General features: G+C 40.1%; 1 protein-coding gene across 1 annotated transcript; it reads left to right on the forward strand.

Annotated features, from left to right (window-relative positions):
• The first annotated feature begins 20,578 nt into the window (after positions 1–20,578).
• On the forward strand, positions 20,579–71,621 carry LOC138206574 (chemokine-like protein TAFA-5). Its single transcript, XM_069163373.1, has 4 exons — positions 20,579–21,326; positions 40,537–40,686; positions 52,459–52,586; positions 68,979–71,621. Exons 1-4 carry the CDS (start codon positions 21,236–21,238, stop codon positions 68,985–68,987), a joined length of 378 nt encoding a protein of 125 aa, XP_069019474.1. The 5' UTR covers positions 20,579–21,235; the 3' UTR covers positions 68,988–71,621.
• The last annotated feature ends 63,207 nt before the right edge of the window (positions 71,622–134,828 follow it).

Genomic DNA, 134,828 nt, shown 5'->3' on the forward strand with positions numbered 1-134,828 from the left:
TCAACATATTGAATATTGTATGTTCGTTCCTTCTGTTAAACTGTTACTGCACAGAAACAGATCAGATGTGTTTGCCGTGTGCAGTAGACAAACATGCTTCTTGATAATTCCTAAGAATCCTTCATATGCAGCAGTTTTATATTCTGCAGCTTTGTAGTGGTTATCTAACACTGGGGCTATTTAAGTCTGGAGCAGCAGATGTGCGTTGATCCTAATATCTGCTCATTACAGTCCTTTCACTCTATATTTGAAATGCAACATTTTTCACTCGCTTCATATTTCGTCCGTAATCTGATTCAGTCAGAACATAATGGATGATAAATTCACACATCATCGTCCTACAATTCCTCCTCTCTCTGTATATTTATATAACAAATGTTCTCCCCCCTTCCCATTTGTTAAAACATTTTTGGTCACGACATAAATTTTCTTTCTTTTATTCTGCAAAAATATTGTTTTATAATTTCACCTCGTCAAATCATCGATATTTTATTTTTACAGAAAATGTAACATTTTTGAATGAGAGTCAGTTGGAGCCGGCATGTAACATCCATCTGTGGTGTGTGGTCAAACCGAGCCATGAGCACACTATGCATGAAGACACGAAACAGCTTCCTTTCCCAAATAACAATCCGAAGCCAGCGCCAGTGTCTCCTTCAACCAACAGACTGCCACACAGGGCTAAACATCCAAAACAAATTCAGAGCTCCTTTGAAGAAGGCAGCAGTTTGACCATAAGGCACCACGATCCAAACCGCATCAGAACATGTTTTGGAATAGTCTAACAAACAAACAGTTCCTGAGCTTCCGGTTCCTCAACCAGGACTACAATCCCTGCTCAGTGAGTTCAACTTTCAATTCAATTTTATTTATACAGCACCAAATCACAACATAGGTTATTTCATGGCACTTAACACATTAAAGTCCTTACAGCAAGACTTTACAATATTATACAGAGAAAACCAACAATTCAACAATTCCCACATAAGATAGGAGAGAAAAAAAACAACTCCTCTTTAAGGGAGAAAAACCTCCAACAGAGGGAAGAAAAACTCCCTCTTAACAGGAAGAAACCTCCGACAGAACCAGGCTCAGAGGTGGGCGGCCATCTGCCTCGACTGGTTGGGGTGAGGGGAGAGCAGAGAGAGAAAAGGACAGCATAGAGATAGAAGAGAAGAACTGTTGGTGGAGAGGACAAGCGCAGATCAGAGACATGCAGCTCCATGGTGGGACATCTGGAAAAGAAAGAAGAGAAACTATGTGAGCGAGGGAACTGAATGGAGACAACAGACAATAAGAAAAAGCTGTGGGAGAGAAAAAGTTGGATTCATAATCCTCAGAGCCACAATCAAAAGAAACTCTAGACAACGTCCAAACAAACCTGGAGCTGAGTGTGTCTCAGACTACAGCACACACACTCAAATCTACAATTTACACCACCAGGAACCATCCCACATTCATACAAATATATTATTTACCTGGATTCAACCTTTTTTTTACTGATATCGTGTATGTCCAAGACATTGAGTCAGAATAACTTCTTTTGTACTCATTGATGCTTCTTTTAATACAGCAGTTTATACGTTTATGTCGCCAGTTGGAAATCAATTAATAGTTAAAGCCAGTCTATTGGTATTAACCACCATCGTCACCGTCTGGCTCCCAGGAGTTCAGATATAATGTAATATTGCATTGTTACTACAAATTGGTATGAAGTAAGTGAAACGTGACTCTGGAATATCTGACTGGGACTTGTCCTGTAAAATTAATCAATGCCCCTCTCTGGGTGAAAAACAGCCCACTTGTCAGATTCCTTCCTTATTAAAAAACATGTACAAATCCCTTTGAAAAAATGTCACATGAAAACATCACTGACTTCTCTTGTTGACCAGTGCCAATCTCCACTTTGTCTGCATGCTTCTCTGAGCCTCTCTATTCCAACATTATGATCTAAATTCGCGTTTGCTTTCAAGTATCTGTTTAATCTTAAATATTGTGCTTTTTTACTCCATTGGCAACTGGTTTCAATCACTTTCATTCCCCGTTATTGTGTTGCTTGTTTCATTTCCATATGTAAGTGTGTGTATTTGTTTACGTCATAGTTAGCAGTTGGTCTTTTGTTGTTTAGTTTTTAGTAATAAGCATATATAAAGTTCAGACTCCTTGCTTGTTGTTGTTCCCTAAATTGCACAGAAACTGTTGTGGGCGTGCAGTCAAATCCTTCACTGCACATTAAGAGGAGCTACGCTGCAGTCTTGTAATAATAACCTTTTGGAACTTTCTTTGTGAACGAATCAAGTTGGGTTGAGTTTAGTTTCTGTATCATCGCCTCTGAATCTACTGTACGAGCTACTTGCTCTTTGGCTTTAGCCTCCAGCTGTGGTAGTTGCTATTCTGTACAGCTATACAATTACAGAATAACTCAGTGTGGCACAGCCTGGAAACCCTCCAGAATCACCATAGGAACCAGCTTGCTGCTTTTTGCTTCACATTTCCATGCTGGGATTTGATCAGAGCAGCTCCACCTGCTGCTGGAGGCCGTTTAACCCACACTGGGGGAGGTTACACACCTCGATAGGGCAGAGAACATGGAGAAGCTTTGCCTTTTTTCAGTACTGAACTGAGACCAGTTAATCCATGCTGACAGTTATCCTGATATCTTATTACAGCAGATATCTGAACAGTTTGAATTCAGAGTTAAAAGTTTGAAAGGAAACTTTTTCATACTCAGTTAATCCACTTCCTTCTCAGCAGTGCACATTTCAGCACAAGCAGCTCTGTGAATCAGAGACACACAGACCCGACACCAGCCTCTTCCTGTCATGGAATAACATCAGCACTATCAGGGTTTCTTTACAGTCAGGGTTCACATAGAGATACAAGTGATACTCAGAGCCTCTTTCATACTGCAAAGACAAACCCCTTTTAACGCTGGAGTGTGTTATGTATATAGGACGGTCAATACAGTTTCATAATTAGCAGTTCGGTTTAGCTCTTAAAGCTAACTTCTCAGTAGTGAAGTGAGTATGCTGAAGCAGTAATTTGTTAACGGTCAAGAGATTTGTTTTCATCACAGAGATTGTCCAACCTACAGTCATGTGCAAGGGTAGCCGACATCCCTTGTAAACTGTTGTGTAAAATTGTATTGTAGTAATGTCCATAATTTAATTAAATAATAACAAATCAGTCATAATGAAAAAGTAAATCCACCCCTGACACCCTCAGATCCATAATATAAGAAACAGATATGCAAAGGAGGGGGGATGACTTTTAAAAAGGACAGCACATGCAAATAAACGTCTTGCAACTGAGAGAATTTTGTCGGTAAGCTGATGACAAAGTCTGGTGGGCAATTATGTAAAATGCCTATCAGAAGTTTCTGTTAAAGGGGGTAGCTCCCAAGGGTGTCATCACTTTTCAAAAATATGACATGTACACATTTTTTTGTTGGATGATATTAATATTTGAAAAAAAAAAGACTATCATGATTAGGGGACCCAAGAAAAACTTCCATGTGTAATCAGAGCATTAAATAGGACTTACTTTTTTCATCACCCGGCTTACATTTTGTCTTTCAGATGTATCTTACAATTACACTGATATCCAACTACACATCCTTATTCTTTCAGTTGAAAATTTTCAAAATGTCTCTATGGGAACCAAAAGTAAAAATAGCTATCTTATATTCCAATATCAGTTCTTTAAAAACATTTATTTATTTTATTTATTTTTTTTTTTTTAAATCAATTTAACTCTCCTTTCAAAGCAGAATTTATTTTAATTCAGTTTCTCTATGAAGGCTTTTCATTTTCATGAGCACACTGCTGGATGTTTTAAACATAAAATGAAAAATAGAGCTCATTTGTAACCTTCCTGTGAATTAATTTATGTAATGAGCTGCTGCTACCATTTCTCTGCTGGAGAAATATGAAGCTGTAGCTGATTAAATTAAAGTCACCAGACTCTTTTGAACACTCAGGAAGTTTATACAGTTACACTCAAAAAGACGCAGTCATCACTCAGGTTTCAGTTATGTCAAGTACATTCATTCAAATATGGAAAGTTTCAACACACCCTTATTTTCAGCTGTAGCAACTTTAGTCAGTAAAGTTAACTTCGTTGAGATAATTTTTTCATGAGAGACCAGATGGAGTTTACAGTCAGACAACCAACAAATACGAGAGTAATAGACCTGAAAGCAAGCTTACTGGGTTCCACTTACTCAATACCAGATTACAAATTTGTATACAATTGTAAACGAAATCATCTTTCAATATATTTTTAACATTGTTGTCGCCTATAAAAATGCTTAATTTGACTTTCATCTTGTGTTATTGAGAGCACTACATCAGCTAAAGCACACCACATGTTTTATTGATGAGGACCTATGTATAATACTTTTCATGAAGTCTGACATTTTACACCTTGTTGCACTGCAGCCAAGAGTACTCTTTCTTGTATTTGATGCACTACTCATATTTTCTCAGTACTTTCTGTAGCCTCAAACTGTGCCTAGTATAACCATGGTCTTTGTGTCTGCTGGGGGAAATGAATTGACTGCCCGGTGATGTATCACCTGCATGTTTCCTTTAATTAATCCTCCTCCTGTGCAGTAAAGTGAGCATAATAATTCCACACAGACCACTCTGATCTGCCTAATGTGCTGTTCTACCTCTGACTTTAAAGCTCGCCCATAAATCCAGCCCGAGCACAACCTTTAGAGACGCCAGCTGAATAATATGGCGATTAGATGATGAGGCGGGACCGGCAGGGGGCGGGATCAGAGTGGGGGAAGGGCTTACTCTTAACTCTGAGGTTAACCTGTGAAAGAGAAATCAACTGAAACACAGTTAAGTGGACCACCGAAAAACACATTGCTGCATAATGCTAAAGCAGGTAGACAACTGTGTAGGTCTTTAGGGACACCGTTAGCATTGTAGTAATTTTCTTTTAACAGATATTTATGGTTCCCAGAGGATGAAGCTGACCACATTTTCCTTAAACCTCTGGCCCCTTTCCCACCCGCTGAACCCACTCTCCATCCAAACACCCTGCACTTCTCCTCGGCATCAGCGATTCCTCCTCCCGGCTCAAAAACGTTCTCCATTCTCTGTGAACCTTCGCCAACAGATAATTTCTGGTAAATACATCTACTTGGCAGAACTTATTCTCCCTCCCCTCAACCAACACACCATACCAACAGTGATCGACAGCCAGGAGGGCCTTATCGTTATACGTGCCTCAGCGCCAGCTAGCTCCAAAGAGCTCACCCCACTCCTGTTTGCCTACGCTTTTTCTCTGTATACAGACGTTCTCTGTGCCCCCTTCCCTGTTAGGAGGACAGAGCTAGACAACTACCTGAGCATAATTCTCGACTTGGCTCTCCACTTCGGCAGAACAGGTTTCTACCAATACCACGTCCTTCCTATCCCGCCACCACTTGCACCATCCCCCATCCAAACCAATCGACAACCCCAAAGCCAACCTTAGGCCACCACTCACCCACCAACCAACGACCCTCCTAAATACCTAACTCCCAAATTTGTAGCGCCTAGTGTCAGCATGCCCCTGCCTCAGGGATTAGATAGGAAAGGCTGATCAATAATGCTCCAAGGAGGCAAAACCATTTGCAACAATTTCAACGAGTCCATATGCAACATGTCCCAGTGCAGGAACCCCCACACCTGCTCCTTCTGCAGCGGTGGCCATTCCCGCCCAGTTTGCCCCCATAATCCTTCAAAACCATGACTAGCCATGTCCACATCAACCCCCATAAACATTCATGCATTAAAACAAGCTCTCAAAAATACCTCCACATTCACTTTTCGTCACTTTCCTCATTACAGGTCTCTTAGAAGGCTTCCACCCGGCGACCAGCTCACTTCCATCAGTCCCCTTCCAGTGTAAAAATCTCCAGTCTTCCCTGAGGGACCCTGATACAATCGACTCCTTGCAAGCCTCTTAGGTCAAGGAGGTATTCATGATCGGCCCATTTTCCCAACCACCATTCCCAAATTTCCGAATCATCCCGGTAGGTCTAGCAACTAGGAAATATTCAGGAAAAAAACCGCATAATAACTTTCTAAAGCCGACATAACAAGGGCCTTTAAAATCCTCCCCATTCATCTGGATTTCTGGTGCCTCTTTGGTGTCCACTGGAAGGACGCCTACTACTTCGCAGTGACACTCACTTTCGGCTCCAAGAGCAGCCCTAAATTATTTGACTCACTATCAGAAGCCTTGTGTTGGATCCTCATCAACAACCACGAAATTCCTCATCTGGTCTACCTTCTCGATGACTTCCTGGTCATAACTCCTCCTTCATCACCTCCGGCCTATGGTCTTTTGACTACGAAATCAGTCTTCGCTCAGCTTGGCGTCCCTCTCTCTGAAGAGAAAACAGAAGGTCCATCAAACTCCTTGGAATTTCTCGGGATTACACTCGACACTATCCACTCCCAAGCGCAAGGAAGCTTGGAACTGGAAACTCCATTGCATCATTCTCCTCCTGCAAAACCTTCTTCTTACTCCCTCTTGCACCCAACAGCAACTGCTCTCCCTCTTGGGTCACCTGAACTTCACCCTGCGGATTATTCCCCAGGGCCGCTCCTTTCTTTTGCACTTGCTCTACCATGCATCATCCACACATTCACTTCTGGATCCAGTTTTCCTTGATACCCCTTCCAGAGCAGAGATGTAGCTGTGGCTGCACCTACTTTCCAACTGGAACAGTATCACCTTCTTCTACGACGACCAACTTTCCAACCCACAACACATTCAGCTCTATATCGTTGCTGCTCCTTCCGCGTAACGCTATCGCTGTCTGTCTGTCCCGTTTCTTTCTCCAGACCTTCAGAACCTTGGCCCCAGATGCAGAGAAAGATCCAACCCCGGTACCACCATTTTCAGACACGACATTCCTCACCTAAAACCAATCATCGCAGAACTCATCACTTTATCTCAACAAGCCATGATCACCAGCTTAGCCCCTCGCACCCTTTCTACTTACTAGATGGCCTGGAATTCTTTCCGCTTCTATGTTTAAGCTTCCGTTCCCTTCCTTCGACGTAGCCTCCATATGCAGCTTCATCTCTTATGCCCACACGACCCTACACATCAAGATACCAACCATTAAGGTTTACCTCAGCGGTGTCAATTTCTTTGCAAAATTACTCACAGGTTCCCCCTGCTCCCCTTCAACACTTCCCCAGTTGTCTTTGCTTATCAAAGGCCTGCAGCGTCAAGCACCTCCACCAACTTGCCGTCTTCCGTTAACCACCGATCTTATTTCCCGCTGCATTGCCACCCTGCCTCTAATCACTTTTTCCACCCACCTAGCATGAACCCTGTAGTCCATGTTTCTACTTACATTATTCGGCTTCCTGCGATGCTCAAATTTACATCTTCTTTGGCCAAGTTCGACCCCAGCCACCACCCTTGCGTCTCTGACCTTTATCCTATCTCTGAGGATTGCTTGGCTTATTCACTCAAACGAAGTAAAACAAATCAAGTGAGCAACCCAGTCCCCATATTCTCCTTTAAACTATATTCACATCTGAGCCCCTACGAACTTCTAGCATACTACCTGCAGCTCAGAAAAACCCAGCAAACCTCTGCCCTCGAACCGCTGTTCATCACCGAAACAGGCCACGTCGCCAACCAATCTTGGTTCCTTTCACACTTACGGAAAGTCCCAATCATCTCCGGCATTAATCCTGAATCCTTCTCCGGCCAGTCCTTCCGCATTGGGGCAGCCACTACTGCGTCAAGCACAGGAGTCCCAGACCACATAATCAAGGTCATCGGCTGGTGGTCCTCCCAAGCCTACCAGCTATACACTCGCCACAGCCTCAAAAACCTGCGCAACGGGCAGGCATCCCCTTAGGAGGGATTTTTTTGGGGATCTGTGAGGCCCGGGAGCTGCAGTGCATCCTCAACTAAGCCTTCCCCAAACCGCTAACTCTCACCTTGGCTCCGTCTCCCTCAACCATTCATCACCGCTCCAAATAAGCAATAAAAAATTGTACTCAGCGTTTGAGGTCGTGGTCCTTGCTCGTGAAATAGATGATGACATTTGTCACTTTTATGTGTGCTAGCACCAGAAATGTAGCACATGTTTTGGGTGTTGCAGTCAAATACCCCGTGGAATGTTCCAAAATGGCAACTTTCCCATTCCCATTTATATAACCCTCAATCATACAGTATCATTAAGTACTTGCCAGAGGTTTTTTGGCTTTCCAGCTTTCTTTAGCATTCCCTGTTTTTTTACCCTTGTTTAGCCTCTTTGCTCTCATTTGCATTACTTTGTAAGCTTACTATTGTCCAGTAGAAATAAATCTTATCTGCCTATTTTTGTTGCTGTGGTTTTGAATCCTCGTCTTAACAGAGACATAAAAATAGTCTATGTCTTCACAGACACTAATTGTTTTACATAATTTTTTTTAATCTGTATAAAATAATGCATAAGACCTATTTATAGTGTTCAGATTGAATGTGATTCAAAGTGTACAATATGTGATGATGGAAGACTAGTTCTGTTTTACTCTTTTTTAAGAAAATCAAGGGACATACCACAGCTAAGCTAATGAGCTGACTCACAACACAGCTTTACTATGTCAGCAAAGCGAAGAGAACCTAAAGTTGAATTCATGAACGTCTATGCACACCAAGTCATCTGTCCAAAATGTCTCATTTTGATATCTTTAAAACAGTTTTTATTTTATGCATATTTTCTGATGGACTTCTGCGGAGAAACGCAATGTGAAAGATGAATAAAGAAAAAGGCGGACAGTTTCAGTTCACCTCTTTCAGATATTTTATGTCTTGCCTTGAGAAGCTTTGTCCTCTGCATAGTAATGACATGAAACAGAATGTAAATTCCAGATTGAATTTGGATGAAATGTGCTCAGCGCTGACCTGAGGCCAGTTTCATTCACTGCATCTTCCTCTTTTTATGGGAACATTAAAACTTATTTTGTCTCTCTCTCAGCCAGCCGCAGAACTGAACAACTCAACAATGTTGCTTTCTTGCAGTCACAGTAAGTCCCAGCTTTGTTTTACAGCTGTGATATCTGCTTTCCGAATCCTCTCAGCTTGTTTTTAAGACAGTTTGTTCCAACATCCATTGCTCATTTTTACATCAGGCTGCAGTGGAAATAAATCGTTTCACACAAAGTTATATCTCTGCAAATAGGAAGCAGTGCAGAACACAGAAAGGTCAGAAGAATAAAAAGTTTCATTTTTAAGCCATTTTTTTTTAGCCTAACTGGTTGTTACAGCCGCATGCTTATAGGCATTTCTTTTCAATTTACTTAAAAATGTTACCAGTTTATAATCCTGTTACCTTTGAATATGTTGCTGTTAATTTTTGTTGATTAAATAGTTCAAATGTAATCCACTAAGAAGAGATCAGTAGGAGTGGAAAACGATTTATTGAAGTATTGACAATTTGATTTATAAGTTTTGACGTTGGACTAAGAGGATGATAAGTCACTGCATAAAAGGATGTCCCAGACGGATGTAGGAGATAGGACAGGATGCCCCGGAGCATAGACACTGGAGGTCATGGTATGGAGTATGTGGATTTAAAAATGTGTGTTTATCTAGCACCAAATCATAACATGAGACATCTCAGGGCACTTAAGGAACCCGATAAATCCCACGAGTGACAGTTGGGAGTTAAAAAACTCTTTTTTACAGAAAGAAAAACCTGCTACAGCATGAAGAAAAAAACTCCCTTTCAACAGGAAGAAAAACCTCCAACTGAACCAGGCTCAGAGGTGAGCGGTCATCTTACTCGACCGGTTAGGGAGAGGGAGATCGAAGATGACTGATGGGAACTTCAGTGGAGATTCCCAGGAAAACCAGACGTATCAGGTGGTGATGGTGAGGAGGAGCGGTGAGTAACATGATGGTGTCTGCTGTGATAACGCAGTACCGCCAGGCAGCTGTTCCACCCGCGGTGCTGTTGTATGTCGACTGTGGCTGCTGTGTGAGTGACGGGACGGGCAGACCTCCATATACGGCTGGATGTCTGGCATTTTATGAGGAGGCTGGCTGTCAGCTGCAACACCAATGCTCTTCCCCTCTAACTCACCTATACGGGCTCCATGTCTGCCTGCGTCTTCGAGCTGGATGCAGGAGAACTCACTCTTCTGTGGTGGGAAAAGATGGAGCAGCTCAGCGAGGAGGGTGCATAAACTCTTACTGATGTCCTTGTGAACATAAGAATTAGTAGGAAGTAACTGAGCCAGTACTGCCGCAGGAGAACGCGCGATGAAGAGGCAACCTTCAGGCTCATTGAGCGGCGGCTGAAAGATGTGGAGGGTCAAAAAGGAGAGTCCTCATGGGGCTGCCACTGCTGGGCCAGGTGTGCAATGAAAACATATGCCGTGTGCGGAAACACCAGGATGTGACAGGTGTACATCGGTAAATAAAGATTGGTGGAAAGAAAAGAAGAAAATCCAGATCCCTGTAGTCTTTTCAAATTCACCTGAACAAGTTCATTCCAGGTTGATGCTTTTCTTATGCATGATATTTTAAATAATTTTTTTAATGAAATCATTACTTGAAAAGTGATACCATTTTTTATTGGCATAAATATGTAGTCGTTTTATTTCCAGGAACCAGTGTAAGTGCACTGAATTTCCAGCTGTACCTCCTAGAAGGCCTGAACAGGTAGAACCAGGATCAGCTGACTGTGGCCGTGACTCATCTTTCCTCACCTGCTCCGGGGATGCGGCCCAATGTGTCAACACCAACAGTCTTAAGGGTGTTGACCTTAAGGTGTTTGGCAGGGAATTTGTGCCAACCTCCGAGCCATCTACCTAATACACTGGTATGTCTCATTAATTTCTGGTTGTATAATACTTTTGGTTTAACTAGGCTTTATTTGTACTATTTCTACTGTCAAAGCACACCAGTGTTTGGAGAAACATGCCCTTTGTAGCTTCTGATCTGGGCATGGCCGAGCCAAAGTTCATCAGTTTCACTCCAAAGGGTTGTCTGTGGTGATCCACCACAATTATGTTTTTCTATCAGTGTAGTATAAATGCTCTTTAGTGCCTTTTAATGCTGTGGCCATCTGCAAGTACAAGGTAAGAAATGACAATCAGAGACTGTAGCATATTATGTTATGTTCAGGGGTTGGCTTTCTATCTCAGGGTTGCAATGTCAACCCATTTTTAGAAAGAAATGTTGTTAATTTAAAGAAATTCATACTCATTTTGAATTTGATGCCAGTAACCCGTTTCAGAAAAGTTGGGACAGGGACAAACAAAGTACTGGAAAAGTTGGGTAATGCTAAAGAAAAACACCTGGTGGAGTATCTCATAACTAATAAGGTTTATTGGAAACAGGTCAGTGACATGATTCGGTATAAAAAAAAGAGCATCCCAGAGAGGCAGAGTCTCTCAGCATTGACGGAGAGAGGTTCACCTCCCTGTAAACAATCTATGAATAATGTTCCACAATGTAAAACTGCAAGGCATTTGGGGATTTCATCATCTACAGTACAAAATATCACTACAAGGAGGAATGACAGAAGCTATTGATGTGTTTTTACTCAAATCAAGTTTTTTTCCTATTTACATTGCAGTGCTACAACCCAGCAAACATCTCGATGTTGAATGTGTTGCTTGAACGTCCAATCAAGACGTCCCGTCGAGATTTAAAAAGTTGTCTGTCTGTCAGCTGGACGTCCTGGCAATGTTAAAATATGTCAGTACCACCAACGGGTCAATGCAGATATAGTGCTAAATTTAAACTGTATGTATATGTTACATGTTCTCCGATGGTCTAACCAATGTCCAGTCTGACCCGGACGTCTGTTATATACGTTTTAATAACATGTAACTTACAAGAGCCGCACTCTTGGCCAAAGCAGCAGGAGTTTAAATGATTCATGTGCAGAGTGTTTCCTCTGTGTGCTCAGCTCATCAGTATGCATGTTTCAGTCTGCTGTTTCAGTCTGACATGGTGGTAAAATGTGTTGCTCTGCCATCAGGTTTAATCACCAATGCTTAAGTTTTTATTGCTGCTGTGCGTAATCAGCCTGCTGCTGTCAGAGACTCTTATTTTAGTTGCAAATAAATAGAGTTGCAGATAAAATGCCTCTTGATTATGACCTGAAAATAAAGTGGGCTCCTCTGTGTTTTTTTTTTTACTAATGTAAAAACAAATCTTTTTCCAGCCTCTCTTGCCTTTAGGTATTTTACATTAAGGACACTTATAAAACCATAATGGAACTTGTGCTGTTATCTGAGGTTGTGCTTTTAGTACTGTCGCCACTTTGGAGACCATTTTCAGGAGCAAAATTTCTGCATATTTCAAGGGATGGAATATCTGTAGCGTGTCACCTTCATCAGTGATGTACGTCTGATTCTTCCCAGTTGAGAAAATATACTGGGAAAGCACAGCAGAACCCACTAACATAGACCTACACATTCGCATGATAATCAAATTAAGGGGAGCTAAACTATTGGATGGATTGCCATAAAATATTGTAGAGACGATAATGGTGCCCACATTGATGAATCTGATACCAATGTCTAACTCGGATTCATCCACTGTAAAATGCTGGTATGTCTCAGCCTGAGATCTCCTTCCTGAAATGGCATCCATCCATCCATTAACTATACCCGCTTTATCCTGACCAGGGTCACGTAAGGGGGGGGGGGGGGGGGGGGGGGGCTCGAGCCTATCCCAGCTCACATTGGGCGAAGGCAGGGTTCACCCTGGACAGGTCGCCAGTCCATCACAGGGCCAACGTGTAGAGACAGACGGAAACAAAGACCATTCACGCTCTCATTCACACCTAAGGGCAATTTGTAGAACCACCAATTAATCTGAGATGCATGTTTTTGGATGGTGGGAGGAAGCCGGACCACCTGGAGAGAACCCACGAAGGCACAGGGAGAACATGTAAACGCCACACAGAAAGGGCCAGGCCCAGATTCAAACCCGGAACCTTTTTGCTGTGAGGCAACAATGCTAACCACTGCACCACTGTGCTGAAATGGCATAAAAACATGAATCATCCTCTGAGACTACGGCTAGACAGCATTCTTTAGAAAAGACTGTTGCTGATTGTCGTCTTTCGTTCTATTTACTAAATTCTGTATCTGTGATTAATTTGTTTTCTATCTCACATTAAACAAAGCTTGATGTAGTGATCTTCAGATGTTTGGTCCCTTTTGGTCTGCCTGATCGTGCTTTGATACAAGCGATCCAGTTTCCACAAAGTGTTGAGAGTGCCAAGCACTGCCCCTTCATAAATCCGTAAGTCTTTGACTAACAAGCTGACTTCTGACTCTTGCATCTAATTTTGATTCCATGTTCCCCACTATCACAATGCTACTCAGTCAGCTAATTAGCTCACTGTGAAATGAAGAATAAAATATAAAATGCTTCTCCTATAAAGCTCTTAATGACCAAGCTCCATCATATCTTAAAGACCCCACAGTACCCTATTAACCCAATAAAACACTTAACTCTCAGAGTGCAGGCCTATTTGTGGTCCCCAGTGGAACCAGCTCCCAGTTTTGGAGGCAGACCCTCTCCATTTCTTATTAGATAAATCTTAAAATAAGTACTGGCTCTTATCTCTATTTTGCTCTGTATGCATTTGTGTGCCAGTATTACATTTTGTTTCTTTAACACTGATGTTTTAATGAGGTTGTCTTACTTTTACTTTTAGAATTGAATCCGCTGCTTTATATTCTGTGTAACTTTTATAATTTTATTTACTCAATGTAAAACAGCAGTGGTTAATGTATTGTTTGTATTTATAAAGCATATCAGGACCATGTTGGATTGTGATTCTGCACTTTAAATAAAATTGATTGATTGCTTTGATTGATTCATTTATTGTTTATGGTCTCTGGCTTCAGAGTCAGACACTGTATGGAGGGCTTTTTTGGCTCGATAAATTGCAGGTATGAGCTCTCTGCTGGCTTCACACACTTTCTACTCATCACCACAAAAACAGCGTTTGTCAGAGTGAATCTGTCCCTGCAGAGTTAATTTGGCTCATGAAGGAACAAAACAAAACCCCAAAACAGAGGCAGAGTTAGAAAAGACAATTTTCCATCAAAGGAATCTGGACAATCTCTCCTCAATTTAAAGCCAGCTGTGTCATCGTTATTGATCGTATGCAGCTTGTGTGTGCGTGTGTGTTTGAATTTGCATTTGTTTCATGCTGGGTAAATTACTTCCTCTGCTTCCTTCACACCTGCTGAAAGTCATTGTAACAGTCTGGTGGAGTTTTAATGGAGAAGCACACATGCAGCTGATTTCCATGAAATAAATACAAAAACACCCAGAGGATTTTTAATGGTGTTTGAAATATTCTTCAAGACGGAAAGTTGACACAATTTCCCCCTCTGTTCGTAAAGAAACCCGGCAGAGATTGTTCTGCAAAGAACAGAATGAGGAGAAAAACTTAATCGTCAGCTTTTTCCTAAATCAACAGTATCCACACAAAGTTTGAATCCGATTTTCATCTTGCTTTATTCACATAAATTTGATAGCCGGTATGGTTTTGCCGTCATTTTTCAATTATTTGGCTGCGCTTTCCAGGATGCACCGATATCTGAGCACTGAGACGAGGATGCTGTAACTACAGAGTGTGTAAGAAATAACAAAAATGACAAGATGCCATCACTTAATTTGCCACTAATTAATTCTAAACTCACGTTGTTCATTTTACACTATGACGTCTCCAAGGTTGTGCAGTGTATTGCATCGGTCTTATCAGCTGTTCAGTCCAACCTCAGAAACCTTGGTGTTATATGTAATCAGATCAGACTATGTGTTTTCAGCAGCATATTACATCATCAACTCGTACACGTATCTTGTATCTAAAAAACATTGCCAAGCCCAAGATTGTTGTATTAGAACCGGAACTGAAAATGATCATTTGTGTTTTCACATCAAATAACTGACATTGTGGAAGATTAACATTTTCTTTTGCCACCCAAAATATCCCCCGTGTAGAAGCTGATACTGCTGCTTGACTTGTTGCACTGTGATTAATAAAAACATTTGAAATGAAACAACATAATGTGTATGTAAATAATTTAGCTGTTTGTAGAAGAATGCCGATTGACATTCATAAGGTAAACCAAGTCGACCTTAAATCAGTTATTTATCTTTTGTCCTGCTATCAGAGAAAATGAGTAAATTACATTAATGACGCGAGTCCACCTTCTAAATTGCCCTCGAGATATTTGTTAAACATATATTTATTAGATATTTATCAAATAGTCATTAGATTTGAATAGGGATTTTTGATTAGCGTAGGAAGGCACTCATCATTATCATGCAACCTTTTTTGTCTTCTTTCTCTCTTTTCTGTCTGCTCTTTTGACAGACTTGTATTGTGGGTGGAGTGTGACTTCTGCGTGGGCTAGCTGGATCATCCAGCTCTGCCACCGGCTACATCTGTTACCTTCTCCGAACACGACACCCTTTTCTGGAAGAAAACAAACGGCACCAACCTTGACCACCTGTGCTTACTTCAACATCCACAATTAAGTACAGGCATTACTGACTTTGTTGTCTTGTGTGGCAAAGCTGTTAAATTCTGCATTTTTTTTAATGATCCTACTGCCTACAGTTACAGGAGGCAAGCTATTATTGGGCTGATTTTCCCATGTCCAGCAGCTTTAACAGCCCTATATAGGGTGCTGGTGTTACATGTTTTTTGGTGACCAATCAGATTCTCTGACTTGCCCTGATAATTTGTACCTATTAAATGTTAAAACTGTGTTTTTAAAATGAACATTTATTTGTGTGGACATGGCAAAAGACATGTCAGTGTGACAGCGAGCCTGCAGGACCCTGAAACTAGTCCTTAAATCTGGACTGAAGGGTTTAAGTTTGCTTCACACAAATCAAAGTGATACTTATTTCAATTTTCTCCATGTTGCCTTGTAGTTTGATCGAGTCTGTGCTCACAGGTATGCGAGTGTTTTGAGTCTGAACCATCATCATCTCAGTCTGACTCTCCTTCCCTGTCAAATGGACAGTTTTCATTTCCTGTGCTGTTACAGACACCAGATGAGTCCTGACAGCGCTCGCGTTGATCTCTCTCTCCAGACTTGTCTCCTGCGACACCATCGGCCGCTGAATGACGGCTCCGTGGAAAGCTAATCAATGGCAGGAAAACATCAGCAATAATCACCGCCGGCAGTGGCTCAGAGAGCACGACCTGACGGAGACAGATCCCCGTCAGAGCGGGAGGGCAGCGCTGATGGAGTCTGTTTGACAGGCTGGCGAGAGCTTTGATAGAAGCCCTGTGAACATAACCTGGAGCCTCTGAAGCTGAACCATCAATCAGCTGCAAGGATTCATTCGGAGAGACTGCGGAGCTGACACACTGCTGCTGCTGTCATCCTCAGACGTCTCCATCACCAACCAACACTTTCATCAGCCATCATTCATCTCCAAATACTGAATGTGTAGGACAAATGTTGCTGCCTGAAATGTTTCAGGTGATTTTTCACAAATATATATATATATATTTTTTTATGAATTACTGTCTCCAGGTACTACACACCACATATGGTCATATGGTACCACATATGTCTACTATTCCAACTGATATGAAAAAGGATATATTAATGCTGGTGTAAAGAAGGTTCTTAAATTTGTATGGCTCTGTAACAGCTTCGGTTTTCCACTTACTATGCAGGAGCAGACTCTGAACTTTTTTATTCACAACATGGAAAACAGAGAGTTAGTCAATCAGCACTGTAAGATTCATTTTCATGCCCAGTTCAATCTGTATGAATTTCTGTGAAGGTTCCTGTAATGTGTTACGCTGCCTTTGAGGACTTAAATTCATAATGACTAAAAACAGGTAAAACATTTTTTTTTATCAAACTTTATTCAGATAAAAGAAAAAAGTTGTATATTCTATTTTTTTTTTATTTATTTTAGAAACGTTCTCCTCCTATGTTTAACAACAGCGTCACTTGTTTCAGCAAATGCCCAAAATTTGTGATTAAGCTTAATGGTGGCTGTTGAAGTTATGGCTCTTGTTGATCAGGAGAAAGGGAGGAAGGAGTGTTTACGTGCTCGGGTGAAGTCAGTGAGGGTTGATTTTATATGATTGGCCGAAGTGGCCATTTCTCATGAGCGCAGAGAAGGTTTTTCATGTGCGCCCCAAATGACGGGCATAGAGAGAAGAACGGTTAAAGCCAACAGCCCAGCGATGTGAAAACCCACCTCAGTATTTTAGGCAATCTCAAAGGCCAGTACACCACTGAGTTGAAATACTTTACAGATTATTTATGCACGGATATAATGCCACAGTTATTTCAATAATGCACAAATAACAGGTCCTCCAACCATATAGTAGGTTACTTTAACCCAAAAATCAGCCCACAAAGAAAAGAAGACAAATGTCCTCACTTTCCAAACTCCCTTTGGTCCCCACACAGATACAAGTACAAGCACACATACACACAGAGGCAGTATCTCTGCTCCCAGTTTCTCAGCAGGTTGATTGACAGGTGGGGAGGCAGACAGGTGTTGCCTTCAACCCTGACCTTGGTTGCGGGAGAGACAGCGAGAGTGGTCAGAAATCATAGGACAAGTAAACACACCGTGATTGAGAGAGGGGAGAGAAATCGCTGTAGAACACACGGAGTCTTCAACGCCTCATCTCCCAGGAAACACTCAGACGATTGAAAAGCAGCAGCTTGTGACTATAAATAAATAAACAAGGACATACGTTTATCAATAACTTACAGGAATGTAGACTTGTAAAGTCTTCACTTAATTATAAATATATCTTTCAAAAGACAATGCACTGCATATTATAAAATTACACATTCCAACAATAAATTAATTAAAAGCAAAAACAAAAATATAAATTGATCATTAAACTGTGAATAGTAGTCTAACTACACATTTGGGACCTATCATATAGTGTTACAGTGTCAGATGTTCCTATCAAATGTGGCCAAAGTTTCAATCATTTAGGAAAAAATAATTCCCTTGTCATTTGGCAACGGCAGAATAAAATTCAACCCAGACATAAAGCTATTATCTGTGACAATACTGAATATATTATATATGGCTTTTGACTGAAAGACTAAATCCAAGGTTTTGCCACATACAAGTAATGAGCATAATATTTTCCATAGAATCTCTACTGTTATCTTTGTTGCTGTGGATGCTCGTGTCTGTCAATTCTTATATTCTGAATGGCATTTGGGCTCGATTATGTATGAATGATTTAAGAAGTTGCCATTTTCAATAAAGAGACAGGAACTAGTAAGTTTACAGATGAGTTTTGGTAACTTCACATCAGCAAGAGGATAAGCAAGGACTCATAAGCACTGGCTGCTCTCTGGAAGTTTCTCTATCAAAAGAAAGTTGGCTTTTGCAGAGGGGGGATCTTACAGAGACAGGAGGTAAGACAGCTTGTTTTAGGCAGAGAAACCAAGGGGCTACGTGAAGGGCAGGTATAAGATATATAAGGATTTTCTGGCACTGTGAATTATGAAAAACTACATTGGCCAATGTAATGATGTAATACTATTATTACTATTACTCCATACATATAAAACTCCAATTTATTAAATAGACAAAGAACATCTGCGCTAAAAGTGTCAACATGTTCAGAAAGTACATTTGTGCATCATGTTTTAATGCAGCTTCAGTCTCTATAGAAACTTTTAATAATGTATACCTTTATTGTGAACAACACATTAATTATGAGCTAGATGTAAAGAGCAGCAGATTGCAGAGTTGGATCACATTAATATCTGAGTTCAGGGAAAACATAAAAATAGTCATTGGCTGGTAGATTGCAGCAATAATTCATGTTGTCAAGGCTGCTCGCCAACAACTGCTGGTTTACAGAAACATTGTTATAGAAAGAAGACTTATATCTGAGAAAACATTTCTGCAGCAGGACGACAGAGGCAAGCTGAATTAATAGAAGTTATGAACGTGATATAATGCTGGTTTGTGCGTTTCTACAGAAGTCCTGAAATCGCAAAGTCGATATTTAAGTTCTCCCTATAAGAACTTGTACACGACGGTCACTTAATTATAAAGATTTCAGCCACCAGCACAAGTTATACATTTATACTTGCTGTTTAGTAAGAGTAGTAGAATTGGCTTATTTTTCTTGTGTTGCATCATAATTGAATATTTGGGGGATTTTGGACTTTTGCTCAGGCAAAACAATATATTTGACTATGTGAAATTGAATTACAAATTTGAAAAAATATAAATATGTATAATCAATGCTGGGGGCGGCACAGTGTTTCAGTAGTTAACACTGCTGCCTCACAACAAGAAGGTTCTGGGTTCGAACTTCGGCCAAGAGCCCTTTCTGTGTTCAGTTTGCATGTTCTGTCCGTGCCTTCGTGGCTTCCTCCCACCATCCAAAGATATGCATCTCAGGTTAATTGGTGATTCTGAAATAAATTGCCCGTAGGTGTGAATGAGAGCGTGAATGGTCTTTGTTTCGGTCTGTCTATATATGTTGGCCCTGTGATAGACTGGCGACCTGTCCCGGGTGTACCCTGCCTTCGCCCACAGTGAGCTGGGATAGGCTCCAGCTCACGGCAGACAAATAGTTTGGCCCAACCCTAACTGTAACAAGGTGTGGACTGCCAGGTTGTGAAAACCCTTTTGTTTGTAAACTTTATGTTTTATCCTGGCTTGGGTATAGATGTTAACAACTCAAACATAAAGGGTTTTACAACAATGCTACAAATCAGGTCAGTGGTTTCCCTTTTCAGTCAGTCAATTTCACAACCTGGCAGCAGAAAACGTAGCCTCTTTACTGATTCATGAACATGTATAGTGCTGCCGCTGTGCACCGCAACGACCTCCGTCACTTTCTTACTACAAGTGTGGAAATCAAAAGTTCTTAGTTCTCTTGATTTAGTGGATATTGATTGACATTTTATGTGCTCGATATCCAAACATCTCTAAAGCATATGAGCCAAACAAACAAAAAAAACCTGAGAATTTTTGAAATTTAAAATGTCTTGACTGATTCCACAGTCAAAGCTGTAAAAGATTGATTCCTGTATATGTTTCAAAATAAAAGCCCTCGAGCTTTTCAGCAGAAATAAACCCTTCTATTTTACACCAGCTTTAATTGTGAAACATCTGGAATCTGTTGTGACTAAAATCGGACAATCCCACTTTAGATGTGCACTCCAGAACAGCCACTGAAAATAGCATCCAGCAAATAATATATCTGGCTATGTGATGACCATTGTATGTAAACTTGCCACCAGAGTGGTTACACATTACATCCACAAGTTAACCATGGGCTGTAGTCTACTTCAACATACATCACTACACCCCTGTGGAAGCATTAGTTCATCATTTATTATATATTAATATATTTTATACACAAACCAGGGTGCCTCTCAGTGCCCCCAAGATTCCGTTTCCCGCCCGTACTGAAGTTACACCGCATCAGATTCAGTCCCGGTGGCAGACGTCTTCAAACCTGTGGATGGTTTTGCACTGAGACGCTTTATTGTAACTGGTGTGACGTCAGTCCTTGATTTAAGAGCGAGAGAGAGGGAGAGAGAGAGAGAGAGAAAGAAAGAGGTAGAGAGAGATTGGAGGCTGCAGATCGCAGAGCATCTTCAGACGCGCTCTCAGCAGCTGCAACTCATCCTTCACTTTTCACCACCGGGCAACCGTAAACTGACCAGGACGCTAGACCCGGCGGGGAAACGTGCAATATGCCCGCTGCAGTAGGTCAAGCTGGACCCTGTGCCGGTTCTTCCATGTCTGGGGGGATTTACGCCGACAAGCGGACCAAGACTACTAATGGATCTGCAGCGCAGTGAGCTTTAAGTTGGAGCCGGAAAGCTGGAAAACTTAAAGAGTTTGGAGCACATTTAGTATTTTGATGAACGTGCTGCGGTGGACGGGACCACCTGCATCTGCAGCTGCTGTCTGCCGCCGCTGCGCCCCGTGACGCGCCCGGGAGCGCTGCGAGGACCCCGAAAGGTTCAGAGTCTGAGGAGGGAGAAGAAAAACCACTTTGCTGCCTCAGATCTCCCCCAAAGTGGAATTGTCACTTAAGGCTCGTGCGTGGTTAAACATCCCGGAGATGACATCTGTCCCCCGCGTCCGTCCTCCTCTGGGTCGGATAGGGATGGATGTAGTGTGGTGAGAGGCACCGGCCTGCGGATAATCACAGTTTGGACTTTTTGGCTCACTGCGCGGCTCGCTTCTCTCCCTCATGCAGCTCCTTCGGCTGGCCTGGGCTTTGACTGCCGCTGCGGTCTGCTTCCTGCTCCTCCTGCTCGTCCACAACCAGATCCTGAGGGAAGGTAAGTCTCAGGAATAGTCTCACAGTCCACGGGACAGTGCGTGCGTGCGTGCGTGCGTGTGTGTGTGTGTGTGTGTGTGTGTGTGTTTAAGATCAAACAAAGTGTCCAGAATGTCTCAACAGGTCACAATATATGTCAAACACATATCCACCCTCAACCCTCACAAACACATACAACATTTCTGTGCGTAAAATCGTGCGTGTTTTGCGCAGAAGTGGATGATATGGTGATAAAAGGCGGGAGATGGAGAACACTAACCAGCAGCAGCAGTAACACGAGCCCAGCACCGGCTGGACTGTGCCGGGATGATCTCCAGCAGACCTCTGCTGTTCAAGGATTCAGATTAAAGACAGATGATAGAGGGAGGAAACACCCTTCCTCTCTCTCTCTTTCACGTGCCGCACAAACACACACACACACACACACACACACACACACACACACACACACACACACACACACACACACACACACACACACACACTTTATTGCCGACAAAAGGTTAGGCTACATACTGATTTGAAATATGAGTATCTAATGATATTTTTCTGTTTTCAAATTTTCCAACAGAGAAACTAACTAATGATCACTTCCAGTATGGATTTATCAGTAGATTTTTTTTTTTTTTTATGTAAATGTTAAATTAAATTTAAAAAAAAAATTCACTGATTGCAAATGAAAAAGAAAAAAGCAACCAAAATGACAGACCCCACAAACCCACTGACTTTTTTCTAATACTTTTAAAAATCAATGAACCAGGGTGCTCCACCGGTGCACATGAAATACAACCATAAACGGAAGCTTCAGGGACTGGAGAAAGGCAAATTATATTTAATTATATCATGACATTTCAAGTAAGTTAAAAAATAAAAATACAGAGAACAATATTGAATCATTGGAGTCGTCAAAAAAATTCCAGTCTAGAAGATTGACAACCGTTACAAAATCTCAGGTTCCTTAATGAAAAGCCAAAGGTACTGGACTTAGAAGTAGATGTCACCTATGACACCCAATGTGCATTATGTTTATACACAACCAATTGTTGGGCGTAAAGACCCTTAGAGGGTCATCCAGTTGTAGGTCGTTCATTTCTGAACGAATGGGTGAACAAGAGGAAAAAGTAGTATAAGTGCCACTTAGGTCCGTGTCATGCATACACACCAACCTCAGTTTAGATCTATCCTGCTTGTAATTGTGTATTCTGGATACGAACAGAGAAAAACCTTGTTACATCCTTGTATAATTTGTTTGTAATGCTTCCAGGCAGTCTGTCATTTCTGTTCCAAGGTACAGATATTATCCTTGACAGACATCATTTATGGATGTCCTGACTATGTTTTATCAAATATTTATTTCACTTTTCTTATGGTTAATTTTTGTCTCCTGTTACACAACTTAAAGAGCACATGTTACGTCTTGCTTAAAATAAGTAACACAAGTACAAATATATCCTAATATGGTTTCGCTGGTAGACAACAGGGAACTTTTATTATCATAGGTAGAGAGGCAATACTGTAAATTGCCAGATAGATTTAGTAGATACTGATAACTTAACTGCATACTTTTTCTTTATCGTAAACATTTTACGTAGAAATTTATACCACGTCTTTCGTGGTATTTGTATTTTTCTCACTTTGTATAAATACTTTTTTCACTCACATTTTCTATTTGCTGATAGTTATGCACCACTAAAACAGGATTTTTTTTTTTTTAATGAGAGAACAAAAATCTGCTTCTGCTTCTGAAGAATACACACCCCTTGGAGTATCAGCAGGCATTAGACTGTAGGAGAAATCAGAAAAGGCTATTTGCAATACTACATTTGCAATACTACATGACAACGCCCAAGACAAGGACTTCTTCGGTTTTACCCTATATTATTTACTGGCAAAGAAAATATTAAATCAACTTATTCACTTTTACATTAAAACATTTTATTATTATTGTTATTTATTAAAAGAGTTTTATTATTATCCAAATTGTATTTTTATACTGCTCAGAAGCAGGTCAACCCATGGAAGATAACTAGATCAAGATGCATCACATTCCTTCAAATGAAAGCTTGCCATTGACGTGAGGTGCAATAATGTTCCACACGCTCCATCAATTTTGGGCCCATAGAGCATGAGCATTAACGTCTATCTCAGTCGAGTAGGTAGAAATCATGAACAGAGACAAGGGTTGGAGTTTAAAACATCTTTGATAACGATAACTTGACTACCTGTTCCTGAAAGATACTTTTTTTCTGTACCAATTTTATAAAATCTTATCAGAAAGAAATTGACATTACACATGGAAGTACAAGTCATGAGAGGGGGAGAGTGTAACTATGTTATTTTCTGTGCATATAATAAATGCCTCACATGCAGGCTATTGGTACACACTAGAATTTACCAATGTTATCTAAACGCCTCAGATTATTTGTAGACGGTAAAGACGTCTGTGCACAGGTAAGCCTCCAGTTACTGCAGCGCACGCAAACTAGTAATGATACGTGGGCAGAAATGAGTTTGAAAAGAAGGGCATTACAAGTTGGTTCAGCGGTGTCTTTTTCTTGGCTTCAGCTTAAGGTCTGACCATCCTGACCATCCAGGGTCCTGTTTGGCTGGCAGGTTTAACCTCAGGATCTACGTGGGGTGTGTTTTTGTTCTTGTAAACTCATTTTGTATCCTAATAAGTGTCAAGGAAAAAAAAATGTGTGTGTTTATTCCCAAGCAAATGCTGAGTCATTGCATAGCGGTTGTGCGAACGTCAACACGAGACACCCCGTAAAGCTTCCTACCATACAAACCCGTCTTTTCAGCAATTCTGCTAAGTTTTATGTATTCTGTGTGCATTCTGTGTTTAACAAAAAAAATCATGTCCAGTAGGGTCCAAGATTTTGAGATAATTCAATATTTGTCTGCCCCTTTTGTTTTAGTGACAACATACAATGCACTCATGGACTCTGCCAATTTGCTAAAACCTGATAACCTATGACATCCCAGTATGATGTGACAGTGTTTCAAAGAGCTTCTTGTAATGTCAGAAGCGTTTGACTTCCGCAGTCTTCGAGTGCCCCATAAATCTTCAATGGGGTTGAGGTCAGATGACTGTGGAGGAAAGTCCATGACAAGTCAGCACTGCTTGGTCCTCTTTAATATTTAAGTAGTTCCTCAGAGAGTTAAGGTTTGTTTGGGCTCATTATTCTGCTGAAGTATGCATCCAACCAGGGGGTTGGAGGGTGTCTCTGAACAATGTGGTGCTACTTTTCTTTGGTCCGGGTGTCCCAACTCCTGAGTGGCAAAACATCCCCATACTTGTATATTCCCACCACCACGTTTCACCGTGGGTTTGATACACTGTGGTATCATCCTCTCTTCTGTTTTCTCCCGACATCCACCCTTCTGTTACTGCCACAAATATCCAACTTGGATTCATCAGCATTTGACCTTGTTTCTCCTCCTAAGAAGTGGTTTAGAGACACAAATCGTCCTCTGAGACCACGACGACACAGCCGTCTTTTGACAGGAATTTTGCTGATAGGAGTCTTGTGCTCTTTATCGACCAAATGCTATCTTTGATGTTTTTTATCCCTCATTGAACAAAGCTTGATGTATTGATCTTCTGATGGTGTGCTCACTTTTAGTCTGCCTCATTGTGCTTTAGATACAACTGATCCAGTTTCCACAAAGCGTGTTAGAGTGCCATGAACTGTTAGAAACCTCCCGTCTTGCTGTGGTTTGATGCTGAGAACACGGTGGATCCTTGTGTGTATTGGCGCTGCGCCTTTCACCTGAGAGGAGCAGCTGGAACAGAAAACATCTGTCCAGACAGCTGCTGGCATAAGCAATACGGGCTACTGCTAAGGCGCATGAGGACCAGGGGAAATATGCTGACGGAGGAGCTTGGCTCGTTCACGTTGACATTTATTCTGTCTCATTTTACAGATTTAAACTTACATCTTGATGGCTTTAAGGCCGACTCTTTACTCAAACACTGGCTGATTGTTACCAACTCTGTCTTTCCCAGCTGCTCTTTAATGTGAAAAGTCTCCTGTTATAACGTAATTAATACCCATATTCATGGCCGTATTACTTTCTGAGTGGCCTCAGGTCAAATATCTGTTGCTGGGCTCCTAACGACCCCCCTACTGTACAAGGCAGTTTCATCTCCCCAGACACTCAACAACAGACCAGACCTCCAAATCAGCAGCTGATTGATGATCTGTGGACTTTTATTGTGAGCAAATCACCAAACATGCTAGTCTAGATAATGAGAAGGAAAATATGATTTCAATTTGAGATTCTTCAAAGCAGCCACGTTTTGCTTCAATGACACCTTTGTACTTTTCATTTTCTTAACCACTCAGTGTATCTTGCGTTGCATTGGGGTGCATTTTCGGTAATAGTCACGGCGCAATGGTGACAGCAGAATGTTGTGGTAACCATGCTGGTTAAGTGCTGCCTTGAATTCCTGCTTTACATCTACAGACCTCTGATCAAGGTGCTGAACCCACTTTATTTTATTTCCATCCCATATAAAGAATGCGGACAGAGGAGGTGCTGTAGAAACTACACGGTGCCAGATGACCCGCCCCTCCCGGCCTGTTTGATGACAAAATCTGGCCACTGTACTTGAAACACAAGATGTAATCAAGTCAAACAGTCGCTACTTTGAATAATCTTAAATATTAAATATTTGGACTTTTTTCATTTCGTTGTTATTGTCTATTACATTTCATAGTTTGATGTTGCCAGTTTTGTCCTACGCTGTAGAAAATAGTGAAAACAAAGAAAAACCTCCTGAAGGTGTGTCCAAAGTATTCTCTAGTGCTGTAAAAGGCAAGTGGAGAGTTCTTATTGCTGTGCTATTGAAGGCATATTTGGGAGGTGGAACAATATATTTTTTTTAAATACTCTTGCAACATATACCTGTATTATATTATATCAGAAATTTCTGTAATGTTGAATTTATCCCTTAGTGAGAAGCCCGGCAGGAGGGCAGCAGTATTAATTAGCTCAAAACTTCAAAGGTAAAGTGAAGTGGACAGTTTGGAGAGCAAACCCTGATTTAAACACACATGCCGAATTAAAGAGTCACATGTCGACCGGTCATTATTTTGTTCTGGAAATGTTTCTCAGGCAGCAGTTATTAAGTTATCAGGATTAAAGGTGAACTCCTTTTTTTTTGTGCTAAACTCAATTTGACACGTAAATTATTCTTGTAAACGAGGTGTAAGACACAAGTGATTTTATTCTAACCCTGTCGTAATTTGAAAGCTGATTTTAGACATGAAAACAGTCGTTGAAGGTCTTCTGTTCACTGCAAGTTAACCGCTCAACTAACGCTCATGGTCCCCAGAGCCACCAACAGATTTCCCCTTGTCCAACCTCTCAGAGTTCATGAGTCTAAGTACTTCTTTTGAATATGAGTTATCTGTTTATACCCAGACTGTGTTGCTCCTTCGCATGAACAAATTATGAGACAACAAACCCCTGAGTAAAACATATAAAATATAAAGCATACATAATAGCCCCGTGATGTATCTTTGTGGCCTTTTTCATCGTTTGTGGTCACTTAAGGTGTCTTTTTAGTTGTTTTACATCACTTGGAATTTGTCTCTGTAATAGTTTTAACCCTCATGTTGTCCTCGGGTCAAAATGACTCGCAGCTGTGTTCAACCAAGTTCTATTTTATTTCTATATTTTTATATTTTTTTGGGATCATTGGTGATCATTCTTTAAAGAAACCCTCACAGCCTCCTTGTCACCAATGATCCCAAAAAATATGAAAATAAAATAGAACTTGGTTGAACACAGCTGCGGGTCATTTTGACCCGAGGACAACACGAGGGTTAAGTATCTTGGTGGTTTGTTTATAGCCTGGCTGTGCCGACTGTCACTCACAGCTTCAGTTTTCTTCGCCGTGATAACAGTCTGGAATCTCTGCTCGTATTAATGTTTGCACAGTCACTTTGAAGGGCGGACCAATCAGCGACCGGTGTTGATGATTAACCCCATTTGTCACGCCCCTCCTTCTGTGATTGGATGGCTGGTGACAGTGAAGGGCGCATCATTAATATTTTTCGACTCTCCTTGATCGGAAAAAAATTGCAGAACATTCAGCGCAGAATTAACGTCAGCACCTCGTCACGCAGCGGGCGTTCATTAAAACCATTTAAAAAGTATGCTTTGGTGAACACGGTAGGTAGTCGCATCGGTGGCAGAGTGTCGGACGGTTTCGACGCATGCCGATTGGTAAACTTTTACCCGAGGTCAATGCCTAGTAGGATGGAATGACTGCAAACGATTCCCTATGGAGGGTCGCAAGACTCATATTCACTCAATAAAATTGGACGGGGTTCGCACCCAGCTATGTAGTTTAGTTGTCTTTCTAGTCATTTTGCATTTCCTTTGTTTTGTTTTTTCGGTCGCTGACATTTCTATGTGATCATTTTGGGTATCTTTGTGGTTGTTTTGGATTTCTTTGTGGTCTTAGATCTTTTCACTGTCACCTTCCCTTTCTTTTTGGTTAGTGTACATCTCTATGTGTTTGTTTTTGGATGCTTTGTGGTCATTTTTACATCTCTTTGTAGACATATCTTTGTGATTACTTTGCTGGTCCTTTCATTTTGTGTCTCTTTGTGACTCAGGGTTCCCTAAGAGAACAGCATCCTGTAAAATGTAGTCTTCACAGACAGTTACAACATGAAGCACATGTTTTAATCAATGATATAAATCCAGACTTTACACACAGTGAGTGATAACTTGAACCACTTTTTATTTTCATACATCTTTCATGAATCTAGCTTCATTTTAACTTTATTTGTGAAAGACGGACAGAAAAATGTCATTCTTGTCAAATGGACAGATGACCACAACAATGACACATTTAAAGCTCCTCCTTTGTTTGTTTACAACAAACAAATAAAATGCCCGCCACTCTCTTATAGTCCAAAGCAGCAGTTCAGCGTTTCCTTTGCTCGGCAGCTGCTTCTTACTCTCCTCCTTATCTTATGCAGATGTTTTAGATCATCAGTGCTGCTGCAGAAAGAGGAAAATCATAAACTCCAGCAGCTGCTCATTGAAATTCTTGAGTCAGAGCTCGAACGGTCTGAGCTGAGCAGGTGCAGGTTTCCAATGATGCCGCAGAGACTCTTATTTTTGAAAGAGATGAGGCCTGTCAGTTCATATTACATCCAAACGTCACATCAAATAGGTCAGCATTTTCTCTTTTAAAGAACATAAAGAATCAGTTCTGGGAGGTTGTGTCTGGGGTCGTATCTTTTGATTTCTTTTCATTGATCATCACAGTGTGAAAAGCTTTAATGAAGACAAACTGCAAGCCGACTATAATTCCCTCACGCTCTCTGTTTACTGAGTTGCTCTTTTTTTTTCTGTGCTTCCTCATAAAGCTCATTTAGATCCTGGAAACAAGCCTGTTATGCAGCACAGACACTGTTTTGCCTGCGGTGTAGAAAGCTTACCTAAGGAGCCTTCAGAGTCCAAATTAATTCTCAATGCTCCATTAAGTCGAGCATATATTCATGGGAATTATGAACACACTGCGTCTGAATGAAAGAAAAAAATCATCAACTGAGAAAAAACACACACAAACAGAAATTAAGGGAGCAAAAAGCTGCAGAGGGTGTAATTGGATTTGAATAAATTCATCTGGAGGAGGAACATCAGCGAGTGATTCAGTGGTGAGCATGAAACTGCAACAAACATTGTCCAAACCCCCTCGGCTCGCTGAGACAAGATGATATCTGTTGTCGTGAGCAAAAACACTGACAGTCTTTACTCTTCACGATAAGAGTCTCTGCAGCAGGAACCTCTTTTATCTCGTTGCTAAAACCTGAAAATGTTTCAGCCCCTGAAGATGTCCAGTTTGAATCAATGCTGACACTGACAGGCGTTCAACATAAGATATTTATCACTCGAGTTTCACAAGCATGTACCGCTGTCCTCCGGCATCCAGTGTGCCACTTCTGTTTCAGGGGCATTCGGCGACTCTAAGAGGTATGTCACTATGGCGGTGTGTCGCTGTTGTTTGACCTCCATATTGCCCGAGAAACGCTCTGTCACTCCTCGTCATCAGTCACATATCACAGCAGCTGTTGATCCTGTGTGAGAATACGTCTGTCGGTTATTGATACGATGCTGCTGTGTCCCCGTTGTGCCACCAGCAGAAAAGTCACAGTCCAGCGGCCTATTTTCCTCCTGATACACGCAGTGCACTTAATACACTTATATTAAATACATTTGAAATGTTTTTATTTTGACATCATGTCCTGTGGTGAAACAATGAGTGTTGGCCAGACTTTGTTCAAAGCACTGTCTTAGTTTAGCCAGTAGGAAACTATTGCCGTGTTCCAGATGACATACTTGTCTTAGTACACTAACAAATAGTGCTCCCAAACGTCAGGACGCTTACTTGTTCACCCTCAACCCTCACATGCAGGAGTTTCGACAGAGAAGTGTTGTTTCAAATCGCACACTGCGGTTCTGCACTGACCGGAAATCAACTGAGCATGTTAACACATCACCCTCCAAAAAATCTGCAGCTTTAATTATTTTACCAAGAAATTAACATGCTTTTGTGCCTTCGATTTAACACACCCAACAAACACATGAATGGCTTCTTCCAGCAGCAGTACTGAAAAAGAAACACTTTTATGCTTCCTCAGACGCCTTAATTTGAAAATTCTTTATGTCGGTGGCCCCGCCCCCTTCCTCTACGTAGACAAGATGGTGACCGTTTAGGGTGAAAAGTGTCCAGAGTTTCACACTTCTTTTTTGGACCGTTTTGAGTGCATCATCCTGGTACTTGTGGTGCACTGCATGTTTCTGTACTTGACACCGTAAACGCATTAATGCACTCAAAATAGTGAGTGTTAGTACACAAGTACAACATCTGGAACACAGAATATAAATCAGTGACTTTTCAATCATGTCTCCCGAAAATAATGTTTCTATAGCCAATAACTAAATTACAACAACAAATCAGTTTTAATACAAATGTTACCAGATTACCGTATCAGTTAACAGATTGAGGAAATATTATTTGATTTAATATTACTTAGGCAAGTTGCAAATACGTTGATACTGGACATCAGTAATATGTTTGTTGACAACATGTAGTTATAGCCAAAATATTTGATCTGCAGTCCCACATACTATATATACTGTAAATATGTATGTGAACACACAGGGACCTCCACCTGTATCTGCTATCAAAATGCAAAGGCAGTGCCCTTTTTATAAAGTTGCAGAGCGTGGCACATTCAATGGAGAGGCTGCCTGGCACCATCACTCAAACGGATGCGGCATTGTAGTGTGTCATTTCCATAACACCACTGTCACTGAATCATTGTTGTAAGGCTGTTATTTACAAATAACAGTCTCCAGTTTATAGTAATGATTGGGTGAGAGGAGTATTTCTTATCTCACTGTGGCCTGGTTATGATCACAAGGAGACTTAATATATTTTTTTTATTGTCTCAAGTGTCTCATTCATAGAGCCCAGGTTGTTCATCTTGGCCTTTCAGCTGTGGAGCCGCTACTGACTGGACTTGAGTTTTTGACTGGTAAATATAGAAAAAATGTGGAAAAAAAGTGTGCAGTGACTTGAGATACAATGTGTATTATAATTTTTTTTCCTGAATATTAACCACAGTGCCTTTGATGCCTAATCCTAACCCAACCCGGTATCATGGCAAAGTGTGAAATAGACATGCCGGTCCACTACAGCAGAAGGTGAATTAGACACGCTTTGTCTCGGCGTGAAAGTTCCAAGTTGTCCTGAGGTGGACGAAAAATGAAACCTACGGCATGCCTCTGTTGCGGGACGTCACATGACGTTTACGTGTGTGTAAGTTTCACTCTTTCAAAACGTGTAATTTATTACGCTTAGATAGCCCAAAGTTGGGCTATTTCACACTTTGCTGTCAGACTGGGTGTCCTAACCACAGTTGTCAGTCTAGATGTGAATGTGAAAGTGGTGTGCCTTGTAGGCCCACCATCCACCCCTCCCACCTCCTGCTGACTCCGATGAAGTTTATAAATTTGGCACTTCACTCATACAAACTAAACATTGCCTCAGAATTGAACTCAGACAGCTATTACGTTGCAACCACAATGCAAATAGGAAAACAATTTAGTTATATAGAAAGAAACATGCAGTAATGTCAAAGTGAGACTGTTGCCAACAATATTTGGCTTCAGTATACAGTAATGTGATGGCAGCTACAAGTTTCCAAACAACAAACTTATGATCTTTATCTTTCTGTAAATATCATATCACTTCCTGTCCAAAAGTTTCTCTCAATCTTAGTTGTTGGACATCTGTTTCCTGTCTGAGAAAAAGCAGTTTCAGAGACTTTGGGCCTGACCCAATGTTGGATTCTAAGTTTGTCTGTTGGTGCACAATAACAGACTCATTAACTGTCATCAGGGGATCGGCAAACAGACCCTGCATCACGCCAAAACCAATTTCAGCCTCATCATTATTCCTCCGTCCTCACTCTCAGTGCAAACACTGTGACTTTTCAATTTGCAGGGAAATAAAAAAAAGATTGTAGATAATAAAAGCTTATATCAACCATATGTCAGTTTATCTTTCCTCCTCTCATTCATAAATAGATTATATGTCAGCTCTCATTGGACAGGAAACAGCAAAACAAGCAGAGAAAACAATGTGATGTAATTGTTGTTGTTTTTTCTGCTTTCTGAGTGAGCTGTTTGGACGCTCCGTATTGCTGCAGTAACGACTCTCAGTTTCAATCCAAGTAGAAAACATACACGAGTTTCACTGCAGTGATAAACTGTAGAGATCAGAGGGGAGACATCAATCCCCACAGACAGGAAGCACTGAGGGCTTACTGCTGGAAGACAAAGACTATATGATAATAGTAACACAAAGTTACTCGAGATACAAAAGATTAAATTAAAGCCATTATCTGTGCATGTGCTTTCTTTATGAACAGTATAAAGATTTCCCTGAAGTTTACAAAGTGAGACTTTAAAACAGTGAGCTGTGATAAGATATGTAAGAGGATCACTGTGATGCAGGTTGTTTCTTCTGTTTAATGACCAATACTATCTTCTTAAAGTTAATTTTAGAGACTACTAAATCATTTTTTGATTCACAATTAAGACAATAAATTAAGCCTCATTATGCCTGGAAACCATTTCTTACCAATCCAGTTCTTGTACTGAACACATGTTCTCTCGGATTTTCATTTTGTCAAATTAGCTCTTAGAAGAAAAAAGGTTGGAGAACTCTGTTCAACATACTACTATGGCGGTCTTATGCCAGGATCAGACGACACGATATTAGCCTGATAACAGCTCGACCAAAAAGGTGGTGTAACACTATTTATTTCTTATATATATATATATATATATATATATATATATATATATATATATATATATATATATATATATATATATATATATATATATATATATATATATATATATATATATATATATATATACATGAACATTTTTAAATAGAATATTTTGTAAAATTGTATTATTGGTTCATCAGAATAATGTACAATTAGGAACTGTAAATGGTCTGTGCTTATAGAGCACAATGGTTTACAAAGCACACATTTTTGCCCCCATTCACATAAACAATCACACACTTGATGGCGTTCATGCTGCCATGCAAGGTATTCAATAATTACCTCATGGCTGCTCACAGATTCTGCTGTTGTAGGTCAGACTTGTCATTTTTACCTTCTAGATGCACATTTGGCAGATGCGCCACCTCATCAGGAAGAATGTGTGATTATGTAAAATACAGAATATAGTGTGAGAGTCACATCAGCCACTGCAGCTTACAGTTAGCTTGTTATGCAGTGTGTCCATTTGCAGATGCAGCTGTGGCACAGATTGAAATAAAAAAGCATAGTCAGGTAAGAGAAGTAGAGAATCATAGTAAAGTTGTTGAAGGAATGTCTTAAATTGAGATAAGAGGATCTGCAGGGAGTGGCTGCACAGCCAGGGAGCAGGATTACCACAGCATCACTATATATGTGAAGAAAAACAACATTCTCAAATTAAAGGAAGGGAAAGATATGACTACCTTGGTTTATTTGTACATATTCTCAAGTCAGTGCTATGCAAAATAGGAATTTCAATAACATGTACAGAGGAATATAAGCATTTATTTTTCTCAGATGAGCGACGTGTTACTTTGAAAAACTACAAGTCTAAAACCGTGGAATAAATAAGCCACATGTTAGTATTTCTTCTTTTACTTGGGTGAATTCAACACTCAGCTCCACCTTCGCTGAAGGCCCACTCCCGCAGCCAGTGGCAGACGTCCTCTCAGAGGGTGACTATCTTGGTACACTGGTTCTTATCTCATTGCACAAAAATTAATCAAAATGTTCAGACAAATTAATTAAAATGTGAGCATGAGTTGCATCTCGTGCACACGCAATAGCTATTTGAGTGCTCAGTGGAGTAAAATGTTGCCATGGTGATTGCCGTTGAGCTTGACAATTGATTCATTTACCCTGTGTGGTTTATTATAGTGGACAGTTGTGGCATCTGGGATGGCTCACCAAGTCCTGACAAAAAGACCAGAATGAGAGTTGTTGTTTTTTTAACTTTGTTCCATCTAACAATGTGTTCTGTGACTGTGAACCACTGGAACATGGAGCGCTCCTCTGCACACAATTTGAAGCAAAGCACAGGCTCCAAGAACAAGACCTCCAGTATCACACACACTGCTTCAGACACCACAGTTTCTTTACATTATTGTTTCCAGAGGTTGGGTTGTGAAAGTCAGTAAGCTAAGATTGGTTGGGAACCAATCTGTACAGTATCAGTGAAAAGCATGGACACCAACTTATTGAAGGCCTTTTCTGTATTTGCACTATTTTCAACAGTGTAGAGCAAAACTGAAAATACATACACATACAAATAAATACAAATGTTAATTAAATGAAGTTTCATAGTGTAGATTCTTAAAAGTAGCCATGGTTTACTTTAATTATAGATTTGCACAATGTCATCCAGCTGCATAAGGTAGTCCCATTGAATTGCTTTCAGTTCGAGAGCCTTTTCAATCAGTGGCGTTGTGCTGAGTACTGTTGGTATACAAAAAAATAGTCCTATCTGACTGCTGTAGTAATCTATATTATGGAAAGAATATCTTAACTAAGGAGAAACAACAGTCGATCATTACTTTGAAACATGAAGGTCAGTCAGGCTGGAAAATTCAAGGTCTTTGAAAGTTTCTTGAAAGTGTAGTGAAAAAAAAAACATCAAACACTGTGATGAAAGTGGCTCTCAGTGGGCCGCCCCAGGAAAGGAAGACCGAGAGTTCCCTCTGCTGCAGAAGAAAACCTGGGTAGAGCTACCAGCCTCAGAAATCAACAATTTACAGCACCTGATATGAGAGCCCACATCAGTGTTTTCAAGAGTTCAAGTAGCAAACCAATCTCAGCATCAACTGAGAAGAGACTGAGGGAAACAGACCTTTAGGAAACAAAATTGTTGCAAAGAAACAACTCCTGGACACCAATAAGAGCATTTGTCATTTGTTGTTAAATACTGCATGTACAATCAGTATTTACCGTAGTATAAATACTGTGCAACCAGCATTCCTCCTTGGTATAAATAGTGCGTGTGCAACCAGTATTTACCGTAGTATACATACTGTGTGCAACTAGTATTTGTCATTGTATAAATACTGTGTGCAACCAGAATTTACCCTTGTATAAATACTGTGCAACCAATATTTGACATAGTCTAAATATTGTGTGCAATGGGTATTTACCATATTATAAATACTGTGTGCAACCAGTATTTGACGTAGTATAAATACTGTGTGTAACGGGTATTTACCATTGTATATATACTGCGTGTGCAACCAGTATTTTCCATATAGTGTAAATACTGCGTGTGCTGCAGTGCAGATAATTGTTAAATATTGTGCTCAGCAGCAACACAGCAGTCTCACGAGCTGTGTGGGATTCCCAATTAATAAAACAAACGTCGTGTCTTTTTATAACCTGAAGCTGTTCATGTTGTAGTTTTGACCTCGCAGTGAACGCAACTCATTTAAAAGACGTCCAGCAGTTCAGAGTTTTTAATATGCAGCACGGAGCCAAACGTCGGTGGAGCTCCTTTGATTTTTGATTTTGGTTTCAGTCATCTGCTCTGACTGATGGGAGATGAAGAGTTAGTGACGTTCTCGTCCCGGTGTGCTGCAGCAGATGGAGAAATAAAGAAGGCTGCTGACGAGCCGCGGCTAACGAGCAAACAGAAACATGCCGCTGACGAGCCACTCTATCCCGTTACCACGGGATACTTGTTAGTGACTGCATCATACATCATCTACATGCAGAGTGAATCCCAATTACTGAGCCTCTCCTGCAGCAGCCGCAAGTCTGATCTCGGCATCTCAGTGGGCTCAGGGTCATTGAAATACAATAGTTGATACATGGTGTTCAATAAACACCTGTAAATTGTAGCTTTTTGTTGTTGTTATTTTAACTAGTTTTACTGTGTGATCAGGGAGGGGAGGGAGAAATATTTTTCTCGAAAATATTCATTTTCCCAACTTCCTATCACAGCTCCACCTATCTGAAAAGTCACTAGGAGGGTTTAGTCGTTACATTGTCAGTTCTGAAAAACAAATTGTTGTTAGAAATTTCTGTCCAACTTTCCAACAAGCACTTGAGCTGAAACAAACTACTTCAGCACCTTTAAATCATACTTTTTTTTAAGCCTAAATATGAAGTTCCCACAGGGAAACAAACAAGCTACAAAAATTAACAATTTGAATGAATGAATTAATGGACTAATTTGACTTTTTTTAGGCATCTTCAAAATGATTCGGGGGTGGGGGATGGGGTGAACGGGTTCTTAGGCTCATGTAATCAGTATAAAGCAACCCTATCTCAGAAAAATTGCATTTATACACTCCCCTAACAGAAAAGAGGACCCAGATGCAGATACAACCAGAAAAGAGCAGTTAGGTGCTTTATTTAACTGAATAGACTGGCTTGCAGGTACACAGGCAGAAAACAGGGAGTGACAGGCATTAGATGTCAAGAGCTGAGCAACACAAAGAAACAAAGTGACAATCTGTCAAACTACTTTGGCAAGATGGCAGATATACTGTGTACACTTAAGCCCGGTTCAGACCAAAGATTCATGACGAGACTAAACGGATTGAAGACGCTGCAGGGAAAAGTTGCCGCCGTGTGAACTGGCCTGTCTCATCTCCACTCAAGCCAACTGATGGTGTCGCCGGAACGCAGCTTGTCAAGTCAGCTTTATTAGAGCAGATGCCAACTCCTCTAAATAACAGGAATGCTCTGGGAGAAATTGACAAAACAGTCTCAAGTCCACAGCGTACATTTGCAGAAGCCTCCTGGGTATTCTTTTAAAGCACCAATGGGCGGCTTCAAACTCTCAACCCTTTTTTAAAAATGTTTCTGCCACTACATTCCTACTAAAAATGAAACTGTTGCAAGTAACTTAAGTCAATTTTTTCATTCATGTTTTCAGACACCACACCAAAGCCTGAAAAGCCAGCAGTTAAAATGGAAGTACAGTCGTTGCTGTGCAGATGTTAAATCACAGGGTTCTGTTGCTTTACTGGCAAGTTTCAGAATGTTGCAGACTGGAAAATTGCAAGTAGTTGCAAGTTTCAAATCATCTCGTTGTAACTCGTTGCTCCAAACTGCCCATTGGAGCTGAATGGGGTACTGGAAAGAGTTCAAATAGGTTCAATAGTCAAGTGACTGGAACCAGGATGAAAGTCAGAGGATAACCAGCAGGTGGAAAAGTGGTAACAGGGTTGAGACAGGAATAGTGACACATCCTTATTTTTGCTAAATACGTACTGCTAAAAACATAATTGGTTCCAGGACTGAGTTCAGTGGACAACTTTAGTGTTTCTTTTCTTGTGTCTGACAGAAGTTGTAAGAGTGCAACATTGTTTAAGAAAACTTAGGGGCTTTGAAACCAGGGTTCACATCCTGAGTCGTGCATTTGGTGAGCACTAAACAAAAAGAGCAAAATGGGAAAAAGTGACATGCTCAGTTCAATGTTGAAAAATTACATTTTGGTAAAATGGTCCGTACTTGTATAGCGCTTTATCACCTTTCGGTCTCAAAGCGCTTTAACATGGTTTTCCCATTCATACACACTAATGAGACAGATCACCATGCAAGGTGCTGCCATCAAGAGCACATTCACCATCGATGGTACACCATCAGGAGCAACTTAGGGTTCAGTGTCTTGCTCAAGGACACTTAGACATATGGACAGGAGGAGCTGGGGATTGAACCACCAACAAAACAGGTTGTCGGATATGTCGATTAAAAACATTTCCCCATGTTGTAAAAACATAGTCCAGGCACAGTTATGTTCCTCTCTGGCTGACTGTATTTGGTGTGGCAGAATATTAATGGCGTCTCTCGAAGGCAGAGTGGAATTGAGACTGTGTTTCCATGACGTTCAGAGATTCTGGCTTTAATTTAGTTTTTTCATTAAATCCTTTCCTTCACAGTGGAGGTCAGTCTCTGATGCTCCTCTGTTTGTTCGCCTTCATGCTCTGACCCCTAACCTTTGTGTCAAACATGACTACACTCAGAGGGATGAAAGTTAGCGTGTCCTTTCCCCTGTACGACCTTTGACCCTTTAAACATGAAAGTGATTCTACCTATAGCTCTCAGAGGTCTGACTCTCAGCATTCACACGGAGAGGAGGGATAGGAGGAGGTGATAACCCTCATCATAGCGGCTCTCCGACAGAGACGAGATAGTTTATTAGCGTCCATGTAGCCCCGAGGCTAACAGGAGGGGGAGGACACATCAGACAGAGAACAGCAGTGGTGTTAATGCAGGCTGTCAGACGTAATTATGAGTTTCATTAAAACTGCAGATAGTTTTGACACAAAGCTCAGGGCAGTGTTAGTGTTTGAAGATGAAACTTCAACCTGTTAAATCTCCATTTCATGAAACAGAACTGCTTGCTTTGAAAGCCTTAGTAGCTTTTTAATAGTGACCTACACTTGTGAATGTTATCATATGTACACATATACATTTATTTTTGTATACAAACTTTTGTTGCAACTGTACATTTTTTAAATAAATAATACTTTTTTTTGTTTCATTAGTTTGTTTGTCATCAAGAATAACGTGATCGCAGAAATACCTTGAAATATCGTAATATCATTTTAGGACCTTCCCTTTTTTTCCTCCCTGTTTCACCTATTGTTTCGATTATGTTGTTTTTTTGGTAGGAATGGAGGAGCGAAAAATGTGTCTCGTCACACATTAATCCTCCTGAGCGATAACTCACCTGACGGACAGCAGCACTGACTCAGAGCCGATAGAAACAACAGCACGGTGTCTTCACTCATGTCTCACAAAGGCTCTGCTGACAGCCAACACTACTCACGGCATCCAAACCTCTCAGCTCCTAAGTGCTGCTGCAGCTGCATCATGTTTCAGTCTGACAACTGAGGCTTTTCACCCCAACAGTCAGGATTTCAAAGAGCCACAGCTACATAAATGACAGACTACACCAAAAACAATTTTTTTTTTTTTTAAAACAGCTGAAGGGAAGAGTGACGTTAAAGAGAAGCTGTAAGACAAGGAACTAATTATACAGAAATACTGTAATACTGTTGTCCTTTTGACATGTTTTCTCTTCTTACATTTCCTCCTTTGACATTGGATAAACCTGTTTTGGGACCACAGGGCCAAAACAGTTTCATGCAAATTAAAAATGTTTTTTGTTTATATTTTGTTAAATTCACACTATTGGCCGATTTAGCTGTCAGCAGTTCCTCACTGCAATGTACTAATGGATGTACAGCCAACTAACAACACTGGATCCCTTTGATATTGGAGAAAACATAAATACTTTGATCTATATCATGTAGTTACAGTAAAAGGGGATTTTTTTTTTTTTTGTGATTTTTTTTGATTTTTTTGGTATAAAATTGTATCATCAAGTTATTATAATATATTATTTTGGTTTGGAAGGTGTTGAACTTCTCACACCTGGTACAGAAAATAAAAAAAATTGAAACCGTATTGGGTGGGTTGAGCTACAAATGACACTTCTTTCACAAATGTTTGAGTTTTGGTATCTTTTTGTAATCAAAACATAATGTATATTATATTGACTGGATCAAACAATAACCATAAAAACAAATGCATGGAAGGCACAAAGTCAGCAAGAATCAGTCATCTTGCAGGCGGGTTCCTCAACAGTCTCGATCCACTTCAGTGCCGCATGGAAATCTGTCCCCTCAATTGTTACGAGATTTGTCTGTCGACAGAAACGAGCAGCTGCCTTGTCAGATACGATGCTGAACCTGTAGGATAGTATGTGCTCTTTAGACCAAATTGTCTTTAATGAGCTGCTGCTGCTGCTGCCGCTGTTGTTAGTGGTGATGATGATGTCGTCATTATTGTTGTTTTCCTCCGTCTGACCCCGCTGACCCCCGTCTCTCTGAACAGATCCTTCTGTGCTCCCTCCTCTCTGAGGTCCTGGCTGTTGTGGGTCAGGTCCTCTCTGGAGGGCGACGGTCCATGGCCCTATTGATGACAGTTCATCAGCATGCAGGGGGGGCTTCTGCCATCACCACGGCAACCACATACAGCCACCCCCCCCCCACCAACTCCTGAGGCTTTAATCTGGCCCCTGTGATTCTCCCAACAGTCATCCAGCCATCGCTTTCCCTAAAAACTTTATTATTCTGTTAATCAATTAAAGTCTGGTTTAAAAGATGTCATGAATTATACAGCAGGATCACCGATCAGTGAAGCTGCAGCCCGCTTGTTTTCAATCGTTATCACAATGAAGAAATAGGAATTTTATTAGAATTGAATGCCTTTATTGTAACATTTATTGCGGTGATTATTTAATTATTTGCATGAGTGAAGGTGTGGAAGGGGATCCAGGATTTGTCAGTGAGTTTGTAGAGTTCCATAAATAATTTTGACATTTTTCAGACCTGTAGGTAGACATGAGTGTCAACATTACAGTGCTTGGAAGCATCCTATTTCTCAAGAGAAAATCATACTGTGAAGTGACCATCTCAGGAGAATAAGTAATCTGGTCCAGTGAAATTAACTAGAAATTAGGACATGGTGTTAATGGAGCTGAAGAGTTAAATGTTTATGAATGTGAATACAATAAAATGAAACCCGCATTTCCTTCCCTGCCTCCTTTAGGTCAGCTGGTGGCAGGGACCTGTGAGATTGTCACTCTGGACCGGGACAGCAGCCAGCCCAGGAGAACCATCGCCCGACAGACGGCCCGCTGTGCCTGCAGGAAGGGACAAATTGCCGGGACGACAGCAGCCAGACCGGCTTGTGTCGACGGTAAGAAAGTCGCTGTGTTCAGACGGCTGCAGCTGAAATAGTTAGAAAACTTACAGTCATCAATTTGAGAAATGTAGCTATAGTCTAATCATTATTTGCAGTAGCTTAAAAGAATCAAGTTCAGCTGCGGTCAGAAAATAAAGGTGACAACTCAAATTTGACTAACTGCATTAATTACTGAATTTAGTCAGAACAGGTCTCAGAATTTTAGCAGTATAAGATCTCAGATTTATCTTCAATTCTAGATAATTATGGGTATCATCCATTTCATATCATTAAAGCAAGTGAGAACATTAGCGAGTTTTACAACATTAATCTCTGCAGTTCTTCGAATGAATCAGTTGTATTATAAGGGATTTTAGTTTTATAGTTTACGAACATTTTGCCAACCAAGCAGAATCTTCTCTGAGGCTGCAGTTTACTGCCTAATATTTCATATTTATGAAGGAAACAAACAGATCTGCGGCTTTTCTCTAAATCCTCAGTGTCTCTTCAGCTGGTCTGTGAAGTCCAGAAAGTCGTCGTCTAGTTGGGAAGTACCCAGAGTTACAGTGCATTTCATCACCGGCTTCCTCCTTATTCTCTTTCTGTTTCTACCATCTGGAAATGATGACAACAGCTGGAGGGGCTCGGTCTGCTCTGCAGGGATTTACAGGCTCTCCTGGTGATTTTCTGAACAGTTGTTTTGCAGAGTTAAAGAACCTCCACGGTTTCCCTGCTGCGTTCTCTTCGGAGAAGGCGCTTCAGTTGAAAGGATCTTTAAATATTTTCTCATTCAGATTTGTCTTCAAGATAATATGTATTCCTCACGTCAGCACTGATTTCCTACTGTCTGAACAATTAAGCTCCAGTTTGGACAAAACTATTCAAAATCATCACATCCTACAGGATGTTACCAAAACCGTACTTTTGCCTAATCAGCATAAAAAGTTTCTGACCAGGTGTGAGCGCTTTGAGTTGTTGCTAAGGTGATTTTTTTTTTTTTACCCTTGGAGCTAGGCTTGCATTTTTCATGTGCTTCCACTCTTTTTGGTAAGCTAAGCTAAACACATCTGTGACAAATATATATTTATGAATTCCCTTCAGTTGCTTGTAGCCAGATTTTTTTTTTTTTTAATTCTGTGTTTAGTGACTTAAAACAGCATTCATTAGCAATTTTTACATGATAGATGCAAAGAAATGTTCATTTGCTTGCAAGTCAATGTCAACATACAGGACCGTGCTCGGTCCTGTATGTTGATTACGTCATGCCCTATTATTCTTACTTTTTTGCTTTTGACAGAGTTTAGCACTATTTTCTTGCTCATTAGCAATACAAGTCTGTGATTTGGGCGTTGACACATCATTCAAGACTCAAAAAGTAATCATAACTACCCCCGTTGTTTATTAGGCCCTATGCTATGAATTGTTGGCAAATCTTTTGAAGCTCTGGTAATGATGGAAATGCACAGTAGATTTTCTAACCTTTTCTACTTAGCCTTTCCATAAAAATAGAAAGTCTGTGGGCTGTTGGCAAACGTGTGATAAGTGCACACGTGGGCGTGCACACAATTAAGTTGTTGCTGTTTTTGATTCAAGGGTCGAGCCCTTGCTGGAGCAAGTGCCTTCCTCTGTGGGGTTTGCATGTTCTCCCCCGACCCTGTGTGGGTTCTCACTGGTGATCCGGCTTCCTCCCGCCATCCAAACACATGCAAGTTAAGTTAATTGGTGATTCTAAATTGCCCTTAGGTGTGAATGCGAGTGTGCATGTCTGTTCCTGTTTGTCTTTCTGTGTTGGTTTCCATGCAATAGTCAATAATGTATATTTCCATCACTTTAATTTGAGAAAGTCAAAAATAGATTTCTAGCTATTTTCAATGGTTGTTTTGGATTTCCTATTTTAGTCACAACACGTTCCCGCAAATGTTTCACTATAAAACCTTTGATAAGAAATGAAAGGTTTCTCTACTTAAACAGTGGGGTGCTTTTAAGCCAAATTGACTACAGGAAGTGTTGAGTTTGTATCAATGCATATTGCAGTAACTTTAACAGGGCAAACCGTGGAAGATCAAAATGAGGCTTTGAGTTGATCTTGTGAATTAATTGCTACACTTTAAATGTCAATAGAAGAAATTTCATCAGTCCATTTGGTTTTTTTTTTGCTCTTTTGCATGATATACACTTCAGAGATGATTTAAAAAATGTAAAAGAAGCGTGAATATTGTATGTCCTAACATGGAGAAAAAAAAGTGTCAGCGTTGTTCCAGCACGCCCTGTGGTTTTGACAGAGAATATAAAAACTGTTTTCTTTCAGTCTTAACACTTTAACTTTGTGCTGGATGAACAACTAAGAAACTGACTGTCTCTATTTTCTAAATAAAACAACTGAATTTCTGACCTGAGCCCAATTCATATTCATGTTGATCCCTAATGGAGCTGCTGAAGAAACAATTTGTGTTTGTAGAATTTTTCACTGTGCGTTGGAGGGTAAAATTGGTGTTGTTGAGCCGAACTTGTGCTGCCGGTGATCAGAGGTGGTTTGAATGCGCTCTGCTGCTATAAGAGGATATTTTTAGCAGCAGACTGGATCTGAGAATGATGGTGATCACTTCGACCTGTTTTCTGAGCTCAGAAACTCATCAACAACTTCCTGCTTTTTGCTCTCGGAACGTCTCCGAATAACTTAAACCTGCTCAAATTCTCTGAGATAAACAGGAGTTGTTTCTGGTTGTGAGATTATGTAGAAGATGTCACACACAAAACAAGTACAGCTCGTTGACTGATGGAGTAAAATAAAGCCTCTTTCTTTCTGTCAAAAGTATGTAAACTAATGCATTTTAGCCATACGGGATAGTTGACAGATACTCTTGGAAATAAAGTGTAACTTGCAGAGCACTATTACAAATGTTGTGGAAAAGATTTCTCAGTGCAAACTTTGTGGCCCTCATCTCAGTCTCTGTGACCTTTACAGAGCTCCATGATGATATTTATGTCAATTTGTATTTTGTGTTGCAATATCAGGTTAAAAAACAACAACTGTATATTCATTGCTCCAGCGGTAGTTTACCGATGCAGTTCACATAACATTGAACTTTATTCATTTTGAAGACTAAGTATAGTTTCTTTTCTTTTTTTTTAAATCAGTGAAAAAAAATTATAGTTTTGTACAGTTTATTCATTGACTTTAATTCAGAACATTGCACACAGTATCACACAGACTGCATTGAGTCATTGCCTATTTTTTTTATTTTGCACTTGCATTTATTCATTTTGTTAAGTTTATTTTATTGCATTGATTTTAAGTTGTATGTATGCTACTGTAAGTGTGTATTTATGTTTTGTTTTGTTTTTTAACTGCGTACGGTCACCTCCAAAAATATTCCAACCCTTCACTTTCTGTGCACATTATGGAGTAGCAGATTACATTCATTTAATACAGATACAATTCGTCCTTTTTCCCATCAATTACACTCAATAAGCCAGAGTGACAGCGTGACAACAGACCCTTCACCGTGGCTCCAAACAGTGGTTCGGAGCATCCTGTTTGCTTTAATTATCCTTGTGACGTGTCTAGAACTTGTTAAAGAAAGGAAGAAACCTTTGTACATAATGTCCCAAAACCAAGCCATGAACAAGATGGAAAGAAAATTGTGATGGGGCACAGATCAGGGCATAAAACCATTTTCTAAAACATTGGACTAAAACAATGTTTGTTTCTTAGGAAAACAGCTTTTAAAGGACAAAAACTCAATCCTTTGTGCAGAACCTTTAAGCACTAACAGCAGACACTGCTAATTAATTGGCTAACACCATCTCTAGAGTGAAGCACGGTAGTGGAAGCATAATGCTATGGGGATACCTCTCAGCAGCAGGCACAGGGAGAATGCAGAACTTAAGGCCTGGGACAAACTGCCTGCCTGGCGTGTGTGTTACCTTTCATGCGCTGCTCAGCTGCGGCTTGGTTGCGTGTGCGTATCCACACCGGCTGCGTGTCGGCTGCAGGTCCTGCCATTGAATCAATGAGTTTTTCTGTTTTGATCGCCATCGGGATTGAATTTATGAGGTCCGACAAGGGATGAGTTGTCACCAAAATGCAGGCACGTGGTTTTCGTTTACCCTCGTACATAGCGAGGCACACAGACACACACAGGCACTCACACTGACACAGAAGAGCGATACGGACAGGGAGTAGCGGGGAAAACCTCGTCCTTTGTCTGCTGAAGTATCGGCATGATACAATTAGAACCTACGCTGGTTTTTTTTGCAATGATTACATAGCACAAATATGATCACAGATAAATTCCCTGCATATTGTAGCTGTCCTTACGTGGCCCAGCCAAAACCCAGATTGAAATCCAAGACAAGATTTGCTGAGAGAGTGGACACAGGACATTTTCTTGCGATCAATAGAATTCTATATTTTATGATTTGTTATTTACCTAATGTTAAAACTATAAAGATGAAACAAACCATCATCTCAGATCTTTTTTTAAAGCTTGTTCAGAAACTTTTGAGTGTAAATAAAACTCATACCTCAGTAGCAGCTCCGTCTGGATCTCAGTGACCTTTTCTCCAGCAGTGTACTTTGAATCTGACGTCAATTTGTATCTGAGGTGGCGACTCGCTTTTTCATTTGTTGTTTCCACCAGCAAAGTTCAGACAACCAAGTTCAGAGGAAGAATCCGACTGCAGCCGGTTCTTAGCTGTCCTGTCACATCCCACCAGCCCCGGCTTGACACCAGACTGTGTCCTGGTTACTACATGGTAGAGCTACCATGTTTACAGATACAGAAAAGAAAGCCCCATTAACTCTGGTTTAATTGTGAGCGCGTTTGGGTTTTACAAAGATGTTTTCCAACTTAGAAGCACCTCCTGTTCAAAGAAATCATAAAAAGTAGGCAGAGAACTCCTGAAAAATTAGAGCAGATGTTTTTTATCTGCCTAATCAGCCTTTCACACATGATCTGAGCAGTAAAATGAAAAGACGTAACAGTTTGAGAACACCACCTGCTGCTGCTGTTTTGTTACATTGAAATCAGACTGACAGCTATGAATAAAAAAGGCCACAGGGCTCTGAGCCTGTGCGGCAAAAAAAACAAACAGATGAGAGACGAGACCTTTTTCTTTCTCATCAGGTGAAGACGATCTGAAAAGGGCAGACAGGCGGGTGTGTTCAGGGACTGCGAGGTGTTCGGAGCGATTCCTACACTCGGAAGAGATGTTAAATCCTGAACTGACCTCAGATCTGAAGTCAGAAGAGAGAAAAAGAAAATACAGAAGTAAGAAAAAGGAGAGAAGTTAATATGGAGAAATAAAATTAGAAAACGTAAAAAAAAAAAGCAATTTGGGGACATTTTCTCATAATGTACGCAATATTAATGATTATTAGAAAAAAAAGAAAACAGAGAACATGTCAAATTAAAGTAGAAAGTGATAAATTTGAAGATAGGAATGAAAAAGTAAAGGAAAATATGCACAAAATAAAGAACAAAATCAAGAGAAAGTTAACAAAAAGCAGGGGGATTTCTTTTCCCTGGGTGGCATATCAAACTCTGCTTTTAAAAGAGGAATAATGGTGTCGGTGTCCACGTCCTGTTACAACTGTAGCACATTTGTTTTCTGTTTGTTCTTTGCCTCATTTCCAGTCCGTTCCTTCCTCGCTGTTTCCCGTCCGATTGTCTAATCCTCCGGGGACGAAGCGGCAACCCTCCTTCTGGACGCTGTCTTTGATGAATGAAGCCATTACAAAATGGCCTCCTCTCTTTCTGAATAAATGAACTGTGCTGAGCGGTGGCGGATGGATCTACATTGCGGTCGTTAATTTATCAGTGCGGTGATGCAGCGCTCGCAGGTGTTCAGGTGTTTACTGATACCTGCAATTAATCCACTGCATCTCCATTTCATACTACTGGCTCAAAACTCGGTTTTGCTGTTTCTGTTTTCTATTTTAACGCGTGAAAACACACAATGACTCACCTGGAAACACTTTTCATCCCTCCTGTGCTGTTATTGGTCAGAGGGTAAGAGACTTTCAGGTGAAGAGGTTTCTGCCGGTTCACAAAATACCTTTCGCTGATGACAGAGTTTATGATACTATAAGTCGGCCTCAATTCGGTTGATGATATTAAATTGATTTGGGGAGAGGTAACTAATATTATAAATGTCTCTTTTCCCCTGGCATTATAAGGCCCACAGGTTTGGTGTTTTGGTGAACATAAGTGCAGGGCGCAACCCTTGCGCAGCTCAGTGGTGAAGTAGGAGGAATAGATAATTAGAAGGTGTGTCTACTTCAATCATGGCCAATCAAACCAGCTCCTTTCATTCGCTTTAAAACGGTCGTAATGCGGCCGACCGTGAATTTTTTTTATCAATGAGGCACGCCGACAACAACATCCAAACCCACAGGATGAAACTGACATACTTTTCTGGAGGTTCAGACTCTAATCACTGGATTTGTGTTTCAACGAGTCGCCCTCCGCAGGCTGATTTACGGGCTTGGGAAGAACTAACAGTATGAATAACTCTTCCCCTGGTATTATTAGAACTGCTGCCCACTGTAAAAGGCGGTTCAATGATATAAGACAAAAACAATAAAACAATGTTGAGGAGTGAGAAGTAAATTACGCACGCAATTAATGTATTAATGACACAAAGAAAGATCAATGTGCTCCAAACGTCACTGATGTGGTGTTAATAGATAAACTGCAACGGGGGCTTTGAGTGTGATTTACTTTGCAATCATGAATTAAATGACCTAAGCTGCTGTGTGTAAACTGCTTTAACCTTTTGTGTGTAAATGACACACTCTCCATGGTCTGACAGGCTGGTAGATTACTAAACCAGATGAGTAGGTGCAAGGACTTTTGAATTGTTTCCCCTTTATGTGTAATTTAATTACAATCATTTTTCAGCTGTCCTAAATTGCCTTTTATATTTCATGGTGTCCTGACGTGAGCCAACTGCAACTGATTCAATAGACAAGAGTCATCTTCATTTTTTATATGATTAACTAAATTGGAAGGTTGCATTAAACAAAAATTGTGTTTTAATTGTCTATGTAAGTGGTATTAAATACGTAGGACATCCACCAAACCTGCATGTGGTATTTTGGATGGGTCTGTTCATGTGTGCTCTTGCGGACTGAACACTTCTTCTCCAGCTGTACCGGACTTAGACCAGGTCTGAGCTGGCGAAGGTGCAACAAAAAATGCCTTGTGCTGAACCAAAATGCAATTACTGTAGATGTGCGCTGCCTCTGCATTGCCCTGGGAACATAAATAGTGCCCTTAAAGGTCTCAACGCTTTGAGTGTGCCTAATGTGAATTATGAGCTAAAAGCTCTTTCTATACTGAAGCAAAATTAAAATGTTGAAAAATATTTTAAACTTCATAAATTTACTGTCCTCAAGGCCAAACAGACATAATTTCAGACATGGCACGTAATACAGTAGTTAGAGAAGCGCAACCAACAAGTACTCAGTATGTGTGAGAACTCCTTCAAGACTATTGGAAAAACTCCAGGTGAGGACCTCATGAGGGTGGTGGAGAGAACGAGGAAATTGAAAAAGCTTTTATCAAAGCAAAAGGTAGCTGCTTTGAAGAATCTAAAATATGATTCAATGTGTTGTTTCATAGTTTTCATAGTGGTCTTCAGTTTTGTTCAGATCTGTAGAGAACAGTAAAAAAAAAGTCCTTTTGTGAGTGAGATGTGATAACCAGATTTCTCACATGTGCTTAGTGTAACATAACATCATGTGAACACTTATTTCCAACAAGATTCAGAAATGTTTAAAACAAGACAGAAGCTAAAGTGGCAACATAAATGTCAGAATATTCCTTCAACTACAACCTTCATCCTGTCAGTAATTTTATTTCATTTTATTAACTTAAATACAAAAAAAAAAGACTTAAACAAAATAAGGTGGCGCCGAAGCATTTCCTCCTTCTGGAGGATCTCTCTGCCTCTTGATGGAAGTGTGATGCGATGTGAGAATTTAATTAAGTATTATGGCTGAACAGAGCTTCTGTTGTTCAGTAGGAAATTGGTTTGATAATTGGGGGCTAACGGGCTATCACAATCACACCACTACGCTGCCGCTCTAAAGGGAGAGCTGATTACCAGGTTATGTATTACAGGCCTGCACAGACTTTCATTTTCTTCATCATTCCCCGGGCCGGGCTCAGAGAGTGTAATTTATTGCTGGGATTGAGAGCGAGGCTGAAAAGATTGGGATTGATTGGGTCCGTAAAGTATCGGCCCAAACAGCAGGAAATCCCTCTGAGTAAAGAATTCATTTTCAAATGAGATGACGGTAAGAGAGCAGAAAGAGGATCAGCTGACAGACACAGATACCGACAGGACAGACAGCGTGTGTGTGTGTGTGTGTGTGTGTGTGTGTGTGTGTGTGTGTGTGTGTGTGTGTGTGTGTGTGTGCGTGCGTGTGTGTGTGTGCTGATTTCCACAGAGGACACATAGGAGTAGGACACCATTATATTATTTACCATTTCCACAGATCATTTAATCACTGTTAGATTATGTTATTCTTTGGTATAATTCCTGTAATCAGATCTGCAAACATGACCAAAACTAGTGGTACGTTTTTGGTTGTGAAAATTAACATCAGTCTGTTGTTTGTTGTATTAGTTTGTTGTTTGGATTTATATTTGAAGGCTACATATTCAATTAAATTCAAGTGGCTTTATTGGTATGACAGTTTCAGAAACGACACTGGGGCTCACTGTGGGCCGAACCAGGCTGTTTTAGACCAAGGCTTTGAATTTGCTCATGTTGAGCTGCTGCTAGTTTGCAACTTCTGCTCCATAAACAGGCAGGCTCACCTACCAGCGGGTCTGTGGCTGTGTTTTGCTCACTTTCCTTTCACCTATTGTCAACAAATTTGACCTAAAGCTAATTTACATCATCCCACAAACCTATTTACATCAAGCCTGGGATGGCATTTTAATTGTGAGCCCTGTCAAATGAAGAAAATCATCATTTTTGTTTTAATGTTTTTTTTTATTTAATAAAATATTCATCTTGTTTTTCCAATGCCTTTAGTAAGTAAAGTTTTGATAACGCTCCAAAAAAAAGCATCGGTTTGCTTCTGAGTGCTTTATTAGGCATTCACTGGTTTGATAAAATAGTAAAGTCTGCAAGGAAAAACTAAATCAATTTAATTAAATGTATAAATAAATGTTTAATATTCATTATTCTGTTGCAGTTACTGTTGTATTGCAAAGCTAATTATTTTGAAATATTATGGAAGCCTGAATACTTGTATTCTAGAGCCAAGGATGCACTGTGGTTGCAGTCAGTTTTCCTACACGGTTAGAATTATAAATATTTTATCATTTTAATCATCTGAGAGGACAAAATAGAAGATTCCTGCTAACGTCAGCTTCACTACCTGAGCTAATGAGTGCGTTGAGTGCTTCTTCCATTTATTTATTTATTTTTTTGTATGATGCTTCCTCTTTATATCTATTCTCTCTGTGATGAGGAAAAATGACTTTCTGTTCTCCCCTGAGTGATTCTCCCTGTGGGACTGGCAGCTATCTTTAATGAGATGCACATACAGTTCTGTTAATTGAAGACAGCTGTTTGCTCTACTGATAACATTAACAGAGAATACAATATTCTTTAGTTACATTGCGATCCCGAGTAAAAGAAACATCCGACTGTTGTAATGCTGGTAATCTGGACGGTTGATAACAATCTTTTTGCTTTATACAGCAATATCATGCCTCTGAAGGTAAAAATAACGATGAACATGTCTAATGTCATGACAGTTATCTGATTTGGCTAAAACAAGCTGAAACAAGCTGAAGGTGTGGTATATAAAAGATGAGGTATCAAAGGGAGAAACATACTATCCAGCTGCATTATGGGAAATGTAAGAGCCCCCATGTTTTTGGAGATTAACCCATAAACTAAAAGTGAGGGTATTCTTGTTGGTGGGTTCCTTCTAAATTAAAGCCCAACATGTTCCTCTCCATCATCACCCCATCCTCTCTCTCTGTCGGCCAATCAGGGAGCCACAATATGCAAATGGTGTATTTGTTTAAAAATAGCTGTGTGATGAAGATCTGGTCCGTAGTAAATGGAATCAGTTCTCTGATGTTTAGTTTCCTTTCACTTGGATTTACTGTTTCCCTATTTTTTGAGATTTTTGGAATAAAGATGTCATATTTTGAGAATAAAGTCATTGTTTGGAATACAAAAATTGACAATGAATTTGTCAACTAAACTAATTAGAAAAAAATGATATTATTGTCAGAAACAACTCGTAATTTTACACGTAAAAAGGTTTTAATAATTTAAAAAAAAAGTGATACTGGTAAGCAATAAGTGAAGAAAAAAATATAGACATGCTTGGAAATGTTCGGTGTAATTTAAAAAGAAAAGGGTTGCAATGTTTTAATATTAAATTCTAATTTTCACAAGACAAGTTATTGTAAGAGAAAGTCAGTTGTAATTTATCGTCGTAATAACAGCAGCTATTGATATTACACGTATCTTTACCAAGAAAAAGGTTCCATTACGTTCTGCGATGTAGCATTTTCGAGTATATCTTCGTGCATCAAGGCGTGTAGTTGTTCTTTGCGTAGTGGAGCTGAGTAGTTAGGAGGAATAAAATGTCAAAGTGCAAAAGTTGATCATAAGATAAGAGTAAGAGATCAGTGCATAGAGAAAACAAATAAGAGAATCGGATGGATAAGGCTGGTTTCAGACTTTTTGGAAAAGAAAGGTGTCCCTGTTGGTTCACAGAAGGTCCTGGCTTCAAATCTCTCAGTCTCCCCCAGGTTCTTTCTGAGGCATTTTTTTCCTGTGTTCGCGGGTAGCTGCCGGATGCTCGCTCTCTTCCCACCATTAAAGACATATATGTGAGGGTGAATACTCCTGTCGGTACTCCTGACCAACGCACAGGCTAAAGAACTGGAGTTGGTCCCCTGGTGCCGCAATGTGAGGCTGCCCACTTTTCCAGTGTGTGTGTACGTATATGGGTCAAAATGCATAGGATCAGTTTTCCAGCTGAGATTCATTAACTATTGCAAAATATTTCAGAACATATTTGCATATATGGTTTAGTAGGAAAAACAATATGTAAGAAAAATGTGCATCTTCAGAAAATCAAGTATCGACAAATGCAGTGTAACACTGTGTTGTGTAATGTTGAATAGTGTTGCTTTGCCTGTTGTAGCATAAAATAATGCATAATATTATCTTGTGTTACATTTGAATTTGAAGTGAAGTTACAGGGTGCATGCATGCTTAGTCTTCTTGAGGGAGGGCTGATAAGACATGAACAGGTGGTTCAAGATGAAAATCTGCTCTTAAAATAAATATTAGGAAGATGTTTAATTAAATTACTAGTAACACCATAAATAATATATGATCTACCACATCCAATATCAATGTGGACTGGTTTATGATGGTAAAAGGTGAGAAGCTTATTATTTCATTCATTACTTATTGGAAGAGGTTGTTAATTGTGTTGCTTTTTTTGTCGACACCTGTATTCAATGACTACCTGACTGTTTGTCTGAAGATGCTTGTAATATTAGAAGTCATTTATCTGTTATGGGATTGCTTAAGTTTTTCTATATTTCTTTCAATCTAAAAACAGTTGAAGACAAACAAATTATCATTCATTTATGACAAGGAAGTCGTAAGACATTGAGGAGTAGCATTCAACAGTGAGACATTAGAAAAAGAAAACACATAATACATACAAATAAAGCTGAAACAAATGTACTCACCTGTCTTGTCTCCTCTCCTCCTCCTCCTCCTCAGTGCGTATCGTCAGGAGTCGACAGTGGTGTGAGATGACTCCGTGTTTGGATGATGAAGGTTGTAATCTCCTGGTTAATCAGTCGGGCTGGACCTGCACGCAACCTGGAGGCCGAGTTAAGACCACCACGGTGAGAACAGAACCTGAACTTGATTTATTCATTTCAGTTACAGGTATTTTTTAAAAAATATTTTGTGTGTTTATTTATGCATTGCTTTAAATATTTTTACATTTTAATTGTTCATAGTTCAAATTCCAATATATATATATATTTTTTTTTATTATTATTTCTTTGTTTTTAATTTATTCTATTATAATGAATTAATTCCATCTAGATTTCCTATAAGTATTTATTAGTTTGCTTGCGTGTCCCTACATGTTGTGTGCCCAGAGGTGTGCCGTGGGTAGAATGTTCTTTGGCGCAGTGATTGTGAGGCTGGCACAGCTTTTTAACTTTATCACCCAGCTGAGAACAGACTTCCAACAGATGTGAATCTGAATAATATGATAATAAGACTCTTGCTCTTGTCAACGACAGCAATGGGAGTAAGAAACACACTCCTACAGTTCAAACACAGTTCAGCTCAAAAACTGCAATTTCATGTTTATAGAGGCTCTTTCAGTTTATGTAAGTGAAAAAAAAAAATCATCATCACATACACAAAAAGAAGATTAAGGAAAACAAAAGTTTAGTCCAGATGGGTTTTTTCTGCTGTTGGAAAAAGGTTACTTTAGAATGGCATTAACGGCTCTGCAGGTAGAAGTGGCTGGAGATAATAATTAGGAATAGAAAACTCTGCTGAAAATGTTCTTTACAGTTCAGTTGCTTCACTCTTTCCTTCCCTGCCTTTATGTGTTTAGTGTCAATCAAAGATCGAGTTTTGACTTCAGCTTCTTAATATAAAAACATCTTCAAATGCAGGGGCTGCTGGTCCTTATCAAAATCACAGCCTCTGTGTGTGTGTGTGTGTGTGTGATAGAGAGTGTATGTGTTTTTGTGTATTTATTGAAGTTGATTGAGCAATTGCTGCCCATGAGTACTCTCTCCTCCATCTGTCTCACTCTTCACAGTGGCTGATTAACAGTATTTGTTTCAAAATCCTTCTCAAGCAGCTGATTATCCCATCAGCCAAACCTCATTCAACATTTGTTATGATACTGCGCTGCTGACAGTGATGCTGCGCTGGAGACGGTCATGGTGTTTTTGGCTTGTCTATACGTCTGTCCGAACGCCGAGAGGGAATTTATTCAAATTTTGATACGAGTATGAGCCGATTCGATTTTGGTGGTCCGTGGTCAAAGGTGACTGTTTTCTTCACGTCCTTGTAATAAATCAACAGCTCAGGAACACCTTGAGGAATTTTCTTGAAATTTGGCTTAAAGCTTTATCTGTACTCAAGGATGAACTTATTTGATTTTGGTGGTCAAAGGTTACTGTTACACATGTTACAGGACTCAAGAACTCAATGCTTATTTTGAAAAAACTTCACTCAATTGCCTAATAAGATAAAATAATGATGATGAAATAATGGCATTTTGCATCGAAAAGGTCAAAAGTCAACTCCACTGTGGCATCATAATGTCCTGGATAAACAGCCATAATTCAAAACCATATCTCAGGAACAGAAGGGGAGATCCTGACCATTTGAATCGGCGACACTAATCTTGGATGTTCACCTTGAAACTGTGCAGATTGTATAGCTCTTCTGTGCTTTTGGGTTGAAGATGCGTGTGAAGAATTTCATGTTTTACAATTTGTAGTTTATTTGCAGCAACATTCTTATTTGAAGCATAGTCTACTGTTAATTAGTCAAGCACACAAACATATTTATGGATTTCTTCAGCCTCAACTACATAAATGAGACTGGACAGATATGGAGGAACTGCAAATTGACCGGTTGGCAGAGGAATACAATCACAAGGCGTTGATTCTAGTTTAGTTTTTCAAAATGCTAACCATTATTTTCTTTCAATTCTCTATCACGTGCTCAGCCAATTATTTGCTGCCCAATTTGTTACTTGTTTTGGGGAAACCTTCAGACAGTCCCAGTTGTGACAGATTTTCCAGTTTATGCCTCCGTACTGTACCAATGTTTGAGTCACCAAACTTTTTTAGACAATTCAAAATCACAAAATCTCTTCGAGGTCTTCTTACTGGATATTTTTGGGGGGGCTTTTGTTGTTTCCCAGTCTTTATCAGCACAAACAGTTTTCAAAGTGTCTATGTTCAAACATTTGTTGAACACTTTTAGATCTTTTCTTCCACGTTAATTAAAAAGTTCAACAGTTTAAAAAAACGTGTTTGCATGATTGCTTTTAATGCATCAGGTAAACTGTTAAATTTGGTAGCTTCATTCCCAATAGTTATAAAGGAAGAATGTATGCTGGGAAATGCTAGTGTGGTTGTCCAATGACATCACTCCCTGTCATTTGTGATATGTCATGTGTGTGGCATTTGGGGCAAGGGGAGTGGCCAAAGAAAAATATCTGCATCAAGGCCAGTTGCTATTATATTATGCTGCTTTGTTTTCTTCATCATAAAATGTTGATGAGTGAGCCATGTTGTGGAGGGTCATATCAAATGAGCATGAGTATGTGACATCTATTTAATATCTATTTTATATAATTTACAGAAGTCCAAACAGCTCGTCCCAAACGTTACAGTTGCTAAATAGTCTACGGTTTTGCAGTATTTATAAAGACACCTGATTTATAATAAAACAAAACAAAAAAATTTTAAAATGGAAAGCTGTATTTATACAACATGGGGACTTTAGAATCTGTGTCTCGCACATGGAAACTCAGTTTTGTGTGTATTCATGGCCAAAAAAATCTGATTCTGGAGGAGAAATGTAGCTGGGAAATCATGTCATTTATAATTTATATGACTATAACCAGTTGTCTGCAGTCAGACCCAAAGAGTTTCCTCTGGGTGTTTTCAAGCTGACGGGCGGCGTCCTGCATCAACCCAACAAACCCCCGCTTTTTTCTTTCCTTTGTTCTTCTGGTTTGAGACAAGTCAGTCTGCTCTCTGAATAATAAAGTGTGTCAAACCGCCGCTGAATTTCACATGTCAGGATGGTTAAAATCCTCCCCCCTCGCCGTGTAGTGTGCGAGCTTTCCCTCCACTGGGAACTTGTCTTTTTCAAAATGGACAGCAATGCGAGCAGCGGTTCTACGTCGGGAAAGTCAGTCAGATTGTTGGAGCTTAACCTCTCAGCCTCCGGAGGAAACAAGACAGAGAAACCGTGCCGGAACACTTCAAGACACGAGTAGACGACTGATAATTAAACCCGTACCAAAATGCAACCGACCTGAGCAGACCTTCACGGAGAACACAAACACCGGTGGCAGCATGATGCGCTGTCAGTCAAGTTTACATTCAAAAAGTTCTACTTCCTCCAGCAGCAATAATAAAATCCATCAGCAATGTTTTTCTCAACTCTGTTGACTAAAAGAGGACCAAACAGCTTATGTGCCTGCAGGTTTTCCACTTCCCTGTACTCGTTTTCCTTTCATTTGTTCCTCATGTTGACAACAAACACATCCATTTTTCTCTTCACTTCAAAATTCATTGTCTCTCAAAACAGCATTTTCTCGCACAGTGATTGTGATGTATCGTGTAGTCAGAGATAAAAAATGGGTCAATTTTGGTATTGGACATATCAACCTGTGCAGGATAACGAGACCCGACCCGATTGAACTGAGTGGAATTTGGACTCTGATACAGGTCAGGTGTCTGTTTCTCAGAACTGAGTGAACCTGTGAAAACATCTTTCGTTGGTATTGATTTGCGCTTCACTTAGAGGGATAATTGTTTCCATTTCTGATTTCAATTATCATGTGCCAGAACGCGTTGCGTTATTTTGATGGTTGGTAACTTTGAGCGACTGTTGCCAACAGTCAAAACTGCACCACCCACTTTGGGGGCCATTGCTTTATTTAGTGCAAGATCTAGGAGATGAGGAAAAAAAAGGGGAGTTTTATTAAAAATCTAATATTTTTTGCTTTCTATGAAGAGAATTGAGACTCATGACCGAGGACCCTTTCATGTTTTATGTTACACTTCATTAGTTTGCTTTGAAATATACATTTTCAACAGATTGTAATGAGTCCTAGCCTTAACCGGGACTGTTGTATCGTCTGCGTTAGTCATGAACCTTCTCGTGAGACTCCACTCGTTATTGTCTTTCGTATTTTTAGGAGCGTCTATGTTTTTTTGTTGCGTTCCAGACAATTTTTGGTTGTTGACCTTGTTGGTCCACAGCGTAAGATGTATTAGTTTCACAAATTATGATGTACTTACATTTTGCCTGGCCTAATCTTTTCTATTGGTGTGCTTCCACATGACCTGACTATCCAACGAAAGCGTCTCAGTCAGACAGATATGCTACCTTAGGTTTAGTTATGAAAACCACATGGTAAAGTTTAGGAACAAATATTTCAGTTAGAATCAGAATCAGCTTTTTTTGGCCAGGTACGTTTACACGTACAAGGAATTTGACTCTGGATGTGACTTGCTCCCTCAATGTACAAAAACAGACATAAATAGACATATTAAACATAAAAATACATTAAAAAAAAACATATATGCATCGATATACCTAAACAAAGGTGCAATTGCGCCGACTGCAATTGAGTATCGTGTGACACGATCACAGTTAAGTTAGGTTTAGGTACCAAAAGTACTTGGTAAGATTTAAGTTTACTAACTTGTGTTACTTAAAATTCATCCAAGCTGATTTTTGCTTTCTCACAGTCTCGACCAGCGCTCTCCCAGGGGACAGTGCTCTATCTGATGCATCCAACCCCCCCTACCTCCTCGCCACTGTCACTCTTTCTACTTCTTCACATGACGTCCTTCTTCTCCAACCCAATTTCAAATGTAGGCATCTCCCAATTTTATCTCATGTCATTGTGAAACTAATATGTTTTGTTCTGTGGAGCAACGTAGTTGACGCTACGTTGCGCTGTGTTGCGCTGACCTCCTTCTTGAATAAGTATGAGGGATCTGCTCCCCAAGCCGGAGCTCTTAGCGGAAAATTTAATCAGTCAGCCGTTAAAAGAATAATGTGATGAAAATAACAGTCAACCCTGTAAACTATACACAAATATACTGTATAACCATTATTTTCAATGAATTATTAATCATATTTTGATGAAGACATTAAGAACATTTAAGATAAAGACCTCAAAACATGCCTGACAACATGATATCATGAATAGATGGTTATTTACGGTTTCTTTACAACGTGGATCAGGATCCCGACTCTAACTGGAAGCTGAGGATGCTGGGAGAAGAAGTTTCCTCCTGATGAACGTCTCCCCGGGCTCTGGCGCACAACAACAATCTCTCTCCTCATGTCTTCATTTTCTTCACGGCAGCACGTCGTTGCGTCCGTTGCCTTCGGCTCTGCACTGAATACATGGACATGGAACATGTAATTTTTTTAAAGAGCTTCACACAAACAAACTCATCTGCTAATGAAGGACAACAGATCTGATTGCCTCACTGGAAGGCAAATTAAATTACAGAGACGCTGGGCTGAGTGGGCGGACCGACATGAAAACTCTTCTGTGTTTACACGAGGAGTGGAGTCAACGTTCATTAAAACTCAGAGAGCTGGATCAGAGGAACAAATCACGTTCAATTGTCCTGGAGGAGGTTTACAGGCTTACAGGGATGTACAGAAAGTGTAGAGGATTTAGTTAGTGATATATAATGAGTCTAGATGCGGACTTGTCTCCCTCTACAGACGGATGGAGAGGTTGTTAAAGGGCACAACTGTTATGAATTATTTATGGTCTGGTGAAAAAAGGCAACTCCTACTTCCTCTTAATGGAAACACAGCACTTTTTACTGTGCATGTCAAGATTTCCAACCCTAAAACTCTCTGTAGGACCCTTTGACCTGTATAATTCGTACTTGTTTCAGGAAAAAGTATCTTTGGTAAATAGTTGTAGATGTCACAGGCGGCAAATTTATTTATTTGGAGACCTAAAACAGATTACGACAATTCAAACAATGTAGTTTCAATGTTGCGTTCCCAGTACAGTTACAATACAGGTTCCATTACTTCTGCAAGGTGTTTGAAGCAGCCCTGTCCCCCCAAAAAAAATTACATTTACATTTCGGAAAATATGCAGATTGGATCAAGTTTTCTATTTCCATGATGAATAATTGTTGTTGATAAAAAAGTGATCTTTCATTGTGACCAGTCCAAGGCACACCTGTGCAATAGTGAAGCTGTTTAATCAGCATTTTCATGTGCCACACCTGTCAGGTTGATTGATGATCTTGGCATCGGTGAAATGCTCACTAACACATTTGTGAACAAAATTGAAGAGAAATAAACTTTTTGTCTGCATAAAAGCAGTTTCGTTGAACAGCAGGAAAACACATTCATTTCTGAATGAAGCTGTAGATATTTTGTCAGCTGATAAATGCTGAGGTCATTTCCGGTCCGTGCAGAACAGCAATGTGCGATTTGAAACAACACTACTCTTACAAAATTCCTGCACTACAGAAGTAAGAGTCCTAACATGGAGGAGTATTTGTTAGTGGAAGCAGGGAAGTATGCCATTTGAAACACAGCTCTTTTACTTCAACCCTTGGAAAAAGTGTGGGACAGAAGGCAGTGAAAGTTGATGTAAATGTCCACGGTCCAGTCACGATAACCATCAGCCTCGCCTGTGCTTTATGTTTAGTTTAGTGTGTTGCATGCTAACACAATTAACTAAGATGGTGAACACTGGCAACAATATACCTGCTAAACAGCAGCATATTAGCATTTACTGTGAGTAAGCCTTCTATTTCTGGCATCTACTGTAGCTCATTGCACCACTGTGTCTAAGTACAGCCTAATAGAGCTTCTAGCATAGGCACTACATATTTACTGAAATATGATAATAACGTTTATTTACGGAGAAGTTTTCAAAAACCCACAAGGCAACAATTTCTAATCAACAACATTTAAAATAAAATGGAGGACTAAAATGTAATAAAAAGACAAATAAACAAGTACCGGTTGTATGCATGAAGAGGTCCCAAGTTTATGAATAAATAATTTTGTAAGGTGTTATGACCCCCGGTATACATGCTCTACAAGTCTAGTTCCCTAATTGCAAACTGCAACCAACACCAGGAGGAGCAGGAAGTTTTCTTCACCTGAAAGCTCACCTCTGCGTTTCACAGTACTTTCTCAGGAGGATTTTAAATATCTATAGGCTCTCAGATTATTAAAAAACAGGTTTATAGTCCTCTTTAATATTTCAAGGAGCTGCAGCTTTGCAATATTAATGAGACAATTTCTGGCTTGTTTTTGCTTTGGAAGTGAAATAAATAGAAACGGAGCTCATTGTTTCTCATCACTAGCTGCAATTCATCATACGGCAATTATGTATGAAACAAGGCCGCCTGCTTTCCAGTTTACTCCCAGCTGTGGTGTTTATCAGGGAAATAGCAGATAACACTCACACACACACACACACACACACACACACACACACACACACACACACACACACACACACACACACACACACACACACAAGCACAGGCTGATTACTAAAGGCTGTTTGCACCATTGTAGAGCAGTAATATGATTCAAACTGATGTGTAACTAACAACACGGTGGGTCTCGTTTCTGGAGTCTCTGTCCCTGATTTAATTTCTTTGTAATGGTTTTTCTCCTTTAAGGGCTTCTCCAACTTCTCCTCTCATCAGAGTCTCTGATGATATCTAGCTTTTTTATCTTTCTTTTGCTGCTTCTTTGTGGATTTTGAAATTAGTCAAGCTTGTGTTAATTAGCTGTAGACAGTAATGCTGTGCTATTAACATTGGCTGCTGATGGCTCCTTTTAACTTTAGAAAGAGATAAATTATTATTCCAGCTTGTGTTTACATCTTTATTAAAATCATCATTACCGAACGGCTTCTGTATATTGTCTCAACGTACCCGGGATATCTTTTACTCATCATCTGGCTTAACTAAGACTAACAAACGTTATCCTGATAAACAATCAAACGTAGGTTGTTATCAACTTGTAAATCAATGCAGGTTTTCCCAATCTGGCTACAGTGTATACACATTCACAAAAGTGAGCGGGGTTTGCTCCATATCACATATGACAAACATGGACAAGTGTACTGGTAGCAGAGCGGCATACTGTACAAATGAAAAGCAAACTATAATGTTAGACAAATATGGAGAAGTTGAACACATAATCCAGGATCAAAGCAACACAGTTGCAGCTGCCAAATGCAGGAAGTACAGCTGGCAAAAAAAACAAAAAAACAAAACACTGTGTGAATGCATAAGTTAATAGGCTTATAATATCACTGTCCTATCACAGTGCACAAGTACATCTGGCTCTAATTATATTTGTGTTCTCCATTTAATTAATGTGCTGCTTATATTATTATGGTGTCTTTGATTTAAAAAAAAATAAATTCCCAGCAAAAAGCGAAAGTTTGCAAGTGAGTAATTAAACATTAATGCAATTTAAACTTTTCCAAAAATTCCGAACTGAAACTGAAATAAATCTGTTGCTAAAAAATTGCAGCTCAGCAATGTTTAATCTATTTCAGTGATGGCAGTGTCAGGCAGCTTCATCATTTTAGCCATCTGGATAGCTTTGTGCTCTTAACTGTTAAATCTGCATCATGCTAATAGCTCTCTGAACACAATACATTAAAAAGACAACAATTATTTTATTTCTAAATAGTGTAATATACTTTTTTTATATATACTTTTTATATTTCTTATTGCGATATGGACAAAGAAACAGTTAGCTTCCTAACATAATCATTTACATTGAATCTATTGCACCACACAATGGCCATTTATTGAGATAGCTTTAAAACAATTTTCAAGCTTATTCCCAAACGATTCACTCTGGATAAGGACATGCTGTTATATTAAAAATCCACCTAAGGCCATACAATAAATCGCCTTCAAAAACATGAAGTAGCACCAGTCTGGAATATGACAGGAAGGTATAGGCCACTGATTTCCAGGAATTTTGATTGAATTAACATTTGTTTTTGGTGGAAAAATAAATATTGTTCGTGTGGCTGTAAAACATTTTATGTCAGATTGTCGGCTAAGCTTTAGCAGACATTTTGCTCATATTGCTTGTGGATTGCTTGATATAATTAGAAAGACGAGACTGTCCAGTTTAAGATGATAACAAACATGCTGCTAGATCACAAGGGAAAACTTGTACAATAATAACACATTAGTTTTATCAAAAATAGAAATTAAAACCATTTGTTTGCTACTCTGGAATATTTTACACCACCCCTTTTTTTTCTGAAACATCAATTTTGTAACTTTCCCAAAATTACATTTTAATGATAGATGTGGCCCATCCTTGACACCAGGACAGGAGTGGTCTCCACTTTTTAATCCAGTGGTTTTGTCAACCACTGCGTCCACCTAGTCTTAATGCTTACTGCTTACTCTGTTTCAGTTTGTAATCACATTTTGTCGCCTTCTCAGTTTACTGTGTTTTCAATGCATCTCTGATTGTTTCCTGTATTTATCCTGAGCTGTGTTATCAGCCTAAACACCTGGCTGTGAATTAAAACCACTCTTCCACTGGGGAAAGGAGAAAGCGATGCGTGACAGGTGCTGAGTTCTGGTCCTCTTCCTGTAATTGATCCCATTGGGCCGGCAGGCTTTAGCAAGAACCAATCAGAGCGCAGGTTTAAACTCTGCGGCCGCAGCTGCTGGTGTGAAGTCGACAGCGGGAGACAGGAAGTCTTTGAAGATGACCAGGCTCATCACAGCGGCACTAATTAACGCTGCAATCACTGAGTTTAGTCGTGCCGAAGCTAAGATCGCCCTATGACGTCCTGTCATTTTGAATTTCATACTGTTTGTACTGTTTTGCCAAAATATATTCAGGATTTAAAGAGAAATGTTATTTGTTAGTTAGTAAATTTAGTTTCTCCCCAATTCTGATCTTTTTGATATATTTTGTCTTTTTTATTGAGCCTTTATTTAACAAGGTAAAACACCAATAGAGATAGAAATCTCTTTTTCAGTAGGAGAAGGCAAGAAGGAGCTAAACTAAGCTATCTGGCGTAACAAACAGACATGAGAGGGGTATCAATCTTCTGTCTGCCAAAAACTGAAAATATCAAAACTGATCATTTAAATTTGATTTCCTTATTTCTCCTCTTGATGCCGAAAGCCCTGGGCTATTTTTTTTTTTTTATTATTATTTCCACCAGAAAAACCATCTCCAAATTTAGTCAGTACTCATTCAATAACTTTAAAATGGAAAAATGAGGTAATTCGAGTTAAATATGTAACAAACACTGGAGAATTTATAATACAGTGAGTCTCCTTTAAAAGTGAAGTTCAGAGAGTCAGTAAACATTGAGCCACAGGTGATTCCTGGGGGAGTCAAGGAGGTTAAATCTGCTGTTCAGCTCTTTTAAAAAATAGAAATGGAGGAACTGATAGTGGTCAACATTTAATTTCTAACATTTAAACACAATGCTTACAGCTTGTGGAGTAAGGCTGTAATTTGCCATTGCAAAGGTGTGATAGAGTCGCAGCGGAGACCGGAACTCATTTGCAGCCCGCTGCATCGGCAGAGTCTGACTTTACCTGTTTCCCTGAGTGTTGGTATGCTGAAGCTTCCCGTGTGGTTGAAGACCTGCAGAGGTACTTTGCATCTACTTTCAGTCACACTGGGAGAAAATGACAGAGGAGCGAATCACAGTCTGCTCAATCAGACAGAAATCCAATTCTCCTTGGAGAGAAGGGCAGCTGTTTACTTCGAATGTAAACAAGGCACAATGCAAATTCATAGATCCTCTGTATGTTGTTTTACTTTTTAGAACATGAAAGAGTACAGCCGCTTGTTTTTCACCCTGTTGTCTGAGCAGGTAGAAACTCTCAGGATCAGTTTTACTAAAAGCTCCCTGTGAACTTCAGGAGGTAGTCTGAAGGCATGAAGTGAAGGAAAAGGACTTAAAGGAATACACTTTTTACTTGACTATAATTTAAACAGTGTTTGTTGTTTTATATTTGAGGACTGCGTACATGTGTTCACACCATAAGATATTCTCCTTGAATGGAGAGTAATGGTTTTTACAGAGTGTTGTGTGATGGGTTGTTTGCAGCTTTATATTAGAGCGAGGATAGACAGATCCATGGTTGATTTTTAACTATTAAAAAGACATGTAAAACACCACATCTCTTTACACGTCATTGAATCTGCACCATGCAGGATAAGTCATGCTGCTTTAGCTGCTAGGAGTCTCTATCTGTTCTATAACTATTGAAACAGACAACCATCACTGAATTACTTTTGACACTGAAGAAAATGTCTCACTGCGATAACATGTAACATGTAAAGTTATAAAATGGCGTGCCTTTGTATGGCCATTTGGACATCTGAAACTGTGCCTTTACTGGTCGTATTATGTGTCTGATGTACAAAAAACAAACAAGTTCTTCCTGTGTGTTCAGACACAATTTTTCACCTTGCCTTATTCGCGCGACTACGGCCGGTCAAGTTAAATATTGTCAACTCGAGCGGATGCAAATTTGCGTCCAATCACGTCGCCCGGTGGGAATTCGCAGACATTCGCATCTTTAAATTAACTTTGTATGTAATTGTTCTGCGGAAGAAGCTCGCTTGGCATTTGGTTTGAACACACTATTAATATGCTCACACAAGCAGAACACACCACTGTGATGTGCGTGGAGCAGTTTGGGTTGTTTGGTACTGAATGTTTTCCCTCAGACGGGCCAGAATATTGCAGCAGGACTCAGCATTGACAGTCTGACCCAGATGAAGAATTCAAGGTACCCAACCCCACAAACATCAACCAAAACCCGTCCTGTTGAACTGCTCTCTACTCATGTCCATCATGAAAATGCAAACAGACCAAACTGGCATGGGAGGAAGGGAAACTGTCTGCTGACATCACTGAAGAGCAACGTAAACTCACCGAGGCAGACCTCATTATCTTTCAGTTCCCCATGTACTGGTTCACTGTTCCTGCAATCATGAAGGGTTGGATTTTTGATACGCAGCGAGAGTGTTCAGTGTTGGCTCTTCTTCCTGTAAAGATGTTTCACGTTCACTCTGACACAGACCTGAAAAGTTTCAAACACTCTCACCTCCATGTTTAATCAGCTATGAGTGGAGAGTTTAGGGACGGTCTGTGTGTTGATGCTGTTTCAGTGTGATGTATGGTCCTCAGTGTAATCCAGCTCGTCCTTGTCTGACTCCTCCGGCTCTTTTAGGATTCCAGCTGCAGTCAGACAGGACGGACATGAATAATTCAGAGGTGAGCGGCTCAGAGGTGCCACCACTGTTGCTGCTTCGTCTTCTTCTAGTGAGTCTTCACCTGGAGCAATTACAGGAAGGCTTCTTCCCCACAGCGGAGACAAAAATGAAGTGTCCCCAAGTTTTGTGTTTTTAATCCCAGAGCCTTCAGGAGGACATGTCCATAATGTGAGATATTTACTCTATACGTAGAGTGGAGTTAATATCAAACTGAGGCGCAGTTAAGCATCAAAAGCAGTTCAGCAGAAGAGTAAATTAAACATCCTTTGCTGTTAATGTATGACACTGTCCTGGTGTGGACCAGTCCTAATTTCACAATTTTGTGAATATGGGTCAGGCCCCCCTCCATAGGGAATCGTTTGCAGTTATTCCATCCTACTGGGCGTTGACCTCAGGTTCATTTTAACCAATCAGCATGCACCCACACCTGACGACCGCTGCAACTACCTACCTTGTCCACCAAAGTGTTTTTTCCTGTGTACAGCATATTTATAAAGATTTTGTAATGAACTCCATCAGCATGTCAAGGTGCTGAGCGTTTATTTTGTGCGCTGAACATTCAGTGACTTTTTTCCTGTCAGCGAAGGTTAACAGGTTATCATCGCGCTCGTCACTGTTACCAGCCGTCCAATCACAGTGAAGGACCTGGTTATTGGCTGACACTGGTCGAGTTAGCAGACTGTATTCACACTGTATTCTTGACTGTTGAGTGCTCACTCAGTAATTCTAGTGATAATCTATATCTTCCTTATTGTCAACAATTCCATGAACAGATCGAAACCAGTGAGCCACACTGATGCACTGCACCATGAACACACACTTTGTAGTTTATTTGAAATCAGTCCCAAATACAACATCTTGCTGCCACAAACACTCACAAACAATGAATGTGGAATAATTTCCCGCGAAATATATTGCCCAACAAAGGCATCTTTTTCTCCCAAACGTTTTACAAAAGCTTCGGTGCCCAACTGTTTTGGGCAATGACTGAGATTTATTTGACAAATTACCCTTAAAATCACGGGTTGTTTGTCATACAATTTAACGTACCTCACACATACAATCATTACCAAACGTTTATCAAGAATTGTCTTCTTCAGGTGTTTCTCATACCTCAGTCTTAGATAACACTAACAGATTAAACCATACATTAGAACCATATTTATAACCGTTCCACGGTGTATAACTAACGATAACAAAGATTCATTTTGTCTTTTTAGAAATTTACAATCATATCTGGAAGTCAGAAATGGGTGTTTTTGAAATTCACGAATATTTCTTAATGTCAACTGATTTATTTCATGTTCTAGCCCAAATAAGTCGGCACAGTAATAACTAATCAGTTACACACTCGTGGCTATTGTGATATGGTTATTCCAGTGTGTATGGCTCCATGTGGATGTACGACTGAGGATTTCCAGTACTTTCAAGGGAGTTTAGAAGTGATTCTGATTCGGGACAAACAAAAAATGTATAAAGCGTCCCTCGGCTTTTAGAAGTTGTTGCACCTCCTTCCTTTTCTTCAGCTGTGGCCACAGCAGCTGAACAACAACAGGCACACATACAATCACTTACTGTATATGAGAGTCTCTTCTCTTGGGACCACTAATTGGACGAATGTTGTACAGCCATTGTTTGAACTTTTGTCCCAGGTGCTGCGGCGTGACGTTTCTATGACAGGAAGCTAACAAAAACAGGCTTCTTTGTGATCAGGTCTATATTTATTCAGTGTAAAAGGGATGCAATCATGAATTGTACCGGTTTCAATTCCCCCAACAAAACCCCAAATGCTCCACAGCAGTGTACCAGCCGTAATGCATACTGAGACAAATCCGGTTGGCTGCTGCCTCAGTTGGCCAGCGAACAGTCCAAAAAAATCCATTCAATTTTCACCAGCGCTCTTTGTGTTTCTGTCATACATGTGTATGACATTTAGTAGGGGCAGTTGTCCTGTTGCAATTTAATGACCGTTCAAAATAATCCACCCTGTGATTCGGATTCACTCCAAAATGAGTTCTTCTATGACCCATGTGTTACTGTTACGCCCCCTGACTTAATTATGCCTCTTGTTAGAAGAGAGCTGGGTGTTTGTGTTTCAGGTATGCCACGCCCCTTCCTACTGAAACACCCACATCTGAGAGTCCTCAGTTCATCAGTGGAGCTGCATATCAACCCCAGATCCTGTGATGCTCTTTCTCTTCTGATTTTCTCCTGGCACGCTGCTGCTGCTGCCGCTGAGAGTCTGTACTGCCGTACCTGGTGCATCGACAACAGAACTGTTGTTTTTGGTGAACTTGTTACAGGGGTTCTCTGCCAGTTATTTTGGTACTTCCTGTTTTCTCCTGTTTTGTGGCTAGGTAGAGCTCAGGATTGTTTTTCTGTTTATTTACATAGGCCAGCTGAACTTTTCTTTTCAAGTCAGAATGGGGGGTTTTGTTCATTGTTTTGGCCTTAGAGACCCTGACGTCATCGCTTCCCAGGTAGTTGGTTTTTGTTGTTGTTTACTTTTATGCTGTGAATAAATGTCATTGATTGCAGCTGCCTTATCTCGTTCATTTTTGTCAACCCTTTTGCCAGTTTTTGTATCACCTATTATGTTACTTCCTTTGTATCACCAAACTCCAACTGGTTGTTTTTCCATTATACTGCTGAAAATCAAACAAACAAACTGCATCTAAAATGTAACCTTCTTGGTGGAGGTAACAATCGTTTTCATGATGTTTTACTTTGTGACACCAGAAGAAAATTAATAAAGGGAAGTAGTTGGAGGAATAACAGTGAATAGAGTGTGTAATTGACAATGAAACTAATTAATTAGAAGGTGTGTGATATAGTCCTGGTTCTTTAGCAATGCAAGGTATGAATATAAGGGTTAAAACATTTTTTTTTTTTACTTATTTAGTCAGAAAAGCTTGTTTTTAAAAGTGACTAAAACGCTCTTTTAAACTTTGCAGGCCTTTGTGCTTGAACATTTACAGTCTCTGTAGTGGCAATATTTCAGATCCTCATTTACTCTTCTTGTTACTTTCTCCCTTTGTGTCTCCAACGTGTGTGGTTGTATAAATTCCCCATGCTGTCAGTGACTCCGCGTTCAGCTTGGATTCCAGAGCATCTGTTTTAATTGGATGGAGGACTGTGTGGGTTTTAATTCGGCGGTCTATGTCTATGTGTGGCTCGTTCCTTTAATGAAGCACAGCAGAGTTGCTCAAACCTTGACACTCGCACACACCAGCTGGACGGAGCTGAACAGTTTTTAAATCAGAAATCTCAGAGTCATTTAATATGTATACTTTTTGTTTGTTGTTTATATTAGCCACTTGGTGGTGCATAATGATCTGATGCAGATTATTGTATGTAAGACTGCATTATTTAATTTTATTGTAAAGGTCTACAAAGAGTTCCTTGGATTTTATGGCTTGTTTTTTTCCCCCCTAACATGCAGTATGAATAATGAGAGCCTACATACACAAGTGTGTGTCTGTCTAAACTACTGGCTGGCAAGGTCCAGTCATTAGCATAACAACAGAAACAGGATGTGTAGATTGTTGAGTGTAGATTGATGGGAATTCACCTTCAATAAATGGATCAACCAGTCTTATCCTCTTAGGTGAGCCTTAAAGGGGAAATCTGTAAGATGTTTATAATGTAAAACCTTAAAAATGCACTAAACCTATCCCCAGTATGTGTATAAATAGCAGTGTAGACGTTTTGTCACAGATGTCTCAGTATTGGACCAAAGTTAGCATGCTTACCAAAATAGCACCTGTATTGTAATACCACTTTGGACCACAGGATGGTACAGTGAGTCACTGTAGCATAAAGTCTGTCCAACAGGAGAGACAGAAGAAGTGTATTCTCACTTCTAGTTATGATGAATGGAACTATAAACATGACAATGGTGGAAACTTTTGGGCAAAACAGAAGCTGAAAAAGAGTTAACAACCACAGAGATGCCTCTGAAAACTAGATGAATGATTTCAGGTTCTGACTTATGTTACATTTAGTTTAAAACCGCATTTTCACTTTATCTTGGATTAATATTAAATTTAAAATAAAACAAAGTGTGAAAAAAGTGAAAGGGTTTGATTACATTCTGAAAATACAGTATCTGAATGTCTTCTTGACAGCTGTCTTTGTCCTCTCAGACCAGCAGACACTGACTGTTTGTGAGGGATTTTCTCCTAATGTGTTTTATATCTGTCCTCCAGGTCTCCTGACAGCGGCGCTGAGGATAGACGCTCCCCAGAGAAAGACTGGTTCCCATCGTCCATCGCCCATCATCACTAAGCGGACCATCTGTTGCCGCAGCAGCGGCTGACGACCAACCATCAGCCGCCGTCAGAGCCGCAGGGCGAGGCGCTGGCACTTTGTGCTTCATGCTTAGGTGAACTGTGGGAACTGCTGCCTAAAGTTTTCCTTTCTTAGAAGAGAGTGACTCTGTTATATTATCCAGGACATTTAAGGAATGGATTACGGCGCGCTGCTGGGTGGATTTCTTTTGTTTGGCACAAAACTCTGTTTTGTTTTTACAGACCAAAGATGAACAGAGCCGTCGATGAGACACTTTTAGAGGGGTGGAGACTTTCAGAATGCCCTACCCACACACACACACACACACACACCATCATATCCTTGTAAAAAAAAATTGAACACATTGTGATATTATACAGTAAGTGACTTAAAATAAAATTGCATATGAGTTAATGATAAAACATGTATCTGAAAGAGGAGATATGAAACTGTTGATGTTTCTGTTGGGACAGTTCGGCTTGTTTGCTGAACATCTGTTTGGTGGAGAAGGTAACAGAAAATCCTTTCTGGCATTTTTATGACAAAAACATAAATCTCTGTGCACTTTTAGAGGCCACTTAAAGACACACTTTAAAAATGAGGGCAGGTAAAAGGGAAATACACTTGTACAGAAAGTGACTGTATGTAAGAGTTTCTACAGTTACACAGGCAGTTTATTTACTTCCAACAAAATGTATCATAAAATGTAATGTTAAATCTCTTTTGGGCCATTTGGGGTCCATTTAAACTTAAAATGGTCAGTTTTTGTTTTGTATATATATTCAGCTCTACATATTACTTGAACACCAATGAACAAGACACTGATGATGATGCATGAAGAAAACAGCCGCAATATTAACCAACCACCTGATTTGATAAAGACATACATAGGATCAGATGTTTTAAGTAATCCAAATATTTTTGTTCCTCCCAGTGGACAGGTGACACTTCCACTCACACTACTTTTCAAAATACAATGCTAGTGTGAAAAATCAATAAAATATAAAAAAAAAAAATACCATAATAATAATAATGACTATATCAATATGCAGAGTTTTTACTCTTTATCATAAAAACTGCAGATTTCGAAAGGATTTCTGTCTCCTCTCCACTAGATTACATTATGCATTACATCTGATTCAACATTTTTCAGTGCCACATTTGAACTACATGCAGTCAGCATGAAACAAGCATACCGAAACAACAAGCACCCATTTCACACCAGTTGCCAAGCTGCCATTTCTGTTGGGGGGAGGGGGCTAATACATAACATGTATTTTCAAGTCTAAAGTTCTATATTTAACAATTTTATATGTTGTATCTTTGTAGAAAACCTTATTTAACTCTTATGTTGCTCATCATGTTTGAACACCGGTGCTGTTCAAAGCTCGCTTGTGTTTTCTGACAGTCGTACTGTTTCTCAGCAGGGATGGAGGAGGAGAATTTGATACCACTCTCTGATAAGTCCTCTTAAATAATTTACAAGTTTTAACTAAGTAATGATCATTGATTCATCTACAAAAGTTATTGACTATTAATACCTAAACCTTCTCCTAGTTAGTGAAAAATCTGTTGGAGTGGTTATATCTACAGTTATATTAGTATGTCAACAATCAACCTGGTATCACGGCAAAACGTGCAACGGTCACGCTTTGGCCTGACTAGGTGTAACAGTTACACGCTTTCCTGTAGTGGACGAAAATTAAACCTACTGCATGTGTAGAACTATGTGACTTACAGGGAAATTAAACTTAATGCTAAAACACGTGGTTGGGGTTACTAAATAAGCAAATGGTTGGGGTTAGGAAAGAAAACATGGTTGGGGTTAGGCAAAAAAAAGTGTTTGGGTTAGGAAACAAAAAACAACTCTACAAAAAGTTTATCACCCACTGGATTATTTTCCCGCATAGCAGTCGGTGACAAATGCCACCAAGCCTCCCTCCTCCCTCCTAATACCGCCCAAAAAAATTATTTGGTTGCCTCTGTTGCAGTCACATGATCACACATCACATGGCATTTACTTTGGTGTCAGTTTCACGCTTTCAAAACGTGTAATTGGCACGCCTAAACAGGTTAAAGCGTGGCTATGTCCTGTTTTGCTGTAGTGGACCGGAGTGTTTGTTTTACGCTTTGAAGTGATATTGGGTTGCAATAATAATGGTTTTGTACAACAAGCCATCAAATCTACAGCTTGAAATGTCAAGTTCATTAAAGCAAGTGTCATGTCGGAGGACACAAACCAGTCAAAGGGATTTTTCACAATTTGACAAGACAAAAGTTGATTTTATTAATAGCCTAAAACGGATCTAGTATTGGTTAATGATTTATTATCACTAATGAAGTCATTTTCATTGCAACTTAGAAACCCTTTTTACAAGAGAGTGGTAATGAGTTTTCCTTCAACTGCGATAGGGTAATGCACACCAAATCCCAGAATGCCATGTTTCTGTACGTCATTGCCTTATCATCTCGTCTCAGTCTCCATCTGCTGAAGGAGATTAATTCACCGTTTCTGTTTTGATGCTCTGCCTTTATGGAACCATGTTTTTCATTAAACAAAAAACACGAGTTTAATGGTCTTTCATTTGAAAGGTTTTCTTCAGACGACAGACTGAGTAGTTTTATATGGAACCAAAAACCTACAAACAACAACTATTGTTTCAAGATCATGGCAAGAGGGGAGAACGACTCGGAAATGTATATTTAATGGCAAGAGTAAAGAGGTAAGGTTACAATTTTATATTCTTTATGTACTTGATTTCAGTTAATTTAATTTCCAACATATTGGAAATAAACCAGTATGTGCAGATCAAAATGCAGATTAGATCAACCATTGATCAAAATAGCAATGAAGATCTCTAATGGAATTAGCAAAATTGCTGTTCCAGGCAGCTAATATGTATAAATGGAAAACAAATCACATTTTCGTAAAGCTGCACGGCGCTCGTGCCTCTTGATCCGAAATACAGTTATGTGTGACTCCTCTTTTCCCCAAATCCTTGCAACGATGGTGGAGAGTCCAAAGTTTCATGATCCGTATATCCACGCTGATGGAAAATACGCCAGGTTGAAAGAAAACAAATTTAGCCTGTTAACACTGTGTACTCTGCTTCTCACAGTGGAAATACAAAAGTTGATTTGAACAAATGAAGTGTTGCATGAAGTTAAACGGCAGAAAGGAGTCAATTGTTCATGAAATTCAAGTGCAAGTCGTCTAAATGTCAGTGTTTGTAATTAGCATCTTCAGGAATGAATGTGGTTGAAAGAAGCTGAAGTGCCACCTAATATGACACAAAGACCTCAAAATGTTAAACCAGGCAGGCTTTATAATCTGTCAAGACATGTTGAAGATGATCTTTTCAGAACTACCTGATTTCCACACCAACACACGTTGTGATTCCCCAGCTGTTAAGTGAAAAAGGAGTCTCCCTCTTGCTCTCTTTTTCATTTGTTAATCATGTTGATTTTCTCGTCTACAACCAAGTGAAACATACTAACGTCATGGCAGACAGATTGTCTGAAAATGGGCGTTGTTATTCCCATTTTTAAACAATATTGTGTTCCTCTCTATGCTTTTTACTCTCCCTTCCAGTGTGGCTGTTTGGATCAACGATTACCACATTTGATTTCCAACATAGACACACGACACATCTTAGGCGCTCGTTTTTAATAGACCCATAACCCAGCTCTGACAGGAAATATAAATTCAGGTGTCAGTAAAATCTCAGATGATTTCAGTTGAAGTGTTGATTTATATGGTGTCTTTCAAAACCAGTGTGACAAAGTTATTTACACATGGAAAACAACAAAGACAAAGACAGTATAATGTAAAGGGGAGGACATTGTTAGAAAAGGAAAATGGTTAGAAAGACAAAATTGTCATTGGAGAAGGGAGTGTCCAGAAAAATGACATGATCCATTACACACCCGTTAGCACCTCTGAAAAAGCCCAAAACAAACTGTAACAAAGCAAACCTAAAAAAAAGGAAAATTAACCCGCAATCAGATAATTAAGATTTAATCTTGAGATGATGTTTTGAGATAATGATATAATGAAGATGTGATCTCAGTGGTAGTTCGATATCTCCAGATAATGAGGAGATTCATTACAAGATAATGATTTGATCTTTCAGCCATATAATCAAGGTCTGACCTTCAGATTACACAGATAGCACAAACAATAATTACAGTAATTGTGTTTTTTTTCCAGTGTAGAAGTGGTTTGCTTTGAATGTACACAATAAATTACACTTGTATGCGTTTGTATACAGAGGATTTATAACCACAGTTCGCTCCTCCAGACATCAGACTGACAAGTGTTACAACCCTCGGCTGTCTTTATGTCAAAGCGAAGCCTTCACACATCTCCGTGTTGAATCCACTGAGTGAATGCATCCGTTTTCAGGCTTCAGATGAACTAAAAATACTGAGCAGAATGTAGGCTGAGCTCTCTGAGGCTTCACTGCTCTTACATTATCCTCTTTTATTTATTAACTTTATATTCTGGCCTACTTCTCCTCCTCAGCAGTATTAGCCCACTTTTATACACAGAACAGGAAATCATCAGAAACCTGCTTCTCAATAATACCTGTTTATTAAAATCAGGATCAGTGAGAGCTGACAGCAAGGCGTCGCTGGTCAGTTTTCATTTGTATCTCCAGCTGAAAGATACTGTCAACATTTAGTCAGTGAATCTTGTCTTTTATCTCACACAGGAGCTGAATGCTGATGCATAGAATTTGCTGTGCCTGCAGACTTGAGAATTTCAGGGGCAACATTCCTGGGTGGTCTGTGAGTGCCCGTGGCCATCCAAATCTGCAATTCATCAAGTCCACAAGAGGCCTCCAGTCCACTCTCTGTGGACTTCCACAGATGTGCTTTGGGAGCACACTTCACCACGCTTCCTTTGAAAGATAACACAATTCATCCTAATGCTAGTGTGTCTTTATAAAAGTAAGATTGATCATAATAATCATTGGGTTGACATTAAGAATGGTTCAGAGAAAAAACATAAGGGGCTCTCCATCAGGATGGCCCTGGAGAGTTCAACGTGAGAACAGGAGCATGCCATTGTTATGAAAACAACAGGAAATTAACTATTATATGTGACCCAAGAGACAAACAACTGTGACGTGACTCAATGGTTTGTGAAGGGTCGTTATGAAGCTGCAAGTTTGTAATTTGGCCGGTGCCATATTGCTCGTCCCAGGTGGTTTGGAGCCGGTAGTGACCATATTTGGACGAACTGGAGGGGAGCAAGCGGGAGATTTGAATCTATGTCCCGCCCACCGATAATGTAACCTGACTGCACCACAGGCCTGTCAATCACCCCCCCTCAATTTTGCTATCAATGAAGGATTATTTTCAGATGGATCGCCAGAAAACTAATAAGAAGGAGCGACTTTAGCTAAAAAACCGAGATAACTTGCAGAGAAATTGTATTGACTGAGAAGTTTATGAGACTAGTTGAATGGGAATCTATGGAGCTGGAGGCTTTTTGGAGCCAACCTCTAGCGACACCCGGTGGTATTGCAGGTTAAATCAATGGTGTGACCTGTTGATGTCTCCAACACAGTCAGCAGTTGCAGCAGCAGCAGCTGTGACACACAGCTCATGAAGGTAGGTGAGGTAAGATGAATAATGTGTCAGACTTGGAAAAAGCCTGACCCAAATGAACTGAAACCAACACTAAGTACATGGTTGCCAGGGAGAGAAGATGCAAGTCAATGGGAAGTAGACTAACTCATTTACACGTTATATAGCCAAACCTGAGGTCCTGGTTCTTTACTTGAGTGTTTTAATTTCCTGCCACTTTATACTCCACCACATTTCAGAGGTAGTTATCATATTGTTTTCGCTGTTACATTTATCTATAGCTTCTATTTACTTTTTTTTGTTTGCAAATTAAGATTTTTGCGTACAAAAAGTTTCAATGATTTCACAAAATGTATTAATTTCCGATAAGTTTCATGGTCCCAGCTTCTCAAGTGCTGAGAATATTTGCTGCCTTTCCTTTTAAATATTTGAAATAACTGTATTGTTAATCATTTTGAGGTTTTGGAGTGTTGGTTGGACAAAACAAGCGTGAAGAAGTTGTCACTTTGGCTCTGTTCAGTTGATCAGTAATCTCAGTAAATATGTATAAATAATCAAAGGATTAATCTCTAACAATAATTTTAAAATAATATCTAGTTCCAGTTCATACAAAATATTTAAAAAACATCACCTAAACAATGACTTAGTTTTGTACTTTTGCTTCGGATACTTTCCTGATTATACGCACTTTTACGTGAGTAAGATCTTGCATACTTTGAGTGCTTTTACTGTGCAGTACTTGTAGTACATTTATGTAAGTCAATCACTGCAGCTGAAACAGGTAAAGCCATTATGATTAGTGGTAATTAAAACCTAATAACAATCAACCATGTCACCACTGCTACCTGTGCCACAGCGATGGTCAAGAAAGTGCGTAAATGTTCCAGAGCCGACGTATTAGCGAAGTCCATTAGGGATCATTGTCCACGTCTACTGGTGGACATTTAGAATAAATCACAGTTCTTTTAGAGAGTAAATGTCAATTAATTATGAATTCATGTATGTGTTTGTGTTAACGGAGCATACACAATTACACAAATTTCCAGGACAGGATGAACTCACGATATAAACCAGAGTTATCCGTTAAATACTTCTAACCACAAACACATTCCAGCTGTTTTCATCTGGAGCCACACTGTCCTGATATGTGTGTGTAATGTTAAACCAGACCTGGCGAAGCTCAACAGAGCTCTATTAAACCCTGCCAGCCTCCCTGACATGATGCCGTTAAAATGTGACCTGTGTTGTAAGAGTGTGTGTGTGTGTGTGTGTGTGTGTGTGTGTGTGTGTGTGTGTGTGTGTGTTTTTTAATGCTCTCCTCCAACTCCTCGCTTTTAATATTCCAGCAGTGTTTCTTAGAATTAAAGTGTGGGAATCTGGAAAACACTACAAGTCACTCAGTTCAAAGAAAAACAAAATGAAGACTCTTATTCTAAAATAATGATGATGAGAACACTGAGCAAAGCTGACAGACGGAAATATGATCACACTGTATTTTCTCATCAAGTCAGAATTTAGACCCAAGACAAAGTTTTAAGAATTTTTAGCCATTCTACTGGCATAATTGTATGAATACTAACATCTTTCTGTCAGCGGGTCCTTAATTGTCAAGAACCTAATCTCTATAAAGACATATCTGTGTAGTGCAGAATCTGTTGGCAACAGAACCCAGATGTTGGTACTGGAAGCATTCTGGTTTTGGTTTGTAGTCTGTTTGTAGTCTGAGTGTCATTGATCAATCACATTTTAGTGTGATTGGTCACGATTAAACATCTGATGTCAATGATGCTATTATTTGCATTGTTGTAATGGTTTTAAACATTTAAGTGTAAACTGGTTAATTGTGTTGTGGACGCTGTCACTTAACTCTTAATATTGGTGCACTTGCAAGTTGCTGGTCTAAACAACAACCTGCAAAAAGTCCCTGGAGGCTCATTGTTGTTGGGCCGATAACCAATAGGTTGTACAGCACATGGTTCATAATTACATACCGGGATATCTATTGACATTCCTATCCACCTCAGGTGTAGGCTATTTAATATTTGTGGCTATCTAGCAAATGTTAGCATGCTAGCACGCTAAATTAAGATGGTGATCTTGGCCAACATCAGACATCACCTTGGTGGGTCAGGAGCATCTAAATTCCAAGTCTAGATGAATATTTCAGAGTAAATTAACCCCTCCAATGGAATTTTACAGAAAATGAAAGATTGAACAGACGTGTCTTTGGTTAGCGGCCCTGGCACAGTATGACATCACTGTGATGCGTTTTTCCCATCAGCATTTTTGTGAAAGCGAACAGCTGCAGCCACTGATCGCTCATCTGACACCTAAATGAAAAGAATCAGCCCCTCTGCCAGATCCTTTAAAAGCCAATTTCCATCCTGTCAGCTCTCATTAAAACACAGTCTCTGCAATGCCCAAAGATTAAGCCCCGCCCACTGACTCTGTCCTCACGAGAAAAGAAAATCTCAGTGTTTGAGCTGATTTCTTCAATGCCCTGTGTTTCATTGCCTTACTTTATTCAAACTTTGGCTGGTTTGAGCATCATACTGCTGTTTCAAACACCAACATATTATTTAGCAAAAAATTGGGGCGACTGTTGCCCATCGTCCATTAATCACATTGTTGATGTGAATGATGCTGACAGTCAGAATCTGGTTGTTACGGCAACTCCCGTTTGATGTTAAATTGATTTTAAATCAAATAAAAAAAATTGGGTCATTTCACAAGAATAGTTAACACAACATAATACACATCCCCTTGCCTGCTTTGGAGGGCTTTTTTTTTTTTTTGTATTATCTGCACACAGAAAAACCTGAGTCGAGCTCTTTTAAAAGATTAAGCTTCCGCTCTACTAAAGAGCCTAAAAGTGGCAGCAGATAAAAGCATCACATCTATGTGGAGCAATGATCAAACAGAAACACATGAAAGAAGCAGAAATGGCATTTTCCCATCATGTTTACCACACTGTTTACGTTTGTTTGAGGCTTTTAATTACATTTTCTGCAATGGTTCAATGCACTGACATACCTCAGGTCCTTGGTGACCCGGCACCTTTATCAGGTAGGTTTAACCCTCACCACCACCAATATGTTCAAATAACATGTCTGTGTGCTTGTGTGTGTGTGTGTGTGTGTGTGTGTGTGTGTGTGTGTGTGTGTGTGTGTGTGTGTGTGTGTGTGTGTGTGTGTGTGTGTGTGTGTGTGTGTGTGTTATCAGAGCCCGTAGCTTCTCATAAAGGAACCCCGACCAAACCCAGTTCAACCTAACTGCTAATCCGTCACATGCTCAAAGTTACTGCAACACAGTTCTTACTTTGCTTGGACTGACAGCATCTCGTGGGAGTTTTTAAACAGAATTGGTTCTGATTCTGGGGAAATACAATATTTTTTGCATCCATCAGCTTGTGGAAGTTGCGACACCCTTTTTCTCCAGCCATTGCCACAACGGTTTCAAAGGTGTTCAAGTTTTCCAGAATTATGCACGTATGACTCCCAAGTTAGAAACTTGACTTTGAAAACCAATTGCATGTTAACAGAAGGGGTGAGACAGCAAACTGTAAGATGATGATTCCCTCATCAGTCCTCAACCCTCTTATGGCTGCTAATTGGACATAATTTGACATTAAAAAAAAAAAAAAAGTTGTGAAAAAAGTATTGGCATTTACAATATTTCCCCTGAAAAATAAAAGTCATTAAAAAAATTATAATCTTACAGTCTCATTATCTTATTTTATTTTGATATATTTTTTTCCATTTAGATGTGCTTTTCAATGTCAGTCCTCTGATTTTTCCTCATGTTTGTCTTTTTTCTGTGTCTGTATTTTTTTTACACTAAGTTTTCAATGTAACAGGTTTCAATACCAAATGTTTCATGTTTCAGTTCCAAATTTCTATCGCTATTTGGGCATAGAGAGGAGATTGAGGGGAGGGGCAAATGAAGAGCAATGAAGCGCAACCATTTGACAAGGTGTGATATACCTAATTCTTTTTCAGATCTTCTGAACACTTGGATGGATTAAGCTTCTTTAAGCGTCCAGTTTTATTTGTGCTCTCAGATTTAAATTTGTCAGTATGTGCCTGCTGGCTATGAATAATCCTGCAGAGCTGCATTACCCTTTCACTGAGTTGGTTAACAGAGAAGGAAAGACATTCAGTATCTTTTAACCCTCCTGTTGTCCTAGGGTCAAAATGACCCGCAGCTGTGTTCAACCAAGTTCTATTTTATTTCTATATTTTTATATTTTTTTGGGATCATTGGTCATCATTCTTTAAAGAAACTCTCACAGGGTCACCAATGATCCCAAAAAATATGAAAATAAAATAGAACTTGGTTGAACACAGCTGCGGGTCATTTTGACCCGAGGACAACACAAGGGTTAAGAACCATAATTTCAAATTTAGAATCAGTGGGAAACTCCTCATTACTGGAAAGAGAAAACAAAAATGTACCTTTGTTATAGCAACTGTCGGGGAAAAAATTTCCGCTTTAATTTAAAAAAAAAATTTGCCCATTTAGTGAAATGTAAAAAAGCAGAAACTGAAGGAATCAGCCGACTTAAAAAAGTTGAAGGTCAATGTGACTTTCAGACTCATTCCCAGTGTAAGAAAGTACTTGATGAAGTTGTTTATGTTGTCTTTCTCTGAATTTGGCAGATTGTTCAGGAACAACTCTTTGTTGTTGATCAGCAGGTAAGTGCAGGTAACTTGCTTCGAAAGATTAAGCACCCAAACATATTTTCAAATGTAAATGTCTGCGTATAAACAGTACATACTGATGTACAGTCATGTATAAACCACATGAACACCAGCAAGCACATGTTGTACTTTACATCCTTTAAAACCTTCCACCATCCCACACAGCAATCTCACAAAGCTGCGCGAAGTTTGACGGCAGAAGTTGAAATTTCATTAAATTTGATGTGAAACTTCACTAATCCAAAATGAAAATAATTAAGAGTTGCAATCTCTCAATACGGAACTATCTGGGGCTAGCTGGTTAGCAACTGTGCAACACAATATAGTACACATCTTTGACATCTAACGTCAGCACTGCTATTTCCTCACAATCTGTGGAAAATGTCAGTTCATTTTTGAATGTCTTACATGAAAACTAATACATATCGCACCTTTAAAGAAAGCAACAGCATCACAGAAATCAAACAAACCTTTTGCACACAAGAAACAGGCCAAAAACTCCAGAAAAGAGAACATTTGCTGATCATGCTTTGTGAGATTAAGGTGTTAAAGGCAGAGCTGAAGTCCAAGAAGAGCAGTCTAACACAAGAGCCCTTTCCCAGTGAGTGAGGGCCAGGTGAACTGTGAACCACAGATGAGATGGCAACTGCAGTTAAGAGGTTACTAGTGTTGGTCAACTGTAACGTTGATGACATTCTTCATATGTGTAAAGCACTTCATCATCATCATCATCATCCTGTCCATCAGCAGCTCTGACAGTTGGTGTGCGGAGTCCCTAAGGAGCAGGCTGAGATGCTGTCTGAGCCTGCAGCCATGTGGGGGTTAACTTTATGTACCAGCGTTTACTGTGATCACACTGAGGAGCAGCTCACCTGGTGATTGGGTGAACCTGGAGCCATAGTATTTGGAATCCTCAAAAAAAGCATAAAAGGAAGAGGAAGCAACAGGAAGAGAGTTCCTTGGACTTTCTGCATCTCTTCTGGTGTTGGCAGCACTTAACCTTTTAAAAACACACCTATTTTTTAGGCCTCTGCTTGAAAACTGCATACCCATAATATAAATAGCATATCTCTGCAACCACAATAAACAATTATAAAACAAATAAATTGTAATAATAAAGGGAACACTTGTGAGATTTGTTCAGATGTGTAAATATCAGTATATATGTCCATATTTTAATAATAGGTTTGCTAAGTCTTCTTCCTGGCCCCGTGTTTAGGGGCCTCGAGGGCTTAAAAGGTTAACCCTCGTGTTGTCCTTGGATCAAAATGACCCGCAGATGTGTTCAAACAAGTTCTATTTTATTTTCATATTTTTTGGGATCATTGGTGACAAGGAGGCTGTGAGGGTTTCTTTAAAGAATGATGACCAATGATCCCAAAAAATATAAAAATATAGAAATAAAATAGAACTTGGTTGAACACAGCTGCAGGTCATTTTGATCCGAGGACAACAGGAGGGTTAAACTTGAGGTATTTGAAATGTGCTATATGAATAACATTGACTCGATTTTGAGCAGTCCATAAAGCCCTTGATGCCCCTTCACATGCTCAAGAGGCCACTAATGAAGTGACCCTGAATTTTGAGAGTAGCGTTAGCCTTCTTTCTACCCACAGTGAGGTTTCTCTTTGCTGCTCTGAATGCAGATGTGTTACCATTGCTGTACATACTGATTTTCAGATAGAGGACTTATGCTATTAGCCAGGGTTTCCGGTTGGGGTGAACGGTAATTGTTCCGATGATGGTAACATGATCCACACAACTAATGTGGATGATACATGCTCCTCGACACATCTCTGAGCTTCTGACGGTCAGTACATTCAAAACACTCGGCAGTGTTATTGGGCCACGCAGTGATGGTTTTTGTTGTTGGCTTTTTGGACATCAGCAAAGTGTGGTATGCTTGGACCAGCATGAGGATGCGGTCAGAGGGTTAGGGTTGAAAGGTAACGCACACGCCATGCAGGCAGTGTGGTCCAGGCCTAAGAGGGGATACGTCTGTATATCCCTCATCCGTTTATGTGCACGTTTTTGCTCCTCACGTGGAAGTGCTGGTTAAACTTTGATAAAATGTTTGTCAGGTTGGTGCAATTTAAATCCCTTGCCTGCACAGAGTGCCTTTTGAATGCTTGTTTTGAAGTAAACGGATGTTATCATGAAGCTCCTGGAACAGGATATTAGCATTAGTACTTGGTGGAATGTAAATAGGTTTCCACTCGGAGAAAAACAAAATAGTTCCTTGGCTAACAGACTGGCCCGCTCCACTTCCTCTTGCCTTTGAGCCATTGTCGTCTGCCACGCCAGTCTGCTGCTGCAGGGCATTGTGTCCTCACAAGCTGCAGTCTGCTGGCAACTTGTTAGTAATGACAAGGTTCGTTTGGACTGGAGCCTCCCTTCTTGGCTCAGCGCTGGCCGTGTTTTCTGCTCACTTACTCACATAGAGAAAACCTCCCAACACTCTTAACACCATAACTGAGAGTCAGATATGCCGCAACACTGCTGCACACCACCATCTTGATACCACTCACAACGACTGAAGCAGAAGCAAATTTTTGGTTTCGCTTTGTTTAACACCAAAATGAACACCTTAGATCTGGGAAACAAAGTAATAATTTGGTGATGCTCGTGAATGTTGTGTTCAAGTTGTAGATATATAAATTGTATTGTAAATGGGGAGGCACACTGGTTCAGTGGTTAGCACTGTTGCCTCACAGCAAGTAGACTCTGGGGCCTTTCTGTGTGGAGTTTTGAAATAGAAACGCCAGTCCACTACAGCGAAATGTGAAATAGCCACACTTTGGGTGTGTAGCTGTGAAACACACGTTTAGAAAACGTGAAACTTACACGCACATAAATGTCATGCGACCAAGATCCAGCAATAGAGGCAATAAAAGAGGGGGGGATTCAATGCATTAGTCACAGACTGACATGCAGGACCATGAGGTTCGAGTCAAGGAGGTGGCAATATATTTGTTGAGTTGTTTTTTGTTTCATAAGCCCAACCATGATCTTTCTCTTAACCTCAAGCACATGTTTTAGCTATAAGTTACATTTTCCTGTAAATCCCATGCCCGTATGATTGCAGTAGGTTTAATTTTTGTCCACTACAGGAAAACGTGTAACTTTCCCGCTTAGACAGCGCAGAGTGTAGCTATTTCACAATTTTGCTGTAGTGGGCCAGCGTGTCTATTTCACGTTTTGTCGTGATACTGGGTTTGCCTGCGAGGGTTTTCTCCCACAGTTAAAAGACATGCAAAAGCTAAGTTGATGTGTGAATTGAAATTGGCTGCAGGTGTGAATGGGTGTCTGTCGTTCTGTGATGGTAGGACTGATGACTTGCTCATGGTGTACGCACTCAGTACATTGAAAGTCCTTCGGAGAACAACCAACAATTGCTGTTTCCTTTCCATTCTGCATGAATATTGAAATGAACTTATTCATCACACTTAAACTTAAATATTCCCACATACAAAGGTAACTGCCATGACAGTTTGAGTGACTTGAAAATTGTACCTAATAAAACAACTGGCTCATACAGCAAACTAACTCCAGTTTTCATCTTATCGCTGTGCACTCAAAGCTGTGTGTGCTGGTCACATTCAGTCTGCAGGACGAGCCCTCATAATAAACGGCCACCGGATCGGCCTCACAGCCTGGAGCTCTAACGGATGCGGGAAGGCATGAAAAATGGAGCAGCTTCCCCTAAAACTCTCATCCAACATGTAACATGTGATAAGATGCACACATACACTTTATCAAATATGTGCAGGCTTCTCAGAGCACAGTAATGCCATTTTCCATTTGCCTGAATTAAGTTGCACACTACATACATGAGTGTGTATAGGTCACGAGGGTGGGGAGGTGTCGTTCAGCTTGAATAATTGAAGCTCAGGAGCTTCACATTTACAGGATGTGATGTAGGTACATTTTCATACTCTATACACAGACACATGCAGTCACACACAGTAGCATGATACCATATATTGGACACTGTGGAAGTATATTCTCATGTTAAGACTGTTCTTTGTTTCCAATGTGTCATTACACACATTGCTGACTGTAGCTTTTAATTTCAAGCCTATTTATCTATTTCCATAAAACACTTGGTTGACCATGTGGAATGCTGATTCGAATTATACCATGCCCTTAAAAACCTTCACCAGAGCTGTCACAGCGGTTGTTGAGGGTTGTTTCATACCACAAAAAGAAAAGTGGGAAATAGTACAGTAAGGTTTTAACATAAAGATGTTCACATGATTTCTTTTTTTGGTCTGATACCAGTCAAAGTTCATAAGTATTACTTGTGCTCTTATAAGACACAGCTGCCCAATATGCAGTGAGGCATCAGAATGAAAATGAGACACTACAGAACTCTGTCAATCCCAAAAGAAGAATTGTATTTTTCATGGGCTATTTGATACAAATATTGAAGCTCCTGGTTCAAAACTGTGAAGTTGATTGTCTTGGATCTACACATGTACCCTCAGGAAATTAGGGTTGCAAGGCTATATCACACTCTGTCAAAAACAAAATATTTCTTTTGAGCGTTAAACTTCAAGTTGTATTGACCAAACATGAACAGCAAATGGTAAATCTCCCCCCTGTCGGCAGTGTCATCCCGATCATAGATGAGCCCAATGAGGGTGGTATCAGCTTCATCTGCTGTCTATTGTCAAACAGGAAGTCTGTGATCCACCTGCAGGCACATGTAACTTGTCCGATAGCAGAGCCGGGATAACTGTGTAAAGTCCACAAACGAAATCCTGGAGTAGGGTCTATAAAGTCCAGGTGTTGGAAGATGAGGTGGAGGGCCATGTTTACTGCATCATCCACAGACCAGTTGGCTCTGTAGGTGAATAGAGGAGAGTCCAGGACTGTAATGGACCGGGGACAGCACCGAGGTCAAAGTGACAGATCTCTTGTCTGTAAGTTCTATGGACTTCATAAAAGTGTAAAAAAAAAAAAACTACTGAGAGGATGAATCTCACTGTTGGTACCCTTGTGGTGTTACAGAAGTATTACAGAGTGAAGCTCCTTCATCCACAAAGGATCTGTGACTGAGTACAGACAGCAGCTTGCAGAGAGCACCTTAACTTGAATACAGATAAATTGAATGTTGATGTGCTATTACTTATTCACAGCATTACCTTTATCTAGTGACAGCTGAAATGATCTGCTGTTGCAAACATGCTGTTGTTATTTGAACTGGCAAAAGTAATTCAAAATAAAAGTGTTCTGCTTATTTAGGTTATAGATAGAGAGAGGAAGAAATAAAAAGTAGGAAGCGATAATGAATTCAATGCAAGATTCTGGACACTGATTCTTCGGATCAGCGCGGGACATTGAAAGTCACTGCTGTTGATATGAAGTGTGGACAATGTAACTGTACATGTCCCTCTGAGCAAGGTGACATTCAGGAGTCTCCACTCTGCAGTGAATCAATCAGCTTTGGTCTCCTTCGCTCTGCCACAACCAGCCACTTCACAACAAAGGCCCTCCACTTCCTGCCTCCTCCCTGCTGCTGTAATCCTGTTACTGCACCTCTGCTGCACCGTCACCCGGGAGGGGGGGGGGCTTTACCATCCGACATGCAGGATGGAAGGTCACGGAGTCTTCCGGAGAAGCCTTGGCTGGTGTTATCAGGCGGGAAGGGAGGCGTCTCTGCTGACCAACAGTCGACATATCGGAAGAGGTTCTGATTGCAGCTTCACCTCGTATTAACCAGAAGCTGAACTATCAGCTGGATGCTCTGCTCGCCTGTCGACATCTTATTTATTTTCAGAATATGTTGATAAATCCCTCGTTTACCAACGGACACCCAACCTTCTCAGCGCTCACTACTCCGTAATACAGTTTTACATATACTGGAGCAGCATTGAGGAAAAGCTGAGAATAAATGTTACAAAGAACAGGAAGAAGTTTTGACTGACTAATGATTCTAGACTTTTAGACTAAAGTGAACTTCCTGTTGTTTTTAAAAGAGTTGCATGCTCCTGACCCTCTGACATTATGGCAACCCAACCAAATCATTTAAAAGTAGAGAAAAAAAATCTGCCAGATCCGGTTCCAGTTTATTGTGAGTCATATTTATGAGATCGAGATTGGAATCTTGTAATTATGAGATAATCATCGGACATAAAGTCATGATTTAAAGAAAAGAGGTGCATGTCGGACACAAAACAGTCTCATTTGGTCTTGTGATTTTTTGGCATCTCTGCTAATAAGAACATTAAGAACACACTCTATGACCAAAAGTATGGACAGTTTAACATTGCTGCCCTGCGTGTTCGCTGAGTGTGTTTGGACTACAACTACAGACCTGGTTTTTAGAAAGGAGGACGGGTACGACAGTTACAACAGCGCCAGCCGCAGTCTCTGTAGACGACATGGCAGCTGCAGTCGATCCCTTTGAGACACGTCGGGGGGAACATAGAGACGATTCTGCCTGCAGATGATTAATGTCCGGGTCAGAACATTTGTTGAAGGTTAGGTGAGGACTGAGGCGGGTGAGGACTGAGTCAGCTGTCCTAACTGGCCGCCGTAACATCTGTGGACAGGGGACAGAGCGTCGACTTGTTCGCCGGTCTCCCAGCAGGCCGTAGATGAAGCTTCATTTGACTCCCCCGAGCTTCCCTCGCCTCAGTTTTCCCTCCAGTTTACACGCTCCATTACATCCCAGAAGCATTTATCATCCGCAGAATTCAGCAGTGTAATTTAAAATGTCTCATTTTTAAAATTGGTCTTTGGCGTCAGTGGAATTTAAAAAAAAGCTGATGTCATTTCTCCTGCGGTCACTTTGAAGATAAGTGCCATGATAACTAGCACTAAAACATAAAAACATAACACAACATTATATGGTTGAGGAGACGCAATGATTCCCCCCTCTTTGGTGTGAGCTGAACAGGATGTGATTCATTTTACTGCTGTTGGACCAGCCCGAGATATAACCTCTTGAGGTTTCATTTCGAAATCTCCCCAGAAGGACACCGAGAACCAGGAGCTCAGTAACGCCACAAATCAAGAGAATGAGAACAATGTTGAAATATTACGTCAGTCTTTTCGAGTTGAAACACAGTTCCAACAAATCGCAGCAGGAAGGCATGCGGAGAAGCCTGCAGTCGTTTCTCTTTGTAGTGAGTAACAGTAAAAATCTGACCAAAACCATCATTTTAAACTGTTGTTTCTTCTTCATTTCATACTTCAATCATTTAAAATCTGTGAGAACTATGGATTATGAATGAAGGGAACGGAAGAAAGTGAAGAATGAGGAAAGAGAGTGAGAATAGAAAGTAAGTAATCAGGGAAAAGAACACCAAAATGGAAATAACTGAAATGAAATCAGAAACACATACAAGGATGGAAGTAAGGTGAGTTGGAAGGAATCAAGGAATACAATGAAGGAAAGACAAAAGTTATGTAAAAAAAAAAAAAATCAAAATTAATCAAAAAGATTATATATATATGAAGCAAAGAAGAAAGAAATGGATGGAAAAAGTAACGAAGCAAAGGTTGGGCAGAAATAAAATAATGCTTTGAAGGGAAAAACAGAGCAAATTAATTGAAATAAAAAAAGAAAAAAACAAATGAACTGTTGGATGAAAGGAGGAAAAAAGGGAAAAAAGAAATCAATAGTGGAAAAGGTTAAGAAATAAGGGTAGAAAGGAGGAATACTAGCAGTGTAAGAAAAGAAAATACAAAAAGATGGAAGGAAAATAATGCGACAAATAGAAAAGGGAATAAATAAACATTTAAGGAAGGAAAAGAGATAAGATGCAATGCAGCACCTGGAAAGAGGGAAGAAGGAAGAATTGCAAAATAGGAAGCAAAGAAAAATGGATGCACAGAAGGACAGGTGTGGGTGATAGAAGAGGAAGGGAATAAAGAAAGAAAGCAATGCAAGAATGGCAAAGGGAAGAAATGAAAGCAAGGGGAAATTAAATTTAGGAAGGAAGAAAGAAAGGAAAGTAAGTGAAAAAGGAGGAAGATAATTAAATGGATTGGATAAAGGTAGGAAAGGAAAACGAAAATCAAAAAAAAAATAATAATAATGGTAAGTAAATTATTTAATTCACCTCCTATTCCAAAAAAAGGAAGAAAGGAAAAAATGAGAAAGAGGACGCAATTAAATGAAGGACATGAGAAAGAAAGAAAGAAAGAAAGAAAGAAAGAAAGAAAGAAAGAAAGAAAGAAAGAAAGAAAGAAAGAAAGAAAGAATAGAAAAAGTGAATGCAACAAACAGAAAAGGAACAAGATAGGATAGAAAATAAATAATTATGTTATGAAAACAAAGAAAAGGAAGGAGAAAAATGGAGGAAAGACTGGCAGGAAGGAAGGTTTCCATCCTCTGCAGCAGATTTCCTCCTTCCTTTACAGAAGGTCAGCAAGCGGCCCGGCTGAGCGAGGGTTGTTTAGCTGCCAGCTTTAAAACAGAAAATATGTTTCTTTCATTGGACCATGCATTAATGGGAGTTGATGGCATGCCATGTTACAGCACATATGGAGATACTCCACATTAATAAATAACTGTGTGGGTGAGGGTCCAGGAGCTGCCGGTTGCCCAATTAAAATCAAGAAATGGTTAAATCCAACCAGAGTGCAAGCGTGGTGGGTTCTTTTTTTTTCTTTTTGTTTATCACAGCTGCTGTCAGATCAGTAAAAGTCCTTGCCATTATTCTGTGTAGAGCTGAGTATATAAAAAAAATTGCAAAGGAGAGCCTGCAAATTGTAGGCAAATCGTGGGTTTAAGTTCCTAAAGCGAAAATGATGCTGACTGTGAGACAGACGGAGGAACGTGAAAGAGCAATAGATAACAAGGAGATCGGATCAAAGTGCAGGAAATAATTAATAGGAAAGTTTAAGAAAGCCAAAAAGAGAGAGAAATCAAGGGAAGGACAAAAAAAAGGTATGGAAAGTTTGGAAAAATTAACAAGTTAATGCAGAGAAGTGAACTTTTCAATTTCAATTCAATTTTATTTATGGCACCACAACAAAGGTTATTTCATGGCACTTAACACTAACATTAAAGTCTTTACAGCAAGACTTTACAATATTATACAGAGAAACCCAACAATTCAACAATTCCCACATAACCCAGGAGGGAAAAAAAACAAACTCATCTTTAAGGGAGAAAAACTTCCAACAGAGGGAAGGAAAAACTCCCTCTTAACAGGAAGAAACCTCCGACAGAACCAGGCTCAGAGGTGGGCGGCCATCTGCCTCGACCGGTTGGGGTGAGAGGAGAGCAGAGAGAGAAAAGGACAGCATAGAGATCCAAAAAGGAAAGGAAGAAAGGTCTGCAAAGGATGGAAAGAGAAAAAAAAACAATGCAGAAGTTGTAAGGCAGTTTCAACAGTTACGGTGAGGTCTAATGTCATATTTATTTTTTGTTTTAAGCTATGAACCTCATTGCAAATCCCTGTAAAATCCTCAATACTTTTATTTTGTGAAAAAAAAAAATTCTTTACTTTTTTTGTTTTTTTTTTATGTTAAGTTACTTTAAAGCTGCATTTAAGTGAATGATTTAGCAAATATTTTATACACAGGAGCTAAACCTTTATTAATTTTGAATGTATAAATGTGTGAATTAGAAGGTACTTGAGTTGAGGCATTAGTGCTGGGGTAGTCACTAAAATGCTGCAAACTGCTTGTGTTTTATGTAAATTCTTTTGGCAAGGTAAAACCCTAAAACAAAATTTTATCACGGTGGTGATTTTTTTTTTCTGGATTGATTTTGCCTTCCTTCTGATCCACAGGAACTGTTGCTGTGTTGGTCCGATTCACTTATAATACACTGCCAGATACACAAAGGAGAGATGATGTGACACATAATGAGTTGCATTAAGCCCTCCTTACTTCATTGAACTTTCTCATCTCTGATCGTATCCAGTCACCGTCTGTGAGCACAGCAGCAGCAGCTCTGCCTGCCTCCGATGGTTGAGGTTGTGGCTGGATGTGATTATTGTTCGAATGTCGACTGCTGCTGCTGCTGCTGCTGCTGCTCGGTTTCTATCTACGTTGCTATGGATACGTCCAGCTGTTTCTTATTGTACCTGCAGCGCTTCTATGACTGTTAGATTACCAACACACCACATGACTAAAGAACTTCAACACAACACTCAAGACAGAGCAGCCATGACTGCACACACACAACCGCTTGTACAGTTATTGCGTTAAAACTCTGTGTCCTGCTAGCATGAGCTGCAAAGCACAGCTTGTAAGTCATTCAGTGGGCAAAGAGAAAAGGTGAATCTGCCGCTGCACTGTAAGCACTCATGAGGAGATGCGGATGCATGTAAACAAAGAACCCCAACAGACCTGAGATTCAGCTGTTACCGAATTTGTTCTGATAATAAAGTTTACTGTTATTACCGCCCATACCTCATACTTCTTGTTCTTAGTTTTGACATGAGTTTTAACATTAATATTGCGCCAACTGTTTCCGGCTCTGACTTTTCTCTTAACTGTCAGAAATCAAGTGTCTGAGAAGCAGCTCTGTATTGAGTGCTGTTTAACCTGCAGTGAGACGCTCGGCCTCCTGGGAAACGTGTCCCGTTCCTCTCCCACACCATCCATCATGGCCGCCGAGGGAAGGCGGCGAGCCATTTGGTCCCAGGAGGAAAAGCGTCCGGCGCTGCAGGTTTTCTCCTTTAAATCCACACAGAGCAGAAGGACGTGAGTTCCTTGCGATAAATAAACGTTTTGTGTGAAATAAATCAGCGGGGAGAGTTTCATCATTCAGTGTCGGAGGAACATGCAGGATCCAGACGGTGAATCCGTTCTTAATCTATCAGCTGGAAAAATACCAAAACAAGGTTTAATTTAGTGTCATCAATCATTTCAGGGGAGAATCACTTCACTTTTACTTACTTCACAATTATTTTTATTTATACAGATGTATTCGCATAAGGGTGCACGATCCCTCTTGGGACATAAACACATAGATAAAACGTGTGCTAAGGATGAAAAGAGTGTTTCATTTATGTTCCAGAAAATGACATAATAAGACTTTACAGAAAACCAAAAATAAACACCACGTTTTTGAAATTATTATTTTTACTGCAAACTTTGCCATCTCTTTTATTTATGGATTTTTATTCAAGGATATGAATAAACGATTAGAAGTTAAGGAGTCCTTGTAACTAAAAAAGGTTGTCTGACAAAGAGACATTTAAATTGGCGTCTTATTTAAGGAATGCAAAGGAGCTTGGGAAGACAACCTTCTGTCAGTAATAAGTGTGTGACGATCAGTGATGGCGGGTTTATGCACCCACAGGCCAAATTGGGATTCGTGAGGGAGATCCTACGTCATGTGAGGCTGGGGCTCTCAGACTGTACTGCACACAGAGGAAATGGAAACTAGTCGTTCCAGTGAAAAGTGTACACATTGTGTTGTGTGTATATGTATTGCCAAAGTAACAAAGACAGTTTCTCAAAAAGAAAAGATGTTCCAGCTGAGATTTCTAAATGTAATTTTGGAAACCACAAACAAAATTTACATTCACCTCCATATTAGTGAAATTTTAGTCATTAAATATAACTATCTAAATAGCCAGATACCAGTTGGAAGAAGCCAGCATATTCATATTTTTTATTTTAATTTATTTGTGTACTTTCTGTACCTTTTAATCTTTTGAAAAAAAAACCCACTATATTTCAAATGAGTTCTAATAAAAAAAGGTTCCCCTCCATGAAGCACTAATTTATATAGTTTTCAAATTATTTTCAATAGTTGCAATTAATTCATGTTTCAGAAAATACTGGCATTACTATACTAATACTGCCACACATATTTAAAACATGTCCTTACAATGACCCAACAGCAGGCTGAGTATATCAAATTATGTTTTCATTATTAAAGATATGTTTCATACCTGTAATAATACCACTATAGTTGACGATACTGCAGGAAAACTATTTGAAGTGAGACCACTATAGTTCCAGGTTGGTGCGGATGGTGGAATGAATAATATCGTTCATAATAAATCAACATCACACTCAGATTCACTGATAGGTAGTATCATTTGTCAAAATTGAATTGAGTCAAACAGCATAAGGGCGGTTACATCACTTATCAAACAGCTTCTTCCAGTTCGATTTCAGTGTTTTGCTCCTGAATTACTGATGGTGTAATTTTTTTGTTTGTTTTCTAAAATGACTCTTGAAATTCCGTCATTTGTTCATACGTAATCAGTAATTATTGACTGTCCCAATTATGAGTCATTTTTTTGTTAATTTGGAGGTTAAATTGAGCTGAGCTCTCCTGGAGCTCACATAACTCTGCTCAACTTTATTAAGTATATTCAAAAGGTTACTTGGTGATGAATTTAAATTTACTTGCAGTCAAAAATTATGGCCGCTGAAGTATGTTTTATTAATAAAATAAAGTATGACTCAAAAACGAATTGGTGAAGAATTTGAGGAACCAAAAATGGTCACAACCACAACCCAGAAATGGTCCAGAAACCTTTAGCCACACTGATCTCTCTTTAAACTTGTGAGATGCATTGAATAGAATTATGAATAAAGGTAAATACCTAAAACTGTCCTAACATACAAAGTCCAGAGAATTTCAAGATTTTAATAATACAAATTAATTCATACCGAAAACCACACTCATTTAAAACATTGATATCAAATATAATATTTGCTGATGTTTCATCGGTTTTAACCATTTTAATCCTTTCTCTGAGTTAAAACTGCCTTTCTTCAGTATCACCACAGAAAATGTCCGGGTCATTGACATGCTAACATTAGTTTGAGTCACTTCAGTAATTGGGAGTAATTTAACAGAAGTTAAATTGCTGTGAACATCTTCCCTGCGGCTGGGAGAGAATTTTCTGAAGACAATTCCCTCGCCTGCCTCGCTTGGTTAGGAGGGAGAAAATCTCTCTGGATGAAGGCATGATAGAAATAGAGTCAGTGTAGCATCGCGGTGACACTGAACCAATGACACTGAGCAGACCTGGCTCCCACAATGCATCAGCTGTCCTCAAATATCAATTTTGCACTTGACTTCACACGGCTGGCTCCCCATCGAGGGCTCCTTCGGCTCGCTCCGTCCATTTGTCATTACTAGATCATCGGCGGGAGCCGGCACACACACACACACACACACACACACACACACACACACACACACACACACACACACACACACACACACACACACACACACACACACAGGTACACTGTTTAAGCACCACCGGTAGTCCTCTCAACATTGCAGTTTAAGTCTGCTTTTACAGACTGCGCCATGGAAATCTAAGAAAGAGTCAAGCAGACCAGATACAGCAAATTTAGTGAGGTGAGATGTGAGCATTTCTCTCTGTTTTTCTTATCATTTTTCCAAAACCAAAACCAAAAGAACAAAGTGTGGGAAATCGAAGTAAACAGTGAGCTCCAATTTACAGCCGGTGCAAAGAATCACCTCACCAAGCGTAATACAAGCGTCTTTGCTAATTATCATTTTCCCATTCAGCACCAACAGTTTTCAAATAGAAATTCTACTTTCACCCAACTTAGCACGGCGTGTCGGTCTTAAAATGAGGTTGTGCAGTATTTTATTGTTATGTTAAGGGCTCCTTAGAAAATAGTAATATGCACCTACATACGTGGGTGAACAAGGAGCATATTTTGATTGTTGCACACACAGGGACACAAAGAAGCGCACAAATATGCAAAATAATGTTTTTAAAAAAGGATCACAATGGGAACGATTATTACTGTGTGCATCAATCTGCTCTTGTGCAGATCTGTTTCCTCTGCAGAGAAGTGTTCTTTCCTATAATTTGGCAATTCTGCTGCTATTCTAGCAATCCGCTAATGTGCAAGTGTACTTGTGGCTTTTGAAGGGAATGAGCCTTGATTGGTTTATTTCTTAATCTGCCCAAAACACAGTAATGATTGAGAGACTAATTACAACCTCTTTCAGAAATGAGCCTTACTTTGCACTTTTGTACACTTTTGCTACTTTGACTTTGGATAATTATCCAAAGTCAAAGTAGCAAAAGTGTACTTGGACACGACTTACATGCATTAGCGCCATGCTCTTTAGGCTGTTCACTTAAATAGATCCCAGTGTGTCTGCTCTTGGGCGCTAATGGTACCATGCCTGGCTAATTTACCTACATCATCACTAATTACTTTTATTTTATTTATTTGTGAGGTTTTAGGTGAAATTTAACAAGAAGACCCATTCAGGACCAGAGCATCCACTGTGTAGGTTTTGGTCCTGAGCAGAGTTTAGGCTAACGTTAGCCAGTCCGCCTTGATCATTACTGGAACAAACAAACAAGAGAACAATAAACCCCCTCGACTTTTGCTCTCTTGTTTTTGATTCTAAAAAGAAAATCAAAACATACAACTCTCTAGACTTTTAATTACAGGGAAATCACTGCCAATGTCCCAACAAGTAACATGTTACTGATGACGATACACTTTTGTAAATTTGAAAACTTTAACTTGACATATCATCACAAAGGTGGAGCGTATTAACCTTTGAGAAGTTCTTGTGAACTCCCTCCTCATGGGGTAGACACAACCTCCGAATTTTCAGAAAAATCGGAGTCTACGAGTTTTTGCGTACTTTTTGCTGTTTGCTGACATTTTCAGAAATGGAGGATGCCATGGATGTTCATTTTTTGTTGGATATATTTTAATTAGAGTGCTATCGGGTTTAATTTCGTAATTTATCAGTATTTCTGAAGAAATTGTTGATGTTCTCAATGGTCCTATCGTTTCCACCTGTCATTTTGCATTTTGCATTTCCTGCATGACATTACCGCCTGCTAGCTTGCTACATCGTTAGCCTCTGTGGCTTAGAAATGCTGCCCATGTTGCCGTCTCCTAGCAGTCGTGTTCTCACAACTTAAACACTTTAAACGCCGGGCATATCTGGCACATGATCTCCCATGTCATAAACACGACCTCCTACTTCTATTTGAAGACAGCCATAATTTTGCTTCATTTGTAATGTTCCTCTTGGAGAAGAGTGGACTACTTTGGTGGAAAGTATAGAGCATCTCAGAAGAACCAGAGGAACAACAGTAACTGTGTTATAATCCAAAGTTTGGAGAAGCAAACCGATCTGGATTGGTCGTATTTTTAGGTTCAGAGAGAAACGGGCTCCGAAAATGCTTTGGCAGTGGACGTTTGCCTTTGTGGGGAATGTAATTGAGGAACAGGATGGTGCACCTCGAAAAACAACATGAGCATTTTGGTGTCACCAAAAAGTGGGTAAAGTTTTGTCAGACTTTCCCTGTACAAACGGCGTCTCCTGCGGCGACGGCAACGTGCCATGATCCGCACTACAAAAGACAGAAACGTGACATTTGTTGGTGAAGCCAAAAAGCCCTGACGCTTTTATCGAGTCACCTAATTATTTCTCTGGAGGTCCAATTAGCCTGACGATGGCTGAACATGAAGCAAATCACTGGTCCGGCAAGGAGCCGATGGAAACGATTTCTGTACACAGGGTTGCTTACAAAAGATGCTAAAAATATAGTGCTTTGGACTCAGCAAATTCTCTGAATAAAACTTTGCATTTTTTTTTCAATAAACTTTTAACCGTCACGACGGTGGCATATGGATGTGCCGATTCTTTTGTCAGACACAAAACTGGAACGGCATGCTAGATACAACACAGCATCTCTTGTCTTAGTCAACGACTGAATGCAGTTCTGTCGTTTTACACAGACGGCGGAACAAAGTGCCTGTGTTGATTCCAGAACATTTTTATTATAGTTTAATAGGGTTATGTAATATAAGAATCAAACCTCATGTTGTCCTTAGCTAGTAGAAAGTTTCACTAAACTAAAATAAACCAGTGAGGCAAAGAAAAATCTAAATCGGAGGATATAAGAGATAATACATTGTTCTAATAAGTTCCGTCCAGGGTTTGGGCTTGGTTCATATTCAGCAGACAGTGATTTATGCACGACAAAATACAATGTTGTTGTTTCTTTGCATCTACTTGGTCGGTCAAATTGGCCACATCCAACATGATGTCATCCAGTGGCTTAACGGTAACTTGATTCTACTCTTCACGTTCTGGAGTATTTGTAAAATAAAATGGAATGATACCACTGGAAGGTTTGGACACACCTAGACCTTCTGTGTGGTAAGAAGGTTTATTTGTATGTGTGGTCCATATCCATATCTGTATATCAATATAAAACCCCAAATCTCACATTTGGACCCAACCAAAACACCAAATTTGAACCCCAATTTTCTTCTTTTTAAGCCTATCTTTTGGTGTGTTGGTGTATCTTTGATTCATCTGTGTGGAGCACATTATTACAAAAGGCCTAATCTAGCAAAGGCTTTTTCCAGCCAGGTCCAATCTCGTCCTGATAATGGACGCATGCACTTTAAACCCAACAGTTACAAGAGTTACCTTCAGATCTAGTAATTGCATTTCAGGGTCTTTCGAGATCTCTTTTTGCATCAGATAGCCTAAATTTGCTGAGGCGGCCATTCTCAAACAAATGTGTTTTAAAATTGACTTGATTTAACTTTCCTTACAGTGGAATGAATCATTTCAAATCTTGGAAAACTTGCCACAGTCATAGTCATCCACAACCACTGAAGGCCTTGGGCAGCTTTCTAGGCATGATCCCACCACCCAATATAGCAAATAGGAAAGCAAATCCCCTGTAAAGGTTTAAATGAGACAGGTTCCCCTAATCGTGCCTAAAGACCTGGAACACTGCCTGCCTGACGTGTGCGTTACCTGTCACACGATGCTCAGCTGCGGCTTGGTTGCGCATGTGTATCCATACCGGCTGCGTATCCACACCGGTTGCGTATCACCAGCCTGTCAGCTGCGGTGCTGCGGCTGAAGGTCCTACCATTGAGTCAATGAGTTTCTCTTTTCATAAAAGCCATCAGTATAGTATTTTTTGAGGTCTGACAAGTAATTAGTTGTAACCAAAAAGCAGGCGCGTGGTTTTTGTTCACCCAGGTTCATAGCGAGTCATACAGACACACACAGGCGGGCGATACAGAGAGGGAGAGAGCGAGAGAGCGAGTGCAGCGGGGGATAACCCTGCCCCTCACCTGGTGAAGTGTCATCATTATATACTGTATAAAGTGCCTACACTGTGTTTCTGCTATGATAATACAGTGCGCATGCTTCTATCGCAGACCGTTTCCCTTTCTATTTCAGCTGGGAACCGGGCGCGGCTCGCGTGAACAATAGGCTTCGGGACTATTCTCTAGATGAGCCCAATGGACACGCAAGATATGCGTCGGGATGTGGCTGCTCTAATTCGCTAATATCGACGCCGAAATGACGCCACGCAGAAACAGGTAAAGCACACGCCACGCGCGTTCCAGGACTAAGGAGGTCCTACTCTTTGGCATCTAATCTAGAACACCTGACTCTAAGATTGGAAGGGTTGTTAAATGTTGGGTTGTACTTACTTTTCCTATGTGACTGGTCATTTTATTCCATTATTAAAATTATGATAATGACTACAGGCATGTATGAGAATATCAATATTTGTTAGCAGTAAATATTTCATAGAGGATCAAATTGTTCAACAATATAAAAAAGAAAATAGCCACAGATTTTTATTTTTACAGTGTTTCTCACAAGACTTATAATTAGTTGTGACAACACCGACGTATCAGCATCGTTTAAGATGTGATGGCAAACTCTTATCAATGAGCTTATTTTCTCCTCCTGCATTTAGCGAGCAACATTTTCACTCCTTTGGAGATTTGTCTGGTGAGTGTTTAATCCAATATTCAATATTTTTTAGCTCAGTTTTTGGTCTCTGCCAACTCCTGAAGGAAACATGTAGTTGTTTAATTAAATGCTGCACTATGTTGTGGTGGCGCTAACGTGTGTGTGCGGTGTATCTGCTGTTTGGTGATTTAAAACAATTTGGGTAGACCAACCAGCAAAGGTGCAGGTTGAACACTTGTTAGAAAGTTTTGTAAAGCTGAGGGGAGTAATTTGATAATTTATTATAAACATCAATTATAGCTGCTTAATCAAAAAAGACTCTTGAATCTTATCTGACTGAATGATTAAAGTAATCAGGACAAATTAGCAGCCTCATCTTACACTTTTTTTCCACCTGTAACTTTAAGGGGTGACCGAATACTGAGTTATGACCTTTAAATAGGAATTTCATAAAAAGGTTCATCATTAAACAAATACTAGAAATCGTCCTTCTTAGTGTCTACGCGAGTTGAACGAACATCCATCTTATCTCCTTTTCTCTCTTGGTCTTTTCTTCCTCCCTGCTCTGCTGCGACCAGCTAACACTCAGGACTGCATGTTAAGCAAAGTTTCTTTAACAATTGATATGGGTGAGCACAAAGCACAGACAAATGGGCTGGGATGTCCGCCATCCATCACACCCACAGAAGACTCATTGTTTGCAGATTTTAACCTAGAGGAGTTCTTCCCGTTCCTCTCCTGTGAGACCCACAAATCATGAGCTGATGAGGAGAGCCGAGCCGTGTCAGGCCTGGGAGCTCGCAAGTTTAGAGACGAGACGATCCTTTGTTCTGTCTTTCTCGAAGAAGTTTGTTCAGGATTGTGCTCCCTGAGTGGCCTCTGCAGCTTGCTAATAGCAGTTTCTTTAATTAAGAAAGTTTCATTTAATTAGCTACATTCCTTTTGTTTTTCTTTGCCTGGTAGTTTACACCTGTGGTGAAGTTAAAAAAGTCACTTTCTGACAAGGAAAGCGGAAAATTCAGATGCTGCTTGTGTCATCACCGCGCAACATTTACCTTTCAACCCTTAAAACGGCATTGCCAATAAAACCTTACACAGCGAGAGCATCAAACTTGGGATGACTTCAATGGTGCGCAGATGCTGGAGGAGCAACAATGGCGGCAGCGGTAGTGGTGATGAAACCAGGTTGGAAACTTCAGGGGGTTAGTGATTCCTCAAGACAGCTGGAGAACAGAGGGATCCTGAATAAGAGCCAAAAACTGAAATGAACCTCCTCAGAGATTAGAGATTGATGAAGCTGCTGCTGCAGGACCGGCAGGGTTCAGTAGGTCAGAATTATTCCAAGAAGATCCTTAATCCAAGTATACTGTATCTATTTTACTTTTCCTTATTCACTGATTTCTACTACTAGGTTCGCTGTCAGGTAAAAAAAAAAAAAAAGGATGCAATATAATATTAACTTCTAAAAATTAAGCATCACAAAAAAAAAATCACATAACTGGTGTCATTCATTGCTGCACACTACAGCTGTTTTTGTAATTGTTGAACAATTCAAACTTCATTCTTGAAAAATTATTTTGTTTCTTGATGGACTTAATTATCTCATAAAATGGCCGTACTATTTGTCGTATTACTTTTCACAAGAAACACCAAAAATTGCTGACAAGGAGGCTGAAAATAATGAATTCCTTAAGCCTGAGACATTTTATTTTATTGCTATCTGAAAATACATCCAGTCAGTAACAACTCCACAACTCTAAGGCCAAAATGAGCAATCTACCAAACTGAGAACATTTTATGTAGCAAACAAGCCTACTGGTCTTGTTTGGACAATTCATAACCCCAAAAATATTCCAAATGGATTTGATATATGGTTTTGTTGTGCTTGCTAAAAATAAATTGCAAACTATAACATTAATTAACTGATTACCTTTTTTTATTTTTTATTTTTTTGCTGAGCCACCACTGGATCCAAACTATTAAACTTTTCAATTATCACTCGGAGGGGACAAAAATGTGCAAAATTCAATCAAACTGACAAAACACTGAAAGCCAGACTCAGGGCGGACTGACGGGACTCCACAGTGACTCACTGTTGCCTCTTCTCTCTCTGCAGACTAACAATAAAAACGTATGCCTCATAGGTTAGTTACAGCTAGATATAATTTGTCAGAGAAACGGTGTCTAAATCAAATAAATTGGAGAAATGTGTGAGTAGCATTGATGATTTGGACCTCCTCTTACCTGCATCAACTGATATGATGTCAGGATACAACTAAAGATGTTCTTAAAGAATGGAGCGGTGGCAGCAGTCGGGTTAATATTCCCAGAGGGACGTTCTTTAAAGATGTGATAAATGATAGTGAACACTGTGTCTGACACCTGCGATTAGCCAGCATTCATCAACAGAAACTAACCACTCCTCTAGAAATGGCCTCCAGGAAACACAACTCCCCTATTATAATAAATGTACCCATCTCTGATAATAATTCACTGAAAAAAAAGAAAAATGAGAGTGTAAATGAGTGGCTGGAAGCAGAGCTGTGAATCCGCTAACATGAACAAATGATGAACAAAAAATGGTTCCTGACGGGGAAATATTAATCTGTTTACAACCAGACAGCGTGGAGTAAAAGCGGAAAATAAAACAACTTTATAAATAAGAAGAAGGTCAAATGTTCCTGCAGGAAGCTCGGTGGCGGCCATTCAGGGGCGTGGCCACTGTTCATCCACTCCAGTTATGCACCACAATGCTGATGTAACAATCTGCTACTGGAATGCGCTCATTTAAGACATTTAAAGCATGAAGGGTCCTATTTTCCCAAAACTGGATGATAAATATTTGCACTTTTGGGCCCCAACAGTGGAAGTGCCACCTGGTGCCATTCAGAGATACACACAAGGTGCCCTTTGGAGCACAAACAGCCGCACAAGGTGGCCTATATCTTTTGTGCCTTGACAAAGCGAGTCGAAAAAGGTCACCATGTCCATGGACAATGGAGGGAAAGCCCTCGTAGGAAGGAAGTCCAGGGGGTGGTTGGATGAAATAAATCCAGGACGGTTACCGTGGAGACCATGATGAAGCAAAAGTCAAAGGGGGTTTCTTTTACTGTAAGTACCCAAAACCGTGATCTTTTCCTAACTGTAACTACATTGTTTTCGGTGCCTGAACAAAAGGCACATGGCACGTTGTGGGCTTGATAAAGGCTTTGATAAAACATCAGCATTATGACGCCCTGCGAATGAGAACACATTGGAAGAACACCGATTTAGCAGGTGGAGTCAGAGCAAGCAGGAATGACAAATCCGGTGTGCTTCTCACATCTTTAAGCTCAGCAAACAAATCAAATTCACAAGTGAGCACCTTTCACGAAAAAAGTAAAATGCTCGCTGGTTAAATAGTGGTGAGAACACGACGGCTTTTCTTGATATACAGTAAATTCAAGGTTCGGCATGCTGCAGCAAACGACATATGCTCTACTTCCACATGAACCTATATGTACACAGATTATCCTTCAAATTGTAAAGTTTAGTGTTTGTGCGGCTCCTGAAGTACCTTTAAATGTAGAAGTTACACAATGGAAGTACTGCGCGTTAGTTAGCTGGATCATTTGACACATAATACACACACACACACACACACACACACACACACACACACACACACACACACACACACACACTTGTTCTGCTCTCTCAGTTAGCAGGTCAATTCAATGGATTCTCTGTGTCACTTAAAAGGTAATTACAAGACTAATAGAGGCTGTTTTCACCCTGCCAAGATTTTTTTTCTGCTCCCAGCTGCCTGAAACCAGAACACAAAGAATCTAAGACTTTGGTCATGCTCACAGGATGTTGAAAAAATATTTTTGTAAAATGACACGTTGCAAACTGGTTTTAACCACCAGTAAGCAGCTACAGAAAAGATATTTGTTTCCCTTTGGACAGGTCTTTAACATCTCTGCGACATAGAGGCAGCCACAAAAGTAATGTTGAAATAGAAAGGTATTCATTTACCACTGTCTGAGTGTGTGTGTGTGTGTGTGTGTGTGTGTGTGTGTGTGTGTGTGTGTGTGTGTGTGTGTGTGTGTGAAAGTGAGAGAGGGAGACCATAATCTTGGGATTTTGAACACATTCACACACTCACATGTACACAGATCTCTTTGAATGTACGACTCATCATAAATGTGGACAAGTGGCTGGGAATATTTCTTCCCGTCATTTCACAGATTAAAAACCTTCAATTGTTTAAATTGAACTCATAATAGAATCAATCAGCCAAACACCATTTCATGTTGTTTGCAGGGACATATGGATGTTGTTTCTGAAGAAATGTTACATGTGACCGCATATTCCTGTTGATGACTTTCTGATTGCATCGACATTTTACTTGAGATGATATCCTGATTGCGAGAACACTTCCCTCGGGACATCCTTTTAGTAATGAGAGCACGGTGCTTCTGAAGACATTTTGTTTGTGAGAACTCTTCAGTCTTGAGGACACGTTGGATGTCAGGACATGTTTCGTGAAAAGGACATGGTAACTGCGTTAATATGATAGCTGCAAAAGGAAGTTAGGTGTGTGGAAAATTTAGAAGATATTATATTTGTTTGAAAATTAGAAAATTGGTGATGAAGACATGTTTGAAAGCACGGGTTTGCTAAGAAGACAAGTGTTTTGAGAGGACAGTTTGGTTGTAAGGATGTGTTTGTAAAGACATTTGGACTGCAACGCCATTTTGGTTGCACAAGTATTCTGGTTGCAGGGACGTGTTGGTTGTGATGACGTGTTGGTTGGGAGGACGTGTTGGTTGGGAGGACATGGTTGTGAGGACATGTTGGTTGGGAGGACGTGTTGGTTGGGAGGACATGGTTGTGAGGACGTGTTGGTTGGGAGGACGTGTTGGTTGGGAGGACATGGTTGTGAGGACATGTTGGTTGACGGGGCTGGGTGACTGCAAGGGCATTTTCTTTCATACTATGCTAACTAATACAAACTGTAATGTTGCCTTATTGATTGGAAGCATTACAGAAGTGATTATGATCTGTTTTAATATTTTCACCGAGGCCAAACAGTCCACACAAAAAATGAAGAAGAAGTCATTTTGCTCCTGTGAATTTGTTTGTAAAAAATTGCAGACCTCCAGTTTTTTCCCACGGACTGTCTGAGTGAAGGCGACAGTGTTCGGCTCCTCCTCTGTTCCAGGGTCTGAGCTTCAAAAGGATTTTGTGAATTTTAATGTCACACTGAGCTTCACTGAGGCTTAACAAGTGTCTTAATTAGTGTTTGTTAAGACGATGCAGGCGTGTCCTCATTAGCATTGCATCATTTAATGAGCATCATCACAGAACTCTAATCACCAGGATAAGGAAATGAGTGGAGGAAAATGACGACCTGCTCAGAGAAAGCGTGTCTTATCTGTGTCGACATTAAAGCATGACATGTAAACAAGCTGGAGAATACAGATTCAAAATATAAGCTCAAAGAGGAATCACTATAACTGTAACCTGTATTCATGATTGGTCCCTCCTTTATTCTTTTCTCTTTACTTCACTCATTTCTTTCCCAATTTGTTTCTTTAGAGTCATTTTGTTATTTTATTCTTCGGAGTCTTGCTTTAAATAAATTGTATTATTATTACCATTTGTTTTTAATGATATTAGACATTGGGGCCACTGTTTAAAAAAACAAAACAGTTTTAACAATTCGATCAAGACACATTAAGTAGCCAAGTGTCCAATTACATTTGAACTATTACAATTCAGCCACTGTGTGGTAAAAGGACAATATATGGTGAGTTTTTATGTACAATCAAACAAGTATTTGCAAAATTTGCTCAAACTGCACAGAGATCAGAGGTCTGCACAAATGAGAGTGAGTTTAGAAAATTCAGTCAAGATAGTTATGCACTATAAGAAGTGGAACAACTCGGTTCAAGTTCTTATCTACAATGTTTTCAGTTCACTTTGTTATAGTACAGAATATGAACTGTTAACCCTAACAGTGGTGTATATATATATATATATATATATATATATATATATCGGGTCTGTTTTAGGTTGTTTTAGTATGCAGTTATTTTTGTGTCTTGTCAATCAGGCCTCCTTGGTTCCAAGTAAAAAAAAACATTTGCTTGCAAGTTGAATTGAACTAAATATTTGGGATCTACGCTGATGGAGAAGTCTCTATTGGAGGGTTCGATGTGGATCAGCAGCATGGATACACACACAAAGCAGGACGGTGTCAAGTTATCCTTAAATTCATCTTTTTAATTATCTTTTGATTATAATTCATTCTGTCTTGTTTTGTCTTACCAGCTCATACTCATTTAGCCTTTTTATTACATAACATGTTCCAGACCATGATGTTTTTATTGCGTAAACACATTAACTTAACTGAGCTTTGCATCTTTTTTTTCTGATTTAAAAAAAAATGCTGCAAAGTCTGAATTAAAAATGACCAAAACACAAAAATGATAAATAAACACATGTTGATGTTCCATCTGCCATGGTTAACATTCATTCCAGGCTTTTGTCATCTCTCCCGTAATTATCATAACAATTTAACAGAATTAATGGACACAGAATGAACTGGAAACATTTACATTGTCATTCATTTGCATACTAATTAAAATACCATCACATCCCAGAGCACTCAAATCCTCCCACTCCTCCCACTCACCAACACAACTCCCTCTGGTCTTCCTGTGACCTCTGACCCCTCCATGCTGCGATGATGACACTGATTTCATTAATCCTTGGTGCCCTCAGATGTAATTAACGAGCTGGCGGAGCGGCTGGAGGTGAATATCAATCATTGAAGTGGTGACAACGTGGGCAGCGGCGCTTCCATCCTCCCACACGATCGGACCTGTCCGTCAAACGCAGCGGTGGCAGCTCCATGTGGGATGTTAATATTAACGTCACCGCAGACTCTCCAGAAGCTATTAGCAGGTTTTGAGCTTATTTTATGATATGAACTTTAATTATTCGTGAGCCATTTCAACAGAGTCTCCACTATTCAATTTATGATGACAGAAGAGGTGAAAGGGATTTAATTTGAGGGGATTTAATATTTAGCTTGTTTTAGAAGAAACTCTTTCTATCCTGCAATGAGCAGTGATGTGTAAAACTTAATGTGACTTTTATGAGGAGTGTGTGTTCCAGAGTAGAGAGGAGACTAAAACCATTACGGATTTTTTAGATGAAAACATGAAGACTGAATTGTGAATGTGGAGAAGATGGTGATAGAATCTGATTCCTATGGCAAGACTTTGGGGGTTTAACGAAATAGTTCCACTTTTCTGGACAATTTAGTCCAGTTAGCCACCAGATAAAAGCATAAGCAATGACAGTAATAAAAAAAAAAAAAGTACAGTCTGGTATTCCTGCAAAGCTAGAGCGAGCAACATTTCTACTCACACTATAATGGGTCATTGGAGCAGACCAGATGCAACAAAACGCCCAAACCATGATACTACCACCACCATAAAGTTTATAGGCTGCAATACCATGTTTTCCAGGTAATGTGAGACAGGTAGACAGGTGGCAATGTTGTTTTTGGGGAGCAGCAGCTTTTGCCTTGCAACCCTGCCATGCACACCAGTGTCTTTCAGGGTTATCCTGATGCTGAACTCATGAGCATTAACATTATCCAATACTGGAGAGACTTTTAGTTAAGTAGAAGTTACCCTGGGTTGCACTGCGTCCATGCAGACTGTTGCTCTTGGAGTGATCTTTGTTGGTCAGCCACTTCTGGGGAGGCTAACGATGGTCTTGAATTTCCTCCGTTTGTGCACAACATCTGACTGTGGATTAGTGAAGTCCAAATTTGAGATGAAAGGGAGATGGTTCAACAACTCTTTAGCCAATTTCTGTTTGATTAAGCACCATGACTTCCCATTGTAATTACAACTTGGATGTTGATGTGAATGCTGCTTAAAAGTAACAAACTGGTAATCACATTACCTCCAATATAACACTTTCCTAACCGATGCAGATGACAACAGGAAGGAGAGCACATGTAGCACAGTGACACATTCTCTGTTGTAGTCTGTGCAATTTGTAGCAGTTGGTTATTTTTGTTGTATTTGCTGAGTTTTTGTCAAAACTCTGTTCCCTGGGTTGTAAATTTAGTGAATATGTTGTCTTAACTTGCTTGGGCTTTGTCTATTACCATTTGTTTTATACATTTTCAAGGGACCTCTGTAGTTTTGTTTATTTTATATTTAATACTTATTTGACCTTCAAAGCTGTTTTCTTGATTCCTTGTTTTGTCTTATTTGGCTCTGCAATGTAAATGCTGGCTGGGTTATTAGCCAGTGTATCTGATCCTGATGAGTCTACTGCTAATTTATGACATATTCACCCAAGTTTTGTAGACCTAATATCCACTTCACTTCCCCTCAATCTTTTTTGATGAATTTGTATAACTATCCATGATCTGCACTGACAGGAAAGACAGGCAGGTGGGAAGTGCAGATTTTAGAGTCAGTGAATGGGCAACATACAAAAAAATGTGAATGAATGCATGAAACTATACCAAAGAGGACCAATCAGTCTCCCCTTATGCAGTGGATTGTGTGCTGTGCACGGTCTCGAGTGTATTCAGGGACCGGTTGGAAACGAATGTAATTGAACAGGGTAATGCTGAATGTCATCAAAAAGCTCAGCAGGGAAAATAGTTCCCTCACATATGTTCATGAAATTAATAGTGTGCAAATGTAACAAATTATTTGTGAGCGCTGAGTCCTGACTTTTATAATTGCCAAAGCTCAAAACATTCAGGCAGCAGCTTCCCACTTGTAGCTGTCACTGTTGTTGGTTAGAGTGACAGACGGCAGGTCAGAATCCCCCAATTCAAAATGTATTCATATGTCAATAAATTAAGACCAAGTTTTATTTCTCAGCCCGAACCTTCATTATACAGAAAAGGACAGGACAGGACAGAAAAAAAGATGTGCCAAATTCATTAGGCTGTTATTTCAACATGTAAAATACATACAATCTGGTCCAAAAGTCTGAGACCACTCGTGAAAATACTTCTACTTTGCATCTGTTTCTTAAGAAACAATCAGCTTCAGTGAAAAGTTGAATTGCTGAAAAATGACCATGAATTTTAGACTATCTCAGCATTTGGTCTGACTCCCTTTTGATGTAATAGGAACACACAGTACACTCGTGGACCCCACCGGTTTGTTTTAACTTGATGCCCCATGTTTACTCAACATGATCTGACAATGATCCAGTGAGCTTCTTGTGATGTCAGGCATGTTTGGCTTTCTCAGTCTTCAAGTACCCCACAGATGCTCAGCAGGGCTGAGGTCAGGTGACTGTGGAGGAAAGTCTGACAGTCTTCTTAAGGTCTTCAAGTAATCCTTAAAAGCTTTGAGATGTGTTTGGTCTCATCGTCTTGCTGCAGTATGAATCCCTCTTCACCTCGTTGCAAACCAGAGGCTGGAGCGTGTCTCTGAAGAATGGAGTGCTGCTTCTCCTTGGTCAGGGCGGAGTTGATTTAGTTCAGGTGACCAACTCCAGAGTAGTAAACCTGCCCTCTGAGAACACTGAGAAGCGGTATCAGAAAGGTTATCGTCCTCTGAGACCACTACTAGACAGACTTCTCTTACGGGACTCTTGCTGGTTGGAGTCTTGTGCTCTTTATTTAATAAATTCTGTATGTGAGATAAAGCTACTTTTCTATCTATCAGTGATTGCTCCTTTGATGGTGTGCTCACTCTTTTTCTTGGCGATCGTGCTTAAGTTCCAACCGATCCGGTTTCCACAAAGCGTATCATTGCTGCCCCATCCTACCTCTTTCAAACATTGATCAGTGTTTTTTGATCAACCCCTCTTTTGTTAATTCAAACTGAAGTCAGAGACAGAGTTAACAGGGGTTAACCCCGTGGTCGTGACAGTTCAGATAGGATCTGGGTCACGACCTGTCAGAATCACAGTTAACTTCCAGGCTGGAAATGAGCAGAGGCGGACAACATGTCAACTCAGGTGGTGTCATTCACATGAAAAGCAACCGTTGTCCAACTCACTTCAACAGGTGGGTGTGGAAATCATGTCAACCAACCTGGGCAGAATCCTGGGTGGTCCTTGATGTTAAAGGGGAATGAAAAAGCACCTATTAGCTGAAAATAACATTCAGACTTCTGACACTTTCACTCAGTTTCCCACTTTCACAATGCGACTTAGTGAGCAATGTTCTGCTGGAAACCTGAAGGACAGCCGTATTTATAACCGGTGAACAATGGCTGCAGGTGGGTTCACTTGAATAAACCTGTAATGATTCCATCAAATCCACCTGGGTGTCATCTGAAAGCATGCTGGGAATTAAAGCAATTATTCCGCTTTAGTTTGAATGTTGACCAGGAAATAGAGCAGACTCTGAAACCTTTCTCCATTTTACATTTCGTGGTTTTAATGTTTCTAACTTCTCAAACTTTACATAAAAAAATTGACAACATTCAATATATTCTGCTGCTATTATTCTAGTGAATTTATTTTTACTATGTGTATTCAGGATGGATGAAATTTGTAGTTTATGTATTTACTTTCGTTAGTTTCAGTTTGTATGTTTGAATTGAGAAATACATCCATTTAAACAAGCTGATCTGTTTTCCTTGATATCTACGCAGGCAGATTAATGAGACCACATGTTTATTATTTCATTATTACAATATTTGACAATATTACAATAATCCCAACATGACTGTTTGCAGTCCTGATCATTTCCATTGCTAAAAGAAAAGAAGAAAATGTGTCTCAAAAAATGTATTTCAACATACTGCGGCTCTGTAGATGACGATTATTGTATTTATAAAGATATTTGAAGATGTCCTGATCAGAAGTCCCACAGTTCCAGACTCCAGCGACTGCTCTTCTAAGATGTTTCACCGTGATTTTAAATAATCAACAGGAATGTGAAGCAGATAAAGAGGATTTGTGTGTTAAAAAATACTACAGGAGACACCGGTGAACCCGGAGCTGAGTGGTTCCCCTTCATTACAGTACACCCTCACCTTTAAATCATCTCCACATCAACCTTTGTCAACATGACAGTGATATTTTAACAGATCGTGAACGCATCAGGCCTCAGAGGAAAACAACCCCAGCTCAATTTGACTCCATGCAGCTCTCTGTGTGAAAATGAATTCTCTGAATTATCTTTCACTCTTTATTTTCTTCTAATTACCCATTGGCATGGAACTGCTCTCTGTTTCTCTGTGGCTTAGCAGCAGTACATCCTTTTCTTCTGGCACCTTTTGGGAAATTAACTCATTTTTTGCTAAAGTGTCTTAATAATTACAGTGACATCGAGGTTAATTGCCAAATCTCTATTGCATTGGAGGCATCCCGTTGAAATCCCCACACAATCTGTTCCAGAAACAGCAGCCAGAAGATCCTCTGTTACCAGAGGGGACGCTCTGACCTAAATAAAGTTGCTTTTTATTTTTTTGTTGAACATCCAGCTGGTAGCAGACAGGGAGCTCAGGTACGCTGTCGACTGTTATTAATTCTCCACTTTGATTTAACGCTGGAAACTTGTTTTGGAGCAGCGGGAGGGAGGCTGTCTGAGGTTTCTAAAATATGGCGGTCCAGTGAAGCAATGTCAGCCAAGGACTTCTGTTAGTACCTTTAAAATAAAAGTGCCACAATTTGCTCTTATCTTAAAGCTCTGAATTATGACCAGAAATCACTTTCTGTTAACGACGGAGCTTTCGTTTAATCATCAAACTCGTCCTTCACACTTTCAGCCTCATAACGGACGACTGCTTTTTGTGCAAACTGACAAATGACAAAGGAGTTTTGGGGATTTGGAGAGGCAACAAGTTGTTGTCCGGATACTAGACTCCTTATGACCCAAACTGTTGTATGAATGAGCTGTATGCGTGTTTCCTTGTATTGTAGTTGGATATCACTGAAGCAGTGACCTGTTTACTCACACTGATCTGGTTTCGATTGTGCCGTTAGAATTGATCCACCGCACAGACCCTCATATATTTGTATGATGGTCTGCTCTTGTTTCAGCTCAATAAAACCTAAATTATTGAAACTATAAAAGTCAACATAAACCTGCATCGCACCATTAACAGTGAACAGTCCTTCTCTCCAAGACATCACAAATACACTGAGTGCCCTGAAGGATGTGATTAATGATGTGAGAGATCAGTTTGAACCTGATGTTCTCAAAATTGTTCTCAAATTGTTTGCCCTGGAAGACAGATTGATTTGTTCCTCCTGTTCATTTCAATTCGCATGTACCTTTTTTTCCAAAATGCATACATTTTCATCAAAAATATCCTCAATTCCCAAAATCATCCCAAGTTGCTAAAATGTTCTGCCTTCGTCAAAATTTCCCATTGTGTACAAAACTTCCACCACTTTTTGATTTGGGTTTAAATGTCAAATTCCACCAGAATATTTATTAGAAACACGCTCATAGGGTCCTCGTTAGATATTCAGATGACAGGTCAATATGTCACGCAGACATCCCCCCCCCACACACACACACACACCCTCCCACCCCTTCCTTATACCCAGGAGGGCAGAGCCTCCATGTCACCGTGGCAGTGAAGCTGCAATGGATGTCGACCTGCATCCAGAGGTGATGGATGTTGGTGTCAAGGCGGGCGGCGGACCGGGAGAGGAGAGGGGAGGCAGGGGTCGGCATGAACATTGGCCGGTACTCCGTCCATGCACACTGACAACCCTCCCTCCCCCCTCCTCCTCCCTGTCCTTTCTCCTGGGACGGTCCAGAGGGCGTGTCCCTTGCTTGAATGAAAGGTCAGTAATTTGTGATTAATAAGAAGAACAAAGGGGGCGCCTGCTGAGTATAGACACTGAACGGACAAACATACTGTACTTGTGAGGACACTCAAGAGAAACAGAGCAATCCTTTGCCACTAAACTTGATTTAACATTTCTGATTAGATTTGATCCCAAATTTTTCAACTTTCTTAAAATGTCTCCTCTTCAAAAATGCCCTCAGTTTTGAAAAATACCTAATTTCCTGCCTGAATATATATATATGGGTCTGGTCATGTTCAGTTAGGGATTGTCTCCAATCGTGGATCCTAATTAAAAGACTTAGACCTGAAGTTATTATGAAACCTTTAAGTACTCGGCACTGACCACCATCTGATGTATGTCGTGCCCTAAACTCAGCAGGCTGTAAACAACAGAGACCCTCCACCAGTGGGAGCAGAGTACAATGTCATGTTGGTAAATCACTGCAGACTTTTTTTTTTCTAATTTTAAGGCATTGTTTTTGCCCCTGCTTTAATTCCTCTATATTTGCTAGCGATACAATAACTATTCATATTGCTTCATCTATACCGCTGCTGCCATTGTTGAAACTACATTTAGAAACAAAAGTTTTAGTTTAATTTCATCACATTTATCCACCCCCACTGGTCGATGATTGGTCGGCCTTTCAGAGTGGCTAAGCAAAGATTATAATCACAGCAACACCTGCAGGTGTTATCTAATCGAAAGACAGAGCCAGCCTAAATAAAAAAAACATTTTGCAAAAATGTCCCACTTTCCCAAAGTGCCCTCTTGTCAGAAATGTCCTCCCCTTCCAGCAGAGTCCTCACTTAAAGTTACAGCTTTGGCAGAACCGATGGCATTAAGAGGACCTGGCAGCTGTGTTTTTTAGACTTAACTTCCCAGAGATCCAAACTGAGTCACCAGTGAGACGTTAGTCAGTTGGCAGTCAAAGAGGAACTTCTGTCATGTTATTTCATTTAAATGAAAATGTTTGAGATTATTACTTTAACAGTGAATTTTATAACCAAGCAGTTAACCAAATTTGAAAACTTGAGACGATGATTGATGAGCGTATCGATATGTTCAACAGCTCTGCTCTCCTCTCATGGTTGGACAGTGGAGATATTTTTGCGAGGGACAAAATCAGGATTTAGAAAAGTCAGGGGGAAATGCTCCTCCATACACTGTAGGCAGTGTGTAAGAATAGAGCTGCGTGATATCATCTAAAATCAATATTACAAATAATTGTCACATTTACTGTACCTTGATAAAGATTCATTTAATTTAGATCTAGGCTATTCTGGTGTCTGCTGTTTTTGAATGTACTCCTGTAATGCTGACATCATGAGTCTGGAGGAGCCTCACCGTCTGTTGCAGGACTCCTCGTTCTTGCTGTGGCCGAAGATGAAGATATTGCTGAATGATTTTGGGACTGATCAGAGGCCTCCTGCTCGATGGATAAGAAATGAAACGTGCAGTACCTCAAACTTCTGCGCAGTGCTGTATAAATTATAATATTCAGAGCAGTAAGTCTCCCTCTCGGCTGTCATGTGGTCACCTAAAAATGAACAGTGCTAATAGCCTCAGCGTGACGTCAGCACTAAATAACACTGTTGCAGTCAGTAGCATTTGATTTTTTTTTTTTTTTTACTGCCAATCAGCCTTGCCCTTCACATGTCGACACTGCGGCACACTGAGTTGTCCGAGTCACACTGGCTACATCTGCGCTGACGGGCCATTTATCTCCGTTTGAAACGGCGGCGGCGGCGACGGTGGCAGCGGGCCCTTCGGCACTCTGACGGCAGGACGAGAAGGTGAACAAACAGCTTTTCAGTATGGAAACACTGAACATTCGGCAAAACGTCCGCCGTCCTCAGGGGCAAACAACGCATTTCATTTAGTGTTTAAATAGGTTGTCATAACATGGCAGACAGTCTGCGAGAGTGATTGAATAAACCATTAGCTCCCCTCCTGCCGTGGCGGGTTGGGGTAGGAGTGGGGGCGGGGGTCCGTCGCACGGTGGCAGACTTATGAATATAAAATACATCTTTGACTACAGCAACTTGTCACATGTGCAGGGAAATAAACTGTCACCATGTCTGAATGCATTAAACTTCAGTTTCCCTGCATTTCAAAATAAAAGACAAGCATACGGTCGACGCAAATTAAATTCAACTCAATCCCTCCGTCAGTTAAACTTTATTAGGGTGAACAAATATGTATTACCTTACTATAAAAAGATTCTGCCACTCTACCTACTGGTAGCTGGAACCTCAGTTATTTAAATGTAGTAAGCTTGTACATTAGACTTTTAAACATGTGGTCACTTAAACACATTTTTTTAAACCTTGCCTTAGCGTTTTTACATAATTATGTTATCTTGTCATTTAATTTAACTTTGTCCATAATCGTGTTTGATTGTAAATACCATGGTTCTTTTCTTTTATGTTAGTCACACTGTGTTTTCTTAACATTTTGTTTGAACAAAATTAACACTTACCTAAGTGATCAGTGGTTTTAGAAGTAAAAACACTTCAGTTTTTCCTCTGAAGTTTGGTCACCTAAGAGTTGAGGTATGTTGTTTTTAACATGAATGTCACAGCATAAATGGCCATGAAGTACTACACTACAGAAAGTCCAAAATATGTGATCATTTTTGCATCAAATTAGGATTTTTTTTTTTTTTTTTTTTTTTTTTTTTTTTATTAAAGATGTATATTGTACACTCATTTTGACCGAGAAAAGAACAGTTCAAAGACCACAACTGTAGATTATTAAATGCTTTTGTTTGCACATTGATCAATTTGCTGCTTATAATCACAAACTGCTGATTACTAGCATGGTTTCAAACTACTGAAAGAACTTTGTGTCCTTACCAACAAAACGAGGAACCCAAACGTAAAACTTTTCTCCGATCTGTCGCTTGGGCTCAAAAACTCCACAAAGTACCGTGAAGCTTCTCCTTAAAATTCAATAGATTTATATCACATGGAAAACCCCTTCGACATCAGAGAAGGTATTCATTCATTCACTCTATTAACTCGTGAAAATAATAAAAGAAAATACAAAACACAACGGAGGGAAAAGAAACCAGTAAAACAAATGAACACTACAGAATCTGTGGGATCATATAAGTGGCATGCGTGTGAGCCAAATCCAGTCCCCATGAGGAAAACAGAAGTTTTCCTTTCATGTTTGCATTATATCTTGCGTAAATCCCAAGAAAAATAAACTTTTAATAAATAAGAAGTCAATCATTTTCATCTCAAACTCAAATATAAGACAAAAACAGCCCATCATAAATGACGCTGGCTCCTGTCACAGGATTTGTTAGCCCTCGTTAATGGAATGGAATTTTATAACAACCTTGAATAAAGTAATATTGCTGAAGCCCCCCCCCCCTCCCGGAGGGGGCCCCCGTCTGCGTTCAGTAAATGCCGCGCCGCGTAGGAGCAGGAAATCTTTTTATCGACACTTGCAGTCGGACGATCTCCTGCTGCCACTCGCTTACTCTCACGTTCCCAACAATTAGCAGTGACCCCGAGGGCGTCTAACAAGGTCACCAGAGATGGATTGCTCCCATATTTACTTACATAACCCGATCATGAGCTCAGAAGATGAATTAGTCCACAAACTGTTTCAGGCAAGGCTGCCGGGTGTTCATTTATAAGCTTTGATTCATATATTTATAACTGCGGTGAGTTATTACGCAGCAGCGGAGAACAAGAGGAAACGTGGAGGAGAATTTAAAAGTAGAGCAATGACGGAGGTGGCATCCTGGGCGATGTGTCACAAAGACAGTTCATATTGGGCTTGCTCTCCCTTTCATTTGTCCTTGGGTCTAACATCAGTGATCCTGTACGGTCTTGGACAGTGATTGTCCTGCCCTTCTAAAATGCAACTGCTACTCAAAAACACTGCGGCGAGCTCATTGCTTCATACCTGTAGGCTTTCTGAAACATTTCAAGGGTCTATGTTGCTGATTTGCCCTCACTCCTCAAGTCTATGGTGAAATGACAAATGCACTCGGACCAGTGGTCAAAAAAACACATGAAACTCAGGCGACGCAACTTGGAATACTCACAACGGTTATTCACTAACTTCCATGAGTAGTTGAAACATTTGGTAAGAAATTAGTTACATTATGCAGTAACTGTTAACTCAAGAGTTATGAATAGTTCATGTAACTTCTGCCGGGGGCTAGCAGGCTGAGTGTCAGAAGAAGACACCATGGCAGGGGTAACTGGCTTGTAATGGACAGGCTGCGAAGAGTGCTTCCACCTACTGTGGGACACCTGCTGGGAAAACACAAACTCCTTCTGCCTTTAGCAGGTGGCAAACAACTTCCTGAACAAAAGTGTCTCTGCTAACACCAAAATTAGTGGGGAGACTGTCCAAAGAATGCGTCGGTGGGGTCCACGTTTCTGAAGGCAGGTAAGGACTCACAACGCACAGTACGAGGAGGTACTGAAGTAAAAACAAGAGGGTAATTGTGACAGCAGGGATCCTAATGTTGTGGTGCTGGAAACAAAAGCAAAGTGCACCAAGCTGACTGTATCCCAAAAAACTATCTCCAAAAACAAACCAAACAAATAGACATGGGGAATGAAAAAAAAAAAAGAAGCTGAACCACTGATGATGAGCCACAAACACAAGGCCGACTGGACATGACAATGACTGACTGACACAGAAATGAAAGAGATGCAGAATTACGCTGATGAGGTAACGAGACACAGGTGAGTACATAAACTCAAAATGTCAGGAAGTGAAATAAGACAGACACAAGATGCAAGTAAATTAAAAAAAATATAACAGAAAAACACAGCACGAAGGTTCTTGGTTCTATGTGAAAAAAAACTTTCAGGCACTTCTGCTTCCTTCCACGGTCCAAAGCTTGAACACTTTGGTTGCCTCACATACCAGTAGGTTATATTGTTTAGAGATAAGATTTAGACAGGAACTACACAAATCTTAACAGCAAGATTGAATACTGTAAAGATTCAAAAAAGTATGGTTGTACTATAAAAATTAAAGGAAAAAAATCCTGCAAAGATGTTTTCCTTTTATGTCAACAATTTGATTATGTCATTCAAAATGTGCGTGAGACTCGCGTTCATTCCCCAGGAACCAATGAAGGTCTAAAAAGATGGAAAAGGTTTAGATATCAAGGTAGTGAGCCAAAGAATTGCAGTGTAAATATTTATTGAAATCACATACAAAGAACCTAAATTCACACACATGGGTTTAAGTGTAAAATATTCAAATGCCATGTATTTTTTTTGCTGTTTAAATCTCCGCAGGGAGTATTCAGTAGTGGTTCAAATGTTGTAAATGTAGGTGTTTCAACTTTGTTTCCATAATTTGTGTCCACTTTACATCTCTGCATTGACTTTGTATGCCAACATGTCGCCTGTAAAATGAACTCCCCGCTCACAGACAGAACAGAAGTATCACTTCCATCATCCTGCTATCTCTCTGCCTCTAATAGATTTGTCTCCAGTGGGAGTTGGAGTCTGATCTCTGACTTCATCCTCTCTTCTCAGACTGTTGGAGCTGATAGTCGGTATCCCTCCATCCCCTGACTTTTGACCTCTGCAGCCACCCCACTCAATCACCACTTGTCTCGAGCGAAGACGAGGGGTGTGCGGCGGCGGCGGGGGTGGAGGGTGTGGAGGTTATATAAGCATTTATGTGTCAGTCAGCGTGCGGGCGCTGCAGACACCGACCGAGAGAGGAACCTCGGTCTTGAAATGAGATCTGAACGACGCTGAAGCAATGCTGACAACAAGCTGACACAACATTAGACTTCAGATGGGATGAGTGAGTATTAAAGAGGAAATGACACATCACTTCATCAGTGGAGCAGACTACAAATATGCATCAAGGCTGTAGGCTTGATTGCAGAAGTCAGGCTTGCCAACGATACATCGGGATGAAAATGGCTTTTGTTGCCCCTCGACTGTGGATAGTTTGACCCTCACGATTAGATCTTCCTTCTCCGCTGGAATCATTACAACCTGTCTCTTTTTGTTAGCCTTTCAAAAGTCATTACATATCACTACTGTGTCCTTGCATCTTTATGTAGTATTTTGTTGTTGTTGTTGTTTATCTGTAAGGCAAATGGCCAAAAAAATTAAATCAGACTTTTTTCTACTTTCAATTGAATTTCTTTGTGCAAAATGCAGGAAAATAAAACATGATTGTAAAATGTGAACTATCTCATACAGCTCAGTACCAGATACAAGTAGAACAGTTTCAACACTAAGAAGCCTGCACACCAAGTCATCTGATTCTTCTGTTTGTGTTGGCGTCTACACGACACAAAGACGTGAAATGTGAGTCAAGTTCTCAAGCGGAGACCCATCGCTTTGGTTTGTTGTTGTTCTAAAGTCTTGAGTTTGGCATTTCAGATGTCGCCATCTGGCTATTTTGGAGCCAGAAGTGATCGTATTTGGACGAGCTGGAGAGAAGCGATGGTTGAATCTGACTCAATCTGATTGGCAACCCGAGGACACTATGCCCGCCCACTTACTTGCCAAACAAACAGACATGTCCCCAAACATACTGCTTTTTGAGATCTAATATCTAATTATTGAAAGGATTATTTCCAGATGGACCACCAGAAATAATAATAATTATAATAATAATAAGTGACTTCAGCGAATGACACCTTTATGACTTATGGAAAAAAACTTTTCATGAGAGAAGTTGAATGGGAATCTATAGAGTCAGACCTTTTGGAAACCGTCCTCTAGTGGCCCTCGGTGGTATTGCAGTTTAAGGCACTCAAACATTTGGCCTCACTTTTGAAACCCGGAAGCTACCCTCACTTTTATATGCAGACTGTGGTCTTTCTTCAGCGTGGCTGTCTTGTAGTACAACCCCTAAATTAAGACAGCTGGAGCCAGCTAATGATTCCCAAATGGAGTCTCTTAGACGTCGCTTGTAAGCTACCAAGCTACCAGTACTTCAAGAACCATTTTGAGAAGCTCACGTAAGGTTCAGGAACACAGCACACCTGCTTCGGAAAGTATTCATACCTCTTCACTTAAGGCGCTTTATTGCAATGTAGATTGTATTTCAAATGGAAAACAGGCAGCTTTCAATAACCCATTTTAGAAATGTTTGCAAATGCATTAAAAAAAACTAAACAAAACTGATTCTCTCATCAATAAAATGTTTCAGATAATTCGTAATTTATAGAAGCCCATCTGACAGCAGTTATTGCTTCAAGTCATCTTGGATAAGTTTCTAAAAGCAAATGATAAGGTTTCTAATTGTGAAGGGATGTTATGTGTGATACGGTGACATGTTGACACAAAAAGGAAGTAACATCTTGGACCTATTTTGTGAGCTTGATACATTAACACTCACCATGACAATTGAACCGTGTGGTTATAGAAAATACATATAGAAATTAAGTGAGATTTTTCTACACAAAAAAGTAGAAATAAAGTTGACTCTTTCTTTCAGACTTTTAGGTTCATGAGTTGTTGATATCTGTCGTTGTGGCTGAACTGAAAAAAAAAAAAAACGATTCAACGATGGAACATGTAATACATGGAGACAAGAGAAAGCCAGCTTTTATTACAATATGATATCTAAAGTAATGATTCGATTTAGGGGGTGCTGATTATTTACTCTTCAGTTTAGAGAGCTCTGATGATTGTCTGACATGCAGTTAAGAGAAGATGATGAATGGAGGTTTAGGAGAGACGGAGAATTGACAGTGAGGGTGTTGCACAAATAATAATCAGTAAAGGTCAGTCTGAGGCCGAGCAGCTGACAGCGCCTTTTTAAATGATTAAAGAAATGAAAAATTTAAAATGAGCAATTTGATTATCCTCTTGTCAGCAGCCTTTGTGATGCATGGAGGATGGCCGGCTTGTTTACTCTTCATTTCATTACAGAGGGGGGAAAAAAATGAAAACCAGATGAAGTGAGCAGGTCACCGATTGAATATCGAAAAGATGACAGCAGCAGTCGCTGCTCGATTCAGTGACAGGCGACGTCCTCGTTGGGAGATTGCGGCCTAACTTCAAGGTCGAGAAGAGTTCGTTTGAGATTGAAAAAGTATATTTAAATGAGACGATTAACCAGTAGAGAGAGAAAAAAAAACCAATATTAAAACATTTACACAGGAAAAGTGACTAAGATAAAAATAAAATTACACACCCACACATACACACCAGCATATATATATATATATTTTTTTTTTTTCTTTTCTTTTCTTCTTTTCACTGTCAGAGAAATGAGGACTCAAAACAATACACGATGCAAAACAATGATTTTCGTAACTAGCAGAGTGAACCTTCACCAGCTTTTGAAATAAACAATATCACACATGAATCAAACGCTTGTCTCTGAAAGTAGCCTCCTAGAATGGTCACTGTGGCTACGACATCTGGGACAACCTATCAGTTGATCTAATCAACCGTTTATGAAAAGGTTTTAATTGGGTCAGGGTTGGTGAATATATTTAGTTGCTGCAGGGATGACTGCAGGATTTGCAGTTATCGAGGTAACTTCAGATTTAACTGGATTTTCACTTCTCACGGGGATACATTGCCATGGTAACTGCTTTCAGAAGTGTGCCTTGCAGTCAAATGTCAGCTATAGGTGTCAGGTCATATTATCGGCCCATTGGTAGGGATGGGTGTCTCAGTTAACAGGCTGTCTTGGCTCTGTTGACAGCTCCATTTACTGCTTCTGAGATTAATTTCTCTGCTCCTGGTCTCGTATCAAACACAGCCGCCCTTCATACAAGATCAGGATGCATCTGGATATTGTAATACAGTGGTTGGATAGGAGCAGATTTTTTATTTTTATATCCTGGCCTGCTTTATACACATGAACCCTACAAGTGCCCCCTCACTCGCTCCTGTTAATAAAAAAGTTTAAAATGTAAAAAAAACAAAACACATATGACCATCGAAGCTCTGCAGTTTGACTCTGTAGTTTGACACCATTTTCTCATTGAATCAGCGGCTTTGCATGTTACCTGCTTCATCTGCACTTTGGAAACACACACTACCAGTAACCTTGTACAAAGATTTTGTTTTTTGCAAGCTCAGTAGCCAATCGTGTCAGAGCTAATTAAGGGTGTGAAATATGCTAATAAGCCTGTGTGGAGGCTGACAGATACTCAATCTCCATTCCATCATGCAAATGCAGTGCAGGTGAATATTTTCCTGCCGTGTTTATGAATCAGCTGATCGATAACTCATTTGTTTTCGATGATGCATGTGTGCGTGATTGACAGCTCTGTTAACAGATGACACAAAATCAAACTGGCCTATACAGTAGGAAAACCTGAGTTGCTTTAGCATTTCAAGAGGGGCAGAACATCATTGTCTAAGACTGAAATCTTATTTTTAAATTTATTAATCCCCTCGGGGATTAATAAGGTGTATAAAATCAAAAAAAAAAAAATCAAAAAAAAAAATCAAAAAATTAGACATTTATCAATATTTAAAAAAGGGGCGGCACGGTGGTGCAGTGGTTAGCACTGTCACCTCACAGCAAAAAAGGTTCCGGGTTCGAATCCGGTCCTGGGCCTTTCTGTGCGGAGTTTGCATGTTCTCCCTGTGCTTGCGTGGGTTCTCTCCGGGTTCTCCGGCTTCCTCCCATCATCCAAAAACATGCACCTCAGGTCAGGTTACCTGGCGCCGCGCTAGTGGCAGCCTGCTGCAGCATCTCCCCCCTGAGAGCCCCCCTGCTGTAGTGATGAAATTTCCCCTCGGGGATTAATAAAGTGTATAACATCAAATCAAAATATAGCGATCACACTGTTATGATTATAGTTTTTTTTAATTTATATTTTATTAAGAGAATTTAAATGCTTTGAATTCAGAATCTTCAAACATTTCAATCATTTTGTTTTGTATTATTCCAATGACCCTGTCCAGCCAATGCTCTGCAATCTGCTGTTTTGTCCATCGATTGACATCTAAACAGGCTGTTTCCATCACCGCAGGTGCTTATTAAGACGCTCGGAGAGTAGATGGGGGGGCTATCTATGATTTGGCAACATCAGCATCAATCGACCTCATCCCGACTAAAGGAAGATGGATGGGGCATCAAGAGTTTGACACCACAGCGTCTCAGCTGAAATCTGACTGGTTTGACCCTGAAAAATGTCCCTTGTTTTGCAGGAATTTAGTCATAAAGGTTTGGAAAAATAAAAATGTAATATTGGTATTAGATGAAGAGGTTAGTGATCAACACAGTCTTGCACCCTGATGGGGACATACTAAGGCTAAAATTATACAAAAGAGACAAAGGCTTCATTGTCGTATGCAGAAATAAAGTTATTATTGCAATAAAATTCGTAGTTTGCTTTTTCTTTATCCTGATGTCTTATTTATTGTATTCAAGTAAAAGATACAAAAGTAAAAAGTTAGAAAGAATAAAGATTTACATAAAAAAAGAAGTTAAAATTTATAGTACAACCTGCCAATGTCCACGAGCGTTTGTCTGTCAGCGAATCGACCACATCCACATCCAGCATGAAGAAAACACAAGGAGGTCTGGTGTCATCTTGGCAGAACACCTGAATCTAATCTCATGGCAATACATCCCATAGTTGTTGAGATATTTCAGCCAGGACCAAAAGGGTTCCTGACACTGCCATCTCTCGAGCCATGTCTAATGAAACTCATAAAAAAAGCGCTTTTCAACAACCCTATGGCTATTTCACAGGTTACATGCTCTCGCAGTTGGGATTCAAACTGTAAATGTCTTCTCTTTGGCTATAATTACTTTTATTCTTCAGCATTATAGTGTATTCACCCTCAGTCTTGGTTCAGCCAATAGCATTGCTTAAAGGAAATTAAATGAATTCAAAACCTTAGAAAATTTGACTAAGTGGGCGACCAGATGGCCGAGTGGTGAGGGAGAATACCACACGGGTGGAAATGCCCTCAACAGCTGAGTCCCCTGTTATGTCCAGCCCGCCATTCCCCAATCTCTTTCCCTCTATTTCCTGTATACAGTGGGGCAAAAAAGTATTTAGTCAGCCACCAATTGTGCAAGTTCTCCCACTTAAAAAGATGAGAGACGCCTGTAATTTTCATCATAGGTACACTTCAACTATGAGAGACAGAATGGGGGGAAAGAATCCAGGAAATCACATTGTAGGATTTTTAATGAATTAATTGGTAAATTCCTCGGTAAAATAAGTATTTGGTCACCTACAAACAAGCAAGATTTCTGGCTCTCACAGGCCTGTAACTTCTTCTTTAAGAGGCTCCTCTGTCCTCCACTCGTTACCTGTATTAATGGCACCTGTTTGAACTTGTTATCAGTATAAAAGACACCTGTCCACAACCTCAAACAGTCACACTCCAAACTCCACTATGGCCAAGACCAAAGAGCTGTCAAAGGACACCAGAAACAAAATTGTAGACCTGCACCAGGCTGGGAAGACTGAATCTGCAATAGGTAAGCAGCTTGGTGTGAAGAAATCAACTGTGGGAGCAATTATTAGAAAATGGAAGACATACAAGACCACTGATAATCTCCCTCGATCTGGGGCTCCACGCAAGATCTCACCCCGTGGGGCCAAAATGATCACAAGAACGGTGAACAAAAATCCCAGAACCACACGGGGGGACCTCGTGAATGACCTGCAGAGAGCTGGGACCAAAGTAACAAAGGCTACCATCAGTAACACACTACGCCGCCAGGGACTCAAATCCTGCAGTGCCAGACGTGTCCCCCTGCTTAAGCCAGTACATGTCCAGGCCCGCCTGAAGTTTGCTAGAGAGCATTTGGATGATCCAGAAGAGGATTGGGAGAATGTCATATGGTCAGATGAAACCAAAATAGAACTTTTTGGTAAAAACTCAACTCGTCGTGTTTGGAGGAGAAAGAATGCCGAGTTGCATCCAAAGAACACCATACCTACTGTGAAGCATGGGGGTGGAAACATCATGCTTTGGGGCTGTTTTTCTGCAAGGGGACCAGGACGACTGATCCGTGTAAAGGAAAGAATGAATGGGGCCATGTATCGTGAGATTTTGAGTGAAAACCTCCTTCCATCAGCAAGGGCATTGAAGATGAAACGTGGCTGGGTCTTTCAGCATGACAATGATCCCAAACACACCGCCCGGGCAACGAAGGAGTGGCTTCGTAAGAAGCATTTCAAGGTCCTGGAGTGGCCTAGCCAGTCTCCAGATCTCAACCCCATAGAAAATCTGTGGAGGGAGTTGAAAGTCTGTGTTGCCCAGCAACAGCCCCAAAACATCACTGCTCTAGAGGAGATCTGCATGGAGGAATGGGCCAAAATACCAGCAACAGTGTGTGAAAAACTTGTGAAGACTTACAGAAAACGTTTGACCTCTGTCATTGCCAACAAAGGGTATATAACAAAGTATTGAGATGAACTTTTGTTATTGACCAAATACTTATTGTCCACCATAATTTGCAAATATATTCTTTAAAAATCAGACAATGTGATTTTCAGGAATTTTTTTTCTCATTTTGTCTCTCATAGTTGAAGTGTACCTATGATGAAAATTACAGGCGTCTCTCATCTTTTTAAGTGGGAGAACTTGCACAATTGGTGGCTGACTAAATACTTTTTTGCCCCACTGTATCTCAACTGCAACCATTCAATAAGGCCTATTCCCAAAAACTACTTGTAAAAATGAATGTAAAAAGTTTTTTTTTGTTTTTTTTGTTTTTTTTGTTTTTTTTTTTTTACAGAGTGTAACTGAGCTTAACGTACAGGCGAAAATAATTCCATCCAATCAAAATTTAATAAACAGTAATTTCATTACACTGCTGTGGTTTGTCATAATAAATGAGCAGAGAGGTGATTGTTATGGGGATAATACAGCTGGTATTTCTGCAGGAAATAGGTCCCACTGATGATGCAAATCTCAGCTCATAAATCATCGAGGTGAGGGGCTTCAAGGTAATTCAGTTAAGAGATAAAAATACCTTCGCTGACTCTTAGCTCCTCTCGAAACATTCCAGAAAGTTTGGAAGCCACACAGCCAGTGGCTCAAGATTCAGAGTATGCTCTGATGTCATTAGGTGACATCACCAAATTCACCATCACAATTATGTTTCTTATCTCTACAGGTATATGACAAAAATGTTACATTGGAGAGCTCATTATGAAGTAGCAAAGATGATTCCATCAGCTGACATAAACTGCCAGCCATTTTTTTTTAAATAATGTGGAACAAAGAGTAAGGAAGAACCTTGATGGACTTTATGTTTCTGAAGCTTTTGAACATGTTAAAAAGACATTCAATTCAAATTACACAAGCAATCAGTGCAGGTTGCATGATCATCAATCTGTAAACATGTTTATGTGGGATGTATACAGACGTATGCTAATTCCTGACAGCCAAACAAATACGAATGCAGAACAACAGACACAAGACAATGACACACAGACACAAAGTGACCACACTCAGAAACATATGGGACAATGACAAAGTGATCCAAAACAACTACAAAGAAACACAATACAACTACAAGGAGACGCAAAGCAACCACAGAGATGCAAAATAACCACAAAGAGACACAAAACAACTACAAGGAGATGCAAAACAACCACAAAGAGATGCAAAACAACTATAAGGAAACGCAAAACAACCACAAAGAGACAGAAAACAACTACAAGGAAATGCAAAACAACCACAAAGAGACTCAAAACATTGAAAAGGAGACAGAAAACAACTACAAAAAGATGCAAAACAACCAAAAAGAAACACAAAACAACTACAAAGAGACATAAAACAACCACAAAGAGATACAAAACAACTACAAGGAGATGCAAAACAACCACAAGGAGACACAAAACAACTACAAGGAGATGCAAAACAACCACAAAGACACACAAAACAACTACAAGGAGACGCAAAATAACTACAAAGACACACAAAACAACTACAAGGAGACGCAAAACAACCACAAAGAGACACAAAACATCGAAAAGGAGACACAATTTAACTACAAGGAGAAGCAAAATAAACACAAAGAGACACACAACAAATACAAGGAGACGCAAAACAACTATAAGGAGACACAAAACAACTACAAGAAGATGCAAAACAACTACAAAGAGACACAAAACAACTACAAGAAGATGCAAAACAACTACAAGAAGACGCAAAACAACTACAAGGACACACAAGACAATGCACATGCCGTTTTATAACGATCATAGCCATATCTGTCATCGATTAGTCAGACTGGCTGTGGTAGCTAGACTAAGTACAACTCTGTTAACGAAGGACAGCTGTGATAGAAGGGATGCAAAGGATAATTGATAGTGAAGAGCAATAACGAGGATACTGAGAGCTTGTGGAGTATATCGTTGGCAATAGGCTAACTTTGAGGATGCTATCGGCTTTATAGTTGGTCAACCGACAGCTGAAGCAGGTGCAGTGCACTTCATGCTGAGAGTAGAAGGCCTGTTGTGCTGTGCTGTCTTTCTATATATCAACTTATCTCGTGCGCATTAATGAATTAAAACGTGCGCACTAAATGCTATTTAGTGTGCGTCTCGTGGCCTCAATTTAGTATTTCGTGCACACGAATTTAAATATTTTTCTTTCTATGGCCACTCCAGGGCTCCGTACTGGTGTGAGCAGCAAAACGAGTTTTTTCAGTGTCTTCGAGTTGACTTTGAGAAGATGGAAGGAGGACTTGACGGGAGAGAAAAAGTGCATGTGAGAGCAGGGATGGAGGGTGCAGCTTTTCCTTCGCTCTCGCCTCATCGCTGGTAATGCCTTGTCACAGTTAATATTCATTGCAGTCTGCTGTCATTTAGCAGCAGGGTGGAGGTTATTGTTGGAGCCTTCCCACAATCGGCCGCTCCAGAAATAGCCACCAAACAACTGAATCAAAATGAATTTTTTTTTTTTTTTCTTTCGTCCCCCATCGCCGCTGCTCTTGGAGCCATCGTCCTCCATCCCTTCCTGTTTTGAATCGGTTAACCTTTCTGTTCAAGGCGTCGCAGTGGGGTCTTGCTCCACAGATTAGCTACTGACGCATTTATCAAGGGATGACAAATGAGCTGTCCTTCCAGATGCCTGATTACTTGACCTTTATTCCACAGGAGCTGGGCAGTTAGCAGGGAGCGATGGGTGGGTGGGTGGGAGGGCAGGGTCCTGATGGAGCTAAGTGGTGCCAGTCTCGTATTCGTTGGCCCGTCGTGTGGGGAAAACGCCTGGATGCAACACCTCGACGCCGACTTGAACACGAATTAAGAAAGAAGTTATTAAGATTGGCTGGCGCTGAGGCATGGTAATTGAAAATCTCACATTCCCCAGAAACAGGCAGAGACCAGGCACATCAGTTTCTATTTGAGGCAAGGCAAAGAGGCTGATGAGTATCACATATTAAAGCCTGGGGAGGAAAATTGTCCATTTATTGGCCTGTGACTCGTGATCATTGCATGAGAGGGACGGCATTGGCCCCTGAATGTGGCGTTTTTCTGCCAGCTCATTTCTGGTGTCGGGCAGCAGATTGTCATTTACACCCTTAATTATGTGATTTTTTTTTTTTTCTTTGCCGTTTCCCTATTTCTTCACTCATTGAGCAGGCCTGCTGGTTATCATGGGCCCAGACCATTACAATCAGCATACATGTGCAGGTCGCTTTGAAATTCTACGATTCCTATACTGTACCAGCAGGTCATGATGGCTCCATCTTTAAGCCTTTAAGCACTTGACTAATTTCTACCATAAAAAAAACATCTGCAAATTTTGTCAGTGACAGCTCCACAATTGTAAGGCTGAAGGGAACAACCTTGGGCTCAATCGATAAGAGACACTTGGAAGAAATTTGAAATACAATAATTCTCCTTGTCCCATCACCAGGCCAGAGTGAGATTTGAAAAAGTGCAGCCTAATTCAAACTCTAAATCACAGTCTTACAACAAGTAAGTGAGTAAACTCTGATGTCATTGAGCCTTTTGTTACATTTCTCTGCAATTTTAGTAGAATTAAGTGGCCTGTATGTGCCACGCTTTGGCAACCTTGTAAAAATGGCAGTGTTTGTGTTTTAATAGCAGATATGTCCTGGTATGCCAAGGGAAATCCAGGGTGGAAAGGGTTACTGTTTAAGAAAAACCCACACTACCTTCAATTCTAGTGTTCCAAACAAGTTTCCAAAAATACCAAATTTATTGGATGAAATGTTGCAGAATATTTTTACCTTACTTACCTTTCACCTTCTGACTGCAGTAGTGGGACCCCCAGAGGTGTCTAATTATATTCCAGGCGGGGCACATGCCACCCCTTACCACCCCTCTGGCCCGGCCCTGCCCGAGAGGAGAGACACTGTTCATTCTGTCAGAGAGCCAAGTTCAGTCCAGGCAATAAACTAATTTATTACACTGGAAGCCTGCCTTTGGAGTGCAGCTAGTTCATTTGCACCGCTGAGCAGTAATCACTTACAATAGGTCATACTTCATTAACATAGTGGCTTGGCTCTGGCTCTTTATTAATTGTAAAATAGATCAAGTAACTGTGGACAACCAGAGTTTGGAGGTTCGGCTGTGTATTAAAACAAAGATTTCAGTGTTAAAGCTTCGTTTGAGAGCTAATGAAAAAGAGAGGGAAGAAAATGGAGTCCAAAATGTCACCTTCCTCACACTTCATGTACTGTGATGTGCAAGTGTGTTGGCAAAATGTAAGTATGAAAGTCAGAACTTCATTTGCCAACAGATCAACTCAAAATGTACAAATTATAACATTATAAAGAAAAGGACAAAAAAATAAAATAATGCATTGACTTTAAATGTTTCTATATCATAAACCATTTTGGATTTAAAAGTGTTCACATAATAAGTTTGTGAAGTCCAGTAACTTTAGAGTCACTTTTCTCATCTTGGTATAAAACTTTCCAATTTGTCCATAGACTAACGGAGCGGCCGTCTTCACTTTGAACAGAAGGAGTATTTTTTTTTTTTTTTTTTTTGTCCTGTGGGTTCTTGAGAGTGAGGTCGGGACTTCATCAGGGGCCTCCAGGGCCCTCGGAGCCCCTCTCTCATCTCTGCAGCAGATGAGGGGATCAGCAGGGTGTGAAATGGCCGTGGTGATTGCTCCGAGGCCACCGGGGCCTCCAGCCCATTCACAGGCCTGTCAGCTCTCTAATAGAGCCAGAGGAGATTGGAGACAACCCCACAGTTACAGACCCTATCCCACCCCACCGCCACCGTTACACTGCTAAAGGTACAGTCCACAGAAAATTACAGGAAAGTGCAAAATGAGTTCCTTCATTGTTGCTTGCCATGTTTACGCTTTATTTGAAGTTTTTTGTCTGGTGCTTCTCTTTCAAGGTAAGTTTGATTTCGAGGGACTAATTTATATTTTCTACCTTTTGATTTCATGTACAGCACCCTGCCTGTGTATAAACCAGTCACAGTCACAGAAAATAGACCCCAAGTGTATCACTCAGAAACAGGCAGGTAAAAGTCGACTTGTAATTTCGACTTTATTTCGACTGTTTATTTAAAAACAAGTTCACTTCTGAGGCAGGCAGACAAACCAAAAGGAATCAGGCAAAATTCAAATTCCAGGTAAACAGGGAACTGCCAAAAAAAACTGCTAATGAATGGCTGGAAAGCTCTGGCGACATGCACGAAGACAAGACGACTTTTACAATTAATCAATGAAGGAATACAAAGACACAGCATGCAACAAAAACTCACTCAAGCTTTGGGATGAGATTAAAAAAAAAAAAACCTGCAGGCAGAAGTGGAAATATGTGCAAGACAGATACAATCACGTGAACAAAATGAGTACCGCCTATGGAAATTGTTGACTTTTTCAGCATATCTGAACATGCAAACATTTGATCCTATTTGAAACAGTGCCTACAGATATTGGTGATACAGGATATTTTCAAGGGAAATTTGCTTTTTATTTTATTGAACAAAAATATTCACAGATGTCATATTCTTCTGTGGGAAAAGTAAGTATACCCCTGGCCTCAGACCCTAGTTCTGCTGCATTTAGTAGAGTTAACCTTTAGTTTACCAGAATTGTCCACCAGTCTATGACATCATGCTGAAAGAAGTTTCAACTCTTCAAGCCAGAATTCCTGCAGTTGCAAAATCTTTGAGAGTTTTCTTGCATGTTCTGCTAGTTTCAAATCTCCCCAAAACCTTTCAATGAGAATCAAATCTGGGCTTTTATTTTACTCGGCCATTCCATAAGCATCTATTTCTTCTTTTGGAGCCGTTCCTTGGTGACTTTGCAAGTGTACGAAGGATCATTCTCAACATTCAGTCAGATCAGTGTGCATTGTCTTCAGTCAATCTTCTGTACGATGCAGAATTCAAAGTCTAATCAAGTACCCGACGCAGTAACCCAAACCACCCATACCCTTTAATATTTTCTATATTTATACATAAATGATACCACAAATATGAAAACCAAAGTATGTGAACCTTTACGATTAGCAGGTAATTTGAAAGTGAACTTAAAAGCAGGTGTTTTAAATCAATTGGATCATAATCAGGTATGAGTGGGCGGTCTGATTTATTTAAAGAACAGGGATCTGTCAAAGTCTGAACTTCACACATGTGGAAGTATTTCATGGCACAAACAAATCAGATTTCCGAGGAGCTCAGAGAAAGAGTTACTGATGCTTATCAGGCTAGAAAAGGCTACAAAACCTTCTCTTAAGAGTTTGCTCTTCACCAGTCCACTGTCAGACAAATTGTGTATAAAGTGATCGACCAACAAAAACTCCAAGAGCAAGGCGTTTATTTTTCTTCGAGGAACCCAGAGTAACTTCTAAGCAACTAAATGGTAAATGGTCTGCACTTTGTGGTGGATATTTTTCTATTCACCACTCAAGTTGTGGATTGAATCTTAATTTTGAATGCCCTATCATTAGGACTATTGATTTGTGTAATGTTGGAGTACAAAGTGTATAAACTGAGAAAACCTGGACTATGTATCGATCATGAGTCAGCGTTAGATAGCAGAAAATCTCATCTAAACTGTGAATGTTACATAAAACCCATTGTGTCAGGACACATCACATGACAGGACAGCAGATGTGGAACCCCAACGATAAAGTCCAGACCTTAGCCATTGTAAAAGGAAGTTCTTGGCACCTCAGCCTCAGTTGCTCTCGTGAGAACACTCGGCCTATTGAAACCTTTGATTTTCAATAAACCAACATTGCATCAGAATCCATAGACTTTATGTCAGGATCCCTGTCTGACCCTAGTGTGTTTTGACCTTTGTTTCCCTAGACCTCCTTTCCTCATGTGTCCTGTCATCCCCCTGTGTATTTGTTGTGTTTGGCCATGTGCTTGTGTTTTGTTCTGTGTCCTCCTCTGCCCACCTCCAGTCACCTCCTATGACCACGCCCCTCATCAATCTGAGCAGCTGCCACCAATCCAACTGATCACCACCTGCAGGTTGCTCATCTCACTGATCACCTCCCTAGACTATATCAACCCTGGTCATGCAGTCATTAGGGGTCGGTCTATACTCTTAGCTACATCCCCTCACTCACAACCTGTCTCCAGTGCTACCAGCCATCTGTCCGTTCCCGTTCCGGCGACGTGTAGTGGACTACCACACACTTCATCCTCCCTGCTACCCTGTGTCGCAAGTATCCAGTCTGCTGCCCACTGGTGTCGGACCTCGGGAAACCACGCTAGTGGATCCAGTCTGCTGCCCTCTGGTGTCAGACCTCGGGAAACCACACAAGTATCCAGTCTGCTGCCCACTGGTGTCGGACCTCGGGAAACCACGCTAGTGGATCCAGTCTGCTGCCCTCTGGTGTCAGACCTCGGGAAACCACACAAGTGATCCAGTCTGCTGCCATCTTGTGTCAGACCCCGGGAAACCACACGAGTCGCTCCAGTTTGCTGTCTGCCTGCCTGCCAGCCTGCCTGCCGTGTCTGATCCTGCCCTGACCAGAGCTGAGTGCTTGGTCGCACCAGCTGGCTCCCCCCCCCCTCTCCCTCCCCGGTGAGATGTCGGTGGAGTTTCCCTCCCGACTCAGGAAGAGGAGAGGGAGCGGGGAAAAGACATTAGACACCTGGGCATCTCTGAAATAAAAACTGTTTTGGATCTGAACTTTGAGTCTGTGTCTGCGTTTGGGTCCAGTCCAACCACACCACATGACACTTTTGAGTATGATTATGATGACTGCAAGTGGCGTGAAGGGACCAGGGCATCCGAAGAATTTCCACCACAACTTGTATAGTGCTTTATTACCTTACGGCCTTAAAGTGCTTTTACACTGTTTCCCATTCATCCATTCACACACATTTACACACTGATGAGGCTGAGCTGCCATGCGAGATGCTCAGCATCAGGAACACATTCACACACATTCACACTGTAAAGGTACGCCATCAGACACACCCACAAAAACATGGCTTTGTGAGGCTTATTTTTCTAATTGATGCTTATTTTCAGATGGACTGCCAGAAAACTGATAAGGAGCAACTTTAGCAAAACCAAAATAAGTTTTTGAGAAAAAAAAATGTTGATTTTCTGAGTGAAATTAAAAGAGAGTCTATGGATCCGGAGGCTTTTTGGAGCCGACCTCTTGTGGCCGTCGGTGGTTTTGCAGCTTCAGCATCAGCCTCATTTTTTAGAACCGGACGCCACGTCCACTTTTATAAACAGTCTATGGTCACTACATCAGGATGTAACATATTAGTTTACAGCATGGAGAACCTGGTTAATTCTTGTTCTCCCTCTCGTAGGTTAACCTCCTTATTGTTCTGTTTGACCTAATAGTTTGTTTTGGTTGAGTTATCGTTCTTGTGCATATATTATCAAACCAATGGGATTTATTTTATTTTGTTGAGAATCTTTTTGTACGAGTTCCATTTCCAATTAGTAAAGGAGAGTGCCATGTTTTTGGGGAGGCTAGACACCCATGGTGAGCTCTCTACACTTTATGCATGCGAGTAAAAGCACTGGGACACAAAAATATTTTGCATCTTTTCTTTTTTATTTTTCATTAAGAATTGCTGTGATGCACCTGAGGTGAGAAAGCGTTTGCACCCCTGGGAATTTCTCCCCGTTTCCCTGTTATTGCTTAGTTTATGTTGGACTTTGGATACTTAAGTGTTCACTTACTGTTTTAGATTATGTATTAAGGCCTTTTTAGCTACAGTCAGTAATAAGGCAGTATACCCTTCACCATTATTGAATTTAGTAACTCTCATTTGGCCATTAATATTGTTTCCTCTTCAGCAGCTCCAGTCGTTGCCTATTATTATTATTTCAATAATTTTGAAAATATGTCTTTTGGCATTATGTCAGTCACAAGTCTGTGTCTGAGCATTAATTTTCAACACCATATTCAAGGTTCTTGAGAGTATTTTCTGGGGCAGACTTTGTACCGGCGTGGCGTTTTTCCCGTTGTCCTCTTTTTGCCCTCACAACAAAATGATTGGCATCTGAAAATATTCTGGATTTGAAGATGTTTTAAATGGTGGGTATCAGCTTTCATTAACAGACACTGTTTCAAACATGATCAAGTGTTCACTCGTTTTAATATTTTGAAAAGGTTAACAATTTCTATGAAATGTACTTACGATAGTTTTTCACATGACTGTGTGTTCAGGTGAAGAAAAAAGCTCAAAGCAAAAAGCGGTGATGTAGGGAGAAGTTCATTCATACCCATTTTGATGTTGGATCATCTCTCTGGATTTGTAAGACACAGTGCTTCAAGGGAAAATCATTAAACAGTGGAAAAACTAGTAGCCGGTTCATGTTTGGAATGATCGCTGCCTTTGGCATTAGAAGAACCTGTATCATCCTCTTCATCTTCCTTGAACTGCACCCTCATCCCAACCACCAACCTCATCTGTGAATCTCTGAAAACTCAAAAAAAGAGGAAGGCGTATCCAACACCACTTTCTAAGGTTATATGGGACCAACTAAAGAGACTGGACAGAGACTGAGAGGAAGGAAATTAGTATTCTGGGTTGGGTGATGGAATGGACGTGAATGAAGAAAAAATTAGAAGCTGCATCTGTCTGATCACAAAAAAAAGTTTATTGGCACAAACTGTGCTGAAGTCATCATTGTAATTATTTTACAGTCAGAACTGACCGTATATCAGTGAATTAGCATAAATATAATGGGCATCAATGTGAAAAAAAAGAAAAAGGCCTTATGAAGTAAAAAAAAACAACTCACTTTTGGTTTTAGATTTTTTTTTTTTCCTCAATCGAAAAACATTGTTTGTTCCACAAATACATGCAAATATGATTTAGACGACCCGAAACTTCTTATTTCAGTGGTGTTTTATCTCAGATTAAAAGAAGTCTGTTCACCTACAACGGGTTGGAATCTATGCATTAATAATAACCAATGACATTTATATAAGGCCCCCAAAAAAAAGAAAAAGACTCACTTTGTTGAATTAAGTATGTACTGATGTAAGAAGTCATCACAATGTCATTACAGATGTTTATTGTAAGAATTATTATTTCAAAGCAGATTTAAAGTGTCCTTCACCGACAGCGGTTGAGTTGTGCGTGGTGGACAGTAAAGTGGGCCAGGCCTCTTTTTGATGTGCTGAGTGTAAATATAGCCCTCCACCCTCCTCCTTCTAATTGTGGCTGTGTTGTTTTCATATTGTTGAGTTCCAGAGATGTATAATTCATCACACAAATAATCTGGAACAAAACAAACTCTCCTCTGAGCTCCCGAGAGGCCGAGCGTCTAATGAGTTCACTCCATAAAATATTCATACCTCTGCAAAATATACTGTCACTTTCCCAGCAATGCACAAACACACACACACACACACACACACACACACACACACACACACACACACACACACACACACACACACACACACACACACACAATAGTCCAACATCCCATTAGATATAATGGCAGGTTGTGCAACCTTAACAGCCCGTTGATCACTGTCAGCCAAAAAACACTCCGACTCTCTAGCTGTGTGTGTGTGTGTGTGTGTGTGTGTGTGTGTGTGTGTGTGTGTGTGTGTGTGTGTGTGTGTGTGTGTGTGTGTGTGTGTGTGTGTGTGTGTGTGTGTGTGTGTGTGTGTGTGTGTGTGTGTGTGTAACTTAGCGTAATAAAGAAACTAGTTACCCATGATGCGCCAGATGTCTTTCAGTCTTCAGTCTTTTATCCTTCAGGTGTATCAGACGCAGGTTTTTCTCCTGAATTTTGTACAAAATTCTGGTAAAAAAAACACAGTGCTGGTCATATTAGTTTGATCTTTGCACTCTCCACCTTCCTTGTAGAGATTCGGGGGGAATTCATAACGAAAAAGCTTGCGGACATATTGTGTGCATTTAGCCCCCACAGCTTCCAAAAAACTTCATACATGAATGATCATAAATTCATGTTCATGTTTTCATGAGTGTTTTCAACTCTGACAGCACTCAGAGACATTAGCTACCTGGAACAACATTTCGACCTGCATTTGAGATCTCGATCCAGAGATACTTGACGGCTGACCCAATTACTGCATATTCATCCACCCACGGTGAAGTGAAATGCTTTGACAAATATACCTTTGGTGCTCTATACGCCTGAAGTCCTTGAGTAGCGGGTCAAAAATCTTTCAAACCAAAATGTTTGGGTACGCAGCGTCACCTGCCGTGGAGACTCTGGCCACACATGGGTCTCCGTCTCCTCCTCCTCCTGACCTTGGTCGTCATGGTCCTGCTCATGTGTCTGCCCTGGCGACCCTCTCTTCGTTGATGCTGACCTGAGCAGCGACACTGGGGTGATGTACAGTCACTCTTTTCTTCACATCAACCTTTATGTTGGACTGCTTTTTAAAATGTTCAACCACTGTGCGATCCGCTGAACCGGCTGCATCGACTGACATTGTGACACTTTGCACTTCCATGGCTTTTCCACTTATTGCTAATGCCAGAAGACAAACCACCAAACAACACATTTTGTCATATCTCCACCTCCGTGATCACCAACTGGATCTTGCATCTTGCCTTGCCTTGATTGTGATTTGAATAGTCGGTGACAACAGGAGCCTACTATAGTTATTTGCATGGTAATTTATGGAAGGAGTCAAGGCTGGGTACACGTGCTCGTTCACGTGCGGTCAAGTTCACGTTGATTGTGATTGTTTAAGGTGAGCAGGACCTGATGTACACCCGGTTTTATACATGTCCAAATTTCTGTGCGTACGTCATTTTCAAGTTTTGTGAGTACGCCATCTTTGAGTGTGAGAGCTGTGCAATCTTTTGTATGAGGCCCTGGGTCTGTTGAGCAAAACATCAAGGACTTCAAACACAAAAAGCATCATCATAAATATACTCATCAGGATCAATAAGGGTCAATAAGTTGAAAGTGTTCGATAAAGTAATTTGTCCTTCGATAATGTGTCGAGCGACAGACCCTTTCTGTTGTACCGAGGAGAATAGGATGTGTTTTGTATACGGTGTCGCATGTGAAATCTGTTAGTTCTTCTGCAAAACACTCATCAATACGACCTTCACATTCTTTCAAAATGTGCCTGATTGATTGCTCGGCTGTAAATTTGGAGAATGATACAACATCACTAAATCTACTTTTCACTTCCAGAGTTGCGCTCTTTGCTTGCATGTATAGAAACAATGATGCAAGATTCTTCTCAACGGTGAAATTGTCCACAGGCTTTAGGTACGAGCTGCTCTCAGAACATGTAGGTCATTGTACTCTGTAGGCGAGAGCTCATTTTCTTCTGGCAGATCGGTAGGAGTTGTGGGGGATGTTACCGATAGTCTAAAATCATTGCCAGTGAAGGATTTGTGCTTCCGGCTTACATGACTACTAACAGTTGAAAGGACATCACTTAAAAAATTTAAAAAGACAACCAACAGTCGCACTCTGCTTTAAGTGAGTCCTGCGATGACCGATGTATTTTGCTAGAGCACAGCGGTCTTTGAAGTCACACAATTCACAAAGAAATATGTGACTTGCACTTCAGGTTAACCAGTCTGTTGAAGTGGGGTTTTAAGGCACCAGTTGTCTTGAAAATACAGATGCAGTCGGTATACAGGCTTC

The sequence above is a fragment of the Embiotoca jacksoni genome, unplaced genomic scaffold (genome assembly GCF_022577435.1).
Source record: "Embiotoca jacksoni isolate LCO1_2020_lvr unplaced genomic scaffold, fEmbJac1.0.p SCAF_3, whole genome shotgun sequence".
Lineage (NCBI taxonomy): Eukaryota > Metazoa > Chordata > Actinopteri > Embiotocidae > Embiotoca > Embiotoca jacksoni.

What these genes read in the sequence shown, in the direction of transcription:
- LOC138206574 (XM_069163373.1), top strand. Translation starts at nt 21,236, where the DNA reads ATGCAGCTCCTTCGGCTGGCCTGGGCTTTGACTGCCGCTGCGGTCTGC. An exon ending in CAACCAGATCCTGAGGGAAG is followed by an intron (nt 21,327 to 40,536) that starts GTAAGTCTCAGG and finishes TGCCTCCTTTAG; the next exon opens with GTCAGCTGGTGGCAGGGACC. An exon ending in CAGACCGGCTTGTGTCGACG is followed by an intron (nt 40,687 to 52,458) that starts GTAAGAAAGTCG and finishes CCTCCTCCTCAG; the next exon opens with TGCGTATCGTCAGGAGTCGA.